The following is a 144,179-nucleotide window of genomic DNA, read 5'->3' as shown; positions in this document are numbered from 1 at the left end:
CTCGGGTAGGCCAATCTGGCGTCCTTAGAATTCCTGTTTGCTATTTTATATAGCTCACATGAGATCAGCTGATGGACTTCTACCTCTTTTCCCAACATGATGCAGTGAATCATGACAGCTCTTTTGATGGTTACTTCAGAACGGTTGCTGGTGGGCAATATGGAACGCCCAATGAAATCCAGCCAGCCTCTGGCTACTGGTTTTAGATCTTCCCTTTTGAGTTGAACTGGGACGCCAGTCGTGCTGGTGGTCCACTTGGCTCCAGGGATGCATATATCCTCCAGAACTTTGTCCAGCCCTTTATTGACCCTCATCATTCTCCTGTTAAAGGAGTCTGGGTCATCCTTCAGTTGAGGAAGCTTGAATATTTCCCTGATCTTGTCAGAATTGGTATGAATGATCTTTCCTCTGACTAAGGTCTGATGGTCAAAGAGAGCAGCTCCAATTAGTCTTTGCCTGTCTGTCTGCCATAGATTAGCATAGAACTCCTGAACCATGTTCCTTCCCACTTTCGTTTCAGGATTGGTCAGAATTTCCCAATTCCTGTTCCGAATTTGCTCTTGGATCTCCGGATATTCATCTTCTTTTAGATCAAATCTGACTTCCGGGATCACTGATCTGTGACTCATTATCTTGTAGTAATGGTCTGAATGTTCTTTAGTTAAGAACTTCCCTTGATTCCAAAGGGGCTTTGGAGCACTCTCTTTCTTGCCCCTTTAGGTGGGTTGCTTTCCTCTAGGGGCCATGAATTTGATGAGTATGTTTTTGTGATCACGGATAACCACACCAAACTTAGAGCTTTGCTTGTCCTCAAGCAAAAGAGAAGAAAGAAGAGGGATAGGAAGAGAGCAAGTGCGGCAAGGTGATGAAGATTGGGACGCCAAACACAATATATGGGGAGGGGGTGGGAAATTTTCGAAAAATAAGAAAGAGATAAGATAGAAGATATGATTTTTAAAAGATATGATCAGAAAAAGATATAATTTTAAAAGAAAAAGATATGAATCATATGTAAAAAAAATATATTTGAATTTTTAATTTTGAAAAAGATATTTTTAAAGAGATAATTGAGTTTTGAAAACAAAATTTAAAGAGTTTGATTGGATTGAAAATAATTTATTTTTTTGGATTAGGATACATTTGATAAAAAGGGATTTTAGAAATTAGGATTTTTAGAACACTAATTTGAATTGAGGGATGATAATTTAAAATATGTTTATGCAAGAAATCATGAATTGGAACATAAAAAATTAGAAAATTTGTAAAGAGAAACGAAATTTACCTCCTCCCCACCATCCTGGCGTTAAACGCCCAACTGCTGCATGGTTTGGGCGTTTAACGCCCAAATGTTGCTTCTCCTGGGCGTTCAACGCCCAGTTGATGCATCTTTCTGGCGTTGAACGCCAGGAAGTCCTTTGTTACTGGGCGTTTTTCTAAACGCCCAGGATGCTGCCAAACTGGCATTAAACGCCCAGAAGGTGCTTCTTTCTGGCGTTTAACGCCCAGAAGATGCTCCTTTCTGGCGTTTAACGCCCAGAAGGCTACCCTTACTGGCGTTGAACGCCCAGTGGGTGCTTCTTTTGGGCGTTCAACGCCCAAAATGTTTCTTACTGGCTTTTTCACGCCAGTAAGCTTCCAATTTCCTTTATAACTCTGTGAATCCAATTAATTGCTATTTTTACCCTTTGAAGATACTTGGACATATACCTGTAAAAAAAGAAAATTTATATAATTAGTAAATAAACTTTGTAAATGGCTGGGTTGCCTCCCAGCAAGCGCTTCTTTAATGTCATTAGCTGGATCATTACTGAGTTTTAATTAAGTCTCAGTTTTGAGCATTCTTGCTCAAAATTGCCTTCAAGATAATGTTTGACTCTTTGTCCATTAACAATGAACTTTTTGTTAGAGTCATTATCCTGAAGCTCTATGTATCCATATGGTGATACGTTTGTAATGACATATGGACCTCTCCACCGGGATTTTAATTTCCCGGGGAATAATTTGAGCCTAGAGTTAAATAGCAGAACTTTCTGCCCCGGCTCAAAGACTCTGGATGAAAATTTCTTATCATGCCATCTTTTCGCTTTCTCTTTATAAATCTTTGCATTTTCGAAAGCATTGAGTCTAAATTCCTCTAGCTCATTTAACTGGAGCAATCGTTTTTCTCCGGCTAACTTGGCATCAAGGTTTAAGAATCTGGTTGCCCAATAGGCCTTGTGTTCCAGTTCCACTGGCAAGTGACATGCCTTTCCATACACAAGTTGGTATGGAGAGGTCCCTATAGGGGTCTTGAATGCTGTTCTGTATGCCCACAGAGCATCATCCAAGCTTCTTGCCCAATCCCTTCTACGGTTAATTACAGTCCGTTCCAGGATTCTTTTGAGTTCTCTATTTGAGACTTCAGCTTGCCCATTAGTTTGTGGATGATATGGAGTAGCTACCCTGTGGCTAACTCCATATCGAACCAAAGCAGCATAAAGCTGTTTATTGCAGAAATGAGTGCCCCCATCACTAATTAACACTCTAGGGATACCAAATCTGCTGAAGATGTGTTTCTGGAGGAATTTTAACACTGTTTTAGTGTCATTGGTGGGTGTTGCAATAGCCTCCACCCATTTGGATACATAATCCACTACCACCAGAATATAAGTGTTTGAGTATGATGGTGGGAAGGGTCCCATGAAGTCAATGCCCCATACATCAAACAACTCAATCTCCAAGATCCCTTGCTGAGGCATGGCGTAACTGTGAGGTAGATTGCCAGATCTTTGGCAACTATCACAATTAAGTACATACACTCGGGAGTCTTTATAGAGGGTAGGCCAGTAGAAGCCGCTTTGGAGGACTCTTGTGGCTGTTCGCTCACTTCCAAAATGTCCTCCATACTGTGATCCATGGCAGTGCCATAGGATCTTCTGTGCTTCTTCTTTAGGCACACATCTACGGATTACTCCGTCTGCACATCTCTTAAAGAGATATGGCTCATCCCAAAGATAATACTTTGCATCTGTGATCAGCTTCTTATTTGCTGTCTACTGTACTCTTTGGGTATAAATCTCACTGCCTTGTAGTTTGCAATGTCTGCAAACCATGGCACTTCTTGGATGGCAAAGAGTTGCTCATCCGGAAAGGTTTCAGAGATCTCAGTGAGAGGGAGGGACGCCCCTTCCACTGGTTCTATTCGGGACAGGTGATCTGCTACTTGATTCTCTGTTCCTTTTCTGTCTCTTATTTCTATATCAAACTCCTGCAGAAGCAGCACCCATCTTATAAGTCTGGGTTTTGAATCCTGCTTTGTGAGTAGATATTTAAGAGCAGCATGGTCTGTATACACAATCACTTTTGATCCTACTAAATAGGATCTGAATTTATCAATGGCGTAAACTACTGCAAGTAGTTCTTTTTCTGTGGTTGTGTAATTCTTCTGTGCGTCATTTAAAACACGGCTGGCATAGTAAATGACGTGCAGAAGCTTGTCATGCCTTTGTCCCAACACTGCACCAATGGCATGGTCATTGGCATCACACATTAATTCAAATGGTAATGTCCAGTCTGGTGCCGAGATGATTGGTGCTGAGACCAATTTAGCTTTCAGGGTCTCAAATGCCTGCAGACACTCTTTATCAAAGATAAATGGCGTGTCAGCAGCTAGCAGGTTGCTTAGAGGTTTGGCGATTTTTGAAAAATCCTTTATAAACCTCCTATAGAATCCTGTATGCCCCAGAAAGCTTCTGATTGCCTTAACATTGGTGGGTGGTGGTAATTTTTCAATTACTTCCACTTTAGCTTGATCCACCTCTATTCCCTTGTTTGAGATTTTGTGCCCAAGGACAATACCTTCAGTCACCATAAAGTGACACTTTTCCCAGTTTAAAACCAGGTTGGTCTCTTGGCATCTTTTTAGAACGAGTGCTAAATGGTTAAGGCAGGAGCTGAATGAGTCTCCAAATACTGAAAAGTCATCCATGAAGACTTCCAGAAATTTTTCCACCATATCAGAGAAAATTGAGAGCATGCACCTCTGAAAGGTTGCAGGTGCATTGCACAGGCCAAATGGCATTCTTCTGTATGCAAATACTCCAGATGGGCATGTGAATGCCGTTTTCTCCTGATCCTGGGGATCTACTGCAATTTGATTATAACCTGAATATCCATCCAGGAAGCAGTAGTATTCATGACCTGCTAGTCTTTCTAACATCTGGTCTATGAATGGTAAGGAAAATGATCCTTTCTGGTGGCTGTATTGAGTCTTCTATAATCATACACATGCGCCACCCAGTAACTGTTCTTGTAGGAACCAGTTCATTTTTGTCATTATGAACCACTGTCATGCCACCTTTCTTAGGGACGACTTGGACAGGGCTCACCCAGGGGCTGTCAGAAATAGGATAAATAATCCCAGCCTCTAGTATTTAGTGACCTCTTTCTGCACTACTTCCTTCATGGCTGGGTTTAGCCGCCTTTGTGGTTGAACCACTGGCTTGGCGTCACCCTCCAGTAAGATCTTGTGCATGCATCTAGCTGGGCTAATGCCCTTAAGATCACTGATGGACCACCCAAGAGCTGTCTTGTGTGTCCTTAGCACTTGAATTAGTGCTTCCTCTTCCTGTGGCTCTAAGGTAGAGCTTATGATTACAGGAAAGGTATCACCTTCTCCCAAGAATGCATATTTTAGGGAAGGTGGTAATGGTTTGAGCTCGGGTTTAGGAGGTTTCTCCTCTTCCTGAGGGATTTTCAGAGGTTCTACTATTTTCTCTGACTCCTCCAGATCAGGCTGGACGTCTTTAAAGATGTCCTCTAGCTCTGATTCGGGACTCTCAGCCATATTGACCTCTCTTACCAGAGAGTCAATAATATCAACACTCATGCAGTCATTTGGGGTGTCTGGATGTTGCATGGCTTTGACAACATTCAACTTGAACTCCTCCTCATTGACTCTCAAGGTTACTTCCCCTTTTTGGACATCAATGAGGGTTCGGCCGGTTGCTAGGAAAGGTCTTCCTAGAATGAGAGTTGCACTCTTGTGCTCCTCCATTTCCAGCACCACAAAGTCAGTAGGAAAGGTGAATGGCCCAACATTGACAATCATGTCTTCAATCACGCCTGATGGGTATTTAATGGAGCCATCAGCAAGTTGAAGACATATCCTGGTTGGTTTGATTTCTTCAGTTAAACCAAGCTTTCTGATAGTAGATGCAGGTATTAGGTTGATACTTGCCCCAAGATCACATAAAGCTTGCTTGGTGCAAGTGCCCTCTAATGTGCATGGTATCATAAAGCTCCAGGATCTTTAAGCTTCTCAGGTAAGCTTTTCAGAATGACTGCACTGCATTCTTCAGTGAGGTAAACTTTTTCAGTTTCCCTCCAATCCTTCTTATGACTTAAGATCTCTTTCATGAACTTAGCATAAGAGGGTATTTGCTCAAGTGCTTCTGCAAACGGGATCTTTATTTCAAGAGTCCTGAGATAGTCTGCAAAGCGGGCAAATTGCTTATCCTGTTCCGCTTGGCGGAGTTTTGAGGATAAGGCATTTTGGCTTTGTATTCCTCAACCTTAGTTGCTGCAGGTTTATTACCTACAGAAGTGGGTTGGGAAGCCTTTTTAGAAGGGTTGTTATCAGCACTTGTATGTGACTGATTCCCCACTGGCAATTGAATGCCAGTGGTGAGAGCTGAAGTGGCGTTAGACGCCACTTCCTTGTTTGTTACTGGCGTTTGAACGCCAGAACCATGCTCCCTTTGGGCGTTCAACGCCGGATTCATGCTTGTTTCTGGCGTTGAACGCCAGGAATGAGCATGGTCTGGGCGTTCAGCGCCAGCTTTATTCCTCTCTGGGCTCTGATTGTCCTCAGAGGGATTTTGAGTGTCCACCTGTTCATTTCTTGGTTTCCTGCTGCTTTGAAGTGAGGTATTTAATGTTTTCCCACTTCTTAATTGAACTGCTTGGCATTCTTCTGTTATTTGTTTTGACAGTTACTTTTCTGTCTGCTTTAATTGTGCTTCCATGTTCCTGTTGGCCATTCTTGTTTCCTGTAATATTTCCTTGAATTCGGCTAGCTGCTGAGTTAGAAAGTCTAATTGTTGATTGAATTCATTAGCCTGATCCACCGGACTGAGTTCAGCAGTTACTGTTTTAGCTTCTTCTTTCATGAAAGATTCACTGCTTAGGTACAGATGTTGATTTCTGGCAACTGTGTCAATAAGCTCTTGAGCCTCTTCAATTGTTTTTCTCATATGTATAGATCCGCCAGCTGAGTGGTCTAGAGAAATCTGAGCTTTTTCTGTAAGCCCATAGTAGAAGATGTCTAATTGCACCCATTCTGAAAATATTTCAGAGGGGCATTTTCTTAGCATCTCTCTGTATCTCTCCCAGGCATCATAAAGAGATTCATTATCCCCTTGTTTGAAGCCTTGGATGCTTAGCCTTAGCTGTGTCATCCGTTTTGGAGGGAAATAGTGATTCAGGAATTTTTCTGACAGTTGCTTCCATGTTTTTATGCTGTTCTTAGGCTGGTTATTTAACCACCTCTTAGCTTGATCTTTTACAGCAAATGGAAACAGTAATAATCTGTAGACATCCTGATCCACTTCCTTATCATGTACTGTGTCAGCAATTTGCAAAAATTGTGCCAGAAATTCTGTAGGTTCTTCATGTGGAAGACCAGAATACTGACAGTTTTGCTACACCATGATAATGAGCTGAGGATTCAACTCAAAGCTACTAACTCCAATGGAGGGTATACAGATACTACTCCCATATGAAGCAGTAGTGGGGTTAGCATATGACCCCAGAGTCCTCTTGGACTGTTCATTCCTACTTGCTTCCATGATGGAATACAAGGGATAATTTATATGTTGATTTTTTATTTTATTTTATTTTATTTTTTTTATTTTTTTTATTTATTATTTTTTTTGAATTAATTTTTATAAAATAAAATAAAAAAAACGAAATAAATAAAAGAAATTGGAAATATTTTGAAATTGAAATTTGAATTTTTATATAAAATTTTCGAAAAGAGAAGTTCAAAATTAGTTAGAAAATATAAAATTTTTTTTTGAATTTTGAATTTTGTGATGAAAGAGAAAAACACACAAAAGACACAAGACTAAAAATTTTTTAGATCTAATGCTCCTTATTTTCGAAAATTTTTGGAGGGAAAACACCAAGGAACACCAAACTTAAAAATTTTAAGATCAAGACACAAGAAAAACTCAAGAACACCTTGAAGATTCACAAGAACACCAAGAACAAAAGAAAGAACACCAAACTTAAAATTTTTAGAAAACTTTAATAAAATTTTCGAAAATTATGAAAGATTAACAAGAAACACCAACTTAAAGTTTGGCACAAGATTAAATCAAGAAAAATTATTTTTGAAAAAGGATTTTAAAAAGAAAGTGCCCAATTGTTGAGAACATAAACCCCGCTATAACCAACTGAGTTAAAAATGTAATGTATTTTAAAGATGTGTTATTTTATGGATAAAAGTATAATTTTTGAAAGTTAATGTTCTGAAAAAGCACAAGAAAAACAAGAAAAGACACAAAACAAGAAAACTCAAGATCAAACAAGAAAATAAACAAGAACAACTTGAAGATCAATGAAGAACAAAGAACACAAGTCGAAAATTTTAAAGAAAAATATAAGACATGTAATTGACACCAAACTTAGAACAAAACACTAGACTCGCGAAAATTAGCAAGTAATTAAGAAAAATAATAAATTTTGAAAAGAAATTTTTTTTTTGAAAAGAAACTATCCTATCAAGATTTAATGACTCTATAACAATAAAAATAAAAATAAATTACTCCTAATCTAAGAAATAAAATAAACTTTTAGTTGTTCAAACTCGAATAATCCCCGGCAACGGCGCCAAAAACTTGGTGCACGAATTTGTAATCCGCACAACTAACCAGCAAGTGCACTGGGTCGTCCAAGTAATACCTTACGTGAGTAAGGGTCGATCCCACGGAGACTATTGGTTTGAAGCAAGCTATATTTATTTTATTATTCTTAGTCAGGAGGCCAATAGGATTAAAAGTGAAATTACCAGATTTGATTATAAAAATAAAAGAGAATAACAGTGTTACTTGTTGTGCAGTTATGAGAAATATGTTGGAGTCTTGGAGATGCTTTGTCCTTTGAACTTCAACTTCTTCCTTGAAATCCTTCAACACACGCAAGGTCCTTCCATGGCAAGCTCTATGTAGGGTGTCACCGTTGTCAATGGCTACCTCCCATCCTCTCAGTGAAAACGTTCCTATGCTCTGTCACAGCATGGCTAATCATCTGTCGGTTCTCAATCAGGTTGGAATAGAATCCATTGATTCTTTTGCGTCTGTCACTAACGCCCAGCCTTCAGGAGTTTGAAGCTCATCACAGTCATTCAATCCCAGAATCCTACTCGGAATACCACAGACAAGGTTTAGACTTTCCGGATTCTCATGAATGCCGCCATCAATCCGGCTTATACCACGAAGATTCTGCGTACTGAATCTAAGAGATACTCATTCAGTCTGATGTAGAACGGAGGTGGTTGTCAGGCACACGTTCATGGTTTGGGGACGGTGATGAGTGTCACGGATCATCACCTTCTCCATAATTAAGCGCGAATGAACATCTTAGATAAGAACAAGCGTGTTTGAATGGAAAAACAAAGAAATTGTATTAATTCATCGAGACGCTGCAGAGCTCCTCACCCCCAACAATGGAGTTTAGAGACTCATGCCGTCAAAAAGTATGTAATTCAGATCTGAAAATGTCATGAGGTACAAGAAATGTCTATAAAAGTTGTTTAAATAGTAAACTTAGTAACCTAGGTTTACAGAAAATGAGTAAACTAAGATAATTGGTGCAGAAATCCACTTCTGGGGCCCACTTGGTGTGTGCTGGGGCTGAGACTAATGCTATCCACGAGTAGAGGCCTTTCTTGGCGTTAAACTCCAGGTTCTGACGTGTTTTGGGCGTTCAACTCCGGATCATGACGTTTTTCTGGCGTTTAACTCCAGACAGCAGCATGAACTTGGCGTTCAACGCCAAGTTACGTCGTCTCTCTTCGCGCAAAGTATGAACTATTATATATTGCTGGAAAGCCCTGGATGTCTACTTTCCAATGCCGTTGAGAGCGCGTCAATTGGACTCCTGTAGCTCCAGAAAACCCATTTCGAGTGCAGGGAGGTCAGGATCCAACAGCATCAGTAGTCCTTTTTCAGCCTAAGTCAGATTTTTGCTCAGCTTCCTCAATTTCAGCCAGAAAATACCTGAAATCACAGAAAAATACACACACTCATAGTAAAGTCCAGAAATATGATTTTTGCCTAAAAACTAATAATATTTAACTAGAAACTAATTAAAACATGCTAAAATCTACATGAAATTACCCCCAAAAAGCGTATAAAATATCCGCTCATCAGTCATCCCGACACAAAGTCCATTGCAATACTTTCCCACTTCCATTGTGGAATCTCTAAAGGTTGCAACATACCGGAAGGTCTTTGATGTTCAATCTTTACTTTTTGACAAGTTAAGCACTTTGAAACATATTCCGCCACATCATTCTTCATACCCGGCCACCAAAACATCGCCTTTAAATCACGGTACATCTTAGTACTTCCCGGGTGAATGGAGAATCCGCTTTTGTGTGCCTCCTTTAAGATATCTTGCCTCAAAGTGCCAACATCCGGCACAATGATTCTACCCTTGAATCTCCATAACCCATCTTTTTCTTCCGACACTCGCCACTGTTTTCCTTGCTCAATAGCCGGTAACACCTTCCATAAGGCTTCATCATTTTGATGAGCCTTTAGGAGTTTGGACTTAAAGTCACTTGAGATTTCTAATCGGCTCAAACACAAGGTTCCGGATACTTCTTGAGCACCGATTTTCAGACTCTCGAATCCCTTGAGCAACTTCTCCTCTTGGAGCATCATCCAAGCTGCATATAACGACTTCCGACTTAATGCATCCGCCACTAAATTCGCCTTTCCCGGATGGTAATGCAACTCAAAGTCGTAATCCTTCAGCAATTCCATCCACCTTCTCTGCCTCATATTAAGCTCTTTCTGATCAAAGAGGTACTTCAAGCTCTTGTGATCAGAGAAAACTTGGAACTTAACCCCATAGAGATAATGCCTCCACACCTTCAAGGCAAATACAACCGCAGCGAGTTCCAAATCGTGCGTGGGGTAACTAACTTCATGAGGTCTCAACTGTCGTGAGGCATACGCCACCACATTATGGTGCTGCATCAGCACGCACCCTAAACCCTTCAATGAGGCATCACAATACACCTCAAATGGCTCATTCGGCTCGGGTAACACTAACACAGGTGCAGTAGTCAACTTTTTCTTCAATGTCTGAAAGCTCTCCTCGCACTCAGGAGTCCAAATAAACGGAGTGTCTTTGCGGGTTAACTTTGTCATTGGTAACGCTGTCTGTGAAAAGCCCTTGATAAACCTTCTGTAATAGCCAGCTAAACCCAGAAAACTCCTTATCTCTGTTATGGTGGTTGGTTGTTTCCAATCCATCACAGCCTCCACCTTAGTTGGGTCTACGGCTATTCCCTTCTTACTCACCACATGGCCCAAAAACTTCACCTCACTCTTCCAAAATTCACACTTAGACAGTTTTGCATAGAGTCTCTTCTCCTTTAGAATCTGCAACACGGTCCTCAAGTGTTCCGCATGCTCTTCCTTGGTCTTGGAATAAATCAGTATGTCATCGATGAAGACAACAACGAATTTATCCAGAAACGGACGGAAAACTCTATTCATGTAATCCATGAATATCGCAGGAGCGTTCGTCAACCCAAAGGACATTACAGTGTACTCGTAATGACCATAACGAGTCCTAAAAGCGGTCTTAGGGATATCCTCGCCACTCACCCTTATCTGGTGATAACCGGATCGCAAATCAATCTTGGAGAAAACTCCAGCTCCTTGTAACTGATCCATGAGATCATCAATTCTTGGCAATGGGTACTTATTCTTTATTGTAACCTTGTTCAACTGCCTGTAATCCACACAGAGCCGCATACTCCCATCCTTCTTCTTCACCAGTAACACTGGAGCACCCCACGGAGAAACACTTGGTCGTATAAAATTCTTTCCCAACAAATCCTCTAACTGAGACTTTAGCTCGTTCATCTCTAACGGTGACATCCTATAAGGAGCACTTGAGATTGGTCCCGCCCCGGGCACCAACTCAATAGCAAACTCAACCTCTCGGTTAGGTGGAAACTCATCAATGTCATCGGGAAACACTTCCAGAAACTCACACACAACCGGAATCTGTTCCAACCTTTGATCATCTCCCGAAACGCCCGCGGTTAACAACATGATACCCTGACATTCGGTTCCGGAACAGTTCACCATCATCGAATTCAAGTAATAATTATTCACTACGACCGGCCCTTCTGTATCTTCCGGCATAAAGTACACTGACTTTGTAGAACAATCAAGCAGGACATGGTTCTTAGATAACCAGTCCAATCCCAAGATAAGATCAAGACCGATCATCTGCAAGCAGACTAAATTATGAACAAAATCTCGCTGCTTGAACCTAAAGGAAACTTCCGGGCATCCTAGCCTAGTTACCGTGGCTTCGTGGGTAGCATTGTACACTCTTAGATCATAACCTAAGGTTACAATCTTCAAGCCTAACTCATGAGCTTTCTCAAATGCAATGAATGAATGTGATGCTCCCGAATCAAATAAAGCATTTAAAGTTTGACCAGCTATTTCACAGTTACCTCTAATGAGTGTCTCGGATCCCTCAGCTCCTACAGCTGAAGTGGTGAACACCCGACCAGTCTGTTGTGCCTTCCCAGCACCTTGTTTTTGCCTCTCAGGACAACTTGCGGCTTTATGCCCCGCCTTTCCACAACTGTAGCACAAACCCCATCCGGCATTGCATGGTACTCCCGGATGGTGACTTCCACACTTAGCACAAGCTTGTTCATTCTGAGGTTGCTTCCCAAACTTCTTCCCTTGGAAATTATTGTTGTTGTTGGGCCTCCTGAAAGAGCTTCCCCTCTTGAAAGACGGACCTCTAGGTGCAAAGCTCTTCCCTCGGTTCTGTGGGAATGATCCTTTGTGACTCCCTTTCTCAGCGGTTGCCCTTCTCACACACTCTTCAGCAACCCTACACTTGTTCACCAATTCGGAGAAAGTCCTAATCTCCATTGGCTCTACTGAACTGAAGATATCACTCCGGAGTCCTCCTTCATACTTAACACACTTCCATTCCTCATATTCCACCGGAGTTCCTTGGCACATACGAGAGAACCTGAACAGCTCCTCAAACTTGTCAGTATACTCTTATATGGACATAGTACCCTGCTTCAGCTGTAACAATTCAAGTTCCTTAGCCGTCCTAGCAGAAGTCGGAAAGTACTTCTTATAGAACTCTTCTTGAAAGACATTCCAGGTGATGTAGTCATCACCCTGCTGTAGAAGACGTCGGATGCCTTGCCACCAATGCGACGCTTCACCGGTGAGCATATAGGTGGCAAACTCGACACGCTGTCCTTTAGGTACCACTTGTGCTTGCAGTGCTCGCTCTATAGCCTGAAACCATGTATCAGCCTCAGTCGGGCTAGTAGTCCCCTTGAACTTAGGCGGATTAACCTTCAAAAAGTTTGCCAGTGTCATCGGGCCTTGAACTCCACCTCCATCATTACCATGGATGTTCATCTGTTGACCAAGAGTCTCAGCAGTGGCTTGCATATCAGCAGCCATGTTCTCCAACGCAGCCATAAAGTTCACCGGGTCATTAGGGTTATTCTCCGGTGCACGAGCATTCGTACGACCTCTCACACTACCTCTACCGCGTCCACGAGGCGCCATCTGGTTCCTATACACACCCAACAATCGATATTAAGTTGATCAGTCTCAATATCGGAAGTCTAGTGCTTCAAAGTCCCAAATGCATGCTCATGAACGTTTATGCCAATTATATCAAGCAGATATACTAATAGCACATAACACACACACAGAGAATGCACAGAAGCATAGTCAGTCCATCCCTCAGGCTCTACAGGAACGAACTGCTCTGATACCATAATGTAACACCCTACCATACAGAGTCTTATGCTTAAGTCATAATTCAGGGATGGCAAGGTATTACGACCTCTAAAATAAAAATTTAGTACGTATAGTAGTATGAATGATTGATTATAACTAGGAGCCTTTGTAGAAAAAGGGGTAAACAAAAATCGCAACTCGAAAGCGCAACACTCCGATCGATAACGTAACGAACAAGGATAAACCAACGCGAGATTATATATATACAAAGGAGTGTCAAAAACAGGAATATCAAGACTCAAGATCCGGCTGCGAAGATAACCGGTCCGAGCATAACAATATATACATATGATAAAATAAGGAAAACCCCAAAGGAAACCCAAAGGGACACAAATACATAAAACCTATTCTCCAAAATCTCCCATAAGAGGAGTCATCACAGTTTGTATTATTTAATGGAGATAAAAGTATCTAAGCAAAACATATAAACCAAAAACATAGTCCCGAGAACAAAGGATCTTCGCAAATCTAGAAGTCTCCAGCATGCTTCAGCGGGAAACCTCACGTCCTGCATCTGAAAACCACAAAATCCGCATGGGTGAGAACCAGAGGTCCCCAGCATGGTAACAGCTTCCACATATATAATACATAATAATAGAGGAAAGCCAAAGGCAATCCTAGAACTTCCTCCAGATAATTCAAAGCTTATAAACAAGCTAAACCATATAAGGGCATCTGGCTAAAGATTCTTCAGTCTAACTAATACTTCCCTTTCCAATTCCTTCAAACCTCCCAACCACCAGCAGGAGTATAGTATAGCAAACACAGTTATATCAGGCAAAGAATATACAAATAGGAGCAGTTAAGACATTTAGACAATTAGCAAGTAATATGCAGTCAAATAGGCAATCTCAAACAATTCACATAGTATGCATATGATGAATGCCTGTCCCTAGTGGCCGATGATATCATCTTGTCGGTTATAGAGCCAACCCGACAAGTCCTGGTCGCTAACCATTGGACTGTCCCTCTGTCGCGCATCCCCAACTCGAGTTATACTCGTTATAAACTTGATCATAAACATGATCCATATCCATCACCCTCACTGGTGAATATTTCGGGGGCGAGCTCATCCGGGTCTTTCACAGTGCCCGGCCACACTTACGACATAGGGTCAACAGAGTCTCGAGCCTCCACCTGGAGCACGTGGTGGCTAGCCACTGCTTTCTCCCAGGGATCTCGTGCCTCTGATAGTGGAAGTACAAATCTCAATTATCAATAATTCAGCATAAACATGCATGAATTCTCATCCATGGATCAACATCCATATCAGCCATCCGGCTCACGGTTCAGTCCAGAACCAGCCAATATTCATATCATACACAGCCTTTTCGGCTCACGGTTAAATCCATAACCAGCCATTTCATTAACAATTATAGCCTTTCGGCCCATGGCATAACAAGCACTTCCACCACCATCCTCCGCATCTCACATAATCATCTTGATCCTCATTGATCATTCATTTTTCCCTTGCTTCACTCGCAAGTTACCTCATTCACTAGCCCCTTTCTAATAGCTAGGCATGTCATAATGATTTAAGACATAAATGGTGAGATCGGAGGCTTAGAAGTATGAGATTTGGCTTTTAAAACTCAAAAATCAACTTTGGGATGAAAACAGGGCCACGCGTACGTGCACTCCACGCGCACGCGTGGATGGCCTCAAAAACTCATCGACGCGCAAGCGTCATGCACGCTAACGCGTGGATTACAAATTTGCCAATCGACGCGCACGCGTCAACCACGCGTACGCGCGGGTGTTCTCGTGCCCCAGGCACAACACTGGCACAGTTCTGGCATAACTCTCTGGAAAATGGCTGGGCATTGGGTGCAGCACAATCGGCGCGCCCGCGCACATCACGCACACGCGTGGATGGCGCTTTCTGGAAGATCGGCGCGTACGCGCCAGGTGCGCCCACGCGCAAGGGGTTATTTTGCTAAAAATTTTCTAAGTTAAAAGCTGCAGAATTCACAGATTTAAACCCCAATCTTCCAACGGACATAACTTCCTCATTTTAAATCCTTTTTCACCCGTTCTTCAAACGGCACGGACATCCCGGATCCAATTTCATTTCTAAAAAGATTTGGTACAAAACAGAGATCCGTAGTCCAAGTTATGTCCTGCCAAAGTATGCCCAAAAACCATATTTTTCATAAAAACCACAAAGTGCCATTTTCAAAACAAGCCATTTCCAACTCTTTTCAAAATCAATCAAAACATGCCAATTTCATCCCTTTTCTTTGAAATCAATCAAAATGTATCAAATTCAACATCAAGCCTCCTCAACTCACACATTGACACATTACCACAAATTACCAAAATCACTATCTCATCATTTTACCCTACTTCACCCAAGTGGCTCAAATTCAAACACATTGACATATCATATACTATTCCTCATGCCAATTCTCAACAACACCAATTCCAATAAATCATTATTGTACACAATCAACATCATACTCACCATTAACATGGTTCAACCTATAATTCAACCATAACCAATCATCAAGCATATATCACAACATGCATATTCCTCATACATCATACCACCAAGGCATCAATAATCATCATCACATATATGACCACATCATATATCTCAATCATTCAACAACATCAACAATTCAATGCCTATCTTAGGGCCTCTAGCCTAAGTATTTCCTACTATAACACCCTACCATACAGAGTCTTATGCTTAAGTCATAATTCAAAGATGGCAAGGTATTACGACCTCTAAAATAAAAATTTAGTACGTATAGTAGTATGAATGATTGATTATAACTAGGAGCCTTTGTAGAAAAAGGGGTAAACAAAAACCGCAACTCAAAAGCGCATCACTCCGATCGATAACGTAACGAACAAGGATAGACCAACGCGAGATTATATATATACAAAGGAGTGTGAAAAACTGGAATATCAAGACTCAGAATCCGGCTGCGAAGATAACCGGTCCAAGCATAACAATATATACATATGATAAAATAAGAAAAACCCCAAAGGAAACCCAAAGGGACACAAATACATAAAACCTATTCTCCAAAATCTCCCATAAGAGGAGTCATCACAGTTTGTATTATTTAATGGAGATAAAAGTATCTAAACAAAACATATAAACTAAACAGAGTCCCCAAGAACAAGGAATCTTCGCGAATCTAGAAGTCTCCAGCATGCTTCAGCGGGAAACCTCACGTCCTGCATCTGAAAACCACAAAATCCGCATGGGTGAGAACCAAAGGTCCCCAGCATGGTAACAGCTTCCACATATATAATACATAATAATAGAGGAAAGCCAAAGGCAATCCTAGAACTTCCTCCAGATAATTTCAAAGCTTATTGTAAAACCCGGTTAATTAACGGCTAATTAACCCATAAATGAGAATTTATTCTAGAAAGCTTAAAATGTGATTTTTATGGCTAAATGTGATAGAGGAGACTGAGACGAGAATTTTGGTACCAATTTTATAGAATTCGGACCAAGATTGGACCGAACGGGCCAAACCGGGCCAACCGGACCCAAAGTGGGCCCTTGGCCCAACATAACTTAACCAAAACCCTAGTTTTCAGCACTCTCTCTCCTCACAACACTCAAAAACACGCTGAAAAGTAGAGGGATGGGGGAAGAACACTCTCTCAAACCTCTATCTCTCACTTGATCTTCAAACCACCATAACTTTTGATCTAGAGCTCCGATTGCCGCTCCGTTTGCGGCCACGCGTTCACCGCGGAGAGCTCTACAAAACCCATACAATTAATCTTGAGGTAAGATACGTTTTGCTCTTCGAAATTCCAGCCTTGTTTTCGAGTTTTATGAGCAAAAATGTTGAGATTTTGGGTTCTTTGATGTTATAGGACCCAACTCTCTTGAAGGAGAAGGTTAATCTTGACTCCTTGGACCTTGGGTGTGGTAAGATTCTCAACCCTAGTGTGATTTTGTTGTTCTATGATGTTTGGGTTTTTAGATGTTGTGTATGGGTATGATGATTGTGGCTTAGGTTGTATATATGTGAATATTGGAGCTTGATTGGTGACTTTGAAAAGCTTGGAAAGGGTTTGGTGGTGAAAAATCTGTTCTTGGAGGTGTTGAGACCTTGAGAGCTTGTGGATAAGTGGTTTGGAAGTGCTCCGGGGGAGCTTGGGAAAATCGGCTAAGGTATGGTTTCGGTTTCCCGTATCTAATATGTAATGTGGTAGGAAATACTTAGGCTAGAGGCCCTAAGATAGGCATTGAATTGTTGATGTTGTTGAATGATTGAGATATATGATGTGGTCATATATGTGATGATGATTATTGATGCCTTGGTGGTATGATGTATGAGAAATATGCATGTTGTGATATATGCTTGATGATTGGTTATGGTTGAATTGTGGGTTGAACCATGTTGATGGTGAGTATGATATTGATTGTGTACAATGAGGATTTATTGGAATTGGTGTTGTTGAGAATTGGCATGAGGAATAGTATGTGATATGTCAATGTGTTTGAGTTGAGCCACTTGGGTGAAGTGGGGTAAAATGATGAGATAGTGATTTTGGTAATTGTGGTAATGTGTCAATGTGTGAGTTGAGGAGGCTTGATGTTGAATTTGATACATTTTGATTGATTTCAAAGAAAAGGGATGAAAATGGCATGTTTTGATTGATTTTGAAAAGAATTGGAAATGGCTTGTTTTGAAAATGGCACTTTGTGGTTTTTATGAAAAACATGGTTTTGGGCATACTTTGATGGGACATAACTTGGACTACGGATCTCTGTTTTGTACCAAATCTGTTTAGAAATGAAATTTGATCCGGGATGTCCATGCCGTTCGAAGAACGGGTGAAAAATGATTTAAATTGAGGAAGTTATGTCCATTGGAAGATAGGGGTTTGAATCTGTGAATTCTGCAGCTTTTAACTTAGAAAATTTTTAGCAGAATAACCCCTTGCGCGTAGGCGTACCTGGCGCGTACGCGCCGATCTTCCAGAAAGCGCCATCCACGCGTGCGCGTGATGTGCGCGGGCGCGCCGATTGTGCTGCACCCAATGCCCAGCCATTTTACAGAGAGTTATGCCAGAACTGTGCCGGTGTTGTGCCTGGGGCACGAGAACACCCGCGCGTACGCGTGGTTGACGCGTGCGCGTCGATTGGCAAATTTGTAATCCACGCGTTAGCGTGCATGACGCTTGCGCGTCGATGAGTTTTTGAGGCCATCCACGCGTGCGCGTGGAGTGCGCGTACGCGTGGCCCTGTTTTCATCCCAAAGTTGATTTTTGAGTTTTAAAAGCCAAATCTCATACTTCTAAGCCTCCGATCTCACCATTTATGTCTTAAATCATTATGACATGCCTAGCTATTAGAAAGGGGCTAGTGAATGAGGTAACTTGCGAGTGAAGCAAGGGAAAAATGAATGATCAATGAGGATCAAGATGATTATGTGAGATGCGGAGGATGGTGGTGGAAGTGCTTGTTATGCCATGGGCCGAAAGGCTGTAATTGTTAATGAAATGGCTGGTTATGAATTTAACCGTGAGCCGGAATAGCTGTGTATGCTATGAATATTGGCTGGTTCTGGACTGAACCGTGAGCCGGATGGCTGATATGGATGTTGATCCAAGGATGAGAATTCATGCATGATGATGCTGAATTATTGATAATTGTGAATTGCACTTCCACTATCAGAGATACGAGTTTCCCTGGGTAGTAGCAGTGGCTAGCCACCACGTGCTCCAGGTGGAGGCTCGAGACTCTGTTGACCCTATGTCGCAAGTGTGGCCGGGCACTGTGAAAGACCCGGATGAGCTCGCCCCTGAAATATTCACCAGTGAGGGTGATGGATATGGATCATGTTTATGATCAAGTTTATAACGAGTATAACTCGAGTTGGGGATGCGCGACAGAGGGACAGTCCAATGGTTAGCGACCAGGACTTGTCGGGTTGGCTCTATAACCGACAAGATGATATCATCGGCCACTAGGGACAGGCATTCATCATATGCATACTATGTGAATTGTTTGAGATTGTCTATTTGACTGCATATTACTTGATAATTGTCTAACTGTCTTAACTGCTCCTACTTGTATATTCTTTGTTTGATATAACTGTGTTTGCGATAATATACTCCTGCTGGTGGTTGGGAGGTTTGAAGGAATTGGAAAGGGAAGTATTAGTTAGACTGAAGAATCTTTAGTCAGATGCCCTTATATGGTTAGCTTGTTTATAAGCTTTGATATTATCTGGAGGAAGTTCTAGGATTGTCTTTGGCTTTCCTCTATTATTATGTATTATATATGTGGAAGCTGTTACCATGCTGGGGACCTCTGGTTCTCACCCATGCGGATTTTGTGGTTTTCAGATGCATGACGTGAGGTTTCCCGCTGAAGCATGCTGGGGACTTCTAGATTCGCGAAGATTCCTTGTTCTTGGGGACTCTGTTTAGTTTATATGTTTTGCTTAGATACTTTTATCTCCACTAAATAATACAAACTGTGATGACTCCTCTTATGGGAGATTTTGGAGAATAGGTTTTATGTATTTGTGTCCCTTTGGGTTTCCTTTGGGGTTTTCCTTATTTTATCATATGTATATATTGCTATGCTCGGACCGGTTATCTTCGCAGCCGGATTTTGAGTCTTGATATTCCTGCTTTTGACATTCAGTTGTATATATATAATCTCGCGTTGGTTACCCTTGTTCGTTACGTTATCGATCGGAGTGTTGCGCTTTTGAGTTGCGATTTTTGTTTACCCTTTTTTCTACAAAGGCTCCTAGTTATAATCAATCATTCATACTACTATACGTACTAAATTTTTATTTTAGAGGTCGTAATACCTTGCCATCTCTGAATTATGACTTAAGCATAAGTCTCTGTATGGTAGGGTGTTACATTATGGTATCAGAGCAGTTCGTTCCTGTAGAGCCTGAGGAATGGACTGACTATGCTTCTGTGCATTCTCTGTGTGTGTGTTATGTGCTATTAGTATATCTGCTTGATATAATTGGCATAAACGTTCATGAGCATGCATTTGGGACTTTGAAGTACTAGACTTCCGATATTGAGACTGATCAACTTAATATCGATTGTTTGGTATGTATAGGAACCAGATAGTGCCTCGTGGACGCGGTAGAGGTAGTGCGAGAGGTCGTACGAATACTCGTGCCCCGGAGAATAACCCTAATGACCCGGTGAACTTTATGGCTGCGTTGGAGAACATGGCTGCTGCTATGCAAGCCACTGCTGAGGCTCTTGGTCAACAGATGAACAACCATGGTAATGATGGAGGTGGAGTTCAGGGCCCGATGACCTTGGCAAACTTTTTGAAGGTTATTCCGCCTAAGTTCAAGGGAACTACTAGCCCGACTGAGGCTGATACATGGTTTCAGGCTATAGAGCGAGCTTTACAAGCACAAGTGGTACCTAAAGGACAGCGTGTCGAGTTTGCTACCTATATGCTCACAGGTGAAGCGTCCCATTGGTGGCAAGGTATCCGACGTCTTCTGCAGCAGGGTGATGACTATATCACCTGGAATGTTTTTCAAGAAGAGTTCTATAAGAAGTACTTTCCGACTTCTGCTAGGACGGCTAAGGAACTTGAATTGTTACAGCTGAAGCAGGGTACTATGTCCATATCAGAGTATACTGACAAGTTTGAGGAGCTGTTCAGGTTCTCTCGTATGTGCCAAGGGACTCCGGTGGAATATGAGGAATGGAAGTGTGTTAAGTATGAAGGAGGACTCCGGAGTGATATCTTCAGTTCAGTAGGGCCAATGGAGATTAGGACTTTCTCCGAATTGGTGAACAAGTGTAGGGTTGCTGAAGAGTGTGTGAAAAGGGCAACCGCTGAGAAAGGGAGTCACAAATGTTCATTTCCACAGAACCGAGGGAAGAGCTTTGCACCTAGAGGTCCGTCTTTCAAGAGGGGAAGCTCTTTCAGGAGGCCCAACAACAACAACAATTTCCATGGGAAGAAGTTTGGGAAGCAGCCTCAGAATGAACAAGCTTGTGCTAAGTGTGGGAATCACCATCCGGGAGCACCATGCAAGGCCGGATGGGGTTTGTGCTACAATTGTGGAAAGGCGGGGCATAAAGCCGCAAGTTGTCCGGAAAGACAGAAACAAGGTGCTGGAAAGGCACAACAGACTGGTCGAGTGTTCACCACTTCAGCTATAGGTGCCGAGGGATCCGAGACACTCATTAGAGGTAACTGTGAAATAGCTGGTCAAACTTTAAATGCTTTATTTGATTCGGGAGCATCACATTCATTCATTGCATTTGAGAAAGCCCACGAGTTAGGATTGAAGATCGTAACCTTAGGTTATGATCTAAGAGTGTACAATGCTACCCATGAAGCTACGGTAACTAGGCTAGGATGCCCGGAAGTTTCCTTTAGGTTCAAGCAGCGTGATTTTGTTCATAATTTAGTCTGCTTGCCGATGATCGGTCTTGATCTTATCTTGGGATTGGACTGGTTATCTAAGAACCATGTTCTGCTTGATTGTTCTACAAAGTCGGTGTACTTTATGCCGGAAGATATAGAAGGGCCGGTCGTGGTGAATAATTATTACTTGAATTCGATGATGGTGAACTGTTCCGGAACCGAATGTCAGGGTATCATGTTGTTAACCGCGGGCGTTTCGGGTGATGATCAAAGGTTGGAACAGATTCCAGTTGTGTGTGAGTTTCCGGAAGTGTTTCCCGATGATATTGATGAGTTTCCACCTAACCGAGAGGTTGAGTTTGCTATTGAGTTGGTGCCCGGGGCGGGACCAATCTCAAGTGCTCCTTATAGGATGTCACCGTTAGAGATGAACGAGCTAAAGTCTCAGTTAGAGGATTTGTTAGGAAAGAATTTTATACGACCAAGTGTTTCTCCGTGGGGTGCTCCAGTGTTACTGGTGAAGAAGAAGGATGGGAGTATGCGGCTCTGTGTGGATTACAGGCAGTTGAACAAGGTTACAATAAAGAATAAGTACCCATTGCCGAGAATTGATGATCTCATGGATCAGTTACAAGGAGCTGGAGTTTTCTCTAAGATTGATTTGCAATCCGGTTATCACCAGATAAGGGTGAGGGGTGAGGATATCCCTAAGACCGCTTTTAGAACTCGTTATGGTCATTACGAGTACACCGTGATGTCCTTTGGGTTGACGAACGCTCCTGCGATATTCATGGATTACATGAATAGAGTTTTCTGTCCGTTTCTGGATAAATTCGTTGTTGTCTTCATCGATGACATACTAATTTATTCCAAGACCGAAGAAGAGCATGCGGAACACTTGAGGACCGTGTTGCAGATTCTAAAGGAGAAGAAACTCTATGCAAAACTGTCTAAGTGTGAGTTTTGGAAGAGTGAGGTGAAGTTTTTGGGTCACGTGGTGAGTAAGAAGGGAATAGCCGTAGACCCAACTAAGGTGGAGGCGGTGATGGATTGGAAACAACCAACCACCGTAACAGAGATAAGGAGTTTTCTGGGTTTAGCTGGCTATTACCGAAGGTTTATCAAGGGCTTTTCACAGATAGCTTTGCCAATGACAAAGTTAACCCGCAAAGACACTCCGTTTGTTTGGACTCCTGAATGCGAGGAGAGCTTTCAGACATTGAAGAAAAAGTTGACCACCGCACCTGTGTTAGTGTTACCCGAGCCGAATGAGCCATTTGAGGTGTATTGTGATGCCTCATTGAAGGGTCTAGGGTGCGTGCTGATGCAGCACCATCATGTGGTGGCGTATGCCTCACGACAGTTGAGACCTCATGAGATTAGTTACCCTACGCACGATTTGGAACTCGCTGCGGTTGTGTTTGCCTTGAAAGTGTGGAGGCATTATCTCTATGGGGTTAAGTTCCAAGTTTTCTCTGATCATAAGAGCTTGAAGTACCTCTTTGATCAGAAAGAGCTTAATATGAGGCAGAGAAGGTGGATGGAATTGTTGAAGGACTACGACTTTGAGTTGCATTACCATCCGGGAAAGGCAACGTAGTGGCGGATGCGTTGAGTCGGAAGTCATTATATGCGGCTTGGATGATGCTTCAAGAGGAGAAGTTGCTCAAGGGATTCGAGAGTCTTAATATTGGTGCTCGAGAAGTATCCGGAATTTTATGTTTGAGCCGATTAGAAATCTCAAGTGACTTTAAGTCCGAACTCCTAAAGGCTCATCAAGATGATGAAGCCTTATGGAAGGTGTTACCGGCTATTGAGCAAGGAAAACAGTGGCGAGTGTCGGAAGAAAAAGATGGGTTATGGAGATTCAAGGGTAGAATCATTGTGCCGGATGTTGGCACTTTGAGGCAAGATATCTTAAAAGAGGCACACAAAAGTGGATTCTCCATTCACCCGGGAAGTACTAAGATGTACCATGATTTGAAGGCGATGTTTTGGTGGCCGGGTATGAAGAATGATGTGGCGGAATATGTTTCAAAGTGCTTAACTTGTCAAAAGGTAAAGATTGAACATCAAAAGCCTGCCGGTATGTTGCAACCTTTAGAGATTCCACAATGGAAGTGGGAAAGTATTGCAATGGACTTTGTGTCAGGATTGCCAAGGACTAGGGCTGGCTTTGATGCTGTTTGGGTGATTGTGGACCGACTGACGAAGTCAGCTCACTTTTTTCCCATTCGTATGACTTACACCCTTGAGGAGCTAGCACGGTTATACATAAAGGAGATTGTGAGACTTCATGGTGTACCTGCTACTATAATCTCTGATAGAGATCCTCGTTTCACTTCAAGGTTTTGGGGTGCATTTCAGAAGGCTTTTGGAACCCGATTAAGTTTGAGCACGGCTTACCATCCTCAAACAGATGGTCAATCCGAGAGGACGATCCAAACACTAGAGGATATGTTGAGAGCTTGTGTTTTGGACCAACCGACGAGTTGGGATCGGTATATGCCATTGGTGGAGTTTGCATACAATAATAGTTATCATGCGAGCATCGGAATGGCTCCGTATGAGGCCTTGTATGGGAGGAAATGCCAATCTCCGCTATGTTGGTATGAAGCTGGAGAGAAAAGCTTGTTGGGGCCAGAAATGATAGCTGAGACTACTGAACAAGTCAAGAAAATCCGAGATAGGATGCTTACGGCGCAGAGTCGTCAAAAGAGTTACGCCGATCAGAGGCGAAAGCCCTTAGAATTTGAGGAAGGAGACCATGTTTTCCTTAAGGTTACTCCGACTACAGGAGTAGGTAGGGCGATTAAAACAAAGAAGTTGAATCCTCGATACATTGGTCCATTTCAAATCCTAGAGAGGATTGGACCGGTGGCGTATCGGATGGCTCTACCACCTCATCTTTCGAACCTACACGACGTGTTTCACGTGTCGCAGCTTCGGAAGTACACTCCTGATGCTAGCCATGTGTTGGAACCCGAATCGGTTCAGTTAAGGGAAGATTTGACGCTTCCAGTGGCCCCAGTCAGAATTGATGATACTAGTATCAAACGGTTGCGTGGAAAAGAGGTTTCATTAGTCAAAGTGGCTTGGAGTCGAGGCGGTGTTGAGGAACACACTTGGAAACTTGAGTCGGAGATGCGAACGGATTATCCGCATTTATTCTCAGGTAATTGCATTTGAATTTTGTGGGCAAAATTCCCAATTAGGTGGGTAGAATGTAAAACCCGGTTAATTAACGGCTAATTAACCCATAAATGAGAATTTATTCTAGAAAGCCTAAAATGTGATTTTTATGGCTAAATGTGATAGAGGAGACTGAGACGAGAATTTTGGTACCAATTTTATAGAATTCGGATCAAGATTGGACCGAACGGGCCAAACCGGGCCAACCGGACCCAAAGTGGGCCCTTGGCCCAACATAACTTAACCAAAACCCTAGTTTTCAGCACTCTCTCTCCTCAGAACACTCAAAAACACGCTGAAAAGTAGAGGGATGGGGGAAGAACACTCTCTCAAACCTCTATCTCTCACTTGATCTTCAAACCACCATAACTTTTGATCTAGAGCTCCGATTGCCGCTCCGTTTACGGCCGCGCGTTCATCGCGGAGAGCTCTACAAAACCCATACAATTAATCTTGAGGTAAGCCACGTTTTGTTCTTCGAAATTCCAGCCTTGTTTTCGAGTTTTATGAGCAAAAATGTTGAGATTTTGGGTTCTTTGATGTTATAGGACCCAACTCTCTTGAAGGAGAAGGTTAATCTTGTCTCCTTGGACCTTGGGTGTGGTAAGATTCTCAACCCTAGTGTGATTTTGTTGTTCTATGATGTTTGGGTTTTTAGATGTTGTGTATGGGTATGATGATTGTGGCTTAGGTTGTATATATGTGAATATTGGAGCTTGATTGGTGACTTTGAAAAGCTTGGAAAGGGTTTGGTGGTGAAAAATCTGTTCTTGGAGGTGTTGAGACCTTGAGAGCTTGTGGATAAGTGGTTTGGAAGTGCTCCGGGGGAGCTTGGGAAAATCGGCTAAGGTATGGTTTCGGTTTCCCGTATCTAATATGTAATGTGGTAGGAAATACTTAGGCTAGAGGCCCTAAGATAGGCATTGAATTGTTGATGTTGTTGAATGATTGAGATATATGATGTGGTCATATATGTGATGATGATTATTGATGCCTTGGTGGTATGATGTATGAGAAATATGCATTGTGATATATGCTTGATGATTGGTTATGGTTGAATTGTGGTTGAACCATGTTGATGGTGAGTATGATATTGATTGTGTACAATGAGGATTTATTGGAATTGGTGTTGTTGAGAATTGGCATGAGGAATAGTATGTGATATGTCAATGTGTTTGAGTTGAGCCACTTGGGTGAAGTGGGTAAAATGATGAGATAGTGATTTTGGTAATTGTGGTAATGTGTCAATGTGTGAGTTGAGGAGGCTTGATGTTGAATTTGATACATTTTGATTGATTTCAAAGAAAAGGGATGAAAATGGCATGTTTTGATTGATTTTGAAAAGAATTGGAAATGGCTTGTTTTGAAAATGGCACTTTGTGGTTTTTATGAAAAACATGGTTTTGGGCATACTTTGATGGGACATAACTTGGACTACGGATCTCTGTTTTGTACCAAATCTGTTTAGAAATGAAATTTGATCCGGGATGTCCATGCCGTTCGAAGAACGGGTGAAAAATGATTTAAATTGAGGAAGTTATGTCCATTGGAAGATAGGGGTTTGAATCTGTGAATTCTGCAGCTTTTAACTTAGAAAATTTTTAGCAGAATAACCCCTTGCGCGTAGGCGTACCTGGCGCGTACGCGCCGATCTTCCAGAAAGCGCCATCCACGCGTGCGCGTGATGTGCGCGGGTGCGCCGATTGTGCTGCACCCAATGCCCAGCCATTTTACAGAGAGTTATGCCAGAACTGTGCCGGTGTTGTGCCTGGGGCACGAGAACACCCGCGCGTACGCGTGGTTGTGCGCGTCGATTGGCAAATTTTTAATCCACGCGTTAGCGTGCATGACGCTTGCGCGTCGATGAGTTTTTGAGGCCATCCACGCGTGCGTGGAGTGCGCGTACGCGTGGCCCTTTTCATCCCAAAGTTATTTTTGAGTTTTAAAAGCCAAATCTCATACTTCTAAGCCTCCGATCTCACCATTTATGTCTTAAATCATTATGACATGCCTAGCTATTAGAAAGGGGCTAGTGAATGAGGTAACTTGCGAGTGAAGCAAGGGAAAAATGAATGATCAATGAGGATCAAGATGATTATGTGAGATGCGGAGGATGGTGGTGGAAGTGCTTGTTATGCCATGGGCCGAAAGGCTGTAATTGTTAATGAAATGGCTGGTTATGGATTTAACCGTGAGCCGGAATAACTGTGTATGCTATGAATATTGGCTGGTTATGGATTTAACCGTGAGTCGGTATAGCTGTGTATGCTATGATTATTGGCTGGTTCTGGACTGAACCGTGAGCCGGATGGCTGATATGGATGTTGATCCATGGATGAGAATTCATGCATGATGATGCTGAATTATTGATAATTGTGAATTGCACTTCCATTATCAGAGATACGAGTTTCCCTGGGTAGTAGCAGTGGCTAGCCACCACGTGCTCCAGGTGGAGGCTCGAGACTCTGTTGACCCTATGTCGCAAGTGTGGCCGAGCACTGTGAAAGACCCGGATGAGCTCGCCCCCGAAATATTCACCAGTGAGGGTGATGGATATGGATCATGTTTATGATCAAGTTTATAACGAGTATAACTCGAGTTGGGGATGCGCGACAAAGGGACAGTCCAATGGTTAGCGACCAGGACTTGTCGGGTTGGCTCTATAACCGACAAGATGATATCATCGGCCACTAGGGACAGGCATTCATCATATGCATACTATGTGAATTGTTTGAGATTGTCTATTTGACTGCATATTACTTGATAATTGTCTAACTGTCTTAACTGCTCCTACTTGTATATTCTTTGTCTGATATAACTGTGTTTGCGATAATATACTCCTGCTGGTGGTTGGGAGGTTTGAAGGAATTGGAAAGGGAAGTATTAGTTAGACTGAAGAATCTTTAGTCAGATGCCCTTATATGGTTAGCTTGTTTATAAGCTTTGATATTATCTGGAGGAAGTTCTAGGATTGCCTTTGGCTTTCCTCTATTATTATGTATTATATATGTGGAAGCTGTTACCATGCTGGGGACCTCTGGTTCTCACCCATGCGGATTTTGTGGTTTTCAGATGCAGGACGTGAGGTTTCCCGCTGAAGCATGCTGGGGACTTCTAGATTCGCGAAGATTCCTTGTTCTTGGGGACTCTGTTTAGTTTATATGTTTTGCTTAGATACTTTTATCTCCATTAAATAATACAAACTGTGATGACTCCTCTTATGGGAGATTTTGGAGAATAGGTTTTATGTATTTGTGTCCCTTTGGGTTTCCTTTGGGGTTTTCCTTATTTTATCATATGTATATATTGCTATGCTCGGATCGGTTATCTTCGCAGCCGGATTTTGAGTCTTGATATTCCTGCTTTTGACACTCAGTTGTATATATATAATCTCGCGTTGGTTACCCTTGTTCGTTACGTTATCGATCGGAGTGTTGCGCTTTTGAGTTGCGATTTTTGTTTTACCCCTTTTTCTACAAAGGCTCCTAGTTATAATCAATCATTCATACTACTATACGTACTAAATTTTTATTTTAGAGGTCGTAATACCTTGCCATCTCTGAATTATGACTTAAGCATAAGTCTCTGTATGGTAGGGTGTTACACTTATAAACAAGCTAACCATATAAGGGCATCTGACTAAAGATTCTTCAGTCTAACTAATACTTCCCTTTCCAATTCCTTCAAACCTCCCAACCACCAGCAGGAGTATATTATCGCAAACACAGTTATATCAGACAAAGAATATACAAGTAGGAGCAGTTAAGACAGTTAGACAATTATCAAGTAATATGCAGTCAAATAGACAATCTCAAACAATTCACATAGTATGCATATGATGAATGCCTGTCCCTAGTGGCCGATGATATCATCTTGTCGGTTATAGAGCCAACCCGACAAGTCCTGGTCGCTAACCATTGGACTGTCCCTCTGTCGCGCATCCCCAACTCGAGTTATACTCGTTATAAACTTGATCATAAACATGATCCATATCCATCACCCTCACTGGTGAATATTTCGGGGGCGAGCTCATCCGGGTCTTTCACAGTGCCCGGCCACACTTACGACATAGGGTCAACAGAGTATCAAGTCTCAACCTGGAGCACGTGGTGGCTAGCCACTGCTACTACCCAGGGAAACTCGTATCTCTGATAGTGGAAGTGCAATTCACAATTATCAATAATTCAGCATCAACATGCATGAATTCTCATCCATGGATCAACATCCATATCAGCCATCCAGCTCACGGTTCAGTCCAGAACCAGCCAATATTCATAGCTTACACAGCTATTCCGGCTCACGGTTAAATCCATAACCAGCCAATATTCATAGCATACACAGCTATTCCGGCTCACGGTTAAATCCATAACCAGCCATTTCATTAACAATTACAGCCTTTCGGCCCCTGGCATAACAAGCACTTCCACCACCATCCTCCGCATCTCACTTAATCATCTTGATCCTCATTGATCATTCATTTTTCCCTTGCTTCACTCGCAAGTTACCTCATTCACTAGCCCCTTTCTAATAGCTAGGCATGTCATAATGATTTAAGACATAAATGGTGAGATCGGAGGCTTAGAAGTATGAGATTTGGCTTTTAAAACTCAAAAATCATCTTTGGGATGAAAACAGGGCCGCGCGTACGCGCACTCCACGCGCACGCGTGGATGGCCTCAAAAACTCATCGACGCGCAAGCGTCATGCACGCTAACGCGTGGATTAAAAATTTGCCAATCGACGCGCACGCGTCAACCACGCGTACGCGCGGGTGTTCTCGTGCCCCAGGCACAACACTGGCACAGTTCTGGCATAACTCTCTGGAAAATGGCTGGGCATTGGGTGCAGCACAATCGGCGCGCCCGCGCGCATCACGCGTACGCGTGGATGGCACTTTTCGAAAGATCGGCGCGCACGCGCCAGGTGCGCCCGCGCGCAAGGAGTCATTCTGCTAAAAATTTTCTAAGTTAAAAGCTGCAGAATTCACAGATTTAAGCCCCAATCTTCCAACGGACATAACTTCCTCATTTTAAATCGTTTTTCACTCATTCTTCGAACGGCCTGGACATCCCGGATCCAATTTCATTTCTAAACAGATTTGGTACAAAACGGAGATCCGTAGTCCAAGTTATGTCCCGTCAAAATATGCCCAAAAACCATATTTTCATACAAAACCACAATATGCCATTCTCAAAACAAACCATTTTCAACCCTTTTCAAAATCAATCAAAACATGCCAATTTCATCCCTTTTCTTTGAAATCAATCAAAATGTATCAAATTCAACATCAAGCCTCCTCAACTCACACATTGACACATAACCACAATTTACCAAAATCATTATCTCATCATTTTATCCCACTTCACCCAAGTGGCTCAAACTCAAACACATTGACATATCATATACTATTCCTCATGCCAATTCTCAACAACACCAATTCCAATAAATCATTATTGTACACAATCAACATCATACTCACCATCAACATGGTTCAACCCACAATTCAACCATAACCAATCATCAAGCATATATCACAACATGCATATTCTCATACATCATACCACCAAGGCATCAATAATCATCATCACATATATGACCACATCATATATCTCAATCATTCAACAACATCAACAATTCAATGCCTATCTTAGGGCCTCTAGCCTAAGTATTTCCTACCACATTACATATTAGATACGGGAAACCGAAACCATACCTTAGCCGATTTTCCCAAGCTCCCCCGGAGCACTTCCAAACCACTTATCCACAAGCTCTCAAGGCCTCAACACCTCCAAGAACAGATTTTTCACCACCAAACCCTTTCCAAGCTTTTCAAAGTCACCAATCAAGCTCCAATATCCACACATACACAACCTAAGCCACAACCATCATACCCATACACAACATCTCAATACCCAAACATCATAGAACAACAAATCACACTAGGGTTGAGAATCTTACCACACCCAAGGTCCAAGGAGACAAGATTAACCTTCTCCTTCAAGAGAGTTGGGTCCTATAACATCAAAGAACCCAAAATCTCAACATTTTTGCTCATAAAACTCGAAAACAAGGCTGGAATTTCGAAGAGAAAAACGTGGCTTACCTCAAGATTAATTGTATGGGTTTTTTAGAGCTCTCCACGGTGAACGCGTGGCCGCAAACAGAGCGGCAATCAGAGCTCTAGATCAAAAGTTATGGTGGTTTGAAGATCAAGTGAGAGAAAGAACTTGAGAGAGTGTTCTTCCTCCCCTCTCTTCAATTTCAGCGTGTTTGAGTGTGTTGTGAGGAGAGAGAGTGCTGAAAAGTAGGGTTTTGGTTTAGTTTAGTTGGGCCAAGGGCCCACTTTGGGTCCGGTTGGCCCGGTTTGGCCCATTCGGTCCAATCTTGGTCCGAATTCTATAAAATTGGTACCGAAATTCTCGTCTCAGTCTCCTCTATCACATTTAGCCATAACAATCACATTTTAGGCTTTCTAGAATAAATTCTCATTTATGGGTTAATTAGCCGTTAATTAACCGGGTTTTACATTCTACCCACCTAATTGGGAATTTTGCCCACAAAATTCAAATGCAATTACCTGAGAATAAATGCGGATAATCCGTTCGCATCTCCGACTCAAGTTCCCAAGTGTGTTCCTCAACACCGCCTCGACTCCATGCCACTTTGACTAATGAAACCTCTTTTCCATGCAACCGTTTGATACTGGTATCATCAATTCTGACTGGAGCCACTGGAAGCGTCAAATCTTCCCTTAACTGAACCGATTCAGGTTCCAACACATGGCTAGCATCAGGAGTGTACTTCCGAAGCTGCGACACGTGAAACACGTCGTGCAGGTTCGAAAGATGAGGTGGTAGAGCCATCCGATACGCCACCGGTCCAATCCTCTCTAGGATCTGAAATGGACCAATGTATCGAGGATTCAACTTCTTTGCCTTAATCGCCCTACCTACTCCTGTAGTCGGAGTAACCTTAAGGAAAACATGGTCTCCTTCCTCAAATTCTAAGGGCTTTCGCCTCTGATCGGCGTAACTCTTTTGACGACTCTGCGCCGTAAGCATCCTATCTCGGATTTTCCTGACTTGCTCAGTAGTCTCAGCTATCATTTCTGGCCCCAACAAGCTTTTCTCTCCAGCTTCATACCAACATAGCGGAGATTGACATTTTCTCCCATACAAGGCCTCATACGGAGCCATTCCGATGCTCGCATGATAACTATTATTGTATGCAAACTCCACTAATGGCATATACCGATCCCAACTCGCCGGTTGGTCCAAAACACAAGCTCTCAACATATCCTCTAGTGTTTGGATCGTCCTCTCAGATTGACCATCTGTTTGAGGATGGTAAGCCGTGCTCAAGCTTAATCGGGTCCCAAAAGCCTTCTGAAATGCACCCCAAAACCTTGAAGTGAAACGAGGATCTCTATCAGAGATTATAGTAGCAGGTACACCATGAAGTCTCACAATCTCCTTTATGTATAACCGTGCTAGCTCCTCAAGGGTGTAAGTCATACGAATGGGCAAAAAGTGAGCTGACTTCGTCAGTTGGTCCACAATCGCCCAGATAGCATCAAAACCAGCTCTAGTCTTTGGCAATCCCGACACAAAGTCCATTGCAATACTTTCCCACTTCCATTGCGGAATCTCTAAAGGTTGCAACATCCCGGAAGGTCTTTGATGTTAAATCTTTACCTTTTGACAAGTTAAGCACTTTGATACATATTCCGCCACATCATTCTTCATACCCGGCCACCAAAACATCGCCTTTAAATCATGGTACATCTTAGTACTTCCCGGGTGAATGGAGAATCCACTTTTGTGTGCCTCCTTTAAGATATCTTGCCTCAAAGTGCCAACATCCGGCACAATGATTCTACCCTTGAATCTCCATAACCCATCTTTTTCTTCCGACACTCTCCACTATTTTCCTTGCTCAATAGCCGGTAACACCTTCCATAAGGCTTCATCATTTTGATGAGCCTTTAGGAGTTCGGACTTAAAGTCACTTGAGATTTCTAATCTGCTCAAACACAAAGTTTCGGATACTTCTCGAGCACCAATTTTTAGACTCTCGAATCCCTTGAGCAACTTCTCCTCTTGAAGCATCATCCAAGCCGCATATAATGACTTCCGACTCAACGCATCCGCTACTATGTTTGCCTTTCCCGGATGGTAATGCAACTCAAAGTCGTAGTCCTTCAACAATTCCATCCACCTTCTCTGCCTCATATTAAGCTCTTTCTGATCAAAGAGGTACTTCAAGCTCTTATGATCAGAGAAAACTTGGAACTTAACCCCATAGAGATAATGCCTCCACACCTTCAAGGCAAACACAACCGCAGCGAGTTCCAAATCGTGCGTAGGGTAACTAACTTCATGAGGTCTCAACTGTCGTGAGGCATACGCCACCACATTACGATGCTGCATCAGCACGCACCCTAAACCCTTCAATGAGGCATCACAATACACCTCAAATAACTCATTCGGCTCGGGTAACACTAACACAGGTGCAGTAGTCAACTTTTTCTTCAATGTCTGAAAGCTCTCCTCGCATTCAGGAGTCCAAACAAACGGAGTGTCTTTGCGGGTTAACTTTGTCATTGGCAAAGCTATCTGTGAAAAGCCCTTGATAAACCTTCGGTAATAGCCAGCTAAACCCAGAAAACTCCTTATCTCTGTTACGGTGGTTGGTTGTTTCCAATCCATCACAGCCTCCACCTTAGTTGGGTCTACGGCTATTCCCTTCTTACTCACCACATGACCCAAAAACTTCACCTCACTCTTCCAAAACTCACACTTAGACAGTTTGCATAAAGTTTTTTCTCCTTTAGAATCTGCAACACGGTCCTCAAGTGTTCCGCATGCTCTTCTTCAGTCTTGGAATAAATTAGTATGTCATCAATGAAGACAACAACGAATTTATCCAGAAACGGACGGAAAACTCTATTCATGTAATCCATGAATACCGCAGGAGCGTTCGTCAACCCAAAGGACATCACAGTGTACTCGTAATGACCATAACGAGTCCTGAAAGCGGTCTTAGGGATATCCTCGCCCCTCACCCTTATCTGGTGATAACCGGATCGCAAATCAATCTTGGAGAAAACTCCAGCTCCTTGTAACTGATCCATGAGATCATCAATTCTTGGCAATGGGTACTTATTCTTTATTGTAACCTTGTTCAACTGCCTGTAATCCACACAGAGTCGCATACTCCCATCTTTCTTCTTCACCAGTAATACTGGAGCGCCCCACGGAGAGACACTTGGTCGTATAAAATTCTTTCCCAACAAATCCTCTAACTGAGACTTTAGCTCGTTCATCTCTAACGGTGACATCCTGTAAGGAGCACTTGAGATTGGTCCCGCCCCGGGCACCAATTCAATAGCAAACTCAACCTCTCGGTTAGGTGGAAACTCATCAATATCATCGGGAAACACTTCCGGAAACTCACACACAACCGGAATCTGCTCCAACCTTTGATCATCACCTGAAACGCCTGCGGTTAACAACATGATACCCTGACATTCGATTCCAGAACAGTTCACCATCATCGAATTCAAGTAATAATTATTCACTACGACCGGCCCTTCTGTATCATCCGGCATAAAGTACACTGACTTTGTAGAACAATCAAGCAGGACATGGTTCTTAGATAACCAGTCCAATCCCAAGATAAGATCAAGACCGATCATCGGCAAGCAGACTAAATTATGAACAAAATCTCGCTGCTTGAACCTAAAGGAAACTTTCAGGCATCCTAGCCTAGTTACCGTGGCTTCGTGGGTAGCATTGTACACTCTTAGATCATAACCTAAGGTTACAATCTTCAAGCCTAACTCATGGGCTTTCTCAAATGCAATGAATGAATGCGATGCTCCCGAATCAAATAAAGCATTTAAAGTTTGACCAGCCATTTCACAGTTACCTCTAATAAGTGTCTCGAATCCCTCAGCTCCTACAGCTGAAGTGGTGAACACCCGACCAGTCTGTTGTGCCTTCCCAGCACCTTGTTTCTGCCTCTCCAGACAACTGGCGGCTTTATGCCCCGCCTTTCCACAATTGTAGCACAAACCCCATCCGGCCTTGCATGGTGCTCCCGGATGGTGACTTCCACACTTAGCATAAGCTTGTTCATTCTGAGGTTGCTTCCCAAACTTCTTCCCTTGGAAATTGTTGTTGTTGTTGGGCCTCCTGAAAGAGCCTCCCCTCTTGAAAGACGGACCTCTAGGTGCAAAGCTCTTCCCTCGGTTCTGTGGAAATGAACCTTTGTGACTCCCTTTCTCAGCGGTTGCCCTTTTCACACACTCTTCAGCAACCCTACACTTGTTCACCAACTCGGAGAAAGTCCTAATTTCCATTGGTCCCACTGAACTAAAGATATCACTCCGGAGTCCTCCTTCATACTTAACACACTTCCATTCCTCATATTCCACCAGAGTCCCTTGGCACATACGAGAGAACCTGAACAGTTCCTCAAACTTGTCAGTATACTCTGATATGGACATAGTACCCTGCTTCAGCTGTAACAATTCAAATTCCTTAGCCGTCCTAGCAGAAGTCGGAAAGTACTTCTTATAGAACTCTTCTTGAAAGACATTCCAGGTGATATAGTCATCACCCTGCTGCAGAAGACGTCGGATGCCTTGCCACCAATGCGACGCTTCACCGGTGAGCATATAAGTGGCAAACTCGACACGCTGTCCTTCAGGTACCACTTGTGCTTGTAATGCTCGCTCTATAGCCTGAAACCATGTATCAGCCTCAGTCGGGCTAGTAGTTCCCTTGAACTTAGGCGGATTAACCTTCAAAAAGTTTGCCAAGGTCATCGGGCCCTGAACTCCACCTCCATCATTACCATGGTTGTTCATCTGTTGACCAAGAGCCTCAGCAGTGGCTTGCATAGCAGCAGCCATGTTCTCCAACGCAGCCATAAAGTTCACCGGGTCATTAGGGTTATTCTCCGGTGCACGAGCATTCGTACGACCTCTCGCACTACCTCTACCGCGTCCACGAGGCGCCATCTGGTTCCTTTACACACCCAACAATCGATATTAAGTTGATCAGTCTCAATATCGAAAATCTAGTGCTTCAAAGTCCCAAATGCATGCTCATGAACGTTTATGCCAATTATATCAAGCAGATATACTAATAGCACATAACACACATACAGAGAATGCACAGAAGCATAGTCAGTCCATCCCTCAGGCTCTACAGGAACGAACTGCTCTGATACCATAATGTAACACCCTACCATACAGAGTCTTATGCTTAAGTCATAATTCAAAAATGGCAAGGTATTACGACCTCTAAAATAAAAATTTAGTACGTATAGTAGTATGAATGATTGATTATAACTAGGAGCCTTTGTAGAAAAAGGGGTAAACAAAAACCGCAACTCAAAAGCGCATCACTCCGATCGATAACGTAACGAACAAGGATAAACCAACGCGAGATTATATATATACAAAGGAGTGTCAAAAACAGGAATATCAAGACTCAGAATCCGACTGCGAAGATAACCGGTCCAAGCATAACAATATATACATATGATAAAATAAGGAAAACCCCAAAGGAAACCCAAAGGGACACAAATACATAAAACCTATTCTCCAAAATCTCCCATAAGAGGAGTCATCACAGTTTGTATTATTTAATGGAGATAAAAGTATCTAAACAAAACATATAAACTAAACAGAGTCCCCAAGAACAAGGAATCTTCGCGAATCTAGAAGTCTCCAGCATGCTTCAGCGGGAAACCTCACGTCCTGCATCTGAAAACCACAAAATCCGCATGGGTGAGAACCAAAGGTCCCCAGCATGGTAACAGCTTCCACATATATAATACATAATAATAGAGGAAAGCCAAAGGCAATCCTAGAACTTCCTCCAGATAATTTCAAAGCTTATAAACAAGCTAACCATATAAGGGCATCTGACTAAAGATTCTTCGGTCTAACTAATACTTCCCTTTCCAATTCCTTCAAACCTCCCAACCATCAGCAGGAGTATATTATAGCAAACACAGTTATATCAGACAAAGAATATACAAATAGGAGCAGTTAAGACATTTAGACAATTAGCAAGTAATATGCAGTCAAATAGGCAATCTCAAACAATTCACATAGTATGCATATGATGAATGCCTGTCCCTAGTGGCCGATGATATCATCTTGTCGGTTATAGAGCCAACCCGACAAGTCCTGGTCGCTAACCATTGGACTGTCCCTCTGTCGCGCATCCCCAACTCGAGTTATACTCGTTATAAACTTGATCATAAACATGATCCATATCCATCACCCTCACTGGTGAATATTTCGGGGGCGAGCTCATCCGGGTCTTTCACAGTGCCCGGCCACACTTACGACATAGGGTCAACAGAGTATCAAGTCTCAACCTGGAGCACGTGGTGGCTAGCCACTGCTACTACCCAGGGAAACTCGTATCTCTGATAGTGGAAGTGCAATTCACAATTATCAATAATTCAGCATCAACATGCATGAATTCTCATCCATGGATCAACATCCATATCAGCCATCCGGCTCACGGTTCAGTCCAGCCATTTCATTAACAATTACAGCCTTTCGGCCCCTGGCATAACAAGCACTTCCACCACCATCCTCCGCATCTCACTTAATCATCTTGATCCTCATTGATCATTCATTTTTCCCTTGCTTCACTCGCAAGTTACCTCATTCACTAGCCCCTTTCTAATAGCTAGGCATGTCATAATGATTTAAGACATAAATGGTGAGATCGGAGGCTTAGAAGTATGAGATTTGGCTTTTAAAACTCAAAAATCATCTTTGGGATGAAAACAGGGCCGCGCGTACGCGCACTCCACGCGCACGCGTGGATGGCCTCAAAAACTCATCGACGCGCAAGCGTCATGCACGCTAACGCGTGGATTAAAAATTTGCCAATCGACGCGCACGCGTCAACCACGCGTACGCGCGGGTGTTCTCGTGCCCCAGGCACAACACTGGCACAGTTCTGGCATAACTCTCTGGAAAATGGCTGGGCATTGGGTGCAGCACAATCGGCGCGCCCGCGCGCATCACGCGTACGCGTGGATGGCACTTTTCGGAAGATCGGCGCGCACGCGCCAGGTGCGCCCACGCGCAAGGAGTCATTCTGCTAAAAATTTTCTAAGTTAAAAGCTGCAGAATTCACAGATTTAAGCCCCAATCTTCCAACGGACATAACTTCCTCATTTTAAATCGTTTTTCACCCGTTCTTCGAACGGCCTGGACATCCCGGATCCAATTTCATTTCTAAACAGATTTGGTACAAAACGGAGATCCGTAGTCCAAGTTATGTCCCGTCAAAGTATGCCCAAAAACTATATTTTCATACAAAACCACAATATGCCATTCTCAAAACAAACCATTTTCAACCCTTTTCAAAATCAATCAAAACATGCCAATTTCATCCCTTTTCTTTGAAATCAATCAAAATGTATCAAATTCAACATCAAGCCTCCTCAACTCACACATTGACACATAACCACAATTTACCAAAATCATTATCTCATCATTTTATCCCACTTCACCCAAGTGGCTCAAACTCTAACACATTGACATATCATATACTATTCCTCATGCCAATTCTCAACAACACCAATTCCAATAAATCATTATTGTACACAATCAACATCATACTCACCATCAACATGGTTCAACCCACAATTCAACCATAACCAATCATCAAGCATATATCACAACATGCATATTTCTCATACATCATACCACCAAGGCATCAATAATCATCATCACATATATGACCACATCATATATCTCAATCATTCAACAACATCAACAATTCAATGCCTATCTTAGGGCCTCTAGCCTAAGTATTTCCTACCACATTACATATTAGATACGGGAAACCGAAACCATACCTTAGCCGATTTTTCCAAGCTCCCCCGGAGCACTTCCAAACCACTTATCCACAAGCTCTCAAGGCCTCAACACCTCCAAGAACATATTTTTCACCACCAAACCCTTTCCAAGCTTTTCAAAGTCACCAATCAAGCTCCAATATCCACACATACACAACCTAAGCCACAACCATCATACCCATACACAACATCTCAAAACCCAAACATCATAAAATCACAAATTACACTAGGGTTGAGAGTCTTACCACATCCAAGGTCCAAGGAGACAAGATTAACCTTCTCCTTCAAGAGAGTTGGGTCCTATAACATCAAAGAACCCAAAATCTCAACATTTTTGCTCATAAAACTCGAAAACAAGGCTGGAATTTCGAAGAGCAAAATGTGGCTTACCTCAAGATTAATTGTATGGGTTTTTTAGAGCTCTCTGCGGTGAACGCATGGCCGCAAACGGAGCGGCAATCGGAGCTCTAGATCAAAAGTTATGGTGGTTTGAAGATCAAGTGAGAGAAAGAACTTGAGAGAGTGTTCTTCCTCCCCTCTCTTCAATTTCAGCGTGTTTGAGTGTGTTGTGAGGAGAGAGAGTGCTGAAAACTAGGGTTTTGGTTTAGTTTAGTTGGGCCAAGGGCCCACTTTGGGTCCGGTTGGCCCGGTTTGGCCCGTTCGGTCCAATCTTGGTCCGAATTCTATAAAATTGGTACCGAAATTCTCGTCTCAGTCTCCTCTATCACATTTAGCCATAACAATCATATTTTAGGCTTTCTAGAATAAATTCTCATTTATGGGTTAATTAGCCGTTAATTAACCGGGTTTTACACCTACCACATTACATATTAGATACGGAAAACCGAAACCATACCTTAGCCGATTTTCCCAAGCTCCACCGGAGCACTTCCAAACCACTTATCCACAAGCTCTCAAGGCCTCAACACCTCCAAGAACAGATTTTTCACCACCAAACCCTTCCCAAGCTTTTCAAAGTCACCAATCAAGCTCCAATATCCACACATACACAACCTAAGCCACAACCATCATACCCATACACAACATCTCAAAACCCAAACATCATAAAATCACAAATTACACTAGGGTTGAGAGTCTTACCACATCCAAGGTCCAAGGAGACAAGATTAACCTTCTCCTTCAAGAGAGTTGGGTCCTATAACATCAAAGAACCCAAAATCTCAACATTTTTGCTCATAAAACTCGAAAACAAGGCTGGAATTTCGAAGAGCAAAATGTGGCTTACCTCAAGATTAATTGTATGGGTTTTTTAGAGCTCTCTGCGGTGAACGCATGGCCGCAAACGGAGCGGCAATCGGAGCTCTAGATCAAAAGTTATGGTGGTTTGAAGATCAAGTGAGAGAAAGAACTTGAGAGAGTGTTCTTCTCCCCCCCCCCCCCTTCCCTCTAATTTCAGCGTGTGTGTGTAACAAGTGAGGAGAGAGAGTGCTGAAAACTAGGGTTTTGGTTAAGTTATGTTGGGCCAAGGGCCCACTTTGGGTCCGGTTGGCCCGGTTTGGCCCGTTCGGTCCAATCTTGGTCCGAATCCTATAAAATTGGTACCAAAATTCTCGTCTCAATCTCCTCTATCACATTTAGCCATAAAAATCACATTTTAGGCTTTATAGAATAAATTCTCATTTATGGGTTAATTAGCCGTTAATTAACCGGGTTTTACATCGCACACCTCAAAGACCTCGTTTTGCCTATCAAACAAGTTAACTTGGATGTTTTCCGCTGCCTGCTGATTTACTTGAAGTTTGTTGATTGCATATTCAGAGAATACATGTCCCGCATTCAGTCGAGCCTCAGCCTCAGCCCTCTTTCTAGTGAACAACTCATTTAGCCTGTAAAAAGTTGCCTTGACAAGTGATGTAACTGGAAGATTTTGTGCCCCCTTTAATACCTCATTGATGCACTCGACTAGGTTTGTGGTCATGTGTCCCCAGCGATATCCATTATCGAATGCCAAAGCATATTACTGATGTGGGATCCGATCGAGCCACTGAGTGTAAGCCTCACCACGCTCACGTAATCTTGCATACTGCACATTAAATTCACGCACGGTCCTACAATAACCTGTAAAAAAAGAAAAAAATAAGTATGACCGCATAACACTAACATCAGTATTTCATCCTAATTTACGTACCCATATTTACAATCAACTTCTGTAAATACGGTGCCTTGAAATTCCTTAAGAAGTTGGATGCTATGTGCCTAACACAAAACATGTGGATAGCTCTCGGAGGCTCCCATGATCAGTTACTACGTGCTATTGCTGAGGTAATAGAGTCGTGTCGATCAGAGATAAGCCCAATACCATCCCACGTCACCACATGTGTGCGCAAATGAGTAAGAAAGAAGTGCCATGCATCAGAAGTCTCACCCTCAACAACGGCAAATGCAAGAGGCACAATATTGCCATTGCCATCCTGAGAAACTGCAACTAAGAGAGCTCCCTTGTATTTTCCATACAAATATGTGCCATCTATTTGGACGATTTGTTTACAGCTCCTAAATGCTCTAATGCAAAGGTAAAAGCTCCAAAACACCCGTGTTAGTATCCTAATATCCTGGACCACCTCATCCCCTTGGTAAGCTGGTGCAGTTTCGATCTTGACTGCAGCTGATGGATCTTTTTTTACCATTGCTTCAAACCACGACGGTAAAGCTTCATAAGAAGCTTCCCAACCACAAAAAATATTCGCAATTGCCTTTTGCTTAGCCAGCCATGCTTTGCGGTAACTTATCATATAATTGAATTTCGATTGCACTTCAGCAATCACAGATTTTACTTTTAAAGATGGATCAACATCAACCAATGGCTTTATAACTTCTGCAATCATGTCTGAGTTTATCTTGGCATGATCTTGAGAGATTGTTGTTCTGGAGCATGTGTGACTACCATTGTACCGCCTTATAATCCAACAAAACTTTCTCTTAATAAGATTAACCCTGATAAGCCAATCGCAATTTGTTCCATATTGTACACACTCAGCATAAAATGTGGTTGGCTCAGATTCACACACTCGATAATCCACACCCCGACAAATGGTATAATCTTTAATTGCTGTAATCACAATTTCTCTAGAACTAAACTCAATGCCGATAACAAATTCACCATCTGTAACAACAACAGGGTCTACACCAGCCATAACAAGAAATAATTCTTACTATTAATAATAATAATAACAATAGTGATAAATTAATAATAATAACAACAAATAATCATAATAACAAATAATAACAATAACAGTAATGCGAATTATAATAAAAGCTAAGCTAATAATAATAATTATTATTATTATAATACTAATCACAATAAAAATAGAAGACTACTTACCTGCATTGACAAATTCAGAAAATTCTGGTGCATTCATAGCGTCTAGATCCAAAGCATGTATAAAAGAAAGCTCTCTTGATAGATGTTGGCTCGTTAGTTCATTTGTCACATCTGCAATGTCAGGCTTAACTATGACATCATCTTCATCGACATCTTCAACTGGACCAACAATATGATAAGTGCCCTCGAATTCCTCTTCACTTTCAGTGTTATAAACCGTCCAGTCGATGTTAGGTTCAAGTAAATTAACCTCAACTAATTCTTTAAACTCAACATATAACTCGATAACTGACGCTTGTGCCCGTGTTTATTGGTAGATCGAAAACATTCCTTGCATACTTGCATCGTCAACCACATACATTATTTGAAATTGAATAAAACCACCAAATACTAACACAGGCTGTCTATAACAAATATTTGTGACTCTCTTTAATATTTGATTATCAACACATTGACAAAGTATACTCTTAAATTCCTCATATGTTATTCCAAAAAGAATAACAAGATCATATGGATTTTCACATACAAAGCTCACACCTTCAGATGTTTGTGGAAAGATTTGACTATTGTAATATATTTTCAAACTAACACTTTCCTCCATTTTTCCTCTCTTACTCTCTCAACGAAATAAACCACACTCACACTCAACAAATTCGTTCTTCTTTTTATTATACTCGAGGTATTTTTTAATCTAAAAAATACAGTACGCCCCCTGCGTAATGTCATTCCGCCCCCTGCGTTCTGGCAATACGCTGTTCTTGTATTGTCAATACGCCCTCTTGTATTATGTTTTTAATATTAAACTAATACAATACTCCCCTTGTATTGTGTCTTTAATATTAAACTAATACAATCCGCCCTCTTGTATTGCTTTTAAAAATTTTTAGAAAAGCAATACACCCCCTTGTATTGTCTTTTTTTATTTTTAAAAAAATATTTTTGTAAAACAATTCGCCCCCTGTGAATTGTTAGCCCCCAGAAACATGCAAAACACCACCAAATCCAATATCAAAGCATTACACCAAATCCTAACCAATATTCAAAAAAATAAGCCTAAAAAGAGTACATGATTACAATTAAAAATCTATGAACTAATATTATTTATCTCTCAAATTTGTATAAAATAAATTTTTAGATATGTAAAAATCAATATGAATCAATAGAATTCCTTATGATTCTTGATTGTGTTATATGGTTCAATTGTCTCAATTATAACTTATAAGCTTCTCAAATCTTATATCTTTGCAAAATTAGTTCGAGTGAATTAGTTTATTGAAATTAACCGTTAGTAGACTTTTTGATAGCAAAACAATCTATTGTTTAACTAGTTGTCAAAAACATATTTGAAAATTAACGCCAAACAATCAAATCCTTTAGCAAATAAACAATTTTTTTACAGCATGAAACATGCATTTTCTTTTTAAATTCAATCTACTTTTACACTTAAAAAATCAATTGTATATATCACTTAAAAAGTTAATTCCTTTATTGAGAAAAAAATGTCTGATTCCAATAAAAATCAACAATCAATTTTTTGTGTTCGCTATGTTTTAAAATGTTTAGACTAATGTTTTTTCAAAACATTTGTTTATGATATGATTTATGTGCTAAACTCCTTATGTCATATAATAATATTTGTATCATAAACCAGTGCTACTAACCCACAGCTCTTCTGCCACGTGTGATCTATTATTGATGTATTTATTTTGCTACTTGATACTTATATCTATTACTTATGGATGCATGAATGGAGATGAGCTTAGCTATTATTTTTACCGAGTAAACACCTAATTCAGTTTCTGTCTATTTTTCTCGTATATCTCCCGTTTATAGTTGACGAAAAAGTTTGATGTGTCACTTACCAGCGCTAATCTGGCAGTTAGTCCATCTAATTAAGTGCCAACGTGGATAAGGGGGAATAGACAGGGGTCGATTTGTCCCCCTGTCACATTCAAAAACGATGCTGTTGCTAGGTTAAGAAGGAGAAAACGTTTAACTTACCCTGATAACCCCAAGCCCTAACTCAAATTTACAGAATAACCAAAACTCCTCAACCTTCTTTGCGCGATAGGAAATAGAGTGGTAGAAGTAGCAAGTGTTGGTGCTGACAAGGCCGCCAGGAAGGACTCGGAGGACTCCTCTAACATCGCACTTGACAGAGTCACTGACGTCGTGCAGTGGAGGCAGCTTGTGTCGGGATTCAAGTTAGTAATGAATTTGGGCATCTAAAACATTATTCTAATCCAATCTCTGTTCCTAAATTGCATGTTGGTGTCTTAGTGTTCAATAGGTTGAAATGGGTTGCCTAGTTGTTTATTTTTATAAATGTTGTGATACTGAATGGATTTTAAAGTTTTTAAGTTAATTTGTTAAATAATTAATGTTAATTGTCAGTAGTTTAGATGATTGGCACATTGATGTTAAACTGTCATGAATTGGATTTTGATTAGTAAAAATAATTTTCGGATGGATGAGTTTGAAGTAGTTTCTGTTTTCCATCATCGAAGAATTTTTAAGAGGAATGCATAGGGCAAATTAGAATATATTGATAGAAAAGTCAAGAAGTGGCCACCTTTAGACATTGATTTGGTGAACTTCTTTGATTTTGAAATGTTACTGAAGGAATTGGGTAATAGGGAGTGCCTTGTAGACATGTCGTTGCAGCAATAGCTAAAATGGGTCTTAAGGCTGAGGATTTCGTGCATAAGTGGCTAGCTATGGAAGCCATCAGAGCAACTTATTCACATTGCATTAAACCAGTCAACAGTGAAAGTACTAGACACCTATCAATGCACCAAGGCCACTGCCTCCCACTATCAAGAGAGCTGCTCATAGACCTAAGATGAAGAGAAGAGCCAATCCAGTTGAGAGAGAGATGAGCACCACCAAGGCGAAGAAGACATTCGTTGTTACCTGCTCTAAGTGTGGCCAAACGGGCCATTACTACAAGACATGTCCGAATGCAGCACAAGATCCCAACTGAAAGCCTATGACTAAAAAGGAGAGACGAGCACAGAAGAAGATAACAACTCACAAATCATCAACTGATCCAGCAACAAACACTGCTCCAGCCCCAAACACTGATCAGGTACAATATGTTAGCTTTAAGAATTGACTTGTCCTAAACAATAACTTCTTTACTCTATGTTTGAGAATTGAGGTACAATGACTGTGTTATGTACTGATTAGGTTTATATGTTGCTTGCTTAAGAATGGTTGTGTTATGTACTGATTAGGCTGTGTTATGTAGTGATTATGTTTATATCTTGCTTGCTTGAGAATGGCTGTGTTATGTACTGATTTGGTTTATATGTTGCTTGCCTGAGAATGGGTGTCTTGTGTACAATGGCTGTGTTTGAGAATTATCTTTTGTTGCTTGATTTCTATAATATGTTGAATTTTGTCACAGAGCAAAACCAGAAAAGCTAAAAAGAAACTACCCAAAAATCAAAGAGAAGAAATTTCAGTTTCGCAATCTACACCACCAGCTGAGAAAGTACTTTTTTTCTGTTGTTTTAGAAAACAAAACCTGTTTCATCCAAGAAATTAGTACATCTCAATCTCTTAAAGTCTTCATTCATATAACTGTTAAACCTACATTATTACAGGCTACAGGAGAAAACTCCAATAACAACCCTCCAACATGTAGGGAGAAGCAGCAGATTGTTAGGCCTCCAACTCCATATTTCGTGCCTCCACCCATACTAGCACTGGGACCAACCTTATGGTTCAAATCTCAACCTTCCCAAGCGCCAAACCAGATGCCGCCTCACAGCTCACAGCTCCAATCAAATGACTCAATAGCTGGGAAGACTACTCCAAGAACCAGTCATGCTGCGATTTCTGAAGAGACGATGGCAGCTGCAAATTCAACTACTGCATCATGACTTTTGAAATTTGTGCCAACACCCGCCTACAGGCCTCCAGGACTCAGGCCTCCTAAGCAGGAGTGACACTTATAATAGGGATTTAGATATGTGATACTGAGATATGTGATACTGTTATTTTGGTATTTTGAGACTTTAGTTTGAAGGATACAATTATGTCAACAAATGTTTAGTTGTTATTTTGGTATTTTGGTATTTACAAATGTGTAAGTTTTGATTAGGGCTATGTTGCCTTTGCAATGATATTAATACTGTGAACATATTAATTACATGTTTCTTGACAATATGAATATAATGGTATGAATTGCTATGCTTTACAAGGTTTACTTCAATATATGTTACATGCACAAATATTTGCTGCTCTAATTTGCATTAAGTTCAGATAACAAACTTTGAACAGTCATTATAATAATTCATCTTCATATAACTTACATCCACAATTTTTACATATCCAATCTCTTCTTGTCATACAGTTCTTAGATATCCGAAAATTATTCATTAGGTTGCATACATAGTTCCAAATAAACAGGCAACCATAACCCCAATCAAAAATGAAAAAATACTACAACCTAACCCCCCCCCAAAGCATCTACTTTCACCCATTTTTACCCTGCTCTTTCCCAATTGGTTTTCTAATCCAATCAACTTAATTTCTAGCTCTTCCAATTTATCATCCACCGCATCACTAAGGCCTTCAAATCGCGGCTGGTTCTGCGACAATACCCCCTTTGATGTTGTCTTCGAAATATGCTTATTAAAGGAAGAGACATAATCATCTAGCCACATACAAAAAACGAGTAACATCCTTCTGCAGTCTACATATAGACAAATTCAAAAAGGTTAAACCATGAACAGACCTGAAACTAAGTATAAAATCGAACACATTCAACACAAAATTTTCTATGAACATATCTTGAATTTAGGGCACTGTAAGAATAACCTATCCGGATTACTTTTGGTCCCAGACATGAACAGAACAGCATCAGACCCGCAACAGCATTTTGGGGAGACCCATCTCTTCTTCCTTCTACCTACAATACTCCCATTAGAGTTCATGGTATAACTCTAACTATCACTAGCTCACAAGTTGGAGGATGCGCAACGTTCTCCACTTCCAACCATGGTCCCCTAGGGTTTCGTTATTGTTTAGACTATGAATACTTTGTGCAGAGGTTGGGGAACGAAAAAGATGAATTAAACATTTTCTCCTTCTTAATCTAGCAACGGCGTCGTTTTTGAATGTGACAAGGGGACAAATTGACCCCCTGTCCGTTCCCCCTTATCCACGTTGGCACTTAACTGGATGGACTAACTGCCAGATCAGCGCCGGTAAGTGACACATCAGACTTTTCCGTCAACTATGGATGGGGGATATACGAGAGGAGGCGCGATGACTTATTTTTTGCATAGACAAGGACCGGCGTGGGTTACTTTTTTGGTGAGGGATCGCGTTGTCCTAATTAGAAATGGACAGGGATCGGGTTGGGTGTTTACTCTATTTTACCTACAGATTTACTGGAATTGCATATTACTACTAGTATATATTGCATACGTTGTGCTGCAAACGTGAATGTATAACTAGCGTAAATGATTATATACTTGATGTAATGGCGCCTTGTTCCTTTTTTTCTTTGTTTTGCTTTTCAAGATTACACACTCATTAGGAAAACGTTTTAAGAAGTTTTTAAATTAACCTAACCTCGCCAAAAAGCTTATATGACTATCAAATCAGCTAAATAGACATATACATTAGGAGTTTAGTTCTTTAAATCATTTGATATTTGGTTGAGTAAAGACTTAACATCCAATTTTCAAAAATTCTAATTTTAATTAAAGAATAAAATCCCATCCCAATCCTATTAATTTGCTAAAATGACAACTAGCCTTCTAATAATGTAAAAATGATATTTCGACTTTTAATAATTTATTGTGTCTTTATTGTCTTATAACGGAACAATTTCGCATAATTCATCAGTTATTTATGTGTCAAATAATAATTTAATAGAGACAGATTATCTTCTGTCTTATGAGCAAAATAAATATGTTTTAAGACAGATAAATTTCTATCTATTTATTTGGCCTAATTATTTGTTTTATGCTTGTGGTCAATTTTGATTAATTTTATTTATGGTCACAGATTCAAAAAATTATTAATTATGTTTTTTATGTTTTATTCTATTAATTACAAATAAATTTTATGTGCATGTGACTTTTGAAAATAAAATTTTAGTGGAGGAATTCTGATAGGAATAGTAATAGTAATGCCAATGATGAGGCCCAAAAAAACAACAGGATGGTCCAATTAACAAAAGGGTGAGGAATGGATGAAAGACTACAAGAAGTAAGGTTCTGAAAACCAAATTCGACTGGCTGATTTGACCAATTAATCAAAAATCGGTCCTCCGATTGGTTCGATTGATATCCAAAATCGTTCTGCAAAGGATCGGTAAAAAAACTGACCAAACCAACAGTTAATTATTGAACAAGATGAACCGATTCAGTTTTTTGAAAGTCCGGTTTGCTACTTCCTCTTAAAACAACGGCTTTTTGAGGGGAATACAAGAAAGAAAAAAAATAGCTTCAGAACCCGTTCCTCTTCCCCTTCATTCTCTCATAAGTCACAAATCTCCCCCCAAATTTTAGTGAAAAAAATCCTATCAGAGCGAATCACCCTCTTCTCCTTGCTGTGGAATCTCTATTTGGACACATCGCCGTCACTCACGTCACCCACCTCACCGTCATTCATCTTGTCGGCTCGCCTCTTCGGTCTCCAACCTCTGCTCACCTCGCCGTTGCTCACCTCTAGTGTAAGAACTTCTCGGCTCCTCCATCACCCACATCCCTCTCCTTGCTACTGTACAGCTCGTCTACTTCGTCTCTGTCATCAGCTCGCCACCAAAATTGCCTTTCTGCTCGCCTATCTGTTCTCCGTCACGAGTGATGAAGAAATGAGAATGGTGGTTACTCCACAGTTTCCTCAGTCTCAATAATGATACATTACTTTTTCTGTTCTTGTTTTTAGGGCGTTGCTTATATTGCAAAGAAAAATATTATTTGTGTTAGTTGCAGATACTGAAAACCATGCTTTGAGGTATGTGATAGATTCAAAATAATAATAGTCTAACGTAATCTTCATGATCTATGTTATAGCAATCGTTGGTGTTAAAATGGTGAATTTAGTCATAGAAAACAGTAGAAAAACTCTTGCTTTGTGAACTATATGTCATATATTAATAATATACACATGGTTTCATTCTTAAAAGATTCCTGAACTTTAGTGACCAAAAAAATTACAATTTTGTTGAATATTTGACTAGAAGTTTTTGTTGAAATTTGTTATGATTCTGAATTTTTGTAAAAGTTGATTTTTTCATTGTTGTTAATTATTTAATTATAAGAAATTAATGTTAAAATTTTTTTATTCTAATTTTTTGTTGTTAATGTGATGAATATTGTTGAATATTGTTGCTGATTACTTAATTAGATCTTATAAGTTATTTAAAAAATTTTTATTTTGTGAATTTTTAAAGATAAAATATGTACAAGTTATATGTGAAATTATAAAATTATGGATTTTATTAGTTGAAAAATAATTGAATTTGAATACTTGAGACTGTATATTGAATTTTTAATACTTTTATTGTATATTTAATCAAATTAGTTCAACCACGGTTCGACCACGGTTGGACTATTGAACTAGTTGCTTGACTAATTCAATGACCTGTTCGGTTCTCGCAACCTTGACGAGAAGTAAATAGGAGTGTGTCACAGGGAATTATAGTGTAAGAAAAGGGGATAGGTATTATGTTGATTTGATAGTGCAGACCTCCCTTGAGCTCAGGGTGGTATTGGTATACTGTTTCATTAATTCTTGCTTTATATATCAATTAAGTACTTTATTTGTCAATAGAGTACATTTATATTACTTTGTCATATTGCTACTGTGATTGTTGTGAATTGTTATTATTGTTTGTAGTGCTTATTAATTGGTACTTTCATTGAGAGCAAGTGTCGCCATGGCCAATGGAACTCATTTGAATCGACCGGAGGAACTCACCTTCTCCAACAAATAGGAGGTAACCACTCTTAGCCGCGGGTGGGTGGAGGCAAATGAGAGGATCGCCAATATGCAAATTCAACTCACAAACATGAACTCCTCACTGTGATCTATTAAGAAGTTGCTACGTGAAAATGTGAAGCTAAAAATGAAGGCTGCTGATTATGGCCCCGCTGGTGACGATGCCGCAGATGGCAATTTCGGTACGGGATCAGTATGCATGGACACTGAACAACCATGGGCCGTGGCCTCGACTAAAGGTGAAAGTCGCTGATGTTCTCATGTTTGATAGCGAAAGAGTGGAAGATTGGGTCTTCCGCACCTATCAATACTTGGAGACGTTTGATATACCCGTGGAGTAGAGAAGTCAGGTGTTATCGTTTCATTTGGTAGGAGCGGCATATGCGTGGTATCGATGGGGCATTAACAACAGCATCAACTACACATGGGATACATTTCTAGAAGCACTAGTAGTCAGATTTAGAAAGAATATCTTTTATGACCCTTACACTGCCATTAGAAAATTGAAGCAAAGTGGATCAGTGGAAGAGTACCAGAACCAACTTGAAGAGTTGACCAACAAGGTCAATGGGCTGAATGAAGAGTGGATCATCTCCCTATTTGTTGTTGGGCTTTAGGACCAACTCAAATGTGAATTGCTCCTAGCCTAACCCATATCTTATGTCGAGGTTGTTTCCATTGCTAAACACTATGAGCAGAAGATTGCAGCAATGCTGGGCTTATCTTGGAATCGTAGCAATAAGGCCCCAGCCCAAAACCCGTACTGGTTTGTTTCCAACAGAACCCTGAACCCAATCAGCCCTAGCCCCAAGAGTTCTCACCCAGTGGCTACCCCTGCCATGAGCTCCATAGCATCTGCTAACACACCCTCTTCTTTCCCAACACAAAAAATAACCCCACTGGCATTTAAGAAATTGACCAGCATTGATATTCGAGCATGAAAGGAGAAGGGCTTGTGTTATTATTGTGATAAACATTACAGCCAGGGGAATTATTGTAAGGCTTTTTATCAGCTCTTCGTAGTTGAAGAGAAGCTCTAAGAGCTCTTACATGGCTCTGTCGAAACACCTGAAGAAGAGAATGACTCTGATTTGGAGGATGCGGGACACACGCCAATCGACCTGTGCTGATTTTGATTGATGGCGGCAGCATCCACAATTTTATCAAAGGTTCAATTTCCATGAAGCTCAATTTGCCTCTCACCCCCCCCCCCACAACAACACTTTAGGTAATGGTGGGCAATGATGATTCCATTAATTGTGCTGCTAAATGCCAAGATTTTTCATTATTAGTAGAAGAGTATAACTTCTCTATGGACACTTTATGTACTGGACCTCAAAGGTGCATATGTGGTCCTAGGAGTACATTGGATGATGCGGCTAGGTACTATTCGCATTAATTATATGGAATTGTTCATTAAGATCAAGGTACTAGGGAGATGGGTCACATTCAAAGGCGAACGCTTATTACAAGAGGCAAAATTGAGTTTCAAAGAATTGAAGGAACTCCATAGTAGACAGCATATTGTCTCTTTGTTTCAATTGGAGGTCAGGGGTTCATCACCAACATCAATTCCACCCATGATTGATGAAGATGTTTAAGGGGTTCTAGAGGAATTTTTTTGAGGTGTTTGAAGAACCCACACAACTCCCACCACAATGAGCTATTGATCATCCAATCCGTCATGTCCCAGGTGCAACCCCGATAAACATTAGACCTTACAAATATCTACATTTTCAGAAGGAATAAATGGAACGGCTAGTGATTGAGATGTTACAAACTGGTGTGATACGTGACAGTCAGAGTGCTTTTTCAAGCCCGATTCTGCTTGTGAAGAAGAATGATAGGGGTTAGCATTTCTGTGTTGACTACAGAGTCCTAAATGCAATCACTGTGAAGGATAAATTTCAAATTCCAACCATAGATGAGATACTTGATGAGTTACATGGTACATAATTATTTTCCAAGATTGATCTGAGGAGCAACTATCATTAAATTAGAATACGGGAGAAGGACATAGACAAGATGACATTTAGGACTCATATGGGCCACTATGAATTTGTGATCATGCCATTTGGCCTCACAAATACGCCCTCCATGTTCCAAAAAACCATGAACTGAGTTTTTAACCTTACTTAAGACGGTTTATTGATGCTTTTTTTATGATATACTGGTGTATAGTCAGACCCGTTAAGAGCAGTTGAGGCATTTGGCTCAAACTTTACAAGTTTTACGGGAGAACCATTTCTTTTCCAAACAATCAAAATATGCATTCTTACAACAGCAGATTGAGTACTTGGAACATGTAATTTCTAAGGAAGGAGTGAAGGTAGATCCTACAAAGAGATGCAATCTTAGCTTGGCCTATTCCCACCACGGTAAAGCAATTAAGGGGCTTCCTTAGGTTGACTGGATATTACAGAAAATTCGTTGCCAATTATGCTCAATTTGTCTTCCCTTTGATTGAGTTATTGAAGAAGAACGTCTTTCAATAGACCATATCCGCTTATCAGAATTTTCACCATTTGAAGCAACTGATGGTTAACACCCTTGTTCTGGTACTCCCTAATTTCTCCCAAACCTTCATGGTAGAAATGGTTGCTTCTAGCACTAGTGTTGGCACGGTTCTATCTCAAGGTGGTCATCTCATTGCCTACTTCAGCAAGAAATTAGGGGCGCATTTAGCACAAGCATCCGCTTATGTGCGGGAACTCTATGCTCTCACTCAAGCAGTTGCAAAATAGCGGCACTATTTGCTAGGTAAGAGGTTTCTCATTAAGACTGATCATTAAAGGTTAAGGGAGCTCATGACTCAAGTCATCCTCACCCCCGAGTAGCAGCACTATCTCTCAAAGTTACTAGGGTATGACTTTGAGATTGAATATCATCCTAGCAAGTTCAACAAGACAACCAATGCCCAATCCTGCCAAGAAAAGGAAGCCAGTTGTCCATGATTCCAAGAATTCAAGCGGCACAATCTCAACTCATTTCTGAATTATTGAGAGCTAATAGTGAGATGGAGGAGATGTTACAACTTCAAGAACGCTTGAGGAATGGTGACTTGCCTTCCGATTATGTGTTTGAGGATGGTTTATTGTTGTATCAAGGGGAAATTTGGGTGCCAAATTTTGCTGATTTGCGTACTACTCTCTTAAATCGGTTTCATTCTGCGCTGACAGTGGGTCATGGTGGCGTTTTGAAAACTTACAAGGGGCTGAGTGAATTGTTCTTTTGGCCTAGGATGTGCCAAGATGTTGTCTGCTTCATCGTTTGCTGTGTCGAATGTCAATGTACGAAGTATATCACTACTAAACCATAAGGTCTCCTTCAACCCCTTCCTATCCCGGCAAAACCATGGGATGACATCAGTTTTGTTTTCATATCTAAGCTTCCAAACTTTAATGGCTTTACTGCTATACTTGTTGTCGTGGATAGATTCAGCAAGACTGCCCAGATTACTCTGTTGAAGACAGGTTTCTCAGCCAAACTCGTTGCTTAGAATTTCATCAATTTATTGGTAAGATATCATGGGTTCCTTACCACTATTGTTTTATTACTCAAAAATAAAACAATTTCTTTTTTATATTAAAAATTTGAATAAATACTAAAGAAATGAAAAGAAAAATCGATTTGAAAAATAAGAAATGTTTCTTTTTTTAGTAAAAGCATAACCTTACTTATGATAAAGTAGAAACTAGAATCATCTTTAGGTCAAACAAATTCGATCAATTAGAATATTTATATATTAGAAATATAAAAAATGAAAATTATATAAATAGAAATGTCTGTTCACAACACAAAACATGAATGATCCATTTCCGTATCGCTCATAATATATATATTAATTCGAGCACCTATTTCAGATGCATATCCCATTTTTGCACAACAGGGATATGAAAATCCGCGAGAAGCGACAGGTCGTATTGTATGTGCCAATTGCCATTTGGCTAATAAGCCCGTGGATATTGAAGTTCCACAAACGGTACTTTCCGATACTGTATTTGAAGCGGTTGTTCAAATTCCTTATGATATGCAAATTAAACAAGTTCTTGCTAATGGTAAAAAGGGGGCTTTAATAGAGACCCTTTCTTCTTAAGTCGCTTCTAGAGAGAATTGTTTGTGAATTGTGGAATTAAGCTGCTCTATTGTACAACGTATCATTCGCAGACCAATGGTCAGATGGAGGTTGTAAACCAAATGTTGGAACAATACCTGTGTATGCTCACCCATGCCCACCCTGTAAAATGGTCAGTTTATCTCAATTGGGTTGAGTTTTGTTATAACAACTTGTTCCACACCACAATTGAGATGTCTCCACATGAAGCATTATATGGGTTTCTAACCCAAACCATTTTAGGGTATGTGCATCACTCATCTTTAGTTCAAGATGTAAATAACTTGCTGTAAGTGCGGGAGTCTCTTGATATGGAACTGAAGTTTTGCCTCCAACAAGAACAAAACCAAAAGAAATGCCTGGATGATAGTCATCGTTGAGAGAAATTGTTCAATGTTGGTGAATAGGTTCTATTGAAGCTGCATCCATATAGGCAAAACTCAATAGTAGCTCGGGGTAACTTAAAGCTTGCTAGGTGGTTTTATGGGTTGTTTAAGGTGCTATAGCGAGTAGGGGCTGTCACGTACAAGCTGGAACTTCCAACTGACAGTGCACCCAATTTTCCATGTCTCATTGCTGAAGGAATTTAAAGGGGACCCGACTATGATTAGGGTACCACAGACCTTTCCCTCTCTCTACCTTTTAAACCACTTCTAGCTGCCATCATTGATAGTAGGCATGGGCTACTTGACGATGGTTCTCAAACTGTCCAAGTATTAGTAAAATGGCAAGGTGCACCAAGAGAAAAAATAACTTGGGTCAATTGGTCTGAGTTTGTGAAGATGTATCCCGTTGAGAACCTTGAGGACAAGGTCATTGTCATGGGGGAGTAATTGATGCGAATATAATAGTAATGCCAATGCTGAGGCCCAAAAGAAATAAGAGGATAGGGCTAATAAAGCCATTATGTAGAATAGCCCAAGTAACAAAAGGGTGAGGAAACCACCCATATGGATGAAAGACTACGAGAAGTAAATAGGAGTGTGTTACAGGGAATTATTACCTTATGCTAAGGTCAGAGTTAGTTACAACAGATTGAAAAATGAGTTATGATATAAAAAGGGAAATATAGTGTAAGAAAAGGGGATAGGTATTATGTTGCTATTTGATAGTGCAGACCTCCCTTAAGCTTAGGGTGTTATTGGTATACTGTTTCATTGATTCTCTCTTTATATATCAATTGAGTACTTCATTTGTCAATAGAGTATACTTTATATTACTTTGCCATATTGCTACAATGATTGTTGTGAATTGCTATTAATGTTTGTAATGCCTATTAGATTCATCACGCCTAGGTACGTACGATCTTATAAATAGAAGTGCAAGATACAAAAGAGAGGAATGGTTTTAGCAAACACACACACAAACACTCATCGAATCTCTTTCTCCCTCCCTTTTATGGCTTGATAATTGATGTATGCTTGCTGGATTTTCTAGAATATGTTGTTGATGATGATGGTGGTGCTAATTTGGTTGAAACTAGTTATGTTTGATGAATTAGAACAAACTTAGGATTGTATTTTGAGGATTATTGGTGAACTTAGATAGACTAGCATCTGTCTTGGGGCCTTAATAACTCAATTTGGTGTCCAAGAACGTTTTGAATTAATTCATGTTTTAGGTTGTTATGTTGAATTTCTAAAGATTATTAATTTTGTAGAATCTGGTTGTTAAATTAGTAACTTGCGGAGCCAATTTCTTTATTTTATGGCAAAATTTTCGAATGGGACTAAATTTTGGTGAAAGATGGATGTGTCTAGTGATACTAAATTTGATATTATTTCAATGACTTGAGAATAGGGGAGCTTTAATTTTTCCCTTAATTCTAGTGCCACTACAAGAAAAAAGTCTGTCGCCACACTTTTTCTTGCAAAGGTCAATGGCCATGCTTTTATAAAAATGGTGATTGATTGAAGATTTGACCATGCTTTTTTTTATCATGCTTCAAAAGTGTGGTCGAAAGAGGGTTAATGGCCACACTTTTATGAAAGTGACAGTTGATTAGAGATTTGGCCATGCTTTTTCTTGCCACGTTTTAAAAACGTGGCTGAAAAGGGGTTAATGACTACGCTTTTATGAAGGTGATGGTTTTCTAAATTTCATTTGAGTGGATTTGCTTGTTCAAAGCTTGGAATCAACTAGCACCTTTGGAGGAAGCATGTGGAAGAGGATACAGTAGCTGAAATCTACTAGCACTTTCGATTCTGTTAATTATGATTTGTTGAATTTATTCTTTTCTGATTTGTGCTTTATACTTGGTTGGGTTGTTCATTCTGATTTTTTTTTTTGCTTTATGAATTTTTAATCTATTTTTTATTTTGGTTTATGGTTGTTGATTCTGATTTCGTTCTATTTTTATTTTTAATGGTTTTTATTTTACTTTATGTTTGTTTCTATTTCTGTTTTCTATCTGTCAACATGGTTTTACATGTATTTTCTCCTTTACTTTTAGGTCTGAATTCCTCAAATCTCTGAATACTAGTCCTCAAGCCAAGAAATTTCAACTCAAGAAGGATAAGTTTGAGTGATGTGTGTTTTGCCAAAGTTTGATTATTATGGAGGGTGTTGTTTTTTCATTATGTTTTGTTGGATTGTAGTGGGTGTTTCATATGTATCAAAACAATCTTGTGGTTTAATATTATGTCTTTCGCCTATGTATGTTGGATTGGTTGATTTAGAATTATATATGTAATTTTTTGTCAGTTTAAATTAGTTCCTCGAACTATGATTTAAAATTATATGTCAATTTTACAAGATTTATTAGAAGATAGATAAAAAGAGCGTAGCCATAAGTATTCTGAGCTAGCTTATAGCTACGCTTAAAAAAGGCGGCCATTGTACAGTAGCCCAAACAATGGTCACGCTAAAAAAACGTGGCCATAGCCGAAAACAATTGGTGCAGTTAAAAAGTATAGTCATATCTTCCTCTATCGGCACGCTTTCGAAGCATATCCAAAACTAAACCAATAAGCTCATTTTTAGAAGCGTGGCTGTAAGTCCATCAGAGGATACGCTTTAAAAGCGTAGTTACAGGGTTATACATACGGCTGTGCTTTTAAGTTTGACAATAGATAAAAGCGTAGCAAAAAATTAAGCGTGCTAATAGATCGACAAAAGTGTGGCGATAGGGCAACTGGCACGCTCGCAAATGTGACCCTTTCAAAAAAGTGCCGATAGCTCAAAAAGTGTGATGAGAAACTGTCGCTACGCTTTTTTCCACTTTTTGGCACGTTTTAGAAGCATGACAATAGACTGCTTTTCTTGTAGTGTGCTACAGCGCCAAGAAAATTATAATATTTAGTTTGTCGAAAATCTTGTTTTAATAAACAATCATGTAGACATAAATTTCAGAATTTTGAGGTTGTTTGCTATTTCACTATTGCAAGCAAATATGTTTGATGGACAAATGTAAGCATATGCTTGACTTATTTGTGATTTTGAAGGTGTCTTTGAGGTAATAAGACAGAACCTAGGCGAGTTTGGAGCAAACAATGGAATGAGATGAGGTTTCGTTTGAGGAATGAAGATATGACAGGTTGTGGCCGTGAAAGGACCCGATTTGGTTTTATGACTAAAAGAAAGGCTTGGAGTAGTTGATGACCAAGGCCAATAATGAATTAAATTATGATAAGCGAAAGCTTAGGCTTACTTAACCAATCTCAAGTGAGTAAGATGTATTTTAGCATTGGTTTTGTTTGATGAATACCACCTTATGTTGGACATAGCTTCGTTTTTCTTTGAAATAGGCTAAAATCCAAAGATTTGTGACATCATTGTTTTAAAAGATATCATTGGTTTATGTATATGGCTATCCGCTACATGGTACCATCTGAGTTCCGACTATGGATTGTGTGTGTGCTGTTCAAAGTGTTAAGACTTGAAATTATTAAAGAATGGTTAATTGAAAGAGTATATTCGGTAAAGAATAATAATTAAGAACTTATATATTGTTACTGTTAGTTGATGGTATGGTGGTAGAGAAAGGAAGAGGATGATAAGGGGAAAAAAAAGGAGGGAAGGTGGTAGCAGCGATCATTATAGTTGTCAATTGTCATGGTTGTCCCATGTTTTTTCTTCTTTCTTTTTATCCTTTTTTTTAATATCGTTTCTTTTTTCCTTTTGTTTTTCTTCTCTTACTAGTACTTTTTCTTATTATCGGTATTTTTTTGGTAAAACAAAATATTTTACAGTAAATACATCAATTTTTAAGAAAAATATAGATAAAATACAAAGAAATTTTTATCTAAACACAATTTTTTTAAAAAAAAAAAGATTATGAAAAAAAGCACATTTACTAAAATACATAATTTGACAACAAAAAAAATGATAAAAAAACCTAAGATTAAAGTGCGTGTGATTTACATATACATTTATGGAAATAATATGCATTAGACCAATTAATTATTAGACTAACTTAGTTGAATGAATTTATTAGTTACCAAAAAACTTGTTCATCGTGTAGTAATGCTATTTTTTCTGATTTTTGTAAAAAGAAATAAAATATACCATACAATTAGATAAAATACATATTTATAAAAATTTGTCGTGTACCACACCGAAGACTAGTATATTATAAAAAAAATTTTAAGTGTATTTAAAATATTAATATTTCAGTTATTTTAATTATTGATTTTAATTAATATATATTATATATTTTTTTATAATTTAGATTAACGATTAAAACAACTGAGATACTAGTGTTCTCGATATATTTAAAACTCTCCCTGTACTATATATTTTGAATAGAATGCTCCAACTTTAGTGCTACTAACCTACTAGCAATAATTTAAGATGCCATCATACATTCATACTTCTATTTAATGTATCCCAAAAAAAAGGGGTTGAATAGAAACAATACTCAGGTAGAGAATGAAAAAAAAAAAAAGATAATATATATCATTATACCAATATAACAAGGCAAAATAAATTCCAAAAAAGAAGAAAAAATTATGAAAACTATCTTAAGACAAAATGGTACACCGAGGCTATGCATCACATAATGCTGCCTAATCATTCATCATCATCAAACTCTGAGTGGGAACACCGAACCGCAAAAGCAATTTATGTGGCCTAGGAAAAAGCCTCGACCGACTTGCTATAATTAGTTAATCACCAATTCGGCAACTCAGCACTTGGAAACCACTAACTCATGATAAACAAACACATCAGACCACATAGCAATCATCTTTATCTTCACATTCTTCAAAATCGTAAGCATGGTTCTGAAAACCAGACCGGACCGGCCGGTTCAACCGGAATAACCGGGAACCGGTGACCTAGCCGGTCCGGGTGACATAGAAAACCGCTTGGCAAACAACCGGTGGAAAAATCGGTCGAACTGGCGGTTAATCGGCAAACTAGAAGAACCGTCCGGTTTTTTGGCGGTTTAGTGGTTTGCAGCTTCAATGCCAAAACGACGTCGTTTTGGCTTAAAAAAAAAAAAAAAAAAAAAAAAAAAAAAAAGAAGAAAAGGCAAACGCGTAGCGCCGAAACCTAACCCACTACCACTAACCCTAATCTCAATCTGAGCTCAGCTCCCCTTTCCCCTAACCTAATCTGCGCCAGCCTCCATTCACCCAGCAAGGCCACCATTCGCCACCGACAACCATCGACAGCAGCCGCGACCACCACCGGCCGAGCCCGCCTCCTCGTCGCCAAACGTCACTTAGCCCGCCCCTCATTCGCCACCCACAACCATCGACAGCAGCCGCGACCACCACCGGCCGAGCCCGCCTCCTCGTCGTCGAACGTCACCTAGCCCGACCCTCATTCGCCACCCACAACCATCCACAGCAGCCGCGACCACCACCGGCCGAGCCCGCGTCCTTCTGAATTCGGTAAGACTCTGTTCTATGCTCCTTCTTGATTTTGGATTTTGATTTTCTGAGGTTCTGTGAGCTCGCCTGTTCTATGCTGCCTTCTTGATTTATGATTTTGATTTTCATCATTGCTGTTGTTGATTTTGAATAATGAATATGTTTTGCTGCTTCTGTTTGTTGCTTAATGATGAAAATTTTTTGCTGCTTCTGGATATGCTTGCTGTTTCATTATATTCATGATTTTCTGAATCATTGCTGTTGTTGATTTTGAATATGTTTTGCTGCTTCTGGTTGTTGCTTAATGATGAAAATTTTTTGCTGCTTCTGAATATGCTTGCTGTTTCATTATATTCAGAATGATGAAAATTTTTTGCTGCTTTTGAATATGCTTGCTGTTTCATTATATTCATGGTTTTCTGAATCATTGCTGTTGTTGATTTTGAATATGTTTTGCTGCTTCTGTTTGTTGCTTAATGATGAAAATTTTTTGCTGCTTCTGAATATGCTTGCTGCTTCATTCGGTTTCTCTGTTTTTCTCTCTAGATCTGTTTCCTCTGATTCAATTTTGTGTATATATGTATACATTTTTGTGTAAATTGTGTTGTTTTGAATTTGATTTGTTTTGTTTGAATGGTGCAGTACTGAAATTGATCTGGTTTTGAAACTTTAATTAAAATAAAAAAAAGAAACTGATGATCCTCTTCTGAGCTCACTGTCACCACCGTCATTCCTCCCTCGCCGTGTCTCCAGTAAGCCGCTGCTTCTTTAGTTTTGATTTCTAAGATTCTGGCTTCTGCGTTGATTTTTTGTATTAGATTCTGAATTGTGATTGTGTTCTGAGTTGGGTTGTTCTTTAATGTGAGTCTGAATTTAATTTGAATTGTTTCACTTAGTTTTTCTGTTTCTGGATTTGGAGGTTGAGTTGTCTGTAACTCTGTATTCTGAGTTTTTGTTGTTGAAAAGCATTGAATTTGTTGAATCTAGTTAGGGTTTGGTTAGTTATAAGAGGCTTGTTGCATAATAAGAAATTTCATCAATGTGTTATTCAATTGAATTGTATATTGGCAGCCCAAAAAGGAATAATTGAATTGTATAAGAGAATTGATGTTGAATAATTAGCCTTGGCTTGACAATGTTGCCTGCAAGATCTTTAATTTTTTGCAGTGAAAATTCTGCCTCAGTTAGTTGTTTTAAAGTTATCAATAAATTTAACTCAATCTGAATATTATCAATGAACTTTTCATCTTCAAATTTTTATATCTTAAATTCTATTAAAATTTTTTTACTTAAAAATTCATGAATTTTAATGAATTTAAATATATAAAATTATATATTAAATTTTTAATAATTTTATTTAATATTTAATTAAACCGGTTGAATCCCGATTGAACTCCGGTCGAACTAGTGAACCAGTTGTCTCACCGGTTCATTGACCGGTCCGGTTCTCGCAACCTTGATCGTAAGGCAACAACATAGAATGAATGCAAGTTACTTACATAAAAACGGTTAAAATTTTTTTATTTAAAGATATTTTTAAGTAATTAAAATTTAATATATATAATTAATTAAATTATATTATTTTTATTAAAATTAGATTAGATAAATTAATTTAATTAAAAAATTAATAAATTATATTTTAAATTTATTTAAATTAATATTTTTTATAAAAAATAATTATAATATTTTTATTATAAAAAATAATTAAAATATTATTATTATTATAAATTTTGAAATTTTTAAATTCTAACAATTTTTTTTGTGTCGTTATAAAATTAGAATTGAGAGTTTTTAAAATTAAAATATATATACATAATAAAAATATTTTAATTATTTTTTATAATAAAATTATTGTAGTTTTTTTTATAAAAATATTAATTTAGACTGGTTTAAAATTTAATTTACTAATTTTCAGTCAAATTAATTTGTCTAATTTAATTTTAACAAAAATAACATAATTTAATCAATTATATATATATATATATATATATATATTAAATTTTAATTAATAAAAAATATTTTTAAAAAATATTTTAAATATCTTTATTGAAATGACTCTCTAGAAGACTTCGCCTAATTAATCATACCATATGGCATATATGGCATATCTTTGATGCACCACTACCACAAGCTAGCTTTGAGGGAAACAAATTCACCCGCAGATTAGATACGGGAATCATATGTATGGAAAAACTGCATAAATAATTCATGTTGGGATCGTTGGAGTTCGTTGTAATTCATGCTGATAGCTATTAATTATAATCCATATGTGTCAATATATAAGTTCATCTTTAAACGTTTTTTATTAAATAAAAAATGTTTCGCTTCTTATTAATTAACAAATTTTAGTTCTTTATTTATTATATTTTATATAATGACTAGAATCTGTATTTAAAATTTAAAATTTATTATTTAAATTTAAGGTTTAAAATTTAATATTTAGAATTAAATTTGATTTTATAATTCAAAAAATACTACTCTTCTTTTTTTTTTTTTGAAACATAAATATATTCGCCGAATATATATGACTTAATTAATGGTCACCAAATTTTATTTAATTTAGTCTCATGAACTAAACTGGACATCATAATAAACACATTACTGTGGTAGCACTTAATTGTTCACATCAACCTGTATTAAAAAGTGGAGAGATAGAAGATTGGTCTGGAATGAACGAAAGTCAATTTTCGAAAAATAAAAAATTTAGTTGATCATTTAAAAAGTTAAGTACAAAATTAATTAGTTCAGTTAACTTTAGAACATTATCTCTTTAATTAATTGATAAATGCTAAATTTAGCCCTTAAAACCTTAGAAATTTGCGTCAATTTGTTTCTACAAATTTTAACATTATTAAATTAAATTGGCCCTCAATGATTTGCTCCTTCACCCGGTTTTCATTGTTGAGTCCTTGGTAAATATATTCTAATGTGAATTATATCAAGTAATATGCTACTTAAAGTTCGAGTGAAAACTCATTCTATGCTTGACCATTTTTATTAAAGACAACTATATTCTAAAAAAAAAAAAAAATCACTTCGGCCTATGTCTCCGTTCTTCCTGAGACTTCTTCATTATTTTTATTGTCAACTTGTATAACGACCGATACTTAAGCTATTTTGCTAATATGTTTGAATTGAACGTTATTTTGTTAATATGTTTGAATTGAACGTTAAGTGTCATGTTGTAAGTATTGAATTGGTTGTTCTTAGAGTATCTTTAATAAAATATTTTTGGAGTATTATTTTTTAGAAGAAAATATAAGAAGACAATAAATTTAATGAACAATGTGAACAATAAAAAAATAAAACTGAAATCAAAAGATAATTAATTTAATTAATTTTTAGTAATTTTAAATTTTGAATTAAAAAAATAAAGATTTACAAATGGTGCAGTTACGTATACGATAACTTTTTTTCTCCCCGTGTAATTTTTGTTTTACAGAGCATTCTTTTCATCCATTTTCTTTCTATCTCTCTGGTCCGACGCCACCAAAAACATCAGTCGTTGCCGCCCAAAACACTAACCGACGTCGCCCTGCTCTCCAAGAACGTTCAAGCAGGTACACCCTTCACGCACATTGCATCCTTCGTGCAGCCCACCAATGCGCTGCTCGGCAGGCACCCTGAAGCTGGCGGAGTTCATCGTCCTAACATCTCCATCTGCAACATAAAAAGGACATACGCAACTACCGTTTCATACGCCTCCTCACGTCCAAATGTTCATTTCACTATGATGGTGAATGGTTATTTCAGGCATTATGTATGCAGATGGTCGTTTTAGTGAGTAATTGGATGATTATTTTTGTTTACAGATGTCGGATATTCATTTCTATACCTACCCGAATGGTTATTATTACGGTGGTGGCAGAACGCGACCCCTAAGGAGGGTACCGACGCGGGAGAGAGAGGCAAGCCGGACACCAAGGACGCGCGACGGAAAGGATGCAAGCCTGCCTTGACGGAGGATGCCGGCGGAAGATACAAAGACCCGCGATGGGACGGTGGCATCCGTCTGAGCTGTTGGCTGCCGGCAACGGAGACAGATGCGCGTGAGAAAGGGGGCTGCACTAGGGTCGAAGCTAGACAGTGAGGATGTCTCTGACGTTGGTGAGATAGAGTGGTTAGTGATGAATGTGGGGGTGGTTGCCGGCTAGGGAGAAAGAGGGATTTGGGGGTGAAAATTTTTTGTAATTTAGGGTTTGGATGGTTATTTTGTGAAATAACTGAATGGGGTTTTTTGGATTTAGGGTAATCAATGGAGTAGTTTTCATTTTTTATTCCTATTGGGTTAAATATCTAGCCTTCACACTGTTAACATTTCTCATTGTTTCTCTAGCGGAGTTGTATTTTTTATATTTTTAAAAAATGAATTGATTTAGAATTAAAATTTTTATTGGAATTGATTTGTGAAATAAAATCAATATTATCTTAAAGATATAATATCACTTTGATAGAGAACCAACAAAATTTTATCACTCATATAATTATTTTGATAAAATAATTAATAATGATATAAAATTTTAAATGAACCCAAAATAAGTATTGAAAGAATAAATTTTATTTTTAATTTTAAATCACTATTTATAATATATAATCGTACAAATATTTTTATAAAATTCAAAATAAAACTAAAATTAGAATTAGCATTGAAGATACTTTTAAGTTTAAACTCTATATTATTGCCAACTCTCATGTTAAGACTCGATTTGGTAAATGTTTGTATTTTCAAGGGTGAAGTATTAAATTGATCCCTACATTTGGGTATAATTTTTTTTTGGTACTTAAGGTTTAAAGTGTCATATTTGAATCCAAAAATCTTTCATTTAGCTTCAATGTAGTTCCATTATGAGGTCAAAATTAAATAATTAATAGAATGTCATGTGTAAAATCTGGTTAATTAATGGCTAATTAACTCATAAATGAGAATTTATTCTAGAAAGCCAAAAATATAATTTTTATGGCTTAATATGATAGAAGAGATTGAGACGAGAATTTCAGTACCAATTTTATAGAAATCGGATCAAGATTAGACCAAACGGGCCAAACCGGGCCAACCGGACCCAAAGTGGGCCATTGGCCCAATTAAACTAAACCAAAACCCTAGTTTTCAGCACTCTCTCTCCTCACAACACTCTAATTCACGCTGAAATGGTGGAGAGCAAGGGAAGAACTCTCTCAAGTTCTCTCCCTTAGTTGATCTTCAAACTACTATAACTTTTGATCTAGAGCTCCGATTGTCGCACCGTTTGCGGCCACACGTTCACCGCGAGAGCTCTTAAAAACCCATACAATCAATATTGAGGTAAGCCACGTTTTACTCTTCGTAATTCCAGCCCTTGTTTTTGAGTTTCATGGACAAAATGTTGAGATTTTGGGCTCTTTGATGTTATAGGACCCAACTCTCTTGAAGGAAAAGATTAATATTGTCTCCTTGGACCTTGGGTATGGTAAGATTCTCAACCCTAGTATAATTTGTTGTTCTATGATGTTTGGGTCTTGAGATGTTGTGTATGGGTATGATGATTGTGGCTTAGGTTGTGTATATGTGAATATTTGAGCTTGATTGAGACTTTGAAAAGCTTGAAGAGGGTTTTGTATGCAAAAAATCTGTTCTTGGAGGTGTTGAGACCTTGAGATCTTGAGGAAAAGTGGTTTGAAAGTGCTCCAGTTGAGCTTGAGAAATCGGCTAAGGTATGGTCTCGGTTTCTCGTATCTAATATGTAATGTGGTGGGAAATACTTAGGCTAGAGGCCCTAAGATAGGCGTTGATGTTGTTGAATGGTTGAGATATATGATGTGGTCATATATGTGATGATGATTATTGATGCCTTGATGGTAGGATGTATGAGAAATATGCATGTTGTAATATATGCTTGATGAGTAATCGAGGTTGAATTGTGGGTGACACCATGTTGATGGTGAGTATGATATTGAGTATGTGTAATGATGGTTAATTAGAAATGGTTGGAATGAGAAAGTACGTATGATATGTTTATGTGTTTGTATCTTAGCCATTTGATTGAGAATTGTTAAAATGGTGGGATGATGTTTTGTGAATTGTGGTGAAGTGTTGATGTGTGAGTTGAGGAGGCTTGATGTTGATTTTGGTACATTTTGATTGATTTCAAAAAGGGTTGAAATTGTCATGTTTTGGTTGATTTTGAAAAGAGTTGAAAATGGCACATTGTGGTTTTGTATGAAAATATAGTTTTTGGGCATACTTTGATGGGACATAACTTGGACTACGGATCCCCGTTTTGTACCAAACTTATTTAGAAATGAAATTGGATCTAGGATGTCCATGTCGTTGGAAGAACGGGCAGAAAACGATTTAAAATGAGAAAGTTATGTCCGTCGGAAAATTGGGGGTTGAATTTGTGAATTCTGCAGCTTTTAACTTAGAAAATTTTTAGCAGAATGACCCTCCGCGCGTAGGTGCACTTGGCGCGTACGCGTCATTCTTCAAGAAGGCACCATCCACGCGTGCGCGGGGGCGTCGATGCGCTGCATCAAATGCCTAGCCATTTTCCCGAGAGTTGTGCCAGAGTTGTATCAGTTATGTGCCTGGGGCGCAAATGCATCCACGCGTACGCGTGGCTGATGCGTACGCGTCGTTTGGCTGTTTTTCAATCCACGCGTCCGCGTGTATGACGCATACACATCGATGAGCTTTGTGACCATCCATGCGTGCGCGTGGAGTACGCGTGTACGTGGCCCTGTTTTTATCCCAAAGTTGATTTTTGAGTTTTAAAAGCCAAATTTCACACTTCTAAACCTCCAATCTCACCACCTATGTCTTAAATCATTATGATATGCCTAGAAATGAGGAAAGGAGCTAGTGAATGTGGTAACTTGTGAGTGAAGCAAGGGAAAAATGAATGATCAATGAGGATCAAAGATGATTATGTGAGATGCGGAGGATGGCGGTGGAAGTGCTTGTTATGCCATGGGCTGAAGGGCCATAATTGTTAATGATTGGCTGGTTATGGATTTAACCGTGAGCCGGATGGCTAGATTATTGCCGTGTTACAGCGGAGCCATGATTATGGCTAAGAATAAATGCATATATGCTGTTGAATAAATTGTGAATGTTGCACTTCCACTATCAGAGATGAGAGTTTTCCTGGGAGAAAGCAGTGGCTAGCCACCACGTGCTCCAGGTTGAGACTCGAAGCTCTTTTGACCCTATGTTGTCAGGGTGGCCGGGCATTGTGAAAGTCCCGGATGAGCTCACCCCATAAATATTCACCAGTGAGGGTGATGGATATGGATCATAATTATGATCAAGTTTATGTTGAGTATAACTCGAGTGGGGAGACACGACAGAGGGACAGTCCAATGGTTAGCTACCAGGACTTGTCGGGATGGCTCTATAACCGACAGATGATATCATCAGCCATTAGGGACAGGCATTCATCATATGCATACTATGTGAATTTTTTTAGATTGCCTATTTGACTGCATATTACTTGCTATCGGTCTAAATGCCTTATCTGTTCCTACTTGCATATCTCTTGTCTGAAATAACTGTGTTTGCCATATTATACTCTTGCTGGTGGTTGGGATGTCTGAAGGAATTTGAAAAGGGAAGTATTAGTTAGACTGAAGGATCTTTAGTCAGTTGCCACTCATGGTTTAGCTTGTTTATAAGCTTTAATTTTATCTGGAGGAAGTTCTAGGATTGTCTTCGGCTTTCCTCTATTATTACATGTTTTATATGTGGAAACTGTTACCATGCTGGGAACCTCTGGTTCTCACCCATGCGGATTTTGTGATTTTCAGATGCAGGACGTGAGGCTTCTCACTGAAGCATGCTGGAGACTTCTAGATTAGCGAAGATCCTTTGTTCTCGGGACTCTGTTTTGATTTTATGATTTCTCTTAGATACTTTTATCTCCATTGAATAATACAAACTGTGATGACTCCTCTTATAGGAGATTTTAGAGAATAGGTTCTTTGTCTTTGTGTCCCTTTGGGTTTCCTTAGGGTTTCCTTATTTTATTTACTTGTATATATATGTTGTTATACTCGGACAGGTTATCTTCGCAACCGGATTTTGAGTTTTGATATTCCCGTTTTTGACACTCTTTTGTATATATATAATCTCGCGTTGGTTTATCCTTGTCCGTTACATTATCAATCGAAGTGTTGCGCTTTCGAGTTACGAATTTTGTTTTACCCCCTTTTTCTTAAAAATGCTCCTAGTTATAATCAATTTTTTTACAATACTATTCGTACTAAATTTTTATTTTAGAGGTCGTAATACCTTGCCATATCTGAATTATGACTTAAGGATAAAACTCTGTATGGTAGGGTGTTACATCCTGCATGACAGCAGTACAAGAATAAGGTCGATAATCAAGGGAACAAGTACAAGCTCTAGAGATACAAAATCAATCGTAAATGCATCAATACATTTATTTATTATTCTTCTTACAATTTAAATGAAATATTTTCTATAGAACTAAAGAGAATGATAAATAAATATATTGATGCATCAATAGTTAATTTTATGCCTCTAGAGCTTGTACTAATCTCCAAATTATCGACCTTGTTCTTGTACTACTGTATGTAGGACATTCCATTAATTATTTAACTTTGACATCATGGTGGGACTACATTGAAGCTAAATGAAACTTTTTTAGATTCAAATAGGATACTTTAAATTTTAAGGATCAAAACAAAATTTTGCCCAAACGTAGAGGACCAATTTAATACTTTACCCACTCTAAGATTTTTATTGAAGTTAGGTTTGCTTAACTCCTTTCTCCCACCTTCATCTTTTCAATAAGCTCAAACCTCATTTTTCTACTTCTTTTTTTCTCTTTTTTTTTACACTATTAATTTTTTTTAAAAGAGTTTGAAGAAGAAGAATGGGATTTGAACTTACTGAAAAGATAAAGGTGAGACCGAGAGAGAGGGATTAAGTAAACATAGATTTAACAACAATATTATTAGCAGTACATCAATTTCGTTAAATATTAGTAAAAGATTTGACAGTGAAATAACATTAATGTCATTTTAAATATTTTGAGATAAAAATATAATGATTAAAATGTTAAGGACCAAAATAGAATTCACCACAAACATTCAAGAGCAAAATAATACTTTTTCCTAAAATCTAAAATGATTTTAATATATATAAATATAATAAAGAGTAAAAATAAATATAGTTATTTATTAATATATAAAATTATATTATACTTTTTTAATTTGATAAGGTTTAGTAATTTTTTATTTTTGATAAATTAAAAATCATGTTCTTATACATTTTCTAAATCATGAATTCTTATTGAAAATGTTTATATGTAAGATAATTTTAAAGCTATTTTATATATTTCACAGTTGTCACTACTAGAAAATGGCTTAATAAAGACAGATTTACAGACAGATTTGGTTTATATTACAGACGGATTTTTAGTTACCGACGGAATTACTGACGGATTTTGTCCCTCTGTAAAAGCCTCGTCGGAAATTAGTTACCGACGGATTTTTTTCTGTCGGAAAATTACCGACGGATTTTTACCAGTTACCGACGGATTTTCCCTCTGTAAATTTTCCCTCTATTTCCTGAAGAAGACGAACTTTCCGACGGATTTTCAGACGGATTTTCCGTCTGTAATTACAGACAGATTTTTCGACAGATTTTCCGTCGGTAATTACAGACAAATTTTCTGACGAATTTTCCCTCGGTAATCATAGACGGATTTTTCGACAGATTTTCTGTCTGTAAATTTTTTTAGATTACAGACAGAAAATCTGTCTGTAAATCTATCAGTAAGATAAAATGAAATTTTTTTTAGATTTTTCATTGTAAAACAAACCTGTTTTATACAAAATAATATAAATTTAATAATTACAATTTTTTATCTAATTAGTATTCAAATATTTATAATATTACAAAAAATAAACAAATTCATCATATTATAAAGCTAAAAGAAAAGTATTATAAACAAGCAAGTCAATATAATTCAAAACATAAACAAAGTGTATTATCAACTATAATCCTCAGTATATTGTTCAACCATACTAAATTTATCAACTATAGTCCTCAGTGTCATCTTCATCCCCATCATCATCATAGTCTTCATCCGAAGAGATTGAAGGTGGCGGCGGTGGCGGTGGCGGTGGAGCAGTAGTGGAACTACTTGACGCTCTAACCTTCTTGTAATAGCTAACATAAGCCTCATTCCATCTCTTCTGTTTCAGCTTTTCCTTCTTGGCCTTTCCAATTGCCCGTTCTAACTTTTCTAACTTCTTTTGAGTCTTTTCCAAAGGAGCCAAGCGTGTATCTAACAACTTACTAATACGCTCATCTGTCTGTTAAGTAACACGTTGAAAAAGCTCTTCATTGAGATTATGAATCTGTTCTCGCAAATCAGGAACAGAATTTTGATTTGTAGATGCTCTTCCAGATACAGAGTTGGCAGAAGTGGTTCTAGACTTAATAGAGCTAGAAAAGAATGCTCCTTTTCCTTCTTTTGAGTCTATTAAATATTGATAAAGAAGCTTTAATTGTGTCTCCCCCGTCATCATTTCTTCCCACACGGGTTCGCCTCGATAAGATATGTGGTTCAAAGTAGAAAGAAACAAAACTTGAAGTCTCCTTTGCCAAGAAAGCCTCACAAATCGAACCTTCAACCCTTGCTCTATTTTTCACTGTTCGCTTGAATGCTCCTATCACCCTTTCAAACGGATACATCCACCTATATTGGACAGGTCCACACACACGTGCCTCATATGCTAGATGAATTGGCAAATGCTCCATCACATTAAAGAATCCCGGGGAAATATCCTTTCTAACTTGCAAAGGATAATGGGAATATTCTGCTCCATAACCTCTAAATCATGAACTTTGAGGGTGGTTGAGCACAAGTCTTTGAAAAACTGGCTTAACTCGGTAAGAGGCTTCCATATATTTGTAGGTAGTTCTCTGAATGCAATTGGAAGCAAGCACTGCATAAAAATGTGACAATCATGGCTCTTCATACCAATAAACCTCTCCTGGGAAAGACTTACACATCTAGCAAGGTTAGATGCATAACCATCTGGAAATCTAAGTTGTTGCACCCACTTATACACGTCTTGTTGCTGTTCAGAAGTTAAAGTATAAGCTGCCTTAGGTTTGGACCAATAATTATCACCGACATGCCGCAAATGTAAATCTGGACGCTTGCACAGTTCAGCCAGATCTAACCTAGCCTTTTCATTGTCTTTAGTTCTATCAGTGTCCATAACAGTATTCATTATGTTATCAAGCACATTCTTCTCTATGTGCATTACATCAAGACAGTGACGAACCAGGTTATCCTTCCAATAAGGTAACTCCCAAAACACACTTTGCTTAGTCCAATTGTGAGTAATACCATACTCTCGCGATTTGATCCACTTTCCATTATCTGATATCTTCCCAAGTCCTTTAACCCTTTGCCAAATCTCTAAACCACTTAATCTGGTAGGAGCCTCTTCACTTTCTATTTTATTCTTCCTGAAGTCATTCTTATTGCGCCTATAAGGGTGGTTTATCGGCAAAAACCTCCGATGACAATCAAACCATGATGCCTTGCCTCCATGTGATAGTGTAAAAGACTTGGTATCCTCCATGCAAATAAGACATGACAATCTTCCTTGTGTCATCCACCCAGACAACATCCCATAAGCCGGAAAATCATTGATAGTCCACATCAATGCCGCCTTTAAGACAAAATTCTTCTTTTCTACAATATCATATGTCAAAACACCAGGATTCCACAACTCATTTAATTCATCAATTAGGGGTCCCAAGAATACATCAATGTTGGCTTTAGGGTTATTAGGACCAGGTATTAAGCAAGTCAAGAACAAATAAGGATCTTTCATACACATCCCAGGAGGTAGATTGTATGGAATAACAATTACGGGCCAACAAGAATAAGGCTTGCTAAATTGGATATTTGGAGTAAACCCATCAGAGCAAAGACCTAACCTAATGTTTCTAGGCTCCAAAGCAAAATCAGAGTGGATACGGTCAAAGCTTTTCCATGCCTCCCCATGTGACGGATGGGTCATCACGCCATCATCACGTTGGTTTTTGATGTGCCACGTCATGTGCGGAGCTGAACTCATTGACGCATAAAGCCTTCGAAGTCTAGGGATTAAGGGTAAGTAGTGCATCCGTCTGACAGGAACTCTCTTGGACTTACAACCACCATCAGAAATAGGCTTGAATCTAGGTGCTTCACAAAACTTGCAACTAGTTAGAACAGCATCATCTTTTCGATACAACATGCAATTATTTGAGCAACAATCTATTTTGATTGCCTTCAATCCAAGCTTTTGCACTAACTTCTTAGCTTCATAGTAATCCCTAGGTATGGCACTACCCTCAGGAGCAATTTCCCTAATTAAGGTCGTCCATTGCTTAAATGACTCCTGCGATTGGTTTCCCTCGGCCTTAATGCATAGCATTCTAACAGCTATCGATAGTTGAGAGTGCACACAACCTTCCCACAAAGGCTTTTGAGCTGCCTCAAGAAGATCAAAAAAGTTTTTAGCCTCTACATGAGGATCCTCTGGACCAGCAGAATCGAAAACCATTTCATGATACCTTCTGGAGTTGTCTTCCCAGCTAATGTCATACATATCACATTCTTCCACATTTGCACCACTTCCTGAACCACCTTCCCCACAATTATTGAATCCCATCTGATTAATCCCTATGTCATCAATCTCTCCATGTTCTGTCCAAATCCAATAATTTGGCATAAACCCCTTTTCCCACAAATGCATCTTAATAATGTTCAGCTCTTTATAGTTTGTGCATCTACACTTAACGCATGGGCATCTACACTTTCCTTCTGACTTCACAACATCTAACTTACTAATCGTTTCTATAAAATCCTCAACCTTGTCATAAAACTCAGGTTTAATACCCCCTCTTGTTGGATTCAACCTATCATACATCCACACTCGATGGTGCCAAGACATATCTTACGAATTCGATGTTTTTAGTACCTATAAATTATCCAACACAAGTAACATTTCATCTCTCATAAGCAATAACCTAGAAATATTTAACCATATCAATGTTTTCAATGCAATACAAGCAACAACACAACATAAGCAATATTTCTTTTATCATACAATATCCTAGAAATTAATGAAGTTTACAATACAAAAATTGCACTAACCTGAAATCCAAGCAAAAAGTTGAAGGGATTGGACCAAAAATCTCTGAGCGAACACACAAATTAATCTTCTAACAATTAACTACTGTGCAATAAGAGAGAGAGAGAGAGTTAGGGAATTGCTATGGGAACATGAACAGTTCATCAGCTAACATGATTTTAATAATTAAAGAAGTGATTGTAACGTTTATTATTTGTTAGACATGTAATGAACCGTATCCAAACTCCTAGGTAGGTTAACATGTTGAATAAATGAACTAAACTAATGTCACTAGCCACAGTAGCAAGTAGCTATAGAAGCTAGCTAGCTATATATAACAAAATAAGGTTCAAGAAGATTATTTAAAATCAGATTAGATATAAAAAAATTTAAAAATTAACAAAATTTATTATTTTTAGTCAATATTTTTAATTATTAATTTAACTTTTTAATTTAATAATTTAATAATATATTTTTAGCTTATATTTTAATTATTATTGGCGAACTGCTAACAAAAAATAATAAATTTTGTTGGTACTGTAATATTGTTTTTAAATATAATCATGTATCCAAAATATTTGAAGACCTACCAATATATACACCTTGATCTTGCTACATAGATCATAGAGAAAGTTGAACAAAAAGAAAAAGGAGGGTTTTGAATAAACAATAAAATGACATTATTGCCCTCACTTCACTTAATTAATACTTACATATATGCTAGTGATTGATGATGATATTAACTTATGGCGGTGCTTGCTTTTGTGTGCTGTTAAATGCACTCTTGTCCTCTTCCTAAAACTTGGTAAGTGATCTACATTTACAAACAAATTGTCATTAAAAAAAAGGTCCAATTAGTGAAAGCAACATACATTTTTCTCTCATTAATTCTGTATGAGGTTAAGCAAAAGAAAGGGGTTAACACAACCCTGATTGCCTTTCTTAAGCTCTAGTTTGGTTGACTCACCAGTCACCCCTTTTGTTCTGTTTTAAGTGTATCTTTCGGATATGATAGTGATATGCAATTACAAAGTACAATGCATGCAATTTTAGGGGCATTAATTGCATGATATAGAGGATATATATGCAAGATAGTGAAGCTTCATTTCTCTCCTAACAAATTATAAAGTTAGTCAACCAAATCATCACATCCTATTATCCAGAGTCAAGAAAATTAGCTGAAAGAGTTTAGGGTTGATTTCAACAATATATAGCACAGAAGTTTTTTTTACTCATTTATTATTGGACTTTTTAATAAATGAAATAAATTATTTATTAACCAATATAATAAAAAGGTACGTGTATTTTTATTATTTTTATCAATGATAATGGATAAGTAAACAACTAAAAGCAGCAAAATGTTTAACGGGCTTCAATTTCGTTGTAAAAGATTAATCTTTCAAGGTTTTAGCATGTCTAAAGACTTTGGGAAACTGCTAGTAAAAGTACCAGTAACGAACATTTACAAAAATGTTTTGCAATCTATTTAATTTGAGGAAATGGATTAATATAATCTCAATATTAAAGTACAAAAGTTATGTTTCCCTTTTCTACAAAAATTGAGAATCATTCCTGGGAAATGTTTAAAGCACAACTTGAAAATTGCACAAAATCTTGAGAAGATGCAAGACATCATTCTAAATCATCGGTGACAAGTAACAATCATTGCAGAGTGATAACCAAACAATATATACACTTTTTACCATTTACAGAAATCAAACTAGGTGTTTAAAAGGTATAATTAAAATGAGACCACAAGCTAGGTGTTTAATTTCCAAAATTTTCAACCATGGAACTGGAGACATAGGGAGTAGGAACATACTGCTTTATTATATGCAATCGATGCTTCTTCAGTTGCCTCAACAAGATATTTCCTGAGATAAAAAAATGGATAAAAGATAGTTGATTAATACTATATCAAGAACTGCTTATGAACTTACAGAGGTCATCAGTTGTACCTTATCTTATGAAGTGCGGGTATAGAGTCCTTTGTATAAGTTTCAAGCAGGAGAATATGTTCCAGAACCCTGATATGCAATGGCAAATATATCTTTTATTAAACAAACAACTTTCTACCAATAATAAAAATAATAAAGTCTAATTTACTCTGGAAAACCTCTCCAGTTTCACTTAATTTTCACTAAGACCGGTATCAATTAAACATTTCTAATCAAGCTCGTATACTGTACAAATGTTTTTCATCAAGTACTTTTAGATTAAAAATAGTGGTGTGAAAACTCTGGTTCTAGTGCAGAGTTTTAATACAAGATGGTGTGAAGCCAACTACAATAACTTCAAAACAGAATGAGTGCAAACTTACAACAATGAATTTTTCAGTATTTTCTGGCTTCTTTGCAATCCCAATTGCAGTAGCTAATAATTTTCCAACAATGTTTTGTTATAGTTTATAAGAATTCTGAGATGGTAAATAATCAAGTTAAATAAGAAATCAAGTATATCTATGTGCAGATTTATTTTAACTATCAAGCTAAATATATATATGCTAACATGTGAAGAACAAAAGGCATCTTAAGATTCGAATTTTGTGGGAAACTACCAACAATATATATATGCTAATCATGATAATACAACCTACCAAACCATGAGATAATAGCGCCATGATATTTTGTGGGAAACTACCACGTTACTTATCAATTTCAATTAACTAGGCAGAGGAAATTAAGATTGAATTAATATGCATTTACAATTGAAACTGAAAGAAGCTAATTTGGATTGGACCAATTGCCTTTACCTTCCTTTTCCAAAACGACAACACTGAAATTATTAAAATAGTATCTTTGATTTTCCTACTTGGACTGCATCAGAGAGTGGCGTTTATAAAAAGGATTTCTCTTAAATTGGATCTCAACAATGATGGGTTCCACCTGTCCATGCTTCCAGACTTCCAGTTACATTAAAGGGAGTTTGATGCATATATATTACCTATCATGAAAGGAACTTGTCAATTAAAAATAATTAATTAACATTAACCCTAAAGGATTGAACTAATTTCAGTACCATACCGAAACAAACACTATCACGTAATATATAGGATGTGACAAGAACGAATTTAATCACGTACCTTGGATTCAGCTTCAACCCAGCTCAGAAAAACTCCAGGTTCTGTTTGTTCAATGGACCTTCACAGAAAACCATTGTGTAGTTAGGAGAGCAAGTATGTTTTCTTATGAGAAAGCACATAACAAGATAGAAAAATATTTCAGAGGCTTTTCATCAAACAGCTTACATGCATCATTCGAAATGCTTTGATTAAATAAAAAATTCATCACAGCAACCAAATAAATCACAAAATTAAAAGCAAATCCTAGCTTAATCCCAAATCGTAAATGAAATCAAGCATCAATTAAACTAACTGGAAGAAAATACAGTCACCATCGATGTTGGGTTTGAAGAGAAGAAAAAGTCACTGAAGGAGGATTAAAATTTATACTCATAAAAGTAGAGTTAGGTTTACCGAGAGTGATGATTGACAACGACGACGAGAGTGATGGAAGTCCCAAAGGTGTTGATGATGGAAGAATGCGGTGGATGATTGTGGTTATGGAACAGCGGTGATGGAAGAATGTGGCACTGAGGAGCAAGATTTGGAGTGTGAATGGAGTCTGAAGCTGCTTGTGAAACTGTGGAGTGTAACTGTGGAGCTCGAAGGTATAGAAGCAATGTTTAGGTTTAAGTCAGTATTATCGACGGAAATTTTTAAATTACAGACGGATTTTTCCGTCTGTAATAATTTAACAAAACGCACCGTTTTGTCCATTTAATTACAGACGGAAAATCCGTCTGTAACCATTTCCCACGAAAAAAATTAATTTTTCCGACAGAATTATCGACGGATTTTTTTTTCCGTCTGTAATTTATGCTAATTCAATTTTTTATTTTCCGACAAAAAAATCCCTCTAAAATTCCGTCTGTATTTCCGTGGGATAAAATCCGTCGGAAATATCCGTCTGTAATAACTAGTTTTCTAGTAGTGTGTAAAGTCTCACATAATGTTTTTTTTTTTTTTGGTGACTTGACATAATGTTATTTACTAATGAATATCTATTCGCCCAAAAAATATATTATAAATATCTTCATTTATTTTTTTATTACATTTATCTATATTTAAGTCATTTTAAATGTTAGAAATAATTTTGATAACCTGTACTTATTAAAAGTATTTTTATTTTAATTCATCAAACGTAATTAGTACAACTTTTGAAAGCTATATTTGAAAAAGTAAATTTAAAAGTTATTTTTAAAAAGCTTAAATTCTACTAATTTAATTTTTAAAAGATACAAACAAGTTTTAAAAGGGTAAAATATATATTTTTATTCTTAAAATTTGTTTAAAATTTTAAAAATATTTCTAAATTTTATTTTATTTCAATTTTATTTAAAAAGTTTTTTAATTGTATTAAATATATTTTTGATGGATTAATTCTTTTAAAAATTTAAGATCAATTCATTAATAATTTTACAAAAATAATTTTTAATACGAAGTAAATCAAACATAATTGTCATATATTATTATTAGATTAGTCCTAAATTTTGTAAAAATTTAACTATCAGAAATATATATTTAATAAATAAAAAATTTTAAAAATAAAATAATAATAAAATAAAATTTAAGCATATTTTTAAAGTTTTTGACAAATTTTAAAAATAAAAAAATATACTTTATCGTTTTAAAATATATTTTTTAATATATTTTAAAAATATCACTAACTTTTTAAATTTAAAATATAAGAACATAATTTTTTTATTTATTAAATACAAAATAAGATATTTATATTTTTAAAACTTAAAAGTACAAGCGTCTCAAAAAAATTTGACCAAAGTGAACCTAGATTACTTCGTTGATCCACTTTTGAAAAACTAAAAACCACGTTTCTATAGCTTTGACACATAATTAATGCGTTCATATGATAATCCCGTACCGTGCGTCTAATCAAATTTGAGTCGATCAAATAATAATTAAGTAGGCAAATTCTAGAAGTCAACTGATATAGTCATTTGTTTAGTTAAATAATTATCGGAATTTAAATTATATTTTTTATATATAATAATTTATTGATTAATAATAAATTTTTAAATAAAGTTATATAATTATTTAAATTTTGGTCTGCTGAATTAAAAAATACGATGAAAAGGAAAAAAAACGCTCTGGGATTTGGAACATTTAAACAAATAGTATCCTGAATTCCTGATTGCAACCTGATTTATTATTATATTTTATTAAAATGTTTTGAAGAATATAAAAAATATAAAAACAGTTAAGTTTTTGTGCATTAAATTATTTTGTGTTGTTGCATTATATATTAGAGGTTGAAACTAGCCTTTGTGCATTGTGAAAGCTCAATAAATGTCTAAGTAAAGGGGAGTGTGTTAGTTCGAATAATTGTGTCCTAAAATAGTTCGTAATCCTACACAGCCATAGAATTATATATATATCATGCATTGAGTATTTTAGTAAAAATTTATCTTGTATTATAAAGGTATATATTAAGATTATAAAATAAACTTTTTATTAAAAATATAAAAAATTTAAATTATAAATATATTTATTTTGTATTTATTAAAAAAATTTAAATTTTTTTATTAATAATAAATTTCTAATTGGTAATACTAAGAAGAGAAAAAAATAATCAATCCAAATATATTATATGTAGCATTTATTTTATTATAAGATGTATTAAATAAAGGCAACAATAATAAATTTTGACTATTTTTAATTAATATTTTTTGTTATTATTTTTAATAATATGAATAAACTATTTTTTTATTTATTGGAAGATTGCAATAGTAGGTTAGTTGAAGTTCCTTTTGTAAATTAAAGGAGAAAAAAATCTAAATCTTTATCTTTTCTCTTCTTTACACCCCCTCAAACTCGAGTATAGTCGAAGAGCAACTCGTAGTTTGATTCTCAATCTCTCAAAGAAAGTAGTAGATAAAGGTTTGGTAAGAATATCTGCAATCTGCTCAGCACCTGAAATGTACACAATATGTAGAGACTTCAACTTATCTCTAATGAATTGAATTTCAAGTTGAAAATGTTTCGTTTTATCATGGAGGATTGGTTATTCATAAGGATGACTATGCTCAGGTTATCATAGTGAATTGTAGGAGGAGTCGGCAGAAGGACATCTAGTTCATGAAAAAAATTTCGCAGCCAGATCAATTCAGCTTCACAAGACGCCAAGCTCCTGAATTTTGTCTCTGTAGATCACATGTTTATAGTAGGTTGCTTTCTACACGACCAAGACACTAAATTAATCCCAAAATAGACATAAAATCTAGATACTGACCTTCCACTGCAAGAAAATAAGCTTTCTGCCACGCTTTTAAAGCGTGCCGAAAAGTACTAAAAAGGGTGCCGACAACTTTTTGCCACGCTTTTTGAGTTATCGGCACACTTTTGAAAGGGTCACATCTGCGAGCGTGTCAGTTGTTCTATCGCCACGTTTTTGTGGATCTGTCGGTACGCTTTCTTTGTTGGCACGCTTTCAACTCTTACCATGCTTAAAAGCGTGAACATATGTATTAACCTATCGGCACGCTTTAAAAGTGTACCAAAAATGAAAGATATGGCTATGCTTTTGAAGCGTGCCAATAGTAAAAGATATGGAGTCGCTTTTGAAGCGTGCCGATAGTCAAAGAAACATGGACACCCTCGTAAAAGCGTGCCAATTTTTCTTTATGGTCACGTTTTTTAAGCGTGGCAATAAAAAAGTGTGGCCAAATTTTAAATAAGTGGGCACCCTCGTAAAAGCGTGCCGATTTTCTTTTATGAAAGTGTGGCAAAAAAAAACGTGGCCAAATCACAAATCAGTGGCCACCCTTGCAAAAGCGTAGCATAGACCACTTTTGGGCATGCTTTAAAAGCGTGGCAAGAAAAAAGTGTGCCGACAGGCCTTTTTTTCTTGTAGTGTTCTATCCTCAATGTCAGTAGCCCAATCTGAGTTTAAAATGCATAACGCCTTGTGTCAATGTATCTGTGAAAGGCCAAGCCAAGGTCCTTCATTCCTTGCAAGTATTTGAGGATTCTCTTTACAGCTTTCCAGTGAGGAAGAAGAAGAGCATGCATAAATTGACTAATTTTGTTAATAGTAAAAGAGAGATCCAGTCAAGTAATGGTAAAGTATTGCAAAGAACCAATCACAGTTCTAAACAATTTTGGATCTTTAAAAGTTTTAGCACCTGAAGACAAAAATTGCAAAGAAGAAACCATTGGAGTTGGCATAGGAGAAGCCTCTCCCATGCCTACTTTGGACAATAAATATGTTATATATTTTGTTTGAGACAAATGTAAGACCTCATCACTTGTATGTTGGATTTCAACACCCAATAAATAATTCAGAGTTCCTAAATCCTTCGATGAGAAAATCTGATCAAATTGCTTAATCATAGAATTTACATGAGTAGAATTATTTCCAATTATAATTATATCATCGCAAGATATAAATCAAAGAATCTGTAGTTCTTCGAATAAATAAAGAGGTATCCGAATTAGCACTTTTAAAACCAAACTTCTCTGACTTTTGATACTTATCAAGCATTTCATCATGAGTTAGTAGTATAGTTTCAACCTCACAAAGACTAAAATTTTTGGTTTTAAATTGACAGTAGTCATAAGTATTTGATAATTCTCATTAAGTCCTTCAAGAATAGCTTTAACCTGTTTTTATGGTTTGAGAGGCTTTTTCAAGACTACGAAAAAATTTGCAATGGTTTTGATTTTGGAAATGTACTTTGATGCTGTGAAATTGTGTTTCTTGATAATCTCGAATTGTGCCTTCAATTGCTTGATCCTAAATTTTGTTGACTCCTCAAAATAAGTCTCAATCTTGTGCCAAATTTGATAGCTATAAATACATTCAACCATTTTTTGGTTTGAAAACTGAGTCCATAAAAGCCAATAATAAGAAATAGGTTTTGGCCATATTGGATTCATTGTATATATTGAGAAGATTCAATATCATCAGCAAGTTGATTTTCTGAGTTATCAAAACATGTAGGAATTTTTTCTTAATGCAGATGATATTTTAGTGCTTGTCCTCTAATAGCTGCTAAAGCTTGTTGCTCTCATGTCTTGTGGTTATTTTCTCCCAACTTATCTTGAATCAAATGAAAAGGTCTTTGATTAAAAATCTGAAATGGAATCTGATTAAAAGTTGTATTGACAACATTTGAATCTTTATTGCTAGAGATAACAGAATTATCGAAAGGTAAGGTTATGGATCTTCAAAAAAAAAAGAAAGACTAGGCTCTAAATACCATAAAAGAATTTTAGAATTGTGAATTTTGAACGAAAAAGAACAAAACACTAAAAAAAGAAAGAAAAGACAAAAAAAATAAAAGACAGAAGTTAAAATTAAAAAATAATAAAAAAAGAATAAATACACTCATACTTCTAAAGTTACAGTAGTAACATATATATATACACAAAATAAAGATATATATAACTATCTAATATCAAAACTCACTCAAAACAAAATTATCACAAAATAAAACTAAATTAACTATTTTTCTACTACTTCTCTAATTCTATTTTAAATAAAAATTTAAAATTTTTATTTTTTTCTCTCTTTTACACCCTTTTTCATGCCCTTTAAATAACCATCATATCCAACTTAAAAAAATTATATCATAAAAAATATACACTCAACAATGTTAATAAAACAAAGAGAGTATGTATTCCCATAGCAAGTGTAGAGACAAATGTAGTATATTAATCTAATCATGACCTGTTTTTATATCTTTCATATTTATACCTCACATAACTTGTAGCCAATCTTAATCTCGGCCAAAGAAAAATATTAAAGAATAAGAAATGTTATATGTACCTTTTTTTTTTCTTTACATTTTATATATGTACATCTTTTTCCCTTTAACTTTGTAAAATAGTTTTAGTTTATAACGTATAGACATTGACACAAATACAGAATACAACACAATATGAGACATATTGATATATATTTTAAAATTTTATACGATATAAAAATACATATACTGATATGTGCTTCAAATGTTGGTGATATGAAGAGTTCAAGTGTTATTTAAAAGATATTGTTAGTTTATATTTTTAGAATGTTTTAATTTAATTTAATGTATTTTGATTTTGTTTATTTAATTACTAGATTGGGCCTTATGTTTATGGGCTTTAGAATTTTTCTTTGTTTTTAACCTAATAAGAGGTTATAAATATCTCCTTAGCTATTGTAGTTATAGAATAGAATGATTTAAAGGTTTGAAAACCCCTTTTTAGTTTTGTGATGAAACCATGGTGTGGACAATTGAGATTGAGGAGTCCCTCTCTTGTTACATGGGGGAATTGAATAAAAGGTTGAGGAGTCCATTCGATTCAATTTCCAAACTATGGCGTTTGCAAGTTAGGTTGAGGAGTCCATTTTTTGTTGCGTCAAGAAATTGGGGAGAAGTAGAGTGATTCAATTTGAAGGGACTCCTCAACCTAACATGCCAACGCCATAGTTTGGAAATTGAATCGAAGGAACTTCTCAACCTTCTCCTCAATTCCCCGATGTAACAAGAGAGGGACTCCTCAACCTCAATTGTCCACACCATGGTTTTATCACGAAATCCAAAAGGGGTTTTGAACCTCTAAATCATTCTATACTACGACTACAATAGCTAAGGAGATATTTATAACCTCTTATTAGGTTAAAACAAAGAAAATCCTAAAGCCCATAAATATAAGACTCAATCTAGTAATTAAATAAACAAAATCAAAATATATCAAATTAAATTAAAACATTCTAAAAATGTAAAGTAAGAATATCTTCTAAATAACACTTGAATTCTTCATATCACGAACATTTGAAGCACATATCACATACATATAAAATATAAAGTATCTTTTTAGATAAATTGTAATGATATTTTTATATTTTTTTGATATTAAAACATAAATAATTTTTTAATTATTTTTAATGTCTTATTTTATTTATATAAAGTATTTAAAATATTTTTTATTTTGATAAATAATAATATATACTATTTTTAAATTTATTTTAAGAATACATATTAAGAATAAGATTGAATACACTGACACATGATGATATTAGGTGTGTCCAAATGTATTCGAATTTTTTTTTTATTAAGACACAATTAAATACAACAAATACACATATCAAATAAATATTAATAAATATTGTGTCCAAAATATATCCAACATATAAACACAACAAATTAACAAAATATCACTAATTCATAGATTCTAGCAAAGTACAAAATAGGATATCTCATTTTGTATTTTGTTTGATATTTGGCCTTCCTTAGCCGTTTTGTGGTGCATTTGTTTTTCTATTTATTGTGTGCATTTGTTTTTCTATTTATTGTGCAATCCCGCTGGATCGCTTTATCTGTATGTCATTTTGGATTGTGTATTGTGTTATCTATGAACATATTTTCTAAAAGAATTTAAATTCTCTAAATTTTGAATTTTTATTTTAGAGAATATAAGATAAAGTGTAATTTTTTATTTTTGAATGAATTTTTTTATATTTTTTTGTCTCATCTATAAAATAAATAATAAAAAATCACATTTTATCCTCTAAAATAAAATTCAAAATTTAAAGATTCAAATTTTTTCTAAAAAGTGCTCAATCTCTAGCTATGAAGAGTTTCCTTAATAGTTGGTTTATACTTTTGCACTTTATTGCTTAAGTGAAAGATTCATTTTTGAATCGTTTCGTATTTGAGTTGAATAGAAGTAAGTATGATTTTGAGCAATTAGGAGTAAGCATTTGTATAATTTATATTTGAATTTAATTTTATGTTGGTTTTTAAAGTTTAAATTATCTTATTTGAATTAAAAAAATTTTATTTAACTTTAATATAGTCCTTCCATAAAGTTAATGTTAAATAATTAACGAAACTCAATTTTCAGATATGAAAAACTTATATAACTAAACTCTTCTATTGTCAAGGGGAGTTTTCTACGGTAAAGGTGATGATGGTCTTGTTTTCGTCGACAAACTTTCTTGTAGAAAGCGAGTTCTCGATGACGTTCTCCATGTACTTGAATCAAGGTTAGTGGCTCGCGATGATGCATTTGCTGCTGATATTATGCCTATCGAATTTGTGCTTCTTCTTTAAGGAAGGACATTTAGGTATGGTAAAATAGTGACATTAATTATTTAACATTGTTTTCATGGCAGGACTACATTGAAATTAAATGAAATTTTTTGGATTCAAATAATACACTTTAAACCTTAAGGACCAAAACAAGATTAGGTCCATAGGAGACCAATTTAGTACTTTACCTTAATAATAACTTTATAACCGTGTCTGGCTAAAATTTTTTGAAAGATTTTTAAAGTATTTGAGGTAAGAAAGTTTTTGTTTGAACAAATAGAGAAAGGATTTTGTTAGGTAGACAATGGCTTTTGTGAATAATTTGCACAATGAGTTTTAAAATTGGCCCAATAAAGTAAAAATACACTACACCTCAAATTACTCACCTAAATCTTAATATTAGAATAACCATTTGCATATCTAGTTAATTGAATATCTGATATATCCATTGTTCACAATGTTTGGTATTTTTATTATCTACCTATACTTTTCCATAGAGAAAGGTTACCATGTCATGGGGACGGATTCGGTACGCGCTCCGTGTTAGCGCATGGAAATGCCAAAATGGTGTTTGGCGCACCGGTTAGCCAGTTAGTGCAAGAATATATATACTTGTTTTTGTTGTGTGTTTTTTATAATTTCGTATAAAATAGAGGGGTCAATTTGTCAATTTTTAAAATAAATACATGTAAGTTAATTCAACAATTAGTTGGATACTCGAGGTTAGTTAGTTAACAACTATTACTACGGCTAACTCGTCCTACAGCCCAGGTTCTCTTCCTCCCCTTCACTTCCGTTGCGATTGCGCCGTCCCTTCCTATCTCCACCATCAAGAACGACTCAGCTAAGTTCTTCTTTTCCCCTCACTCACCGACGGTGGCATCGACGGCGTGTTGTTCCAGCAACTCATCCGACAAGATTCGGAGATTTTGAAACTCGAAACGCTATTTTTCTTTGGGATTGAGAAATTATTCAGTGTTAACAATTCTGTTTAGGCGGATCGAAGCACACAATCAGCCTCAGATGGATGGATTGATGTTTGCAGGCGTTAAAGGAATTGAAATTGGGATCTATACCAGTGTATCAGGGACGTTCACCGGGATTATCTCGAAGAACTGGACTGCATAGTTGCCATGTGCGGGTATTGCCGGAAGACTTCCGTTTCTCAAGTTTCTGGAGGAACGTAAAACAGCATAAAACACACGAGTTAGCCCAGTGCATACCAATAACCCGTTAGAATGATATTGTTACCTTCCGTAGTTGATCTCGAAGTATGTTGTGTCGTGGATGGCCGCATAGAAAAACTTGGGTTGGTGATACGATAGCAGCATTGAGTCACCGATTCGCAGGTGGTAGTGTTCGTAAAAGGCTCGCCAGCCTCGGGTGAAAACGACTTGATGCGGATGCTCCTCCTCTACAAACCACGAGATGCTCCACGACTGACCGTTTGTTGTGATTACCTCGACCGGGTTGCTCATGTTATCCCGTACAACGTTGGAGAAGGCCACCGGCAATCTCTGCAGGAGCAAGAAATCGATAATGATGTGGGCTTGCATGCGGTCCTTGGGGTTATGTGAGTAGAACAGAAAAAGTGAAAACTTACAATTTGATTCTCCATGTTGGGGATTATGAATCTGAAGAAGCGAAAATCAGCGAGCGGCGGCATGGTGATACCTCGTCTGCGATTTATTTGAAGGTTTTGGGTTCTTTGCTGCCGGAAGCTGTTGAGTATCGAACAATGGCTTTCCTTCTTCGAGAAGTATGCGATTCTTTATTTTTTGGGTAACGTACAAACCTGCGCGCGTTAAACAGGCGAAACAACTCCCGCCGATTAAAGTTATTCTTTTTAATAAATAACTCTTAAACCTGATTACAGTGGACTTTAATGGGTCATTAATGTAGTTGCACTTACCAACGGCAATTACCGGATTCCAAAAAAAAATAATCGATAACCACCGAATGAGCACAGCATTTAAAGTTAGGCCTAATGTAGTGTTATCATTCATTCCATTGCGTGGGTCAGTGAGTAATGAATTCGTATTGTCAGGCTGGACTTGGTGATGGATGGATGGATTGATGTTTTCGAACGACGTAGATAATCACGTAATTTTTTACTTTTTGTACATTTACGGTTTTTAATTTTTTTCCCCTGAAAAAAACCTTTTTAAGATTGTTTGCACGTGCTGGAATATAACATTTTCTTCCGTGTTGGTGATGGTCCGGAAAAAACGAGTCCAGTCAAAACCCAGATTCCGTAAACGTCCAACCACCCAACATCGAATAACGTAAAGGGACCCAAGATAAGTATAGGGTAAAAGTAGGGGCCCATAACCGTAATAAGAAGTATGGCCCATGATATAATCAGTCCACGAAAAAATCTGTAGTGCATGAGTTAACCAAAAAAAAAATGGACGTTGAATTCCGCCCCTTCAGACGTATGTTACTCATCGACCAAAAAAAAAAAAAAAAGACGTATGTTACTCGCGCTTTCCCTTCTTCGCGGCTGACTTAGCAAGCAATGCACCACTTTCCTCGTTGCATCTTCCCGTTAGCAGTGCAATTGCCATTTTTATCCTGATCTTCTCTTCGTCCAGCTACAATGGTCAATAACGCGTTTATTAGAGACAGTTACTGCAATTGCATGCATTTTACCTGTTTGCATGCGTTAACTTACAATTGGCAACACCGCGTACGTGAACCTGCGTCCCATTGCCATCCACTGCATGACCCAAATGCCAGCGTCTGTACTGCTGCTGTTTTTGGGCACTCCCGGTGCGGACATGATTTCCATACTGGCAAAATCGGGAGCGGCCTTAGAGCGTAAGTTTTTATACCCGTCAGTTGCAACAATTCCATCCAGCACAGTAAGCTGGCACATGTTCAAAAACATAAAACAGATTAGCGTAGTTGGATAGGACGATGATCTTACGTATGTTCGTCGCGTACCATGCATTGTATGACACGTCTCCTTCTTGCCTTTGATTCTTTAGTGGCATTCGTGTCAAATTGATAGACTTGCTTGTCCGACAGGTCAACCACGGCCAAGAACCAGTGCTTCTCATAGTCTTCTTCTAGTACTGGCATATAGACCTGCGATCCATAGACAAAGCCGAAAACCAGAAGATACTCAAAATTCAGTCTGACCATGACAGAACATGCGTACAAGAATCTTATTGGGAGGAAGCTTACAATGCGCAGGTCTTCAGTCGGGTGCATGTGTTCTTTCCCGTATCGCTGTGCCAAAATTTCAGGGTGGACGCCATCCATTACATCGGACTGGTTACTCAGTGAGTATTCAGAGGTTGAAACAAGTGACCGGCATATGTCAACGGCACAAGGTTCGTGTTATAACAGCTACGGTTAAATCATAGTTATGCATTAAAATGAAGTAGGGAAGTTTGTTTTGGTCGTACCGCAAAATTCGGGTGCAAGCACCACACGGATCCACCGTGATCTCCATCGGTTTCTCCCTCCGATGCAACCATGAGCGTGATCATCTCCATTATCTGCAAGTCAAATCCGACAAAAAAAAAATTCAGACTTCATATGGAAGTAATAAACCCGGGTCAGCGGAAGTAAATCCATTTATTCCAAGAGGGTCCGATCGATTGCTACGTGCCTTCTGGGTTGGTTGCCGCCCGTCTAACAGGCATCCCATGTCAGAACGAGTTGCATGTTGCGACCCGATGCGTACAACGATCTCCCTGCGGTCAAGAAATGGAAGACGTTACACTCTGAGGCCAATTTTTACTGCCTTCCGGCACTAATGACGCCGCACGGCATATTCAGCCGTTGATGTTCGGATACAATACCCACGTTGGGTCAGAATCATGGTCGTAGACGTAGCTACAGATGTCCATCGCGTGCTGAGAGATGGGCCACGCGTTGGTAGGTGTTTGTTCCATTCTTGGTCAGGTTTGAGGGGGGTCGTCGCGGAATATGCTTGTAGGTGTCGGCTGTCCGTCCGTGGCTGCTTTCAGGCTTCGATGAGCTCTCATCGGATGATGACGTCATTGTGTTAAATGGAAAACTGCATTTTCTTTTTTGCGCTGGCTGCAGTCCATTGCGTCCTGTCGGGTTGGCTGCATTGTTGGTCCGTTCGGCGGATATAGTCCCTCGGTTACCCCCGTACACCTTTTCCTTGAATCGATTGAAGAAGTTTGTAGCCAAGCCACCCTTCGAGTTATTTTCGTCGACGAGCGTATTTGAGCTGCACATCTTCGGGTACATGGCCCGTTTCGGGTCGTCGTCTTCGTCGTTAACAGACATTTCGACGTCTCCGCCGCCGCTTAGTATCGACGATTGGTGATGTCTCTTCTTCATCGTTCCTGGATACATCAACTGTCTGCGGTTGGTAATGGAGGTGCGTGACATCGGGTTGTGCATGTGTACCCTTTCGGGCACAGGTTGTCTCTGCTTCTCGATCCGGTTTCCACCGGACGTTGCGTTGACTTGATCCGCATGTTCCTGTAGCCTGTGGGTCACAGGCTCTCTGAGACCGGCCACCAACAACCGAATCGTCACCAATTCCGCTTCGACCCTGTCCATTCGGCGTTGCGCGCTCTTCAATAGAAAATCGTAACAGAACTGTCAGAAGGTTGGATTTACCGATTCATTAGAGCAGACATGAGACAGTGTTACCAACCTTTGTGTTCTCGCACCTCTCTCATATTTCCAGCAACGCGTCGTTTGGAGTGGTGTCGGTGGGGCCCGGTGTTCTCTGCTCCCCCTAGCATAGGGTGCTTGTTAGTTCGTCCGGGTATACTACTAACTCAGAAGAATCGGTAGTAGAGTAATAATAACTACCAGAATTAAATAAATAAATAAACGAAAAACGATTGATGCACCGCAACCGTACCTGGGACGTGTCGGGGTTGACGTTGTTGGATGCAGCAGGTGTCCCATTCTCTGCCATTGATGGTTGCAGTATCGTCGGCGCGTCCGATGAGTTTCGGTGTTGGTCGTGCATGGATATGGTTGCGTTTTTGAGTTCTTTGATTTGTGAAGATATTTGACTAGCTACTGTTGGCCGGTGATAAGTTGGGTCTGCAACACCTTTCTTGGAGTCTGAAGACGTCAGTCCATCCAGGCAGGATGCATCACATGCTTTTAGAATTGCACCGGTTAGGCAACCACGGTGCCGTCCAATATTCAAGGCCTACAATGTGCTTCCTAAGATAGCAAAGGTGACCTGTTTGTATCATGAGGGGGCATGAGGTCATTTTTGCTATACACTTCTTTACTTTTGCTACAATTATCGCTCAGACGCGCAGTTGTGCATCGTGATTGTATGTCAATCACGTCATATAAAAAACGTAATGCCCCTTGAATACAAAACATATAAAACACTAATTAATCGATATCCCTTAGCAACAAGGAATAAGAAGAGATTATTTGACAGTAAGATGATTACATTTGAATTAGTATGTTAGAAATTTTTCATGAGGAAAGATTATAACACGCAGAGAAAAAGGGGTCACATATTTAATGTTGATGGTTTGGGTCTTCGGCTAACAATAAATGTGTACATGCGTCCGGCCCGCGGTTGGGTCCTATAATCGACCGTTCCGTGCCAAGTTGGCGTGACATGTGTCAGTCAACAAGAAGGCCGTTGGGATGCGAACACATGATTGCATTAGCAGAGAGGTGAATATGAAACCTCGTGCACACGGCTATTTCAAAAGCCATGTTTTACTCCCCTCGTGAACTACTGAACATAATGCAGGGATCCTCATCATAAGCTCCCTCCGTCGATGCACCGACGCCTCGATGTCACTGTGGCGTGAGGTCGCCATCAGAACCGCTTGGAATGTGACTATCCGGGCAGAAGATTTATGGATGTTCTGGGTACGGAACCAGCAGGAAATGCTCATCTTTCAGTGGTACGATCCAGAGCCCCCGCCCCGTTACTCCGACGTCATTCGCAGGTTGCTAGAAACCAACGAGGGCATTAGAAGCGAGAACACGGAGTTGAAGAAGACAAGACAGGAACTCCTAGACGAGCTGCGTTCTTTGCAACATAGTTTGTCTGAAACAAGGGCAGATCTGGAGGCCGCGATTTCAGCATCTACGGACATGGAAGACAGCATGCTTGCGAGTGTCGCGACGACGAGGAGGCTAGGTGTTCTGATCACCGTGCTGATATCCGCGATAATTTTGTTGGTGTTTTTACCGGTGAAGATCGCTTCATGAGGATTTTTATTTGTAATTTATTTTTGATTCGGTATTCAAGCCTGCAAAACATGACTAGTTTAATGGATTTCATTAGCCCTAATTGTTGTGTGGATTTGATTGCACCCGTACCCTATGTTCTCAATCCAATAAGATAAATTTCGTTTCGCATATTCATTCTACCAAGTATAATAAAACATGTTACACATCAATCCATTTGAAAACATATTTAAGCATGCCCGGAATACAAACAATGATACAACTGATCGAATCACATATCGGCCGCTCTATTTAGGGAACTAGACAACCCCTCCCACATTATAACGCGCTGAAGGTTCAGTCACTCGGCCACTCACCATTGAATGCGGCGACTCTGTGTCGGTTAAGTAAATTAATCTGAACCAACGAAATCTCCGTCAGAAACCACCGTTAGCACCTCTTGCCCGCTTGTGGTTGTTTTCCGCACTGTTATCATACGATCGCCCATGATCGTCACAGGATTCCATGGAACGCCGTACTGACCGGCAACTCTTCGCCTGATGAACGGGACGAGGCCATGATTCCAAGTCAATCTTGCACCATATGGTCGATAGTCCTCGTGCGGCGATCGTTCATACCCGCCAGGTGTGGGATGCCGTCGAGCAACGCAGTGCCTGCACTGCTGAATTAATTACGGTTTTATCCTTATCTTTCTCAGAATAAATGTGTCTGCATCCAACACAACCACATGTTTGCAATCGTCAAACCACGTCCTCCCCATTTACCCACACCGGCCTTACCAAGGTGAAAAGCTGAGCCCTCGTCGAGGTGAGTGATCGTTGATCGTTGATGTACGCGTGCTTCCAGCTTCCTTCTGCCGAATTGAAAACATTGCAGTGCAAAAACCTGTCGAGGACGTGCCTCTTTGACATATGGACGACGCAGTAATTGTCAGTTCCCGCCCGGTATCCAAAGGCGTATCCGATTACTGCTTGTTTTAGAAGTTTGTCGGCCGGATCGTCTAGTTGACGAGCGGTTCGCAGCAGCGGGTTCCATAACAGTAGCCTCAAATCAGGACCATTCGTGCTATACTGGACGCAGATCACACCGCAATCGGAGCCGATAACATTCCACCATCCGCCTGGACCCAGTTGCTCTGGCATTGGCGCGGCTACTCTTTCTCCGCCCTCACAGTCGACAATCCAAAAAGCCTGGGTTGAACCGTACCTCTCCGGGTCATCAATCTGGAGCAACACATTACGGTATTTTCCAATGTTTGTCAGCGTGTTGTCCATTCTAAATCTCTCGGAAGACAGCCGGACACGCCAGGTTGTGCTTGCGGTTCTGCATCTCCCCGCCGTCTTCGGGTCAGTGCGAGTGAAAATCTCCATCAAAAGATCGTCTGGAAGGATCTGCTCCCCCATAGCAGCCAAGAAATCCGGAAATTGATTTTCCATACTCAAGTTGCTTTTCTTTTTCTATTTATCTTTTTTCCTTTGAATACCGTGTTTTAGACTTGCGACAACAGTGGCAATTGAGTAGATGGAAGCGTATATTATACAGTTTCCACATTTGCTGTATTATATAGTTGTTGACCGCGTTGCGTAGGGCAACGTGGTTAATCTGACTATCTTGTTCCGCGGGCCGTTGGAGCAGTCACTCACATCACATCATCAGACGTCAATTCCCGTCAAATAAAATAAAATATTAACATCAAGAAATATCCTGTTGCCACAATACCGAGGAAAGGTTTTTTAAATTTTTTGTCCCCGGTTAAGGATCAGCAGACCGGCCCGAACCAGCTCTATAGCAGTGATCCGCCCGAATCCAATAAGGTTCCCGCACCAGCTACAGACGATGCCCGACTGTCAACCATATGTTTGCTCGTCGTCCTCCTACAGACTGTGTTATCCCATTACTGTCGCTCCTTTGGTTCACTTTGGTTTGTTGCATTATAAGAGGAGGATTTGGGATTTGATGGGTGGGGCTGTATGATGTGGATACTGTAAAAGGCTTATCCAATGAACGAAATAATGAACACCGGGCAATGCTACGGTGATGAACATTAATTTTTACCCACACGTGCAGGAATTTTGTTGGTTTTGTTGTTATAGTTCCATGTCTTCAATCGAAGCGCCACTTCAAGCAGCTTTTAATGCAAAGATTACGAGGGTGTAATTAAAGTATGTAATTAAAGTCTAATGTGTGATTTATTAATTAAAAAACGTGGGCTTGTTAATGAACATAAGAAGCGGTTCTAGTTTTGGCTTAGATTATGTTTGTATTTTATTTATCTTAATTTATTTTTTAAAAAAATTTTGACTCTAAATAATAATTTGACAATAACAAGAAACTCAAACTTATATATAACAAGCATATTTATATATAATTTGCAAATTTTATGGATTAGGGTTTAGGGTTTAGGGTTTAGGGTTTAGGGTGCATGGTGCAGGGATCAGGGTTTAGGGTTTAGGGTTCAGGGCTGAGGGTTTAGGTTATGGGGTTAGGGTTTAGGGTTTAGGGTTTAGGGTTTAGGGTTTAGGGTTTAGGGTATGGGGTTAGGATTTATGGTTTAGGGTTTAGTATTGAGGGTTTAGGGTTTATGGATTATTGGTTAGGGTTTATGGTTTAGGGTTTATGGTTGAGGGTTTAGTGTTTAGGTTTGGGTTTAGGGTTTAGGGTTTATGGTTTAGGGTTTATGGTTTATTGTTTAGGGATTAGGGTTTAGGGTTTTGGGTTTAGGGTTTATGGATTAGGGTTTAGGGTTTAGGGTTTAGGGTTTAGGGTTTAGGGTTTAGGGTTTAGGGTTTAGGGTATGGGGTTAGGATTTATGGTTTAGGGTTTAGTATTGAGGGTTTAGGGTTTATGGATTATTGGTTAGGGTTTATGGTTTAGGGTTTATGGTTGAGGGTTTAGTGTTTAGGTTTGGGTTTAGGGTTTAGGGTTTATGGTTTAGGGTTTATGGTTTATTGTTTAGGGATTAGGGTTTAGGGTTTAGGGTTTATGGTTTAGGGTTTAGTGTTTAGGTTTGGATTGTTGGGTTTAGGGTTTATGGTTTAGGGTTTATGGTTTATTGTTTAGGGATTAGGGTTTAGGGTTTAGCGTTTATGGGTTTAGGATTTATGGATTAGGGTCTATTATTGAGGGTTTAGTGTTTAGGTTTGGGGTTTAGGGTTTAGGGTTTACGTTTTCGGGTTTAGGGTTTAGGGTTTAGGGTTGAAGGTTTACGTTTTCGGGTTTAGGGTTTAGGGTTTAGGGTTTAGGGTTTAGGGTTTAGGTTTTGGGGTTAGGATTTATGGTTTAGGGTTTAGTATTGAGGGTTTAGGGTTTATGGTTTATTGGTTAGGGTTTATGGTTTAGGGTTTATGGTTGATGGTTTAGTGTTTAGGTTTGGGTTGTAGGGTTTAGGGTTTATGGTTTCGGGTTTAGGGTTTAGGGTTTAGGGTTTAGGGTTTAGGGTTTTGGGTTTTGGGTTTAGGGTTTAGGGTTTAGGGTTTAGGGTTTATGGTTTCAGGGTTTAGGATTTATTGTTTATGGGTTAGGGTTGTAGGGTTTAGGGTTTAGGGTTTACGGTTTAGGGTTTAGGTTATGGGGTTAGGATTTATGGTTTAGGGTTTAGTATTGAGGGTTTAGGGTTTATGGTTTATTGGTTAGGGTTTATGGTTTAGGGTTTAGGGTTTAGGGTTTAGTGTTTAGGTTTGGGTTGTAGGGTTTAGTGTTTAGGGTTTAGGGTTTAGGGTTTAGGGTTTATGGTTTCGGGTTTAGGGTTTAGGGAGTAGGGTTTAGGGTTAGGGTTTAGGGTTTAGGATTTATTGTTTATGGTTTAGGGTTTAGGGTTGTAGCGTTTAGGGTTTAGGGTTTACGGTTTAGGGTTTAGGTTATGGGGTTAGGATTTATGGTTTATTGTTTAGGGATTAGGGTTTAGGGTTTCGGGTTTAGGGTTTAGGGTTTAGTGTTTAGGTTTGGGTTGTAGGGTTTAGTGTTTAGGGTTTAGGGTTTAGGGTTTAGGGTTTATGGTTTCGGGTTTAGGGTTTAGGGAGTAGGGTTTAGGGTTAGGGTTTAGGGTTTAGGATTTATTGTTTATGGTTTAGGGTTTAGGGTTGTAGCGTTTAGGGTTTAGGGTTTACGGTTTAGGGTTTAGGTTATGGGGTTAGGATTTATGGTTTATTGTTTAGGGATTAGGGTTTAGGGTTTCGGGTTTAGGGTTTAGGGTTTAGTGTTTAGGTTTGGGTTGTAGGGTTTAGGGTTTAGGGTTTAGGGTTTATGGTTTATTGTTTAGGGATTAGGGTTTAGGGTTTTGGGTTTAGGGTTTAGCGTTTATGGGTGTAGGATTTATGGATTAGGGTTTATTATTGAGGGTTTAGTGTTTAGGTTTGGGGTTTACGGTTTAGGGTTTATGTTTTCGGGTTTAGGGTTTAGGGTTTAGGGTTAGGGTCTACGTTTTTGGGTTTAGGGTTTAGGGTTTAGGATTTAGGGTTTAGAATTTATTGTTTATGGTTTAGGGTTGTAGGGTTTAGGGTTTAGGGTTTAGGGTTTAGGGTTTAGGGTTTAGGTAATGGGGTTAGGTTTTATGGTTTAGGGTTTAGTATTGAGGGTTTAGGGTTTATGGTTTAGGGTTTATGGTTGATGGTTTAGTGTTTAGGTTTGGGTTGTAGGGTTTAGGGTTTATGGTTTAGGGTTTAGGGTTTAGGGTTTAGGGATTAGGATTTAGGGTTTATGGTTTTAGGATTTATGGATTAGGGATTATTATTGAGGGTTTAGTGTTTAGGTTTGGGGTTTAGGGTTTAGGGTTTAGGGTTTAGGGTTTAGGGTTTAGGGTTTAGGATTTATTGTTTATGGTTTAGGGTTTAGGGTTTAGGGTTTAGGGTTTAGGATTTATTGCTTATGGTTTAGGGTTGTTGGGTTTAGGGTTTAGGGTTTAGGGTTTAGGGTTTAGGTTATGGGCTTAGGGTTTAGGGTTTAGGGTTTAGGGTTTAGGGTTTACATCTCATGTTTTAGGGTTTAGGGTTTAGGGTCTAGGGTTTAGGGTTTAGGGTTTGGGGTTTTTGTTACACCTACTTTAATTTTTTGGTCTACTAAAAAAGACACGTTTTCATCAAATCTTCACTCTGAGATTTTATCCAACGGTCGTTTTTCGAAGACCTCGCTGGAAAGTACACCTAAACGTAAACCCTGTGCTTCGTGCATAAAAAAAAAACGTAACCAGATTGGTTGGCAATGGTGGTCATAACCGGGAGAGAACTAGATGCAACTAATCCGCGCACGATAGTGGAAAGCAACCTACGCCACTCATTTCGTCGTGATGCCCCCGAGGCGAAACTTTATGACGCGCTGACCTAGACCATGGGTAGCTGCAGAGGAGCAGGTGTATATGTCAATGCGGGGTATGGGACAATACGCTTTCTGTAGATATTTATGCTTTAAACAACAATGGTACAACTTTGGACAAAAGGTTAATACGATCGCTTGGAAGGGAACCGGAAGGAAGCCAATGTATTAGCCATTTTGGCTTTGTCCCATCTCCCAACGAATGCCTTTTGACGGTTTACTTATGTAGGAAATTCAGCATTACGCCCATCGCATATACAGCGCGCAGTCCCATGCCACTACGAAATAATGAATTAAAATAATGATGGCGAGGGGAGTGGGGAAGGCATGGTGTGACTTAGCGCCTGATTGGAGGCCAGTCGATAGTTTTGGATTGATTTGACCGCAGTGGTCACAGCATGGGTGATTGCATAAGGAAGTTTTATAGTATAGTGTCGCTGAGAACTTTCACTATTGGATACGGAACACACCATAAAACGAGCCCAAATAACAACGTACCATTGGAGTGAAAGATTTGTCGCGACTTTGACTATTGCAACAGATAGCCCTGACTCCATCCACAACACCCGAGTACCGTTAACACAGACGCATCACATTCCGTTAACGGAGGATAAAGCCGTTGGCATTTGCAAGTTCCTTCGCATTTAAAATAAAGCCACGTGAAGTGCTAAACGATCAATATTCGAAACACAAAAAAAAACGAAAAAAACAAACACAATGGGCGACGGTGAAGCACGCTCCGACGGTGACACACACAGCAGGTTAGACATGTTTCATTTATGACTTTTAGAATACAACAAAACGCACTACGTTGCATTTGCATGGTAGACGAATATTCGCATTAACAGCCACGTACGGAGTACATGCAGGGACGTATGCGAAGAGGTCCACGACGCAGATACCCTTGAGCAGTCGCAGCCCCGGCAAGCGTCTGAGGTAAATCTTCTGATCAGGTGTACTTCACACATTCTTTAAACAAATAACTGATTTGATATTGATTTATTTTTTTTTTTATCTGTAGGTCCCCGGTGGACCCAAAGCTGACTTGGAAAACTCTGCCGAAGCTCCCCAGCCGGGTGATGTTAATGCGGTCAAAGGTAACCAGATCCAGTCCGAAGAGGACTGGACGTTTCCGAAGATCGGTCTCATCGTCAAAGACTTGATGAGGGGCTTCGTGGAAAAGGTTCTGGTTAGGTTTCACTCATAGCCCATGTATGTAACGTGTCATGTAGGTGTCCATGATACTAAACCGGTTTTGGTTATTCTCCGACAGAGGGATCTCGAGACGGAGACCGACAACGCAGCTGCGGCAATCTCCGAGAAAACAATCGTGTTGTTGGATTCCGACGGGGAGACGGATGAACAGTCAACCCCGCAGTCCATGAAAGTTGCATCTGGCATCGCTAGTGAAACGCCCACTGTCCTAGATCCGCCGGAGAACAGTACTCCACCCCTTTCAGGAACGGACAGCATCATGAGAAAGCTGTTTCGCACACCACCATCCGCAACAAGGAACGCGAAACGGCGACGTTCCGGTGATGGAACTGACAGTTCTATGCGAGCTGCTTCCAGCAGGGAAAAGTCTGGCCATTCAACGAGCAAGAAGGTAACTAACCGGTAAGTTTGTTTATCGAAAACTGCGCTAACCTACTGACGTTTGACAAACATGTGTCGTAGACGAGGTTCAAGATCACACCTGCCATGGACTTTAACAACCGACAGTCGGCCTTATTCGCGTACGTCTTCGACGGAAACCTTGATCCATGGTAAAACTCGAGTTATGTTATCTTTAAACGTGCTTATCGCGGTTATATCAAATCGTTAACACTTTCCTCTGACTATAGCGAGGAACTTGTCCGTATTGGAGTCAAGACCGCGGACAGGGTTGATTTACAGTGCTTACTACCGGGAAATGACGTTGATGACAAGGTATGGCACCTGTTTATGCTTGTTTTGAGTAGGAAAAACACATATATGGTGTTGCGAGACATCGTCGGGGTTTTTTGTTTAATGTATATCTTTGGCTATTCTTCGTTGCCAGATCATCCATCTGGTTGCCATGACTATGACCGGTGCTGAGATACTTGACACGTCGCCCGCGTACTGGTGCTTACCACCGTCTGTCTCGGTAAGTTTGTCCTGATCTGGCGTTCGTACACGTGTAGAACATAACTTATTTAACTCGTCAGCGTTGTCTGTGCAGGATGATATATTGCACGGGGAGACGACAGAATTAATGGTCAACCGTTACATGGAGAACTGGATGCGGCCATCCAGATTCTTTGAACTAGTCTGTTAAAGGACAAATTTTGGTTCATCGTAAACTAAACCAGGAACAACTGTCTTCAGTGGATTAACTATACGTGTTTATCCTGTGCAGATTTATGTCCCCATGCAGGACGCGCTGGGCCACTGGTTTTTGATGCTCGTGTCTCTGAAAGACAAGGCAATTTACAACCTAGATTCATCGCCGAACCAGTTCGAGATGCCTCACCGGGAAGACCGGATTCGAAAAACGGTTAACGACAACTTTGATTGGAGTCTTTACTTTTAATTTGCCATACTGGCATAGCATGCAACACGGCGTGCATAAAAGCGTTCTCATTTATGTTGCGCGGTCCGTGCAGGCAAGGGTGTTGTACAACGTGACACAAGCTGTTTACGAGAAGCAATTTATGCCCATACCAAGCAACTTCGGAGATTTCCCGATAAGGAGCCCCATAGGGATACCTAATTGTGGGCAGAGGTACGTTAACAGCAAATAAAACATGCATGTATCACAGTGATGATTTTCACATGTTTTCCATAATACGTACTGACGGTTACTGCCTATTCGTCGGATCAACATTCAGCATGAACTCAGGGATATGGGTCATTGGGTGGCTCAACATGGGGGACAAATTCAACCCGATCATGGACGGGATTGTAAGTACGGTCAAATAATAAAGGCTGCTTATGGATATTAAATGATAGGATCACAATGAAACCAATCGGTAACCATTTTGCAGTTACGGGAGAACGAGATCAGGGCAACAACTGCGGTGAACCTGACCAGCACACCATTCAACAAGCTCCGGGACCGTGTATTGGGCAAGGCAGAGTTATGGAGGATGAAAACAAAGAAGAGCACTTAAGTGTAACCGCTGCTACTGCATTGTCTACATGGATCAACCAGCTGTGACGCTTATGCCCCCATGCCAGAGGTAGTATTACGTTGCTTTCTACTTTAGTCTTGTATTAGGGTACGCTGCGACCAGGTGTGTCGATTCAAGGTTATGTTACTCGCAAATTAAGACTTTTGGCGTTAACAGCCGTTCGTTTCATGTTTCGTATCTCGTGCATGAACACCTAGTGCAATTTCAAGGAATGATTTTCTTTAATTATATTTATACATATGAATGCGATGATGATTAGTTAGCCTATATTTTACTTAGATTAAATTTTAACGCTCCTAGCCTGCTACTGAATACGCACCAGCGCGTAACGACAAATCCAATAAATGCCATCAATTAACAGTGTTATTTCTATTTACAATGCAAGTTCGTAGAAACCATTTTCCTTCTTATTTTTTTTCCGAAAACTTATGTGGATTTTCGCCAACGAAGTGATGCGTCGGTTAAGTCCACTGTGCGAGCGAATCGGATTCCAAAGGGCGACCCTTATCCATAAATATACTAGCATTCCTGCTGCCAAAACCACTGCTCAGTGGATTACATCCTATGAAGTATATACACTAGCCGGCACCAGTCCAAGGAGAGTGTCAATGGAGCGGTTCTGTAACACCTCTGAACTACCCCGCGACGTTTGGGTAGCCATAGCCATTAAAGTGGCGACGACATCGATTGAGGACCTGTGCAGGTTCCGTATGACGTGTTGCGTTGCGCGCGATGTAGGCGACGACGATAACGTCCTCAGGATGGTTGCCATACCACCTCCGCATGAACTGAATTGGGTGTGGATACGGGACCCTATTGGGCGAAGTTTTTTTGAGAGGTGCATTGAGGTTGGTCACCCGGAACTTCTGTTTCGGGAGGCGCTGCGGGAGCTCTACATAAGACGTAACCACCCTGTAGGATGGGAAATGCTGCAAAAGGCTGCAAGAGATGGGCTGGACGCAGCCAAGTACGCACTTTCAATGGAGTTGCTCCTCCGAAGGGACGACAGAGACGCCCAAAAAGAAGGTTTGGAACTTTTTCGTACGCTCGAAGCAAGTAACTTACTCCCAGCATGTTACTCGAGTTGCTTCGCAGTCCTCACAATTTCTTGGCCAGATGAAGTCCAAATGCCGGATAAGGGAGAGGAACATACAGTATGTTACTCGAGCAGATGCATGACCCGAGGCCACATGGGTCTTCTCTATGAGTACCGCCGAAGGGCTGCAGAGCGGGGCTCCATCCACGGTGTCGGAGGCGCCAACCATATTGGGTGCATTCGTTGTCGCGCCGACTACGAGGTGCAACGGTTTGTTGACATAGCTAGGGTTTAGGATTGTTATGCAGATTAGGTTTATTATTGACATTTTATGTTTCGGTTTAGTGTGGACGTATAATATTAACGGTTATCTTCTTTACTATCATGTAAATGTTATTTAGGTAAACGGATACTTATTACATATAAATATACTGTAATTAAAATTAAACAACATGAATTTGGAACAATGTCTGAATAATGTTATTTAATATTATTAAAATATTAGAATTAATTAATAATATTAAATTCTGATATAAGAAAACATAAAGAGAAACTTAAGGAACGTGTTGGCTAAGGAACCCCTTTGTGAGCCGACGGGAAACTCAATCGGCATGCTCCCGAAACGACGTGATTGTAGCTGATTAGGTGTAGATGTATGGTACACAACCGATGGGATACCATCGCAAACGGCACCGGGTGACTATATATTCACCGTAAACAACAGCAATTGAGATACCTCATTGGAGCCTTATCCACTATTTACACATAAACGACCAGTTATCTATCGTGTGAGGGCACTCAATACAAGGGGAGGAGATGTATCGTCCGACAGGCCCGGCCAACCTTCCCCACGATGTATGGATCTTAATTGCTGGAAGGACCGCAGCACAGTCTGTCAGGGACTTGTGCAGTCTCAGGATGTCGTGCACCGCTGCACGTAATGCAGGGGATGAGGATTCCATTTACAGATGCGCCAACATTCCAATTTGGGACCAGCGATGGTGGAGTGTCAGTCCCATCCACCATCCGGGAAGAAACTTCCTAGCGCGATGCAGGCAGAGTGGCCACGTGGAAGTTCTGTTTCGGTCTGCGGTGTCTGACCTTTTCTTAGGCGGGTGTCGTTTTGCGGGGATGGAAACCATGCACGTTGTCGCAGCCCATGGCCATGCCGCAGCCCAGTACATAGTGGCAATGATGCTGATGCTACGCGACGACGCCGATTCAAAGAACAACGGCTTACAAACATTTCGTGGGCTTGAGGCGGCCGGTGCCCTGACAAACTGCAAATTGGTGTTCCGCGGCGTTGTACAGGGGACGTGGAGACACCTGCGTCGCGTGCCGATGCTAAACGAAGAGAATCAACTCTGTTCTTCGCATGCATGTCTAACCCGTGGGAACATGGGTGCCATTTACCGCCATCAACGCTATGGAAGAGGCTGGGACGTAAACGACGGTGACGGAGGTGCTGCTCATATTCCGTGCGTGCATTGTAGGGCTGATTATGAATTGATCCTGTTTGTCCACCTCTTTGACTGATTGGATAGGAATGGGTTCTCAATATATTTTTGGTCATCCAATGTAATATATCTATTATCACTATTATGTAATAATTTTTCCAACTATTTGACTTATTTTGCCGTTTTCGCACTGTTTGCCTCGTTTTGCCATATTTTTTATTTTTGTGTTCTCTGCGTAGTATTAAAAAGTTAAGTTATTGAAAATACAATTGTTTCCACTCACTGACCTCTCATTCGGTTACACTTGGTTGCATAGCCAAGTAACAAAGTTATTTTTTTCGAGATCAACGCAACTCATGTCTGCGACGTTATTCATAGCAGTCCATAGACCTTCAGCCCTTCATGTCTACTCTAACGTCACATTGCAAAGATTTGCAATCATATCGGATTCTGCGTTATCGATGCAGCAGAAGTTTTGACAGGCTTTTTCGTCGTTTATCGATAAAACCACCAGGTGCATTAATATCTTCGTTTTCTCATGGAATACCATACGCAAAATGTATTAATTTATCTATTGTTAACATAAATTTTGTTTTACATTAATGTATATCAATCCACACGTCCGTCACAATTCATAACCATTCCTTATATTTATCCATAACCACATCCGGGAGAAAAGTCATAGCTTCAAGGGCCGTTATCGTCTACCAAACCTCCCGATCTTCATCCCGCAAAATGTCGCACGAATCCCTCGACGACCACGCCATTAGTCCGGGCGACCTCCAGGAACAACCGACCGCAGACCTAATCAACACCCTCCAACGGAGGATGAGGTTTCTGAGTGATAGTCTTCGTAGGACACAGGACGAAGCAAGGACGGCCAGGATCGAGGCAATCACCGCCAAAGTCAGGGCTAGTATCAGGAAGCATCAACTGGAACAAGGCCGACGGTTGGAGAAGAAGTTGCGGACGGAGTTGGAACAGCACCAAACCACCGTTCGCGAACTCGAAGACAAAGCAAACGCTTTGAAAGCGGAAATTGCCGATCTTCGTCGACGGGAACAGCAACAGATGGCACCGTGGCGTGAAATGGAAGGCAGGCTTGAGGTTGTGGAGATCAAGGTAGGTTTATTGGCCCGCCAACTGTATGGTCATCCTGCGGCAACGGCAGACGCCTCTGACTATCAGGATCCCACCGGCCAGAATGGAGACGATGTCGGGGCTATATGAACCACGGCAGCTACCGTCCGAGTCTTTATTTTGTTAGCTGTTCTTCGCATGTCCTGTAACCCCTGAGTAAAACTGGGTGTTCTTAAATATATATAATATATAAATTCCGCATCGTTTCAGTTATATTTCTTTCTTTCTTTCAATCGTCGGATGAAGCCATCTACACAGGCGGGCAAACCGGAAGCACTCCGTCAACCCCTGTCGGAGCATAGGATCTTTAATGCCTGCTTCAACACGGCGACCGATACTTTCCGGCCGGTCAAGGAAAAATAAAAAGGACAATAAGGGTATAAGACGTAAATCGTTTCGTTGCCCAACAGTAGAATATACACTGACAGTAGTTAATTTTTACCGCTTAGCGCGTAACTCATTTCGTTGCACAAAATTATGGTTAATACCGGATATTTAGTACAATTAATTTATGTAATTAGACCCATATTAACACATACGTACAATTAGAAGTGGCATCCTTTTGCCAAAGGACGGTGGCCATTCTGGATTTCATTTTCCAGCTTGCGCAGATATCCGGAAATGAGAAATGGGAATTGGGAAACGTAAATGGCATTTTCGTTGTTTGCAAATTTAATGGAGGTCGTCGATAATCGTTATTATAGGAAACCACCAGATAAAACAATTAAATACATGTCCTGTCGTACATTATGGAATAATATGGTCTTTTTTTTTCGGTAAATTGCAATAATAATTTTTTTATGGTTGATTTGACAAAAGAAAGCTCTTTTCTTCATATCTCTGTACACCACACCCCTACACCTGACCCTGGCATCCCTGCACACCTGCTTATGAACGCAATTCGGCTTGAAGTACACGTTAACTCCTGAGCGTGGGGTCCGCGCGAGAGAAATACTATTGTGATTTCCAATTCTCTACGGATGGTTCTGGAAAGGATAAGTTAATTAATTAATATGGGACGAACGAAATACTAATGTGCTTTCCAATTCAACTGATAGGCTTTTATCGAGGCACAAATTAAATGTTGACTATTCGATTCTTGTGTTATATTAATGACAAGCTTAATTGCGTTCCTTAATTGCTTATGGAAGAAATGTTTAATGTTATCGTTAACTTTTTTTTTCAACCGAAACAGCTTTAATTAATCTCCTATCTTCGTGAATAAACCCCACTACTTACACGTTATTTGCGTTAAAAACCCATCCAAGCAACTTTAAACTATATATGTGTATACGTGCCCGTTATTCACAACCCCAAACCCTAGTAACTACTAACCCTTATTGACGTCTTCTTTGCCGGAACTCCTTCTCTCAACTCTCAGTCTACCCTTCTCCGTAACTGCCACAATGTCGTCGTCGTCTTATCCCGAGAAAATGTCGGAGCAATCAATCACAGAACACGCCATTAGTCCAGAGGACCTCGTGGAACTCTCCATCGACGCACTTATCGACATCATCCGCGTAGATGATAGGTCCGCAGATTGTGATCTCGTTGCGGCGGCACTGGTTAGGAGGGAGGAGAACTTAAAGGCGACACTTGTAACCACCAATGCAGAACTGAGGCAGGCAAAGGTGGAGCTGATGGCCTCCAAGTTCGTCTTCGAGGCAAGGAAGGATGAACTGGAGAAAGAGGTGCAGGAAAAGCGACGGCTTGAAAAAGAATTGAAAACAGAGAAGCGAAAAAATGACGCGCTCCTTCAACAGTTGGTTCTCACTGAGAAGGAATTACAAGCTGAAATTGCCCAGCGCCATGAACGACAACAGGTTGACTCTCTTCCGTGGTCTGAGCTGGAACGCCGGCTGGACGTTGTGGAGGAAAGGCAAAGGTTCTTGCTCCGTCGTCGTCCTCGTCGTCCTCCGGCCGGGCAGAATGAAGACGGCGCCGGAGGTAGTTGATGGGATGCACATGCAACATGTCTGGATGTCAATTTTTTTGCCGGGGCCAGTGTGATCCCATTATTTCCTATGTTTGTTCTGTCGCCCTTTCGATATTCTGCAATGGAACTTAAACACAGATAACACAATTATGCATACTTTTCTCTGTGTCCTTTTTGTTTAAATCAAACGAAATACGTCTTTTAAAAACCCTAAACAACAATTTAGTGTATTTACATAATAAAATATATGTTATTTAAAACAATCGAAGTTAAACAACACTATAGTTATTAAGTCTATAAATTTTAGAACTTTACACTAACATTGTCCCCAACCCGAAGTAACGCGTGAAGAGATATCAGATAAAGATTAATCATTATATTCGACTATTAATAAAGATTAATCATTGTTGTATATATTTACTAGCCCTGTTACATTATGCGATTACAAGAATAAGGTAAAATACACCATCAGTTCGCATAGCAAATAGCATGATCGGCATCTCCATCGCTGGGGTTTACAAAACTACTTAAACGCAATAAGTCCCAAGAACTTCCGCACCTCGTATTCGGCCAGGCATTGCACACACGTCACAGTGGACAGATCGCTGTCGTCACCAATGGTCCCACGGGTACGGCAACTACCGGAACGGCATGACACGGAATCTTCTGGGGTCGCCGGGGGTATATCGGACCACGGACCGGCGAACACCTGCGTGAAGACCTCCCTGCAACTTTCGACTTTGCCGGAGTCACGAACGACGCAAAAAAGTTCGAATCCACGGCTGACCTCATCATCTGTTTTGTCGCCGAGCGACAGAAGCAGCATCGCAGCGATGTAGCAGGCCTCCACATCGCCCAACTCTGCTGCCTCGGTCAGGGTCCGCATACCACCTCTGCGGTGGCCACACCAGAATAAATGAGACATCCCAACGCGGAGCATAGCGGCCGGATTCCGCGCTATGGCGCATCGACGCAGAAATGTCATTGCAGGCGTACCGGAGTAGTCGAGGAAGCAAGCGATAGGCAACACCGACACCGACGCGTGCCTGTACACGGCGTCGGAATTGCATGCAGATGCAAATAACCTGCAACTCGCCTGCATGTTGAACAGATCCTCAATCGAATTCGATGCAACCATCGTGGCAATACTCGACCATAATTCGACAGGAAGAAAATTCGGCAGACACTCGTGCTGAATGGATGCCTCCAGTTTCGTTTTGTCCTTTTGGGAACTTCCGGCCATTTGGAGGGACTTCGAGGACGGATTATTGGAGATTACAAAAGGAGGATGGACGAATTTGTAGATGCCCTTGTGGCATTTTGCTTTTAATATAATATACTGCCGTTCGGGGGGTAGGGGGAGGGGGGTTTGCCCGTGGTTCAGTACCGCATACGTTTTCCTAGATGTTTTCGTTTACCGATGCATTCATATATTATAATAATTATATTGATTACAGAAGCATTTATCGTAATTAAATCATACGGCAGATGGCCGACGTTTTAGTCCAAGGTCTTACGGGTCAGTGCAACAACGGGATGGAGACACCATCGACCGACGCCTCCCCTCCCCGGCAATGTATGTTTAGGATTACTATTGCACTGTTTAGTCGCAACGCTAATATTGAAATTTCGATGGCCCGTTTTTTTTTTATTTTTCCTTTTTAATTTATTCGGCTTGCCCTATTAGCGAATGAAGTAATGAAATAGTGCTTCTATCGTAGGTTATGCGTGTGACCGTTTAAATGTTTGAAAACTGTGATATGCATCGGTTCGAATATGTGACTTTTACGGTCAACGACAGCGGGGATTTACAAGGACACCCAACCCTAAACACCCGACTCATTAACAATGAAATACGTTCAGCTTCGGTTAAAGCGAAACTTCATCTGAAAGTAAATAGACTAAAGAAATGCAACACCTCCAACTCGGCAAGGCAGTGGACGCAGGACACAGTAGAGGAATCGTTGGTGGCACCCATGGTTCCTTGGGTCGGGCAGACGGTTGACCGACAGACGACGGGCTTCCCTGGATCCGACGGGTGCACCCCAATCAGCGGATTTGCGAACAACTGCCCGAAGATTTCTCTGCACATTTCGATTTTTCCAGCAGCCAGCACGTTCTCAAACATTTCAACCCCCCTACCAGCGTCCGTCGCGTCCCCAACACCTGGCGTCAGCAGCAGCATCGCACAAATGTAGCGGGCTGGGACATCACCCGCATCGGCGGCCTCAAGCAGGGTGTCGACCCCACCAACAAGTCGGTCCATCCAGCAGAATTCTCTCATCCCTATACGGAATATAGCGCCCGGATTTCCTGCGCGCGCGCTGACACTCAGGAACCCATCCTCAGGACGGTCCTCCAAGTCGTAACCGAACACGACGGGTATCTCCGCCATGGAGGCCACCTTGAACACCGCAGATGAGCGGCAGATGTCCAGAAATACCTTGCAGGTCGCCTGCATGTTAAACAGATCCTGGATGGACGACGACGCAACCCTTAATGCAATTCTCTCCCATATCTCGCGAGGGAGAAGGGTCTGCGGACAGACGCGCGGTGGGACCCCTTTCCCTTTCCCTTTCCCTTTCCCATATCCGGCCTTCTCTCCTATTCTGCCTTTCTCGGTGGTTGCACTAGATCTCATCCTGTTTGACCTAAATTTAATGAATAGGTGGTGGAAGGGGAAGTTTACAGGAGGACCGTCGGTAGAATGGATCACAAGATGAGGGGAAGGAAAACTGGGTACTGAACTTATAAAATGCAAAACGGCTCACCAGATAAGTCAGGAACCGTGCCACGCACGCCTTCATTTACGCCAGCTGTAAGTCTGTAACCGATGCTTCGTTTTTAGGGTTGGCACGGGAATCGAAGACATCTTAAACGTCGGTTTAGAACCTGAACGCTAAAAAATAACTTTAAATTTAAATTTAAAACTACATTAAATTTGTTATCCCTTGTTTTTTCGTTAAATATAAATATCTTATTTTTTCAAAAAACAAACGACTTACATTAATTAATAACACATTTTCTAATTAAAAAAAAAGTATTCGAAGCAGCTTCTCACTTTACACTATAAGGCCTACGCTCTATAGGTATACGTGCACCGTAATGACAAACCCTATCCCTCTCAGTGCTTCTTTCCCAGTTCTTCACTGACCGTTTCTCCTTCTCTCACCTCTCCGTCTATCCTTCTCCACATCCTTAATTCTGCGACCCTCCACTGCTCTCTCCGTTGTGCACTACCGAGAGAATGTCGAAGGGGACCGTCAACGACAACGGCGCCAGTCCCGTCAAACTCAAGGAACGGCCCATGTCCAGAATGATCGACGTCGTCCGTACAGATGAAAAGTCCATCGTATGTGACTTCGTTCAAGCCGAACTTCTCAGGATGGAGGAAATTTGGGAGGCTAGCGTCGAGACAATATCACAGCAACTCTTCCGTGTCAGGTCCGAGAACTTGAAGTTAATGGTCAAGTTGAACAACATGGAGGATAAACTGGCTCAAGACGAGAAGGCAAGGCGTCTTGAGGAAAAGTTTCTGCGCATGGAGCAGAGACAGTGTGATGCGACCGTTCGCCGAATGTATGACAGAGCAAACGAAATGATGGCCGAAAGCTCAAAGTGGCGTGACCTGGCACAAAGGGTCGTCGATGTTTTGGAGGTCGAGGACAAATCTTTGTCCCCTCCATTACGCGTTCAACCGGAGCAGAGTGAACACAGGGACGGAGGAATTTGACCTGGTGCACATGTGTGACATATCTATGTTGTGTTGGTTTCTGTCGAACCCTGTAGCCCTGAACTTTCTATTTAGTTTGTTTCTTAGGTCGCCCTTGTTTTCGGTAGATTAATATTCTGTGCTTGTAGTCATTATAATTCCTTTTAATCCAGATGCGGTTAACTATCAACATCTTCTCATCTCCTGTATTGTTAGTAATAATTTGACTATATTTAAATTGAAATAATTTCCCATAAATACGCAAAACACGCCCTTCGGCGAATCGCCATTGAGTTAACGATTTTTGGGCTGTTCTGTATCGATTCAAGGATTACACCAATTTTTTTCCAATATCCAAAAAAAGGGCAAACTTTTTTTATATTCGATTGTTACTGGTGTTTTTCATTAATATTATAACATTTTGCTGTAATACTGTGTCATGGGATAAGAAGAAATCGGGCTAAAAAATTTATATATGAATAATTTAAATGTGAAATTCAAAAAATCGTGAATAACGATTTTAGGTAAGTCAGAAAAATTAAAAAAGGTTATTAGACATCGTAAATTACGATTTTAAGTAAATATAAATCGTTTATTTTCCCAAAAATAAACCAAGTACATCAATAACTTCTTTATTTGACGAAGCTTCCCAATTTACACGGTATATGTATACGTGCCCCTTAACGACAAACCCTACCTCCCAATGCTTCTTTCCCAATTCTTCTCTGCCGTAACTCCTTCTCTCACCTCTGCGTCTATCCTTATCCTCTTCCTTATTTCTGCCACCTTCCACTGCTCTCTCCACTGTGTACTTCTGAGAAAATGTCGAAGGAGACCGTCACCGACCCCACACTTAGTCCCGTCGACCTCACGGAAGAACCGATGTCTAATCTGATCAACATCTTCCGTACAAATGAACAGTGCGCGGATTTTGACCTCCTTGAGGCCGAACTTCTCAGGAGGGAGGGGTTATGGGAAGCTAGGAGTGAAAAGGCGGCAGAGGAACTCTTCCAGCTCCATGCCAAGAACGTTGACTTAATGGTCAAATTGAAGCAAATGGAGGATCAACTGGAGGAAGAGAAGAAGGCACGGCGACGGGATGAAAAGTTGCTTCGCAGGACCTTGCGACACTATGACGTGGCCGGTCAACGACTGTATGACAAAGCAACCGAAATGATGGCGGAAAGCTCAAATTGGCGACTCCTGGCAAACAGTGTCGTGGATGTTTTGACAGCCAAAGAGAAATCTTTGTCCCGCCAGGCAGGCGTTCCACCGGAGCAGGGTGAGGACAGTGACGGAGGTATTTCAACTAGTTCACATGGGTGACATCTTTATGTTGTTTTCGTTTTTTGTCGTTGACCAAAGCCTTGAATGATCTATCTGGTTTGTTTGTTTCGTCGTCCTTTTGATCTTATGAAAAGCTAATTAAACCTGTGTAGCGATTATTATATCTACTTTCATCGGGTCGTTCTCTGCTTATCGTGAATTGTTTGTTGTTACCAATAACTCAGCCCCTATGCCTGTAATTCACCCAAGTGAAACAAGTCGTTTGAGCGATTTAGACAAAATTACGGAATTGTCTCGAGCCGTTATCATTTAACGTTTACCACGCATGATTCCAGAACATTTCGGCAACTATTTACAACTCATGATTCCAACTAAGATGCTTGGATCAACAAAGATTACGAAGGGACTGGTTTATACAAGTACGTACCTCAGTGTGATTCCCTTCTTTGAAAAGTACGCGCTTTTTTTTTTGGGGGTTGTGAAAAACGTAAACGTACGCGCGTTAATCTGGCGAAACACCTCCCGCCTTTTAAAATTTTTTTATCTTTTTAATAAATAACCCTTAAACCTGATTAGACTGGTCATTAATTGGAAATTAATGTGGGTGCAATTACAAACGGCAATAAACGGATTTCTAACAAAAGCTATCACCACCGAATGTATTCAAAATTTAAATTATAGCCTTAACCAAATCTTATCAATCATTCCACTTCAGTGAGTCAGCGAAAAATCCGTTCGTGTTGTCAGCCTTTGCCCGTTGATGGATGCACGAATTGATGTAGTCCTTGGAAGCAGGTAGGTTGTTCATAATTACACTTATTATTTTGTATATTTACGGTTTTTAAAATTTTTTTTTATCTGGTATTTGGGCCAGAGAAATAGACTCCACCCAAAAACGAAAACCCGAACTCGCCAGAAACCCAACCCCTAGTAACCGACCCCACTCGAAGCTCCTATCCTCTTCAGGGACGAAACTTTTTGGCTTCTCCGGGAAGACTTCATGGAAGGGTGATGGGATGGCGCACAGTGCTAAGGGGTGGAACTCTGACTAAATTAATTAATTAGATAGGATTCACCCTTCATATCCCCTCAACTCACACGCTGTCCACTCTCTTGGTGTTCTCCTAACGAGGAATATATCCTTCTTCTCTATTGGTGCCTGGACGAGAAAATGGTACGAGAACTCGCGAAAGGCGACGTCGTTAGGGTTATCAAAGCGGCAGGAGATCCGTCGCGATCGATGGTAGGTTAAAGCTTGCTCTTCTGTTCTTTCCATTATTTCTGACTCTCCTCTCCGCATTTTGTTCTATCTCTGACGCCGACTCCTCATGTGCCCTTATATGCAGCGTCTGCCGTTGCCGATTGAGCTCCTGCCCAAAGATAGCAAACATCTCTACGTCACGGTCGCCGATGGGTCAAACCATACCTACAAGATTGCATTCACACCCAAGGGGTGGAAAGAGATCACTCTCCGCAGGGGATGGCAAAGGTTCTATCGTGAATACAAGCTACAACCATCTAACATTCTGCTGTTCAAGCACAAGGGCAGAGACGACTTCAGCGTTCGCATCTTTCAGTCACCGGGTGTCGAGATGTCGTATGCCACGTCCGGTGATGAAGCCGTCGATGTCACGCCCCCCAAGGTTCGACGGAACCGTACACGCGCTCCTGAAGCGCCCCGCCGTCGAACGGGGTGCATCAATGTCCCCAGGAGCGCAGCTGCAGCTGAGGTGGAGCAGACGTTTCGGTCCTAGCACCCCTTCTTCATCACGCACATCACCAAAAGGCTCTTGGGCACCCACTTCCTGGTAATGGCTTTCCTTCTCCACTATATATACACGTGTTACGTTCTTCAACTTTGGGAACCGCATTATCTGTTTTCTTACCCTGCTGTGTCCTCTATTAAAAGTAATGTGGCGGCCTACCTGGTCTACATAAAGTGTTGTTCTTTCGCTGGTCCTTACGTTGTTGGCATGTGTGCCCTCCTGCGTTTTCCACATCTTCTGTCCTCTGCTGTTGCTTAATTGTTAATCGTTGGCTATCTGGTGGATCGGTTGTTGACTTCAGATTCATTACAGAAATTTGTTCGTAATGTATGTTGTTGTTAAATACTTAAATTCCATTGTTTAGGGAAATAAGCACCCAATTGCATGCTAATTGTTCATAATGCCATCGTCAGTAGTTGTCGTTTCATTCTGATTGACTGCATGCACATTGCATTCATGTTACACATGTCCTTAACTTCATCTCCTTCTCCATTTTGGTTTGCCCAGCCAAATGTGCCGCACTTTGGAGACGACGTCAAGGATGGTGTCATGGTCACTCTCAGATCGGGGAAGATTTCCGTCCGGGCCGTCTACAGCAAATACGGGGGCAAGAGAAGGCGCAATTGTGGCGCCATTAGCCAAGGCTGGGTGGGTTTCTTGCGCAAGTGTAACATAAGTGTGCCCAAGCTGGCCGTCTTTGAGATCTCAAGTACCCACCCAGAAGTGGAGTTGTTGGTCCAATTTCTTGATTTTGAATGAATCCAACTGGGTTGATGAACTAGCTGAGCATGTTATTTTGGATTGCCTTTTCTGATTTCGCAACAACTTTTTCTGTTCTGATTGTTCATGTGTTGCAACTGCTAGACTTAACTCTTTTTGTACATGGTAGAATCTTATGACCGGTGTAACTAAGAACTTTTCAAAATATCAGTGTTCCTTAAATTACTTTACAATTCCAATTCACACAGCAGCATGGATGCTCTCTACACTAATTTGCAACTTCAATCCATACAGCACCATGGATGCTCTAAAATAATTTCCAGTTTAAATATAGGGCGTTACAAAGTAAAGTCATATAGCGGCCAAACATAGAACATCACGCATGATCTTCTAAGAAGCTAAAACACCTGCTGCATCACCAAACCTTTGCCTAATTTGAAGACCCACGTTCCCACTGGATTAAGCTGTGAGCGCACTAAAAATAATGAATGGTTACCAAATTGTGCCCTGTGAATCATAACCATCGTCCAAGGCAACGTCCGATGCATCGTCCCATGCCAGCTACGACGATACTTTCAGTTAGGCATTAACTCGGAATCGATGAACAGCAATACATAAATTGAAAAAGACGACTAAACAAATTTGTTGGCAAAGTCTTACCTCATCCTCCGCAGACGAGTCCTCCCTTCTGCAAGTTTCACCATCGCCCTCAGCACTAAAGTATGATGCACCCTCTTAGCCCAACACTTCAGCCCAGCATTGGTTTCAGAAAAAGGGTGCATCTCAGGGAAAAAAATCCATAGGCCCATCATGACTGACCCAAGTTCAACCAACTGTGTTCTAACCTAACCTGCCCGACCCGTAACACGATGGGTTTCTCCTTCGTCATGCTGTCGCCCACCATCCCCGCGCCGCTTCGATCCTTCCTTGTTGGGCGTCTCCGGCAAAGCCATGCATCTAGCCAAAACATCACTCCTTGTTATCGGACGGTCACCGTATCCAGCTCCGCCAAGGACGCTATGCAGATCTTCATCCTCCGAACCAACGAGTCGCGACAGAGGCGGCATTTCGGAGAGCAGGCAGCTTTCCAGTGTGACTCCGCGGGAGAAAGCTTCCTGCAACTCCGTTACTCCATTGATGGGTCAGTGACGGATACGTATCCAGCGCAGCTTATCTTGTATGCGTCAAACGACGTCCACGGCGCTTTTCCTTCCCTCTCAGCCCTCCTCTATCATGTCCGATTTGGCGTTAAACAGAATCACTAACAGTCATTAATTTAGCTCTTAAAACATGATAAAATAATTCCACATAAACCCAACTAATTTTTAATTGTAACAAAAATAACCAGCTACAAAGTGAAATTTGCACACTAACCCCTCTGACACACCTACACCACTAACCAATCATAAGAGGAGAGAGAAACAATAATCTCTACCATTGGATTGAAAAAACAGAGAGATCCGACGACCACCCTCAAATGGCGCACCGATCAGCCAAACATAAACATCATGTGCACTGGTGTGCCAAAGATTCTTGGCACACCGAATCCGTCCCCATGTCATTACTGTACTCTAGGGATAAAGTGTCTTAAGTTGGCAGTGTTTCATAACCTCGTGTCTCAGAACCCGAGTTACTCTATAGGATCTTTTCCGATTTGAGGCTAGCTTTCTTTTGTCAGGGGTGGGGGCTAGAATGTTACCATGTTGTAGTGCGAGATCATTTTCTCGGAACTCCTCAGTGAGAAACTATGGTTATAGCTTCGGGTAATCTGTTGCTTGAGAGCCACTTTGCTTGAGGACTTTTGATAAATCCTTCTATTAGCACCTTGGGGATGGCCTTGTCAATCTCCATTGAAATCATCATCTCATTTCCATAGGTTAGCCAAAAAGGTGCTTTTTTAATAGTGGATTGGAGTGTGGTACGATATGACGAGAAGACAGTACTTAACTAGTTCGTATGCCCGGAGCTCCTTAGCATCTTTGAGTCTCTTAAGCTCTTTGAGCACAACTTTATTTGCTGCTTCCACTAGTCTATTTAATCGAGGTTGTTCGACTAAGGAGAATATTTGTTTAATCCTTAGTTCTTATATGGATTTGCAGAAGCATTTTTCTATGAAAAGGATCCCATACAACTTCCAAAATGCTAAATCGAGTGACGATTTGTCTCTTACATGGACTAAAGTCTAATAATAAAATATAGTTACTTAATTGTAGCTGTAATTGTGTTAGTTGGGAAGTTAAAACTAATTATGATTATAGGAGTTAGCTGGCTATTTGTTAGTTATATATAGTATGTGACTTTCTTGTAAGAACTTGTTGAGAAAATGAAGTTTTTAGAGACTAAGAACACATTGTTTTGAATGCTCTGGTTACATTCTCAAATTTGTGAAGTTTTCTCCCACCGCATTCTTTTTGAACTCACATCTTTTTACATGGTGCGATGAATGTGAAAAAGAGAACAGTCGAAGATCTTCAAAAGAATCTGGATTTGGATCTTTCTTTCATTTTCTTACAATTTTCTTGATCGATTTCTATAGTGTTCTTGACTACAATTCTCCAAATCAGATCATTATTCCCCATCATTCTTCTCTCCTTCATTCTTCTATACTCTTCCTTCGACATTCAACAATTAGCAAGTCAACTCAACCTCATGCAAGCAAATCGAAATTAGTCCAATTCAAATTTGGATCTAAACAATAATCCATACCTATAATTATAATTTTGACGTAATTAATTTATAGAATTATTAATTTATCCTTGATGACACTAAATTTAAAATTTTATTCATCTTTTAATTAAATTACATTTTTAACCTTCTTTTTATCTAAAAATGACCATAATACTCTTTTTACTTTTACACCTTTGTTTCATAAGATTAAGTGCTTGTTTGGACGCCATTATTTTGATAAAAAAGATCTTTTTTAATGAAAAATATCTTTTTTTTATTTTTTAAAGTGTTTGACAAATTTTTAGTAATAAAAATAAAAGCACTAGAAAAATAAAAAAAATAAAAAGCTGTAATTTACATCTGTTTTAAAAGATCTTTTTTTTTAAATATATTTTTTATATAATAAATAAACAAAAAAGTATTTTTATATTGTTATACCCAAACATAATTGATAGTTAAAAAAATTTTTTGCATGAGATACCCAAACATAAAATTACTTTTACTTTTCCATAAGATCTTTTAAAAAAAGATAACTCGAAAAAAGATTTTTTCTTAAAAGCTCACACAAACAAGCCCTAATATTAGTTTTCTATCCTCTTTTTAACCCTTATAAACATGACTTTCATGATCATTTAGTGACTGAATTTTCAGGGATACAGTTTTTTATTTTTATCCACTTTTAGTGACTTTTAAAACTTGCATCGTAAACCCCAAGTGCTCCAAATAATTTCAGTGGTGTCATACAATTTCTAGAGACAAATAAGTTTCATATATCACTCAAATAATAAGACAAAAATAGAGAAGCACGACTAAATTAACAGATTACAAAATTAAGCACAAAATCACCATAAAATGGCTTATATGAACATCAAATCAAGCACAAATTTATATTCTAACTATTTCTAACACTTACCTCTTATTTAATTCCGTTCTTAAACCTTTCACACACTAGAAAATATGCACATAAAGGCAGAGGCACGACTGGTGGTGGTGCAGTTTCTTTTTGGTTGAAAAGTGTCACAAAAATATCGAAATTCAACTACTTTTAGGTGTGCTCCATGGATGATTCAAGAATAGTTTTCTATACATGGTGGAGAGTAAGAACTCATCATAACTACTGTTTAACAAAAAAAAAACAGAAAAAAAAAGGAGAAGAAACAAGAGTTTATCTTGCCAAAATTTTGATATAAACACAAGAATTAGTGAAAACAGGGCAAGAGTTTGTGTTTGTATGGATTGAGTACTTGAAGAACACATGAAGAACAATGGAAAAAGAGTTGAAATAAGGGTTGAGATGCAGAGAACAAGTGCAAGAATTTTCTCTCTTTCTCTCTCAAGAATTCAGTCAAAAGAGTGTAAAAATGTGTAAAGTATTTTGTGAATTTTGTGGCCGATGCTTCCTTAAATAAAAAAATCAAAATCTTGCTAAATGTTATGATGGTAAAAGAGGCTAAAATTTTCGTGGTCAAGGCCTGGACTTTAATGAAGAATGGGCATGAATACGAGGAAACTTAGTCAGCGCTTGCGTGTCGAGCTTATCCACAGTTAACCGCAGTTAGTTACTCGATGTTAAAAACACAGCAGAGAGGGGTGAAAGACTAAGATAATCTCAGCCCAAAGGTTGAGAAGGAGAGACAAGTTACTTGGGTGACAAGTAAGAAGATTTCGGATCTTTAGGAGTCGTTTGCGAAATACTAGTCAAAAATTCGGTTCGAAGTAAATTTTGCCGTGTGGTAAAGTAATTAATGGTTAAGATTTATTCTTAAAGAAATAAATCATGAATGGATGACTAATATTAATCTTGAGACACAATTATTAAGGTAGAAATTATTTTTATCATTGATTTCGAAGTTTTCGAATACAAGAGTTTTTCTCGGTGCACGTAAAACTGTCATTAAAAGTGAATTTTCAGTTCAAAAAGTCTCTAGTGAGAAAAATAAACAGATGGTAAACTAAACTTTATTATTTACTAGTCAAACTTGACTTAGGAAGATTAATTACCCTCATTAAGTCAATTTTGACCTTATTAATAGTCTTTTTCTATTTAATTTTTTTATTTTTTACTATTGGACCGGCCTCACTATTTTTTATTAGGCCGTGGTTTGAAATTTTGTGAAATAAATTTTAAAATAGCCAAAAAAATCTGTTTATCAAAAATCATATTCTTACACATAACCTCACTCGCCGTGGTGGTGGTCTCTGCCGCCAGTTGTTAACGTTCATAAGGTCTTTGCCTTGAGCTTATAACAAACTAATGCTAACACCGTCACATTGGAGATGTCAGTTTGAGACTCACCGTCGAAGAGATTTTTTCAGCGGCATTTGCTTTGATCTCTCCGATGTGCCAACTCGTGATCTTTCCAATAGCCCACTTGCTCTACAGTGGTACCATTTAGAAGGTTGTGTCGTTGATCAGTTTTTGAAAAAATTTTCTGGTGACATTCAACCTTTTGTTTGAATTGGAACTCAGTCCGACGATACGTTCGCTGAAACTTGGATCTCAACCATACGTGGCTCACACACGCGGGAGATGATAAGGAAGATGATTCAAGTTCGTGAGGTTGCCATTGGAATTGTGTGAGTGAGGCTGATAAATTCACATTTTATGGTATTTATTTGCTTTAATTGGGTGAATTTTATTAACTTTTTTCACATTTACTCACTAAAATAGCATGGTTTTGTGAACTTCCTAGGTTATGCTTAAAAGTAAAAATATACTTTTTAGGTTCTAAAATTGCTAAATTTTATTCACTTTAATTCCATTTAATGCCTTGATGTGTTTGTTGAGTGATTTCAAGTTTAGAAGGCAAATATTGAATTGAAGAAGTGAAGAAAAAGCATGTAAAAGTAGAGAATTCATGAAGAAATGAATTCCAAAGCCCACTCTAACTCATTTTTGAAGCTATTTAAGGCCAAATTCAAGAAGAAACAAGGGGAGAGCAATTAGGTTTAGTTTAGTAACATGTTTTAGGTTATATTCTAGAGAGAGAAACTCTCTCTTCTCTTTAGAATTTAGGGTAGATTAGTTAAATTTCTCTTAGATTTATATTTTGATACTTGTTTTAATTTAATTTTTTTTTTTGCAATTTCTTGTTATTACATCCTTGTCCTCTTAGTTTTGCTTGTTATTTCCTTTATTTTGTCACTTTTATGTTCATGTACTATTGTTGGAATTGAATTTCTATTAATGTAATTTAATGTTTCTTTGTTTAATGGAATTGAATTTCTATTAATGTAATTTAATGTTTCTTTGTATTTGGTAGTTTTAGATTTTATTATTATTGCAATTTAATATACTTTTCTTTTTATGTCCACCAAATGTTTGATAAAATGCTTGGTTTAGTTATAGTGTAGTTTTTGACACTCTTGGCTTAGAATTGAAGACTTTGGTGACCTTGAGTCATTTATGTCTATTCTTGATTGATATATTAGGATAGTTAGTTGATTTGGTTTCCACTAATGCTAGTCTTTCACTAAGTTCATTAGTGAGTTGGCTAGGACTTGTAGATTGAGATCAATTATGCCTATTTGACTTATCATCGATGTTAGGGTTGACTAAGTAGAATTAACTCTTCATAATCATCTATGTTTGTAGTCAATGGTTAGGATAGGTAACCTAACTCTCAATCCTTGCCAAAGGGATTTTTAGCACTTGAATTTTTCTTTCTTTAATTAATTGTCTTGAGTTTGATTCCTTTTGATATTTAGTTATTGTTTATTTATTTTATTCTTTGCTATTTATATTACTTGCCTCTTGTCCTCGAACCTCCATTTTAGCATAGCTAGTAATTGAGTACTTTATTGCAATTCTTAGGGAGAACGACCTAGAATTTAAAATTCTTGGTTATTTTGTGTTGATCGTAACATTTTTGAATTAAACTTTGATTAGAGTTAATTGTTAATTTAAAACTATACTTACAACGAAAAATTATATTTTGTGAAATTCCAAACTCACATTTTGGCCTTCATCAGAGGCTAAGCCAGCGAAAATGACAGTTGAGAAGTTAAGTGGCCAAAAGTGATGATTGAAGAAGAACGAAAAAGATAAAGTGAGAGACTATAGAATTATTACTACTTATTAAGATTGTATAATGGATTCAGTTTAGATTAAAGGATTAGAATAGAGAAGGTGATACAAAGAGTATTTTGAGAATTTTATAAAATTTTGAACTGAATCAATTTCAAATTTAATGATAGGATATTTTTATCAAATGATATTAATTTTTCATATGTATAACACCAATTTAATTTTTTTTATAGTTAATTTTGTCAAGAATCAAATCTTTCATAATAAAAAATAATTATTTACTCTTTTAAAATAGAAAACAAAAAATGCCATTTAGATATCTTCCAATAAGGGAGGCGTCATTTTCTCGATTTCTCTTCAAAGAATATATTAGAATAAAAGCGACAATGTTGTGTCGAAGATGAGTATAAATAGAAGAGTACGTGAAGCATCGTATTATTTGTGTGAGCATAGGGACAATAATAATGGGCCCTCTAAGAACTGAGTTTGGATTTGTTGTGTTACTAATACTCCCGTGGTTTCTTAGTGTAGTAGCAGATGAACCAAAACCCGCAACCCCAGGTTGTGATTTTCCAGCTATATTCAACTTCGGCGATTCCAATTCAGACACTGGTTGCATGTCGTCTGCATTTTACCCTGCTATTTTGCCTTATGGTCAGACTTTCTTCCATGATGCTGCTGGCAGAGCTTCTGATGGACGCCTTATTATAGATTTCATTGGTAATATTCTTGCTGAGGCTTCTGTTCTATGCTTCTTTTGAGCTTATTAAAACACTGGTTATTGAATTTGTTTGGATATGTATAATTACGACTCCTCCAAAAGCCTGATTTTCAAGAGTATTGCCACCAGTACCCCCTTTTTCATAGATCTTAGATTATTGCTGTTCTCTTCATCATCACTTCTTTTAGGTCTTACATGAAGTTTGGAAGTAGAAAGTGTTTCAAAGAAAATAAGAATGTAAAATATCCTTAAAGGTAAAAAAAAATTAAAAAATATTATTACTGTTGATCAATGTGTTAATGCATACACAAAATAACTTTTGAAAATCCAACATTTTGTTTATACAGTTCAGTGAGCTAATCATCTCACCAATCAAGTCCGTCGAAAAAACTATATTAAAGATGCTAACTATGGATTACTTGTATATATATGCAGCCGAGAAGCTTGGTTTCCCGTACTTGAGTGCATACATAGATTCAATTGGAACAAGTTATAGGCATGGCGCAAACTTTGCTGCAGGATCATCAACCATTAGGCGACAAAACAGGACCTACTTTGATGGCGGTTCTCCTTTCACACTCGAAATCCAAACTGCCCAGTTTGTCCAGTTTAAGGCTCGCACTGCCAAGTTCTTCAACCAAGGTTTTCTAATTTACCATCATATGCATCATTGTTAAACTTATTATAATGTAGGTGTGATTTGCAGGGAAGGAAAATCCTTACACGGTTAACTTTCCGAGGCCAGAGGAGTTCGCCAAAGCCATCTACACATTTGATATTGGGCAAAATGATATCGCTCTTGGCATGGGCCACCAAGATTCCCAAGCACTCATCTCTGACATGCTTGAAAATTTTTTAAAGCAAATTAAGGTAAAATCTGTCACTAAGAAAAAATTAACAAAAGTTTAATGCTAATAGATAAATTCAACGGGACAGCTTAGAAAAGTCTTTTTGGGATTGGGAATTTTCATAAAAGAATTTTTTGTCGGTAATATATTAAAATAAAATAAAATATTATAATATTTCTATTTTCTGAATCTTAACATGGCATACCATACCTATACATTTTATAATATGGTGAATAGTACCATATTGTATTTAAATTATTAAAAAGGATAAATAAATAATATTTAATAAATTTTATATGATTTATTTTTTATTTTAAATATTTTATTTTTTATTTTAAAAGATAAGTTAGACAATTTAAACACCATAACAAAAACATTATAGAACTCACCTTATAATATTTAGAAAGTATGTTATTTATTTATGATAATTAAATGAGACAATAGCACCGACTTTTTCCTTCTCTTATGTGTGTTTGGCAAACACTAATTTAAGTGTACCTATGTTAGATATTATATGAACAAGGAGCAAGGGCATTTTGGATACATAACACGGGTCCAATTGGTTGCTTGCCATTGAGCATGCCTAAGCACAATGCAAATAATAATACTGCAGTTCAAACTTTTAATAGTTTTTGGCATATAAAAGAAAATACAGTAGAAAACCAAAAAGAAAACGACGTTGCCGTTTCTGGTTCACTTGATGAAAACGGGTGTGTCATATATGCAAACGACATAGCTAAAGATTTCAATAGTAAGCTCAAGAATGGAGTCCTCAAATTGAGGGCACAGTATCCAGATGCCTCTTTCACATACGTGGACATGTTCTCTGCTAAGTATGAGCTCATCAGCAACTCCAAAAGAGAAGGTAACTCTTTCTTTTAATTTTTCATCTATCTGAATTGTATTTCTTATTAGGGATGGTAATGATATATTGATATTCCATAAAAATGAGTTAATTCTCTGTTCTCTATGGATACGTGCTGGTATGAATACAAAAATTTAAAAACCAATTCTAAATGGAAAAAAAATGATACTTAAAATGTTGAACTTCAAAGTTTTTTTTTTCTGAACTTATTTTCCAAAAGGGAAAGTATGAGGAGCCAATGAAATATTTATACAATGTATACAATGGAGGTTTATGGAGTATTAGAGATATAATTATTAGTGTTACATTTTTTCATCAGTTGAAGCTTTTGGGATGAGTGGTATCATGACATGGTATTAAAGCGCTAGATATTCTAAATAGTATAGGGGATGTTCATTTTATAACTCAGACCCCGTTTGTTTTTCTGTACATGTCATAATGTATATCAATAATTTAGGATAAACGATTAAAATGACACCTAAAAATTATATTATTAACAAAAATAATTTAAAAAATTACTAACGAAAAATATGTTAGAAAGATTTTAAAATATAATTAAAATAACAGAATATTATATATAAATTCTCAAAAAGAACCTTAAATTAAATTTTGATGTGATTTTCTGTAAATACGATTAAAAAATTAAAAATTTTACATCTTTAAAATTTGGCATGATGCTAAGTAAATTATTTTTGTAATCTTTTATTTATGAATAACCAAAAATTTTAAAAAAAAAATAAAATAGTTTAATGATTGAATTTTTGTTTTAATTTTTTGTATACAGTTTTTAATATTTATTTAAACATTTCCAAAAAAATTTAAAAATCAAATGCATAACCCTCTTGCCAAATACAAAATTTAGTTTATTGCTTACAATAAATTAGAAATTTACTTCATCGTGTTGTTTCTTTACATACATATAGTTGAATGCATTTCTTATACTAAATGGTTCTTGTTTTTTTTTCAAAAGACTAATATATGATTAACGAAGACAGGTTACACATAATACCAGACATTGCCACAGATAAATGTAGAGCACCGATATAATGACAAAATGAATTGGCAGACAATATAATGGACATAATGTAGAACGGCATTATTCCCAAAATATAATAAATTAAAATGGTGATTCTTGACATGTTACTATGTTTTGACTTTTGATTGAAGACTTCAATATAAAAACAGAGAAACGCGCGACAAGGGTAAAATTTTTTAGGGAACAACTCACGTGATCTTGTTTTTGCTTAAAATTAATAGATGAAAATTTTTAAATATTAATTTAGTTAAATATATTAAATTATTTAATAATTTTTAATTATTAATTTTATATATAAAATAACTATACATAAATTTTTATTATAATTTTAGTAAAAAGACATTCGTTTCTCGTGTGAGATATTTAAATAATATTCTTCTCCACTTTATTTCTAAGATATACATTCCATTTTTTACAAAAATTAAATAACATATATTTTAATCTATTTAATTAAAATACTTTCCAATAATATATATATATATATATATATATATATATATATATATTAGTGGTAATTATTTTATTGATTCAAAAAAAGAAACAATAATATAAATAAATACTTATTATTATTGTATAAATTTTATTTATCATTAATATTTTAACTTGTTACAAAATTATTTAATTCAAAATTTTTTATATATTTTATGATTAATAAAAATATTAAAAATAAATAAAATTTATTACATTATTAGTAATATATATTTTATATTATTATTAATATTACTGTAGAGTAAAAAAATAATATTAAAATTATATTTTATTTATTTTCAATATGTTATCATTAATCATGAACTATATAAAAATTTTAGATCAAAGATTTTTGTAAAAAGTTAAAATATTTATATTATGTAATAGTAATAATAATATATTTATTGTTAAAGTAATAAATTTTATTTATTTTTAATATTTTGTCATTAATCATGAAATATATAAATAGATTTAAATTAAATATTTTTGTAACAAATTAAAATACTAAAAATAAATTAAATTTATTACATTAATAATAATATATACTATATTATTATTACTAATATATAATTATAATAATGATTATTGAAGAGTATTTTAGCCAAATGGATTAAACTGTATTTTATTTAATTATTGCAGAAGAGAAAAATGTATATTTTAAAAATAGAGGAGGTGTCATTTTTCTCAAAAAAAAAAAATTAATGTTATCATAAACATAGAGTAAATATAAAAAATATTAAGTATCTAACATTTCTCCAACATATGTTAGTATAATCTCCATTAATTATTTATATTGGTTTGGTCTCCTTTTTTAAAAGAAAATAAATAAATCACAACCTAATATATAGTTAATTGTATGTAATTGCAGGATTTGTTGATCCTTCAGAAATTTGTTGTGGTTATCATGAGGATGGGTACCATGTAAATTGTGGGAACAAAGCAATGATTAAAGGTAAAGAAATTTATGCTGGTTCTTGTAAAGATCCGTCAAAGTACATTAGCTGGGATGGTGTGCACTACACTGAGGCAGCAAATCGATGGATTGCTAATCGCATTTTAAATGGTTCATTGTCAGATCCTCCACTTCCTATAACACACTCTTGTAAAAGGACTCCATAGTGCCATTTGGTGTTGACACCATTCCCAAAAATCAATTGAGCAACTTAATTATTCAATAATTTAACTCTATTTATGTGACTTCTATCTTTATAATCTCATTTGGTAAATAATTACATTTTCTTTTTCTTTTTGGTGAAGGTATTTTCTAGTGGAAGAAATATTGGAAACTCGTGTTTTTGTTCCGGTGATGCACGAAAATCGTAATTCTTTAAAAGTGGATTTTTTATAAATAAATAATTTAAATATTTTATCTACGAATATAGATAATTTGTAGTATATTTATTATTTTTTATTTTCTTTACATATTTTGTTTTCACGATAAACGAATTAAAATTACTTATATCTCGTTTACAATGTAAAGAATATATATATATATATATATATATATATATATTGTTACAAAAAAATTATGATTAAAATAATATTTATGATATGATTTCGATCGATTTATAAAGTAAAAAACGACATAATTCATTACTATTTAAAACAAATTAGATAAATTTACAAATAAACGATATATAAATAATTTTAATTTGTTTACAGTATAATAAAATATGTAAAAAAAATAAAAAAAATAGTAATATGTTATAAATTACTTATGTTCTCGTAAATAAAATATTTAAATTATTTATTTATAAAAAAAAACACAGAATCAGTTGCTTATGAAAGATCTATTCTTTAATTTCTATGATTAAAAAAGTTGTTAACGGATAGTTTTTATAAAATAGCTCATTTTCGTTAATCTTGCAACGTCTCTTAGGTGTGACATAGCTATAAATTCATGTGTTGAAGCCTTATATTATATTTAGTCCTTCTTCTAAATTATATTCTTAAGGTTTCATATTAATTTCTATACATTTCAAAATAAATTTTGTCTGAATTCGAGAGACATTCAAAAGAAAAAACAACTATTTCTATTTATAAATTTTATAAATGTTGACAAAAGTATTCGTTAAAAAAAATTAATAATATACCTATGAAAAATTGATTCTATATGATAAAAATATTTAAATTTTAATTTTTTTATTGACTTTTTAATAGAATTTTTAAATTATCTCCCTTATCTTTACCATTTTTTTTTCCAATTCTTCCGCCCTCTAGAAATAACCCCTTTATCACCACCCCCGCTACGTCATCGTCGCCGGACGAATCCAAAAAATTTTGTGAGTAGGGACAAAATATACTTAATATGATAATAATTTTTATAATTATACTTTGTTATTATAAATATAATTAGTCTTTAAATGATCTAACTAACAAATTAAAATATTAAAATAATAATTTAAATAATAATATATAGATTAAAATTTTATTTTTTTAATTTTTATATTTTAAAAAAATTAAATAATTTTTTTATTGTAAATACAATTAAATGTCTCTTTTTTTATATGTCATTAAATAATTATGTAAAAATTTATCTCTCATACGATTATAAAATCAATTTTTTATAATATTCATATTTAAAAAAAATTCAACAGATGTTGTCCCAGAAAAAATTAAAGTTAACTTAAAAAAAATCAATGAATAAATAGTATTATTTTGATTTTTTATTCTATTATTATTATTATTATTATTATTTATTTAATATTTTTTATTTAATAGTCGATATAAGATTAATATTTTTATTAGTAATTTTTTATTTAATATTAAAATTAGTTTAATAACATCATTTATTTAATTTGAAATTAATTTAACAGAATAATTTTATATATTTGTAATCAAATCTAATAAAATATTGGGCTGAATTCTATTAACTACCAAATATTTTTATTATTTTAAAATTAAGATGTTAATCTAGTGGTAATTTATAAAAGAGAGAATAATGTTTTAAAACATATTATTTTAAACTGACTAAACAATCCAAATAGTATCGAAATTTACATCGCTAACAAAAAATAATTCTTAAAGGTGTTAACAACAAATAAGTTTCGAACAACTAAAAATACATTAAATATTTAATTTCTAAAAAAATATTTTAGATCGATGTCATATTTTGATGTAATTTTTTGCAAGTAATATTAAAAAAATAAGGTCTTTTCATTCTCAAAAATTTATAATTTTATGTCAAGTGATTTTTTTTAAATTTTTTAATTGTGAATAACTAAATTTTTAAATCATTTAAGAATTATTTTATCTACGCCTAAATTTTTTGGATATTAAATTGGTAGTTATCTCTATTTTGAACAAATAATCATATATATATATATATATATATATATATATATATATATATATATATATATATATATATATATATATATATATATATATATATACCAATGGTGATATTTACTAAGTATATAAATAGATTTTTTTAATTTTAAATTTATTTATTAGTTACAATTATAAAATAACAAATCTGTAATTATTTCACTCCTTCTTTTTTTTAAGGTTATTGTAACAAATTTATTTGAATCTTGAATTATCATTTGTTTCTACATAATTGAAGTTGACGAGTGAAGTTCAATCATATATAGTAGAATCAAATTTAATTATATAATGGGGACAAATAAATTTTGTTACTATGTATTAGTTAGAAAAGTTTTAAATTTCTATGCCCCCACATCCATGGACATGAATCTGTCCCTGGGCCTGCCGTCTTCACCAACTCACGCTCCGCCGCCGCCAATGAAATCATTGCAATTCTCTCTTTCTCTGCTCCCAACGTCGTTGAAGACCTGTTGTTGTCAGTGTCTCCATCATGTCCTCGGGTCTTACCTCTTCATCTCACTCTTAAGCTCTCTGAAAGGCTTGGTGTTAAAGTTTAGCTCAAAAGAGAGGACTTGCAAGATGATGATATGGACAATGATGACTCTGACATTGTTGTTCCCATGGCTCGTTCTGTAAGCATCAACGGCCGCGCCTATATACAATTCCAAACCTCATCTTTCACTTCCTCAGCAAAAATGTTGCTTCTCAACCCTTGTCCTTGCCGGAAGAGCTCTCCTTTTATGGCAGAAATTGATATAGCTGTTGGGAATAATACATTATTTTTTCTTGAGAAAATACCTTTCACAGAGAAATAAAATAGACGCAATCACAACACAAGAATTTAACGTGGAAACTCCAATTACTAGAGAAAAAACCACGGCCGTTGCCAAATGACAACCAGAGAATATCACTATGTGAAAATTGTTACAACACATAGACTTCTTTCTCTTTAACACCGGCACCCCAGTACACTCACACTCTCAAAGCAAATATTTAACTACACCTCACAACACTCTCTAATTAAAAGGTATAGAGAAAAAGAAAAGTCAGATACAAGCTTTAAGTGTTTCCGACTGGTGCAAAAAATATGGAGAACTTAACCTCATATTTATAGCCTAGGCCACCTACTCCATTTGCTATCCTAAATAATGTGGGACTAATTCAACCAAATTCTAACAATCTCCACCTTGATTGAAATAGTCACACATCTTCAGCTTCCATAGTCAACACCGACAATTCTTTGCTGCCATTGTCTATACCGACAATCATAGTTCAGAGAACTATCATACTCCACCATGAAAGTATACTCACTTGGAATTAGACCACTCCAAGCATTTCGCCTTGGTACAGATCGAAACCTTGCTGAAAATTCATGGTGCAACTTCCAAATTGGCTTTTCCTAGAAGTTCTTCAGCCATCGACATAACTCCGCCACACACCTTGCATCTCAACGCCAACCAATGCCCGTGTGCAATTGTGGACCCGATTGCCACAATTTATCCTTATCCATGGCAGTGTGATAATACCATGAGGATACTTCTTGTCTTTTAGAGAACATCATCTTCTCTCATAGAGAGAGCAACCAGAGATCTTCTCCTTCAACGCCTTGTGCAAACCTGATTGTATCAACACATCCTTGACTTGTATTTGCCACAAGCCAAAATTGATTCTTCCATCAAATTTCTCTATTTCAAGCTTCACAGCACTTGAATATCCTGACATTGTTGCAACCGTATACTGGAATAGTATAACTCAACTGTAGACCGTGCACTAAGAAGGGTCCCCAGGAAAGAGAGGTGGGTCACAATAGACACACTTAAATACCAAGTCTTTCCTTAGCCAGAACCTTTCCAAACTGCACTCTCACAGTGTCACACTGCCTTCCAGCAACAACAACAGCAACCAAAGATCAACCTCAAGCCACAGGACAAAATTCTTTTCTGATGTGGAAGGTTAGACTAGGCTACAACCACAGAGCATACTAAGAATAAATCCCACCAAACCGAAGCTCTGATACCACTTGTTGGGAATAATACATCATTCCCCCTTGAGAAAATACCTTTCATAGAGAAATAAAATAGACACAATCACAACACAAGAATTTAACGTGGAAACTCCAATTACTAGAGAAAAAACCACGGTCGTTGCCAAATGACAACCAGAGAATATCACTATGTGAAAATTGTTACAACACATAGACTTCTTTCTCTTTAACACCGGCACCCATTACACTCACACTCTCAAAGCAAATATTTAACTACACCTCACAACACTCTCTAATTAAAAGGTATAGAGAAAAAGAAAAGTCAGATACAAGCTTTAAGTGTTTTCGACTGGTACAAAAAATATGAAGAACTTAACCTCATATTTATAGCCTAGGCCACTCACTCCATTTGCTATCCTAAATAATGTGGGACTAATTCAACCAAATTCTAACAATAGCTCCGTTGAACAATGTTTGTTATCTCCAACGGACCACACTAGCAGGAACTCTTGACAAACACAAATTTTGAGTCAATGCCCTAATCATTGATTTTGTCCTTGTCTCCAGTCCCTGTCCTCCCATGAGAAGGTAATTCTCATTTTTATTTCAATACTCGTACAATAGATTCAAATTAATTGTGCCTTACATTTAAGTTTTGTATTGTTTTTTTGGAGTCTATGGAGACGTTGGAATTTGGAGAGAAAATAGAGATGGTGTGGAGTTGATGTTGATGTTGAAGATAAAAAGTAGGGGTAATTTATGTATTCTATTAAAAAGTTAATAAAAAATTAAAATTTTAATACTTTTGTTGTACGGAACTCATCTTTCATAAATACAACATTAGTTTCTTTCTTTGACGAATGTTTTTGTCAATATTCATAAAGTTCATAAATACAAATTGTTATTTTTCCTATTCAAATTTTAGTTCATTAAACTTATTTTTAAACACATATTCTTCCTAAAGAATTTTCAAATTTTTGTTTTCTACTCATTGTAAAAGAAGAATTTTTTTTGTTTGAGTGATTTGGAGGGTAATTCTCCATAGTATGAGACTTGCTATACACTGTAATCAGAAAAGACACCGAAAAGGTATGTTAAGTACTCAAGTAAAACATATTTAAAGTTGGAATTGCTTCAAATTCTTAGAGCTAGAGCTAGTGTTTCTAAGTTGAATAACATAGTATACGAGCGGTGATAAATTCTGTGAGACGTATACAAAGTGCTCTTTGTTGTTGCGATTTAGTAAACACATTTAAAATTTGGTATTATAATGAAAAATCTCTAAAAATACTGATAAAAAAAGACTAGACTAAGATATAAGAGAAGTGATCGAACTTTTTTATCAATATTTTTATTTCTCTCCGCTCTTAACTTTTTTATTTTTATTATTACTTAATTTACAAAATATTGTGGAAAGTAGGTTCAGGATTTGGTGGTTCTAAAACCTTTGGACCACTTAATGGTCCCATTAGAAAACATGTTTTTAGAATTTTTTAACAATTGTTACATAGTCCTTGAACTAATTTTAATTACAAATTAACTCCATATATTTTATTTAATTATAAAAACTATTTTTTATTGTATAAATTATTATTTTATCAATTATCTATTATATTTATTAATAATCAAATACAAAAATAACAACTAATTATATTCTCTATTGATCCTAATAAAGCTTTTAGTCATTCCAATCGATTAAAATATTAAATTTGATCTCGTGACGTTCGTCTATGGCTTCCAAATCGTGTTTCCTTGAAATTCAATCGATTGGTTTATCAAAACAATCGATTGAATTACAGTGTATCACAAAACAATCGATTGAAAGTTGCAAGGTAGAATGATTTTCACTTAAACCAATTGATTGTTTATACTTTCCAATCGAATGAATGCCCAAAAACAATCGATTGTTTTTGTTACTCAATCGATTGAATTCACGAAAACAACATGAATTTGCCAAATACAATCGATTGGAAAGTGATGACATTGAGGTTTTAGCCAAATTCAATCGATTAGTAATGTAATCCAATCGATTGGAAGGTGATGAAGTTGAATTTTTTGCCAACTTCAATCGATTGGTAATGCTACCCAATCGATTGAAATGTGTCATGCGCCTATTTCAATCTTATTATCTTTTTAGAAATTATCTTATTATTCATCTATCCTATCTTTAAAATTCTATCTTCAATTTTTGCTATTTTATTTTGATGTAGATAAACTAATCTTATCTTTTCCTTAATATTAACATTATAAATTGGTGAATAATCCATCACTAATTATTCAATCCCACCATTGAAATCGTGTATCATTTTCTTTGATTATAAAAAATTTAATTATTTTTCTTTGGAATATCCATCTACTCAATATCCAATTTTTTTTTAATTTTTTATCCGTCTATTTAATATCCACTATTTTTTCATCGTTAATCACCGTTGCAGTAATCAGCAAGGTCCAATCAAATTTTTCATTGTAGTGTTCAAAAAATAAACCATCGTTTTGATTACAAAATCGAGGTCAGTGAATAGAATCTCTAATTTTGCAATTATTCATTTCGATACTTTATTCATGAAATTGATTGTGTAAGGAAAAAATATTTTTTTTATCTTTTATTAATTCACAAAAATTGAGAAATACTAAAAAGTAAATAGATGTTATTATTTTTTATTATTAATTAATTAGCTAGTAATCAGGGATGGACGTAGAGGGGGCAAGTAGTGGCCTGGACATCCAAAATTTTAAGAAACTATACTTATCTATAACAATTTATATTAGGAATACAGAGGGTCTGGTGTCGAATATTTTTTTCCTATTTTACCCCTATGTTTATAATCTAAAACAACATACTCAATCACGTACTCACGTTCTATAAATTTTGTATTAACCCATGACAGAATGATGTAACTGCTCGTTAAGATATTCTTATTGGATGTAAATTATTGTTACAAATATTTTTATTAAGATATGTTTTGAAGGAATAAAAGTAGAATAGTTCAATAAGGATTAATTTAAAAAATAAATAAATTTACACTAATAAATTTTCTCTTCAAATTATTAACGTACTTTTCTAATATACTCTAAGTACCTATACAATATATAATATCAATTGGCGTTTAAATTTAAGTTCCAATATTATTATTAACGAGAGAGGTTTATTAATTTTTTTAAAAATTTACACACAATAAGTTTTGTATCAATATATCATGATTCATTTTAAAAATAATATTTATTCATCTAAGTTATAGAGTGTCTTGAAAAATCATATTTAAATAATTTTTTATTTTTTAACTATTTTATATTTTTAGATTGAAAACTTTGTATTTTTTTATTCAAGCTTTATTTTTATATTTTATTTTAATAGTCTTATTCAAAACTATTAATATGAATTTTTATTTTGTAGGATAAATAAAAAGATGAGATTTTTTTAATAAATTAAATTATTGAAAAACTTACTTATTATAAAAGAAGTTAAGTATATTTCTTGATTATAAGAATACATATAATTCACTTTTGAATGTAATAAAAATAAATATAAATTTATTCAATTTTTTAAAATTTACATTAATTATTAAAATTATAACATAATGAATGTACTCCTATACAAATTTATTCTTATTTTTGTGCTTTATTTTAATTTTGTTAAACAAAAAAGTTTAAATATTATTTATTTTTAATTGGGTAGCATTACCAATCGATTGAAGTTGGCAAAAAATTCAACTTCATCACCTTCCAATCGATTGGATTACATTACCAATCGATTGAATTTGGCTAAAACTTCAATATCATCATTTTCCAATCGATTGTATTTGGCAAATTCATGTTGTTTTCGTGAATTCAATCGATTGAGTAACAAAAACAATCGATTGTTTTTGGGCATTTATTCGATTGGAAAGTATAAACAATCGATTGGTTTAAGTGAAAACCATTATACCTTACAACTTTCAATCGATTGTTTTGTGATACACTGTAATTCAATCTATTGTTTTTATAAACTAATCGATTGAATTTCAAGGAAACACGATTTGGAAGCCATGGACGAACGTCACGAGATCAAATTTAATATTTTAGTCGATTGGAATGGCCAAAAGCTTAATTAGGATCAATAGAGGATATAATTGGTTGTTGTTTTTGTATTTGATTATTAATAAATATAATAGATAATTGATAAAATAATAATTTATAAAATAAAAAACAGTTTTTATAATTAAATAAAATATATGGGGTTAATTTGTAATTAAAATTAGTTTAAAGACTATGTAATAATTGTTAAAAAAATTCTAAAAACATGTTTTTTAATGGACCATTAAATAGTCCAAAAATTGTGAGAGCACCGAATCCTAAGGCTGGAAAGTAGAGAACCTTATAAGTGTTTAGAGTTCGTTTGCAAGCCTCTAAAAAACATACTAATACAAAGCTATTCACATATTCATTTCAAATTTGTTTAATTTATGTGAAAGTTTCTCATGATTTTTAGATACTCAATTCACCCCCTCTTATATATCATATGCTTATTTACTAACACAATAAAGGATGAATATTAACATATACTTTGGTTGTGGCAATAAAGATGCTTAACTAGATAGTGATGACCACAATGAATGTATAATATAATAATGAACAAAGACATGAGAGAGAAAGTTAGAATGACATCAATTATTAAAAGATAGTGAAATTATTTTGGCTTAGGTGATCTGAATATGCGAAGAAATGACAAATTGACCATGTGAGCAGAACGATAAATCAGATGAAAGACAGACTAATAATTAAAGATATAAAAAACAAAAAATTTTAGTGAGATAGTAAAATAAAATTTACATATAAATAATCTAATATAAATTTGAACATGTTAAAATAGAATGATATCGTTTATGTAGGAATGAATGCTTTCAATATTTTTTAATTATTTTGTTAAGTATAATATTTTATATGTATTTTTTAGTCTCATTTAAAAAATAATTAATGAGAGATCATATTTTAAAATAATAGTTGAGTGAAAAAAATAAAAAATGCATTCTCTACTATAGGTGTAATCTATTCACCGAGTGAGATAAATTTTGTTGTTATAAACCTCTTTTGTAATGTTATCTTTCTTCATTAATGGCCGGATTTTAATTTGATGGTGTTAGATAATATTACCTTTCTAATAAAAAATCTGTGTTTATCATAAAAAATTGTATATATCTATCGTGCCAAAAGTTTTATAGTTTTTTTTTCTATGCATTTTTTTTCCTTGTAGCTCTTTACTATTCTTTTCTTTTTTATAAAATTAAATTAAATTTTAAAAATACAAAAAATTAGAAAAAAGAAAGACAAGAAGATACAAAAAGAAAGAAAAAGAGGAGAAGTAAAAGAAAAAAAAAAGAAAAAAAGGAAGTAAAAGACGTAAAAGAAGAAGACAAAAAAATAAGAAGAAAACGAGTAAAATAAAAGAGAAGAAGAACGTGAACGTGTATGCTCTGTCAAAAAAAATACAAATATAATAAGATTTAGTTAAACTTAAAAAATTTGTTCACATGCCATTTCTAAAGAACACAAATTGTACTTATCTCGTGGTTAAACATTATCTGGCCAGGATGTTGTGCTTATCCATACTTTCTTCCATATTTTTTCAGGCCGTGTTTCAATAACCTTTTGGAAAGAAAATACTTACCTTTCAAAAAAAGGTTATCTTACATTTAATTTGCATAAATAAACTATTTGAAAAAACTTCTAATCATTAGAAAGTATATATGAGTCTGTTTTATAGAAGATCAGAATTCACATTTATTTATAGCTAAATCATATGAAGAATATATTTAAAAATAGGTAACTAATAAATAAAAGGATATAATTAATAGCACCAAAAAACTGAAAAGGATATAAACTACAATCACTACTAAAAATTTGATTTGGTCACTATCCATGACTGAAAAGGATATAAACTACAATCACTACTAAAAATTTGATTTGGTCACTATCTATGATGAAATACGGTATTTGTATATCAGATATATTTTAGATATGATATTTATTAATATTTGTTCGTCCGACATGTATATCGATTGTGTCTAATTATGTCTTAATAAAAAATAAAAAATTACTTTTCAGATACGTTTAGACACATCTAAATTAAATATCATCATATATCGGTATATCTAATCTTATTCTTAATATATATTTTTGAAATAAATTTAGATATAGTATATATTATTATTTATTAAAATAACAAAAATATTTTAAATACTTAATATAATTAAAATAATATATTAAAAATAATTAAAAAATTAATTTATATTTTAATATCATAAAATATCAAAATATCATTATGATTTATCTAAAAAATACTTTATATTTTATATGTATGCGTGTTTCCGTATCTTATAATATTTTAAAATTTAAGTGTCGATGTGTCCTGTATCGTGTCGTATCCCATGTCCATGTCAATGTCTGTGTATCATAGGTCACTATAATTCGACGAATAAAAACTATAATTTGAAGATTAAATCAAAAGAATGTTAAAATTTTTATGACTCATAAACAATCATCATTTATGTTAAATTGTTGCTATTAATTCAGCCATTATACTTGTAACTCGATTATTATAACCTAACCTGTCTCATATTATTTGATAATTGTCACCTAGTTTAGAGAACAAATTAAACAAATAGATATAACCATTCAAGTAAAACAGAAAAATAATCTCTTTACATGTCATCCCTAATAACTCAGAGAAGTAATCAAACCATACATTAGAACTTCAAATATAAGTGCATTATAAGCCACACACGAACTCACTAATATTTCGACAACCGAAAATATTCAAAAACGATCATTTCACTACAAATAAGTCTATATAAGATAAAGAAATGTAAAAGGTATAATCAGGGACGGACTAGGCACAATAATAAAAGGGTACTTGCCTCCATGGTGTTTTTAATTTTTGTTTTAAAAAATATAGTTATATATAATATGTTTTTATTTTAAATTTTAAATGATTTCACTACAAATAAAATAAATTCAATTAGCTAAAGTTTTAAGTTTATTTTTTTATTTTTCTATCATTTTGACTATTATTTAACCTAATCAAATTTAATTATTGTACCATTATTCTTTTATTCTCTTAAACCCTCTTCTTATTTTTATATTTTTAACATTCTTTTTCTATTCCTTATCTAGTGGTTATCTTCTCTTCATCAAAAAGTAAATTTTAAATTCTCCAATTTTTTTATATAACTCTTCATGACTCTATGTATCTTTTAATTTCATTATTTTTCTTTTTGATATTTTCAATTGCAATTTTTAATTCAAACAATTATAGTTTAGGTATTAATCTAATATTTTATTTTTTTGTGACTTTATATATTTTATTTTATTCTCAATTTATTCATCTTTATTATTTATTTTTTATCTTTTATTCTATTATATGTACCTATGTTGCATATAAAATTTTAAAATAAACTGATTAATTTACTAATTTAGAATATATTTTTTATTTTTAAAAATAATAATAAAAAATATTTTAATTACAATATATAATTAAACAGATGCATAAAATCTTTTATCTAACATTATATTAAAATTAAATTAAAAAATATATAACAAATTTAATTATTTAAAAGAAAAAAGAAAAAAAATTGTAAATTATGTTTCTATTATTTTATATAAACATATTTTTCATATAAAAATTTAATTTTTTTAGTATTTATATATAATTCTAATTTTAAATTATAAATACAAATGTATTATTAGGCGTTAATGTCCCAGTTAATTCAGTCTTTTATTATTAAATGTCTATAAAAAATTAGTTAGGATAATAAGTTATCTATAATTTAATTAAAATATTTTAATTTCAAGTTTTAGAAATAAAAAATATTTTATTATAAATTATATATAATGAATAGTATTTTAAGAATAAAAGTGTTCACTAACTCTTTTTAATTTTTATATCTCCATATAATTAATAATATTCAACAAAATTTATTTAGTATATATATTTTTACCCCCACTCCTAAAATTTTCTGGGTCCATCACCGAATACCTAAAAATGTAATATTCATTTAAGTTGTTCTTTTTTTTTTAAATTATTATTAATTTAAGTGTCAGAATACATTTTTCAGGTATTCATTTGTCTAGTATTTTTTGGAGTCCCACATATATTTCACCTATAAAGAAGTACGGTCAACGTCTTTCCTTCTACTATAAGACATATCTCGAACAAATTCTTTAACAGCAAAAACAAATTAAAAATAAAAAGGACTAACTTTTATAAAAAAAATGAGAAAATAATTATATTATACTTCTTTTAATGATGATTAATAAAAATGTTATATGCATTTAAAAAATAAGTCATTAAAATAATTACTATGTATTTTATTATAAATACGTATGTTATTTAACTCATTTTTAATATATAATATATATTATATTTTAATATATATTTTTTAAATAAATAATTAATTTAATTATTGATTTATTATATACATATTACATGACTGAATGATTAATCATTTGAGTTTCTTACCTTACAAATTCTTACTTTAACAAAGTAAAATTATTTAATATTATATAAATATATTAAGTATTAAAGACTCTTTAACTTTTATTCATTATTAAATAAGATACGAATTTTACTTACAATGAAATCACATACATCTTATATATATCTAACCGTTGATGAAATATTTAGGCTACATTTGGTAAAATATTTTGTATTTAATAAATAAAAATATCAACGTGTATTTGTATGTATTTGTCATTTGTGACTTTTTAAAGTTGAGATATTTTTGAAAATATCAGAGGAAGTATTTATTGAATTATTTTGTATTTATTAAAATTTAAAAAATATAATTTAATATAGTAATAAATATTTATTTTTATTTTTATTATTTTTACATCTATTGAAGTCATTTTAAATTTAAAAGTAAAAAACGATCCACACATAATATAATAAACATTTAATTTTGATGTACTGATAATTTAAATAAATTTTTATATAATCATCTAATTAAATTTATATGTTGATAAATTTTTTTAAGTAATATATTATAAAAGTTATTTATTGTATATAAAAGTCTTTTATACTAACATGAATAATCCATAAAAATTAAGATAATAAATACTCATATAAAAATATTTTTATGTAAAGATAATAGTTAAAAATTATTTAAAATAATATAATTATTTAATATAACAATATATTATTTGTCCATATAATTTTTTATACTAATATTATATAAAAATTAAATTCATATGATAATATAAAAATTAAATTTATATAATAATATTATATAATAAAAAATTTAAAAAATAGTAAAATTTATTATTTTTTATTATTATTTTTAATTATTAATCTAATTATATTTTTTATTAACACCTTTAAATATTACTAATTAATAGGCAAAAAACAATAAATTTTTCTTTGCTCTAACATTCTTCTTTTATAATTCAAAAATATTATTTGTATATAAATATATATATGATTTAATTTATTTTTAATATGTATTTATATAGTAATATATATTTTATACTGATGAGTAATATTATATGTATACAAAAATCAATCATTAAAAATTAAAATCAGTTATTAGTATAAAATATATATACGTTAAGATATAAATATATATTTAAAAATAAATTAAATTAGACATGTATTTATATATAAATATATTGATAATTAATTTTATTAATTGATTTTAGTATATAAATAATATTTTTATATATTAATAATTAATTTTAGTAATTAATTTTGGCTTAAAATAATTTGTTGGCTTTCTTAAAAGGCTTAAAACCATCTAAAAGAGAGATTTATACATTAATAATAGGCTCATAAACTAAAAACATCTCTCCCCCAAGATCGTGAGAACAACTGCAATACCACAAGACAACAAATGGATTGGACTCAAAATTCCCAAAGCGTAGTTGCAATTGGACTCTTTTGTGTGATCATCACCACGCTTTGCTTCTTCTTCCTTTTTCATCGCTCCAAAGCTTCTCAAGCGAGAAGAAGAGAACCCCCTATGGTTGACGGTGCATGGCCTTTACTCGGTCACCTCCCATTACTGAGCGGTTCCAAAGCAACCCACCATCTCTTCGGTTCCATCGCTGACAAGTACGGACCCCTTTTCTCCATTAAAATCGGTCACGCCCGAGTACTAGTCATCAACAACTCAGAAACCGCAAAAGAGTGTTTCACTACAAACGATTTGGCCGTGTCATATCGTCCCAATCTCGTTGCCGTTGAAACCATGACATATAACCACGCCATGTTTGGGTTCGCCCCTTACGGTCCCTACTGGCGCGAGATTCGGAAAATCGTCACTCTAGGGTTCCTTTCAAATTACCAAATTGACCTTCTCAGTCATGTCCGCGTCTCTGAAGTGCAGACATCGATTAAAGAGCTCTTCAATGTTTGGCCGCGGAAGAAGGACAGTTCTGACTTTTCACAAGTGGAATTGAAGCAGTGGTTCCATGAGTTAGCTTTCAATACGGCTCTCAGAATCGTAGCTGGGAATCGGTATTTTGGGGAAACTGCTGTGGTTAATGAAGAAGAAGCACAGAGATGTTTGAAAGCGTTAAGGGAATTCATGAGGCTGATTGGAACGTTCACTGTTGGAGATGCTGTTCCTTTTTTGAGGTGGTTTGATTTTGGAGGCGTTGAGAAAGCCATGAAAGAGAATGTGAAGCAATTGGATGGTGTGGTGAGTGGGTGGATACAAGAGCATCGGCAGAATAGGGTTACAGGTAAAAGAAATAATGAAGGTGATATGGATTTCATAGATGTCATGCTTTCTTTGATTGATGGAACAACAATTCAAGGGTTTGATTCTGATACCATCATCAAAGCAACAACAATGGTATGTGCTTCCTTACAAAAAAAAAAAATAAGTGTTGATGACTTTTATGTAATTTTCTAATCGATGCTTTATCTGAGACTTAAGAAACTAATCAATATAGGGTTACAATGTTAGAGACCCACGTTGGTAATAGAAGGAATAAAAGTCGAGGAAGGGACAAAATTGTAATTAACTAATTTGGGAGTTCTGAGAGGGACAGTAGTCAATATGCTGGCAATAGGTTGGAATAAATAACAAAGGAAAATTTTTAAGTGTACATATCAATTGATATTTCAATAATTTTTAATAGTTAATTTAATTTATAAAAAATATATCTAATATATATAATTAAAATTATCGATTAAAAATAATTAAAACACTAATATATTAATATATTTAAAAAATTTTTAATAACAAAATATATTTTTAGTTAAAGAATTATTTTGATAGGATTACAGACAAAAAATAAGACTGTGTTTAAAAGAAAAAGATTAAGATTAATATGAAGAGAGAAACTAAAAGATAAAAATTAAATAAAATTATATTTTATTTAATATAAAATATATTGGATTAAGTTATGTTTCAGTATTATGTTTAGTTTAAAATAAATATAGAAATTAAAGAATAAATTTAAAATTTTAAAAATTAAATAAAGATATTTTAAAAAAATATTATTAAAATTTTAGTTTTTATCACAAAAATTTTAATTTCGTATCATTATTTTTTAAAAATACTAAAAAAATTAAAATTTTGTGTCTAGCAATTAAAATTTTAGTTATAATTTCTTCCTATTAAATACAATATTGAATTCCAAATTCTTAATCACTATAAACAAAAGGAAAAAGTATGAGAAGCCAATAGAATACTTGTACAATGTGTACAATGGAAGTTTATGGAGTATTAGAGATATAACCATTAGTGTTATTTTTTCTTATCAGTTGAAACTTTTGGGATGAGTGTATCATGACATGCTATTAATTATTAGATCTAAAAGGTCAAAAATTCGATTTTTGGTGAACTCCAAAATCAGTTTAATCTTTTGGGAAGATATTTATTATTCATAGTAGTCGGATGGTTATTCTAGATAATATGGGAAATGTTCATTTTATAACTCAATAACCCATTGTACACATTGTACAAATAATCCATTGTCTCCCTAGCGGAATCCAAACCAAAGCTACCTAAAATTTCTAATGTTGGACGTTATTCATACATAATTTGTTGAGACTCCGATCCTCAGAATGCTATACATTTTTACATCCTCCTACTCTACCTAGGTAGTATCAGGTTTAACGTACGTATTTGAACTATGATTCATACATGGTAATGGTGATTAGTTTGTCAATACGGTGACTTTCTGATACAAAAAAAAAAAAGCACAAAGATACATACAGAAAGAAAGAAAATAAGAATAACATGTTTTATGAAAATTTTTTAATGGTTGTTACGATAGAATTACTGTATCCTATGTATGGTATGAATATTATGGGAGTAGTCGTTGTCAATGTGCTATACATGTAAAACAATATATTTTTTCTACACTTTATTATACACAAATAAATATTTTTAGACTTATATTTTGTATACTTATATAAGATTTATCACTTTTCATCATCATTATGAAATAGAACATAAGATATAATTTAAATAAAATCCTATTTCATTTTGTTACGTTGTAACGAAATTTGATCAACCTATTATGTTACCTTTTATAAATGAACTTGTAGGCATTAATTTTGGGAGCAACCGACACTAGCAGTGTTACTAATATATGGGCAATATGTTTGTTACTGAACAATCCTCATACCTTGGAAAAACTAAGAGAAGAAATGGACATTCATGTTGGAAAAGAAAGGTGCATAAACGAGTCAGACATAAACAAGTTGGTGTACCTTCAAGCTGTGGTTAAGGAGACACTAAGGTTGTATCCACCTTCTCCTCTCTCAGGAATCCGCGAATTTAGAGAAGATTGCACCCTTGGTGGCTACCATGTGAGGAAGGGAACTCGACTACTAACAAATGTTTGGAAGATCCAAGTAGACCCAAGCATTTGGGAAGATCCATTGGAGTTCAAGCCAGAGAGGTTCCTCACTACTCATAAGGATGTTGATGCAAAAGGGAACCATTTTGAGTATATACCTTTTGGGAGTGGTAGAAGGATATGTCCTGGAATATCATTTGGCCTGCGAAGTGCACATTTGACTCTAGCAAGCTTCCTTCACTCTTTTGAAATCTCAAAAATATCGAATGAACCTGTTGATATGACTTCAGTGGTTGAGATAACCAACATCAAAGTTACTCCATTGAAGGTTCTTATCAAACCGCGTTTACCTCCCAATCTTTATTATAAAGCCATGTGATGTATGCTATCTTAATTAGTTAAATAATGCAAAAGATCCTTCAATAATCTTGTATTGTGATAATAATGAATAATCTTTAGGGCCTTCGTCATTTTACTTATTTTGTCATGTTTGAATAAAAATGAGCATATCTCAAAAACAATATATAGGTACGTAATAATGTTCATTTTTATTTTATGTTGTTTTATATAAATCATAGGATGCCATGCAAAATTACCAACTTTCTAGCTAGTTTATTATTTTCGATATATTGTAAGTCATAAATATATCTCTACTCCATTAAGTGTGAAATTAAAAGTAGTGATAGTTTAGGGTATTACCCACAAACTAAGGATAAAGAGCATGGTAGAATTCTCAAAACTTCAATGATCAATCTTCTATGATCTCAAACACGATACCAAACAAGGTGAACAGGTTCACTTTTTTTTTTTGGCGGCCCTTATTTGCAACTAAGTAACATCTTTCCAAAAGTTTAAACTAATTTTGGGTTCATTAAAGATCGAATTCTTGACTTTTCGGATCTAGCACTCTAATAGCATGCCATGATACCACTCATCCCAAAAGTTTTAGCTGATAAAAAAATGTAACACTAATGGTTATATCTCTAATACTCCATAAACTTCCATTGTACATATTGTACAAATATTCTATTGGCTCCTCATACTTTCCCTTTAACGAATGATATTAGATATTTCGTTTAGCACGTGGTGGTTTTCTTTCGCTCATTTTGCATGTGTGTGTGTTTTTCATTCGTTTCGTATGTGTGTGTTTTTCGTTCGTTTCGTACGTGTGTGTTTTGCTCGTTTCACACGTATTTGTTTTTTTGTGTTTTTTTCTGGTTTTGCACGTGTGTGTTTTTTGCTCGTTTCGCACGTGTGTGTTTTTCGCTCGTGTGTACGTTTTTCGCTTGTTTCGCCCAGGTGCGTATTTTTCTCTCGTTTTGCACGTGTGAGTGTTTTTTGCTTGTTTCGCAAGTGTGTGTTTTTCGCTCGTTTCGCACGTGTGTGTTATTTTTCATTTACTTTTTTTTTGTATTTTTCACTCGTTTCGCACGTGTGTGTGTTTTTCGTTCGTTTCGCACGTGCGCGCGCGTGTGTGTTTTTTGTGTATTCCGTAGCTGGTTTCGCACGTGTGTGTTTTTCGCTCATTTCGCACGAGTGTGTTTTTCGATCATTTCGCAAGTGTGTATGTTTTTTGCTTGTTTTGCACGTGTGTGTTATGTTTTATTTATTTTTTGTGTTTTTCGCTCATTTCGCACGTGTGTGTGTGTGTTTGTGTGTTATTTTTTATGCTTTTCGGTTGTTTCGCACGTGTGTGTGTTTTTTATATTTTTTTAATTTTTTTGTATTTTTTGCTCGTTCGTATATATGCGTGTTTTTTGCTCGATTCCCACGTGTATGTGTGTGGGGGTTTTAATTATCTTAATTTTACTTTTTTATTTTTTTATTTTTTTGTGGGCGTGTTTTTCACTCGTTCATACGTGGGTGTGTTTTTCCCTCATTTCGCTCGTGTGTGTGTGTATGTGTGTGTGTTTATTTATGTATTTATTATTTTGTTTTTTTCTTCTCGTTTCGCACTTATGCGTGTTTTTCGCTCGTTTCGCACGTGTGCGTGTTTTACGCTCGTTTCGCACGTGTGTGTTTTTTTGTGTTTTTTGCTACTTCGTACGTGGGCTTACGCTCGTTTCACATATGTGCGTATTTTTCACTTGTTTCGCACTTGTGTGTGTGTTTTTTTGTGATTTTCGCTCGTTTAGCGCGTGTGTGTATTTTTGTGTTTTTTGCTTGTTTCGCACGTGTGTGTGTTTTCGCTCGTTTTACACGTGTGTGTTTTTTGATCGTTTCGCACGTGTGTGTGTGTGTTTTGTGTTTTTCGCTCGTTTCGCATGTGTCTTTTTCATTCGTTTTGCACGTGTGTCTGTTTTTCGCACGTTTAGCACAGGTGCGTATTTTTCGCTCGTTTCGCACGTGTATCTGTTTTTCGCTCGTTTCGCACGTGTGTGTGTTTTTTTTGTTTTCGCTAGTTTTCGCATGTGTGTGTTTTTTTTGTTTTTCGCTCGTTTTGCACGTGTATATTTTTCGCTCGTTTCGTACATGTGTGTGTTTTTCGCTCGTTTTGCACGAATGTGTGTTTTTCACTCATTTCGCATGTGTGTGTGTGTGTTTTTTTGTGTTTTTCGCTCGTTTAGCACGTGTGTGTGTTTTTCGTCATTTTTGCGCATGTATGTTTTTCGATCGTTTTGCACGTGTGTGTGTGTGTGTGTTTTTTTTTTTGTGTTTTTCGCTCGTTTCGCACTTGTGTATGTTTTTCGCTCGTTTCGCATGTATGTGTGTGTTTTTTTTTCTGTGTGTTTCGCTGGTCTCGCACATGTGTGTGCTTGTCGTTCATTTCGCACACGTGCGTATTTTTCGCTCGTTTCGCACGTGTGTTTGTTGTTCGCTCGTTTCGCACGTGTGTTTTTTTGTGTATTTTGCTCTTTCCGCACATGTGCGTGTTTTTCGCTCGTTTCGCATGTGTATGTTTTTCGCTCGTTTCGCACGTGTGTGTGTGTGTGTGTGTGTGTGTGTGTGTGTTTTGTGTATTTCGCTCATTCCGCATGTGTTTGTTTATCGCTCGTTCTGCACGTGGGTGTGTTTTTCGTTCGTTTCGCACGTGTGCATGTATATTTTTTTTGTGTTTTTCGCTCATTTTGGACGTGTGCATGTTTTTCGCTCGTTTCACACATGTGTGTGTTTTTCGCTCATTTTTCACGTGTGTATTTTTCGCTCGTTTCGCACGTGTGTGTATTTTTTGTGGTTTTCGCTCGCTCCGCACGTATACGTGTTTTTCGCTCGTTTCACATGTGTGTGTTTTTTCGCTTGTTTCGCACATATGCGTATTTTTCGCTTGTTTCACATGTGTGTGTTTATTGCTCGTTTCGTAGGTGTGTATATTTTTCGCTCGTTTCGCATGTGTGTGTCTTCTTCGCTCGTATTGCACGTATGTGTGTTTTTTATTTTGTTTTTCGTTGGTTTTGCATGTGAGTGTGTTTTTCGCCAATTTCACACGTGTGTGTGTCATTCGTTCGTTTTGCACAGGTGCGTATTTTTCGTTCGTTTCGCACAGGAGCGTATTTTTCGCTTGTTCCGCACGTGTCTGTATTTTTCGCTTGATTCACACGTGTTTTTTTTGTGTTTTTTGCTCTTTCCACACGTGTGTGTGTTTTTCACTCATTTTGCAGGTATGTGTGTGTTTTTCGCTCGTTTTGAACGTGTGTGTGTGTGTCTTTTTTTATTTTTTTTTCTATTTTTTGCTCCTTTTGCATGTGTGTCTTTTTGCTGCTTTTGCTCGATTCGCATGTGTGTGTGTTTTTAACTCGTTTCGCTCGTGTG

The 144,179-nt window shown here is 37.1% G+C and overlaps 8 protein-coding genes across 17 annotated transcripts; 4 read left to right on the top strand and 4 right to left on the bottom strand.

The window, feature by feature from the left end:
- Window positions 1-33,005: 33,005 nt before the first annotated feature.
- On the bottom strand, window positions 33,006-76,574 carry LOC130933375 (uncharacterized). Of its 10 annotated transcripts, none has more exons than XM_057862969.1 (10): window positions 76,389-76,574; window positions 75,996-76,053; window positions 75,666-75,856; window positions 75,234-75,329; window positions 74,872-74,940; window positions 74,736-74,787; window positions 73,627-73,727; window positions 72,937-73,018; window positions 41,873-42,210; window positions 33,006-36,403 (listed from the first exon to the last, which is right to left on the bottom strand). In XM_057862969.1, the coding sequence occupies exon 10, from the start codon at window positions 35,651-35,653 to the stop codon at window positions 33,401-33,403; it is 2,253 nt and encodes a 750-aa protein (XP_057718952.1). In that variant the 5' UTR covers window positions 35,654-36,403; window positions 41,873-42,210; window positions 72,937-73,018; window positions 73,627-73,727; window positions 74,736-74,787; window positions 74,872-74,940; window positions 75,234-75,329; window positions 75,666-75,856; window positions 75,996-76,053; window positions 76,389-76,574; the 3' UTR covers window positions 33,006-33,400. The 10 variants fall into 10 exon arrangements, 7 of the variants coding, with proteins under 7 accessions (XP_057718952.1, XP_057718956.1, XP_057718955.1 ...); XM_057862973.1 differs by having other exon boundaries at window positions 72,937-73,015; XM_057862972.1 differs by lacking the exon at window positions 41,873-42,210.
- Window positions 40,788-42,233, bottom strand: LOC130934648 (uncharacterized). The gene is made up of 3 exons (XM_057864197.1): window positions 42,212-42,233; window positions 41,873-42,127; window positions 40,788-41,671 (listed from the first exon to the last, which is right to left on the bottom strand). The coding sequence occupies exons 1-3, from the start codon at window positions 42,231-42,233 to the stop codon at window positions 40,788-40,790; spliced, it is 1,161 nt and encodes a 386-aa protein (XP_057720180.1).
- A 22,521-nt stretch (window positions 76,575-99,095) lies between the features above and the next one.
- On the top strand, window positions 99,096-99,974 carry LOC130934647 (uncharacterized). The gene has a single exon (XM_057864196.1). The coding sequence runs from the start codon at window positions 99,096-99,098 to the stop codon at window positions 99,972-99,974; it is 879 nt and encodes a 292-aa protein (XP_057720179.1).
- A 521-nt stretch (window positions 99,975-100,495) lies between these two features.
- Window positions 100,496-101,215, top strand: LOC130934646 (uncharacterized). The gene has a single exon (XM_057864195.1). The coding sequence runs from the start codon at window positions 100,496-100,498 to the stop codon at window positions 101,213-101,215; it is 720 nt and encodes a 239-aa protein (XP_057720178.1).
- Window positions 101,216-104,735: 3,520 nt separating this feature from the next.
- Window positions 104,736-105,350, bottom strand: LOC130934645 (putative F-box protein At1g67623). Its single transcript, XM_057864194.1, has one exon. The coding sequence runs from the start codon at window positions 105,348-105,350 to the stop codon at window positions 104,736-104,738; it is 615 nt and encodes a 204-aa protein (XP_057720177.1).
- A 744-nt stretch (window positions 105,351-106,094) lies between these two features.
- Window positions 106,095-106,853, bottom strand: LOC130934643 (uncharacterized). The gene has a single exon (XM_057864193.1). It carries the CDS (start codon window positions 106,851-106,853, stop codon window positions 106,095-106,097), a length of 759 nt encoding a protein of 252 aa, XP_057720176.1.
- Window positions 106,854-118,855: 12,002 nt separating this feature from the next.
- Window positions 118,856-123,483, top strand: LOC130934642 (GDSL esterase/lipase At5g14450-like). The gene is made up of 5 exons (XM_057864192.1): window positions 118,856-119,111; window positions 119,548-119,754; window positions 119,819-119,982; window positions 120,468-120,825; window positions 123,198-123,483. Exons 1-5 carry the CDS (start codon window positions 118,856-118,858, stop codon window positions 123,446-123,448), a joined length of 1,236 nt encoding a protein of 411 aa, XP_057720175.1. The 3' UTR covers window positions 123,449-123,483.
- A 14,020-nt stretch (window positions 123,484-137,503) lies between these two features.
- LOC130932676 (cytochrome P450 82A4-like) lies at window positions 137,504-140,808 on the top strand. Its single transcript, XM_057862066.1, has 2 exons — window positions 137,504-138,469; window positions 140,176-140,808. The coding sequence occupies exons 1-2, from the start codon at window positions 137,504-137,506 to the stop codon at window positions 140,806-140,808; spliced, it is 1,599 nt and encodes a 532-aa protein (XP_057718049.1).
- The last annotated feature ends 3,371 nt before the right edge of the window (window positions 140,809-144,179 follow it).

The sequence above is a fragment of the Arachis stenosperma genome, chromosome 6, assembly GCF_014773155.1.
Source record: "Arachis stenosperma cultivar V10309 chromosome 6, arast.V10309.gnm1.PFL2, whole genome shotgun sequence".
Classification (NCBI taxonomy): domain Eukaryota; kingdom Viridiplantae; phylum Streptophyta; class Magnoliopsida; order Fabales; family Fabaceae; genus Arachis; species Arachis stenosperma.
The sequence above is the reverse complement of the archived record's forward strand: the minus strand, read 5'-3'. Positions and strand labels throughout refer to the sequence as shown.

Coding starts and splice junctions, on each gene's coding strand:
- LOC130933375 (XM_057862969.1), bottom strand. CDS start 35,653: ATGGCGCCTCGTGGACGCGGTAGAGGTAGTGCGAGAGGTCGTACGAAT.
- LOC130934648 (XM_057864197.1), bottom strand. CDS start 42,233: ATGTATGTGGTTGACGATGCAA. Junction 42,128..42,211: donor GTATGTGGTTGACGATGCAA/GTATGCAAGGAA, acceptor TTAAAGAATTAG/TTGAGGTTAATTTACTTGAA. Junction 41,672..41,872: donor TTCTGAATTTGTCAATGCAG/GTAAGTAGTCTT, acceptor TGGCTGGTGTAG/ACCCTGTTGTTGTTACAGAT.
- LOC130934647 (XM_057864196.1), top strand. CDS start 99,096: ATGCGTCGGTTAAGTCCACTGTGCGAGCGAATCGGATTCCAAAGGGCG.
- LOC130934646 (XM_057864195.1), top strand. CDS start 100,496: ATGTATCGTCCGACAGGCCCGGCCAACCTTCCCCACGATGTATGGATC.
- LOC130934645 (XM_057864194.1), bottom strand. CDS start 105,350: ATGGTTGCATCGAATTCGATTGAGGATCTGTTCAACATGCAGGCGAGT.
- LOC130934643 (XM_057864193.1), bottom strand. CDS start 106,853: ATGAGATCTAGTGCAACCACCGAGAAAGGCAGAATAGGAGAGAAGGCC.
- LOC130934642 (XM_057864192.1), top strand. CDS start 118,856: ATGGGCCCTCTAAGAACTGAGTTTGGATTTGTTGTGTTACTAATACTC. Junction 119,112..119,547: donor CCTTATTATAGATTTCATTG/GTAATATTCTTG, acceptor ATATATATGCAG/CCGAGAAGCTTGGTTTCCCG. Junction 120,826..123,197: donor CAGCAACTCCAAAAGAGAAG/GTAACTCTTTCT, acceptor ATGTAATTGCAG/GATTTGTTGATCCTTCAGAA.
- LOC130932676 (XM_057862066.1), top strand. CDS start 137,504: ATGGATTGGACTCAAAATTCCCAAAGCGTAGTTGCAATTGGACTCTTT. Junction 138,470..140,175: donor TCATCAAAGCAACAACAATG/GTATGTGCTTCC, acceptor ATGAACTTGTAG/GCATTAATTTTGGGAGCAAC.